Source organism: Passer domesticus, chromosome 20 (assembly GCF_036417665.1).
Source record: "Passer domesticus isolate bPasDom1 chromosome 20, bPasDom1.hap1, whole genome shotgun sequence".
NCBI lineage: Eukaryota > Metazoa > Chordata > Aves > Passeriformes > Passeridae > Passer > Passer domesticus.
This window is the reverse complement of record NC_087493.1, coordinates 3495804-3617699: the sequence shown is the minus strand read 5'-3', so window position 1 is coordinate 3617699 and position 121896 is coordinate 3495804. Positions and strand designations below refer to the sequence as shown.

The 121896-nt window shown below is 45.6% G+C and overlaps 3 protein-coding genes and 1 long non-coding RNA gene across 8 annotated transcripts; 1 reads left to right on the top strand and 3 right to left on the bottom strand.

Moving 5' to 3' along the window:
• Window positions 1-2397: 2397 nt before the first annotated feature.
• On the bottom strand, window positions 2398-30194 carry LOC135284167 (ATP-binding cassette sub-family A member 10-like). Its single transcript, XM_064395538.1, has 39 exons — window positions 29562-30194; window positions 27411-27520; window positions 26787-27003; window positions 26206-26364; window positions 25881-25981; window positions 25434-25660; window positions 24842-24980; window positions 24285-24470; window positions 23032-23179; window positions 22395-22566; window positions 21734-21792; window positions 21228-21338; window positions 20228-20403; window positions 19821-19940; window positions 19047-19185; window positions 18847-18937; window positions 18412-18551; window positions 17728-17847; window positions 16969-17164; window positions 15337-15503; window positions 14501-14628; window positions 14008-14145; window positions 13397-13510; window positions 12885-13055; window positions 12427-12537; window positions 11671-11805; window positions 10464-10532; window positions 9993-10084; window positions 9435-9555; window positions 9009-9126; window positions 8434-8525; window positions 7291-7454; window positions 6692-6767; window positions 6356-6450; window positions 4893-5012; window positions 4600-4740; window positions 4284-4363; window positions 4149-4204; window positions 2398-3609 (listed from the first exon to the last, which is right to left on the bottom strand). The coding sequence occupies exons 2-39, from the start codon at window positions 27510-27512 to the stop codon at window positions 3511-3513; spliced, it is 4890 nt and encodes a 1629-aa protein (XP_064251608.1). The 5' UTR covers window positions 27513-27520; window positions 29562-30194; the 3' UTR covers window positions 2398-3510.
• Window positions 13327-19143, top strand: LOC135284168 (uncharacterized). Its single transcript, XR_010349635.1, has 3 exons — window positions 13327-13468; window positions 14010-14167; window positions 18882-19143. It is a non-coding gene; the product is annotated as an uncharacterized LOC135284168 (long non-coding RNA).
• Window positions 30195-31618: 1424 nt separating the features above from the next.
• On the bottom strand, window positions 31619-63501 carry LOC135284245 (ATP-binding cassette sub-family A member 9-like). The gene is made up of 39 exons (XM_064395636.1): window positions 62956-63501; window positions 59946-60058; window positions 57490-57700; window positions 57114-57272; window positions 56485-56585; window positions 55682-55905; window positions 54720-54858; window positions 54097-54282; window positions 53445-53577; window positions 52870-53035; window positions 52147-52205; window positions 51080-51190; window positions 50499-50674; window positions 50066-50185; window positions 48879-49017; window positions 48233-48323; window positions 47532-47671; window positions 46963-47082; window positions 45967-46126; window positions 45564-45730; window positions 44869-44996; window positions 44127-44264; window positions 43178-43291; window positions 42495-42665; window positions 42240-42353; window positions 41938-42045; window positions 41322-41390; window positions 40683-40774; window positions 38879-38999; window positions 38442-38556; window positions 38092-38183; window positions 37182-37339; window positions 36049-36124; window positions 35461-35555; window positions 33305-33424; window positions 32408-32548; window positions 32174-32253; window positions 32026-32081; window positions 31619-31901 (listed from the first exon to the last, which is right to left on the bottom strand). The coding sequence occupies exons 1-39, from the start codon at window positions 62972-62974 to the stop codon at window positions 31812-31814; spliced, it is 4812 nt and encodes a 1603-aa protein (XP_064251706.1). The 5' UTR covers window positions 62975-63501; the 3' UTR covers window positions 31619-31811.
• Window positions 63502-65188: 1687 nt separating this feature from the next.
• On the bottom strand, window positions 65189-110028 carry ABCA5 (ATP binding cassette subfamily A member 5). Of its 5 annotated transcripts, none has more exons than XM_064395167.1 (40): window positions 109917-110028; window positions 106535-106677; window positions 104931-105046; window positions 100406-100610; window positions 96946-97104; window positions 95717-95814; window positions 93860-94089; window positions 92596-92737; window positions 91580-91768; window positions 91187-91334; window positions 89628-89796; window positions 88560-88618; window positions 88003-88113; window positions 86726-86901; window positions 86242-86361; window positions 85345-85483; window positions 85137-85227; window positions 84355-84494; window positions 82790-82909; window positions 80564-80765; window positions 80156-80325; window positions 78996-79129; window positions 77966-78103; window positions 77243-77356; window positions 76840-77010; window positions 75279-75392; window positions 74886-75023; window positions 74113-74187; window positions 73519-73610; window positions 72999-73125; window positions 72807-72924; window positions 72617-72708; window positions 72250-72425; window positions 71581-71656; window positions 71408-71502; window positions 70522-70641; window positions 70188-70337; window positions 69221-69300; window positions 68967-69022; window positions 65189-68109 (listed from the first exon to the last, which is right to left on the bottom strand). In XM_064395167.1, exons 3-40 carry the CDS (start codon window positions 105033-105035, stop codon window positions 68002-68004), a joined length of 4947 nt encoding a protein of 1648 aa, XP_064251237.1. In that variant the 5' UTR covers window positions 105036-105046; window positions 106535-106677; window positions 109917-110028; the 3' UTR covers window positions 65189-68001. The 5 variants fall into 5 exon arrangements, with proteins under 5 accessions (XP_064251237.1, XP_064251236.1, XP_064251238.1 ...); XM_064395166.1 differs by having other exon boundaries at window positions 104931-105043; XM_064395168.1 differs by lacking the exons at window positions 100406-100610; window positions 104931-105046; window positions 106535-106677; window positions 109917-110028 and adding an exon at window positions 99915-99963.
• Window positions 110029-121896: the final 11868 nt, after the last annotated feature.

Below are 121896 nucleotides of genomic sequence, written 5' to 3'. Positions count from 1 at the left end.
GCTTCCCAAACCTCCCCCTCCTCCCATGCCTCAGGATTCAGCCTCAGCTTCTTTGGAGCTTGCATCACTGCTGTTTGGGAAGCTCCTTGGACTTCTCAGAAATACTTTTTGTTGAGTTTGCTTCCTTGCGCTTCAGGGGTGTTGCTTAATTAGCATTTAATGCTGATTTCCTTCACAGCTTTGAGGAGACCTGGAAAACCCCAATATTCCTGTCCAGACATAAACCACCCCTTTGCACCCCAAATTCCACAGGGTCAAACACTGTTCCCAAGCTCCCAAACCTTGAGCACAGACATGCCTGTCTCTCTTGGTCCTCAACGCTCAAAAATAAACACCACCAAGGTGAGTTTTTCTCACCTGGCCTGGAAGGCTTGGGCTGCTCCTTGCTGTCACTCCAGGGGGACAATTTGGGACACGATGCCTGGGGATCAGGGCTGGAGGCAGCTGCTGAATGGCCCTTTGTGTGCTTTGTCCTTTTGCTGGATAAAGAGGGCATTATTGAATGAGAAATGAGAATTTCCCTGTTGGTCAGGCCAAGTTCTTGCTGGGTTCCTGAAGGGAGCAGAGGGAGCTGTGCTGGGAGGATGGATCCAGCCCAAAGATGGATTCACCCCAGGCTGGGAGGATGGATTCATATCTCCTAGAAAATCCCTTCACCCAGGATTTTCTCCTGGGAAGCTGAGAAGCCTCAGAGAAAAAGGAAAACAATTCTTCTCTCATTTGCTTCTCCTGTGTTTTGCTCCTTTGGAATGTGGTTGGAGATCGTTCACCCACAGGTGATTGTTCCATTGGGTTCTGCTGTGAGTTGTTTTCACTCTTTGGCCAGTCAGGGCCAAGCTGTGTCAGACTCTGGAGAGAGTCACCAGTTTTCATTATTATCTTTTAGCTTTCTGTAAGTATCCTTGCTGTATTCTTTAGTATAGTTTAGCATTCTTTAATATATTATAGTATGATAAAATAATCAATCAGTCTTCTGAGAACATGGAGTCAGATTCATCATTCCTCCCTGCCATGAGGATCCCTGCAAATACAATAGGGAGGATGGATCCAGCCCAGGCTGGGAGATGGATTCACCCCCAGGCACAGCCAGCAGGCTCTGCTCCAGCTTTAGCAGCAGAGGAGCCTCGTGCTGGGCTGGGAAATAGGGAGAATAATCAGAGTTATGGCAGAGTTATGGTTTTGGGCTGGAGCAGGGAACACCCCAGTGGGATCTGCCAGCCCCTCCTCTCACAGATAGAGCTCCTGGGGCCTCTCCTCTCTCAGCCCTTCAGCTCAGGGGAGAGGCAAACTCCAAAGGGAATGTTCAAGGAGTCAGCTCAGTTCCAGGAAACCCTGCTCTTGTTCTTTCATCTTCTTTTTTTTTTCTTTCCAATGGAAAAGTTAAGTCCTCATGAAATTTTGAGAACTGTTCTTTGTTCCCTCTTGCCAGCTAAGCTCTGCTTTGTGCTGGTGACAGAACCCCTTTCTCCCAGTGCTGGCCATGGGCCAGGACCTGGAGCTGTCCCCTGTGTGCTGGCACTGCCACCAGCCCTGTCCCCCTTCCCTCTGGGCTGAGGCAAAGCCCCAGCTCCAACAGCTGCTCTCTCGGGCTCTCTGGGGTTTTTCCCTTCCCCTCCTTGTGTAGGAGGTGATGGAGTGAGCTCTGCCTCTTCACCTTTCCCTGCAATGGAAAATGTCAAATGTCAGAGGGAATAATCAGTCGGAGCTGTGGGAGGGAAGGGTGGTGGCTCCTTGGAGGAAGCAGCAGCACAAGCAGTGTCAGGAGGAATTCCTCCTTCCCTCTCCAGCTCCAGAGATGCTCTCTCTGGGACAGGACTTGTTTGCTGGGGCTTTTGGTGCTGTTGGAGTCTTTACATCATGGAAAAGCCTGCAAAGGGAGCAGGTCCATCATGCTGGGTGGTCAAGGGAAGGCTTCCCAGATTTCTGTGTCACAGCAGGACACAGAGGCAGAGCAGAGTGGATTTCACAAACCCGCTCAAAGCAGCAGCTGCAGAGGCACAAACCACAAAATGCTGAGGAAAATAAAAAAAATCCAACAGCAACAGATCATACAAATGGTATTTATCTCTGGAGGCTCGTGGCTTGAGTTCTCCACTGCTATTGATACCCCCAGAGCAGCAAATAAAACTCTTCCCTTTCAGAGAATCCCCATTTCCTGGGGCTGAGTGTGTGAACAGGTGACACAAATGTTTGGTTACTTCATTTACCATTTCTCAGCGGTGCAGAGTAGGAAGGGAGCTGTTGTGCAAGCAAGATCTTTCAAAAAGTAATAAACAAATATATTATAAAAATCTATAAAACACAAAGTAGTTAATAAACAACACAATTACAAAAAAATATCTTTAATTATACAAAAGAAAAAAAAAGAGGAAACAACCAGGGTGTCTCTGAAGATGTTCCTCCAACTGCCAAGATGTGTTTTGGAGCTGAGTGTGGGATGTGCACAAGCAGTGATTGCAACACAGCCACCACTGGGACTGCCTGGAGAGACCTGTGTGTTTTCTGGGAGAGTTTTAACCTTTGCAAATGAGCTGGGCACAAGGATAAAAGGGGGGAAGTCATTGAATAATTTGGGTTGGGAGGGACCATTAAAGGTCACCCAATCCAACCCCTCTGCAGTGAGCAGGGTCACTTTTAACCAGACCAGGTTATTCCAAACCAAATCCAACCTGGCTTTGAATGTTTCCAGGGATGGGGCAGCCACAGCTCCTCTGGGCACCCTGTGCCAGGGTCTCACCTCCCTCTCAGGGAAGATTTTTTCCCAATAGTCAATCTAAACTTGCTCTCTGTCTGCTTGAAACCATCCCCCCATGTCCCATCATTCCATGCCCCTGTAAAAACTCCCTCTCCAGCTCTCTTTAGCTACTGGAAGGAATCCCTGGAGCCTTCTCTGCTCCACCTGGGTGGTTTCCAGGGGAAGGACTGACAACCACTCACCCCAGAGTGGAGGGAGGGCAGGGCTGAGCATTTGCTGAGGCAGATAAACATCTCCCTGCCCTCTGCAGCATCCCCATCCCCAGGGAGGCATCTGGAGCTGTTCCTCAGGGTCCCCAGCAATGATGACAGATGAGGATGGAACTGCAGATTGTTCTACAGAGACATTTATTGGAAGGGCATGAAAATGGAGTGCAAATTCCAGTAAGAACACGTTGTAGGCAGAGTCCCAGGCATGGGTGGGAGAGGAACCCAGGAGAGCAGAGCGTGTCCAGACTCCCTGATGCACCCAGATCCAGAGGGATTTCACCCCCAGCGTTGGATTAGGACCCTTCTTTCTGCAAAGCTTTCAGTCCTCCTGCTTCACCCTGCTTGGCTTGCCAGGAGCTCTCACCAGGGCAGGCACTATTGGATCAGCTTTGGAAGTGCAGCTTGGAGCAGGGCTGAGAGCCCTGCAGAGTGCAGGTAAAACACCTTCTGTGTCACAGAGGAGCCTGTTTTCCTCTCTGTGGTACACTGAGAGTGGCAGTAAATATGTGCAGTTTGGTTAATACTGAGCAATGCATAAATGAGCATTTAACAGTCCTCCTGCTGCAGCTGTTTCCAGTCAAAAGTCCCATCCAAAGTCAGATCAAAATTATCCTTTTCCTGCTCTCGGGAGAGCTCCAGAAACACCTGAAATGACCAAGGTAATGCTTGGGTTATTTCTCTGTGATGCTCCTTTGCAGGAGGCACAGCACTACAGCTCTGGGAGAGGCGTGGAGAGGATTTTTGGGAGCAGCAGCTGAGCCTCCTGTGCTCTCTGGAGCAACCAGACAGGCATCCCCTGCTGCCGGTATTTCCATACAGGTTTTCCCCACCAATGGATTGTCTTAAACATTCCTCATCTTTGCCCCCAGCCTTGTACAATAAATAATCTGCTGTTTCCAGAGCACCCAGAGGGGCTGGGCATGGGCAGCTCCCTCCTTGGGTGTGCTGTGTGCCTTCCTCAACCCAGTGGGGTCTGAGACTTCAGCCAGATTTGTTCCCACCATGAAAAACCCCAGCAGTAAAAAACCAAACCATTTTCCACCATTTTGCCAGTAGAGAACCCCTCACCCACCAGCCTCAGGCAGTTTTTTGGTGGAGCTGCCTTTTGCCACTGCACCAGCCTGGGTTTGGCTGCAGCTTTTGTCCCTGCTCCTGCCTTTACAGCACAAATAAAATTCACCTGCCTGAGACAGAGTATTCAAGGAGAAGCTGTACTCCTCGAGGCTGCAGCTTCGTTTGGCTGTGGAGAAATGGGAAGAGGGTTGAAAAGGAGCAGTTGCTGTTCTGCTTTTTGAAAAAGTCCCCTGGTTTTCTCTTACCTTCCTCCAGCTTGGAGAAGGACTGGGACAGGGGCAGGGCATCTCTCATTGGGACCTTGTAGACAAGCAAAGAGGGGAACCTCGAGGAAACAGAAGAAAAGGTGATTCTTGCTCTGTGTGGAGCTTCTGGGGTCAAACCTTTATGGGTGTCCTGCTGCTGGGATCACAGGAGGACTGGCTGTGGTGACATTATAAATCAGATCCCCCTACAGGGAGCTGTTCATCCCTCTCCAGCTGTGTCTGGCCAGCCCACCAGGGATGTTTTCAGGGATGAGGCAGTGTTGAAACCACTCCTCATCCCACATTTTGCAGTTACCTCTCCTGGCGGGCTGCACCCGGGAAAATCTTCAGAACCTCAGCGTGCAGAGCATCAGAGCTCTCTGCATCCTTGACCTTGATTTCCAGGAGATATCCTTTGCCAAACTTGTTCTTCAGGTACTGGATGGAGCCAATGCACCTGCAGGGCAGGGAGGCACGGAGGTGACAGTGAAATCATTGTCACCTCAGCCCCTGCTCCTTCCTGAGAAGGAAACCACGGCACATTCCATGGCAGGAGAGGCTGGAGGAGCAGCCTGGGTGGCTCCAGCTCTGCCACACGCTGTCACCCACCGGAGCTGGCCGGACACCAGGATGGCCACACGGTCACACACGGCCTCTGCCTCCTCCATGTAGTGCGTGCTCAGGAGGGCTCCTGACTCCTTGCTTCGCACGGCATCCCGGATTGCTCTCCTGAGGACCAGAGGGAAAAGAAAATTGTCCTGGGTTGACTCTATGATGTTTTTATCTCCAATCATCTTGTTCTGTTTATGCTGAATAATAAGTTTTGCACCTTTAACACTTGTTCCAGAGAGTGATAGGGGGGAGGAAGAAGCTGCAGTTTGTTTTCAGACCCTGCACTCACTCCTCCCCATTCCTGCTCCTGGACTCTGCTGTCTGTGGATGGACAGACAGCGGGACAGAGCTCTCCTTTGCTGTAGTTAGTTTCAGCTAGCTGAGGCAAAGAAGTTCCATGGACTGTGGTATTTTTTATTTTTCTTGGACCTATTTAAACCTGCTCTGACCTGAACAGCAGCTCCACCTGTGGCCCCCTGGCCGGGCTGGGCTGTGGCATTTCCAGGGACTGATCAGAGCCTGAGTGAGCCGAGCTGCAGCCCACAGAGGGGACTCTTCTGAGTTTGTCATCTCTTTTGGAGCAGCAGGAGGTTTTATTGTTTAATATTGTTTGGGTTCTATTGTTTAATAAACAGGTTTTTTCGCACTTTTCTCCAAGGAGGTATTTTCTCCTGAACCAGTTGTGGGAAGGGGCCAATTGAATCTGCTTTTCTAGAGGAGCCCCTCTGGGGGTTATCTCCCAAATTTGCCCTGAACCAGGACAAAAATATAAAATAACACTCCCTAGAAATATCATTGTTCTCTGTCCATCCAAATGCCTTTCCCTTAAGATGAGAATAAAATTTTCACGTGGAACAACTTTGGATTAATGAGCACATGGTAATGCTTTGAAATAATGACAAAAAATACTTTTGACTTGAATCTCTGTGAATTCTCCCAAATCCCATTTAGGAGTGTCCTAAATCTTGCAAAAAGGATGAAGGTAAAATAGTTTTTCTCTCTCCTTGCTCATCCCTGAGTTAGAGAGAGACAAGAAATGTATTTTCCAACAGAACCACTGCAATGTGAGGGACAACACCATTTGCGTATGGGGTAAAACCCTTTCCATTTTAAATTAAACGTAATTTTAAATATCTCCTTTTGGCTTCCCATTCTTTTCCCATGGTGGAGGCCCTGTGCCCACGGTGGGAACACCATTTTAGTGTAGTGGTTTTGGTTTGCTAATTTGAGATTTCTCCAATTTTGAGATTTTCTGGCTAACGTACTAATGAGTGTGGTGGGTTCAGTGCTGGCTAATTACTGATGCACTCACTTCCTGCTGCGAGGTGGGATTAGGAGAAAGGCAACACAGCCTCAAAACTTTAAAAGGATACAAAGAAAAATGCATTAACAGTAACTAAAAGAAAGAGTAAAATAATCAAACTTTCAGAACACTTCTCTCTATAATTTTTCCTGCTCACCAGACACAGCGCTGCCCGTTGGGATCCATGCCAGTGGAGGGCTCGTCCAGGAGCAGCACGGAGGGGTTGCCCAGCAAGGACAGTGCCACACAGAGCTGCGACACAGAGAAGGGACTCAGCCAAACCCCCTGGCACTGTGCCCACACGCAGCTGTGGACAGCACCTCCTCATTTGTGGGAATTCTGATTTATGAAATGCGGGTTTGGCAAAGGCTCATTTCCATCACCCCACCCAGCACGAGGCTCTCCCGGGTAGCTCAGGGCACAGCTTGGTCCCTCCACTCAGAAAGGGGAGTTTTAATTAGTGTTTGAGCATTGCAGGTGACCCAAAACACACCTTTCTGGTTATCCCAGGAGGTAATTTTCTGACTTTTTTGTTTAAGTAGTCTTGAAGCTGCAGAGCGTTCACAATTCTGCAGGGAAAATGCAAAAAGAACATTTTTATTGCTCCAAATCAATACTCTCATCAAGTGTTCCCAAAATGGCAAGAAAAAAGAACTTTTCTCCCTTTGCTCTTGACTCCTGCTTGTTTTCATTAAACATTTATTGTGTTACTAAAATGCAGCGACTATTTGAAGCAGAGTGCACTGAATAAGCCACAAGCTCTTTTCTAAACCCATCACCAGTGTCAACAGCATTACAAATCCATTCCCCCTGCCAGTGTCAGCTCAGCACCCTTTCTTGTGATGCCAAACTCCAACCTCAGAGATTTCAGAAAAGCTGCCTAAAGATAACATTCTTAAAAGGCCATTAGTGGTAAATTCATCCCCACCAAACACACTCAGGAAAATCGGAGGTTTTCTTTTCACTAAATCACAGCACAACAGCACTTCTGCAACTGAGTCCCCCGCGTTTATTTCTGTGAATTTCGCCTCTCAGGTCCCCTCCCCGTGGCTGAGGGGTGGAACTCGGAGCATCCCCAGCCTCCCTGTGTACCTGTGCACAGCAGCAGCCGTGTCCTCCTGGCGCAGCCCCTTCACGGCCGCGTAGACGCTCAGGTGCTGCTGCGGGGTGAGCTCCAGCCACAGGGGGTTCTCCTGGGGGCAGTAGCCCAGGAATGCAGGAGCCTCCTCCAGGGCATCTCCCCTCTTCATCAGCACCTGCAGGACCAGGCTGGGCGTTGTCCTCTCACACAGCCTTGCCCAGCACAAGGCGGTGCTGGGGTTTTTCAGGAGCAGGATGGGGATACTGGGATGTGCTCCTTGAGCTTTTATGGCAGCAGCATCAGCCTCAGCACACGGTTGAGGCAGTTGGAAGATGGCAATAGCTCATGTACAGCCAGCAGCAGCCAAAGATTTCTTTGTTACAGAGCATATTAAAAACTTTCTAGCCAACAGCATATTGCTAAAGCTCACAGACCATTGTTCTAGGGAATCACTAAAAGCACACGTACACCTGCTTCACACAATGCTGGCTTGTCTGCTCTCTGTTAACAATGCACAATACTCCAGTATGAAGCTTAAAACCTTCTGCTATAAACCTTAAAACCTTCTACCTTTATACTCTAAAAACCCCAATTCATATGCTAGGCATATTTTTCTGCAGTCTTAAGGTCCATCTTGGCCAACCCTAAAACTCAAGCTATTGTTTCATGTTCTTGGTTGCTGTACTGTTGTAACTTTTCTGCTTTCAGACTCTGCAGCTGCAGCAGAGTCTGAGTTCTCTACTCTTTCTGTTTCTGAGGTCTGCTGTCACAGCTTTCTGAAAGTCTTCTTACTTTTACTATTTTTCCCACCCAAGGGGTGGTTCAGGGGAGATTATGGGGTTTAGGTGAGGAAAACATGGCAATCAGGGCAGATGCAGCAGCTTATCAAAATTAGAAGTAGCTCACCCTCACCTTATTAATACATTATTTAATTTAATAGCATGATGAACTCAATGCAGCAGCTTATCAAAATTGGAAGTAGCTCAACATAACCTTATTAATACATTAATACATTATTTAATTTAATGGATGAACCCTGATCACTAATAATGCTCTGACAAAAACTGCAGCCTTGATAAAAACAACAGCTTAGCCTAGGTGCAAGGTTTGGGTTTTTGTCACGGACCCATCCCTTGTCCCCAGGTGTCTCCTACCTGCCCAGCAGTCAGGGTTGTCTCTCCAGTGATCATTTTCATAGTTGTGCTTTTCCCAGCTCCGTTGGGCCCCAGAAGTCCTAACACTTCTCCTGCAATCAATACATAGAATTTCTTAGGACTATTCCCCATTCAAGAAATATATCATAAATATACAAGAATAATCATAAATATATCATAACTATACAAGAAATATATCTATATATACAGTCCCATAAAAGAAAAAATAGAAAAGACAGCATACTAATATCAAAGATCATATAAAATAAATTGTTTTATTGTATAAAATACACACTCCAAGAGCCCATAAAATTTCAACTAAAAACTGATGCTGTGAATTGCTCCCAGGAGCCACTGCTAAAGTGGTCCCCTCTCCCCAGGATCTTTATTTTATCTTTATTTTCGATAATGGACAGTCACAGGCCATTAATAGGATGCACCATTAACACATCAAGCCCAGACTGAAGGTGTTTTCACAACAGAACAAATAGATTTGACCTCTCTGTCCTTGCTCAGCTAACTGAGAATTAACTCCAGGTCCAACACAGGTCTGGCAGGACAGTCCCAGTTCTCACCTTTTTTAACACAGAAGGAAACGTTTTTGGTGGCTGTTTTCTTCTTCTTCTTAAAAAGTGAGCCAGCTTGCTTTATTTTATATTCCTTGCACAGATTGCTGACTATAATGACTGATTTCTGAAAGTGAGGAGGAAAGAGCAAGATTAATTTATTATCTTGGCTAGCACAATCCTTCAGCAATTTTTTTCCATTAAAAAAAGGCAGAAAACCTGAAGATCTTTGTTTTATAGTTTACCACAAATATGAGGTGCAACAGGACACTATTGTGCAGGTTCCTTCAAGGAGCTTTCTTCTCCTGAGGGATCCCACGCTTTTGGAATTTTGATTTTCCCAGTGAGAACACAGCCAGAGCCCTGAGCTGCACTGGTTTGTGTTTTACCAGGTAGGAAAGCAAACAAAGCAAGAAGGACAACACTCAGGGGTACCTCCTCCTGACTGGGAGCCACCACAGCATTTCTCACTGCTTCCCTTTCAGCTCTGACATCTTCATCTTCCTCCTCGAGCTCCTTGGGGTGCTGGTGGCTGCTTTCTTTCCTTGGGGAAATCCTGAAAACCCACCAGGTTTACCTTAGGAGTTTGTTCTTTACCTCTGTTCTCTACCAGTGCATTTTGGATAAACCAAGAGGGAATTTCCCTGGGATTGGATTTATACAATATTGTAATGATTACTATTAAAATCATCATCGTTATGGTTATTGTTGGGGATGATGATGATAATGATGATATTTATTTTGGTTTTTACCAAAAAAAAAGAAGATGGAACATCCCACAGCACAGGCAAGATCTTGTGGAGGCACTACATAACTTAAAAGCTGTTTTATATATCACACCACTGCAGTATATTAAGGGGCTTTTTATATTGATCTATCAAAGATCACCAGTATAAAAAAAATATTTAAAAATAGGGACACAAATGCAATGTTTTCAAGAAGAAGCAGTGGGGTAGGAGTTTAGATTTCATATGTGCATGTGTTTATACAAACCTAAATATGGGGTCCCGTCTCAGCACTGCTTTTCCATATTTTAACTCCAAAAAGCGAAGAAGAAGAATGAACACCACAGAATGGATGTAAGGCTGAAAACCAGAGGTTGCCACATTAACAGCCTTGCCTTGCCTCCCACCACAGCTGGCACTGAGGTGGTGGCAGTGCTGTTAAATATGTGGGGGAAACAGAATATGTGAAAATGGCCCAACACTGAAACTCAGGGTAATCAACATTGCAGAAAACCCTAAGGGCAGAAAAACCCCAATTCATAAAATAACAGGGCAGCATGAGGTGATCTGGGCTTATTTCATTTTGCTTTCCCCATTTCAAAGGTGTGAAATTATTCTAGCACAGAGGGTAAAATGTCATCCAGACCCACCCAGATCCTCCTCCTACATCCTCACACCTGAGGAGGGGCTTTAGGAGACCCACATTCCTAAATAAAAGCAATGTTAAATGTTTTCTTACTGCAAAGACAGCAATCAGTGCATGACTGCCTGGAGCCGAACTAAATGGATCAGTGTCCCTCACGAAAATCTGTAAGAATAAAAAAAAATACTCAGTGAAGAAGTGTAATTCTTTAGTATCATTCTGGTTAATGCAGTAACATTCAGAAACGCTTTGAAAATCTGCAAAACTTCTGATTTTTCCCCAGATGAACAGATGAGCAGATACAGATGTTTGGCTTTGGGAACCCTGGTCCTACAGCAGAACAGTACACAGACCAGACTCTCCTTCCAGATGTCCTGTCCCAGGAAAACATCTCTGCTTTGGGTCCCAGTGGAGAAGAGGTGAGTGGGGCAGGACAGAGGAGACTTCACCCCTCAGTAATTTATCATTTATCAAGAGTGTTGCACATAGCTGGGGTGTTTTGTTGAATTCTCAGCTGACTTTCCACAACCCCTGTCAGCTGACATGGAGTACAGCCCCTTGTGAGCATTCTAAATTTTAACCCAGGTTTTTTTCCAAGACAGATCCATGGCTTTAGATTTTCTCTTAGGACTGGTCAAGACAAGTTGATTGACTCTGTGGTTGCTCCATCCTTGGCATTGTCCAAGTCCAGCTTGGATGTGGCTTGGAGCAACGTGGTCTAGTGGGGGGTGTCCCCTGACATGGCAGGGGGTGGAACGAGATGAGCTTTAAGGTCCCTTCCAACCCCAACCATTCCATGATTCCATTCTATGACTCTGCATGGAAAGAATTAAGAGTTTTTTACCTAATCTGCAGTCACAGCTGCACAAAAAGTCACCCCCAGCCCTAAGGAGCAGCTGGGAAATGAGATCTGAGCTGAAAGAGTCGTTTAACGACACGCTCTGGAAAATCCCACCCAGGATCAGCCTTCCCAGACTGCAGCGTGCAGTTACTACCAGACTTTGGGGCAGTTACCCCCAGATTTTGGTGCAGTTACCCCCAGATTTTAGTGCAGTTACCCCCCGACTTTGGGGGCAGTTATTGCCAGACTTTGGGGCAGTTACCCCTAGATTTGTGTGCAGTTACCACCAGATTTGTGCGCAGTTACCCCCAGATTTTGCTGCAGTTACCATCAGATTTTGGTGCAGTTGCTGCCAGACTGTGGGGTAGTTGCCCCAGATTTTGGTGCAGTTACCCCCAGACTTTGGTCACGAGGACCCAGGGTTGTGTTTCAGGCCCCTCCTTGCCCAGAAGCAGCACTCACGTGGGAGTCAATCCCAAAATCGATCGCCAGCCCCATCAGGGGGTACACAGGGACCAGGAGGGACAGGACGTAGAGGGAGACGGGGTGGATCAGGTGGTCGATGATTCTGCCGATGAAAACAGAAATAGAGCACACCTGAAAATAAAACAAGAGGGTGACTCAGCTGATGGGAAGGGTTACTCACTACTCCCTAAAACTGTGTGGGTCTAGGTCTGCAATTCCCTGTTGGATTTATAAAAATTGACAAAATATTGAGGAAGATGAGAGACAGAGAGGGCTCAGGAGATGCTCAGCTGTCTCTGTCTGAGAGTTGGCTGCTGCTTTGGGCCAGCTGGGGAGACTTCCTCTCAGGGACAGGGCTGCTTGAGCCAGAAAAGTCAAACACGGGATCCCATCCTGTTCATTCCCATCCCAATCCATGGCAATAATCCACCTCCTTCCAGGTCAGGCTTGATCAATGTCTAGCCTGATGGGTCCTGTCCCAACACTTTATATCTCTTGGATGTGGAGTGTCAAGCAGAATGATAAATTCATTTTTTGTCTCCATTTCTGCACCAGTGCAGGTTGGATCCAGGTATTCCCCTGTGTCACAGCAGGATTGTGGCAACAGAACACTGTGACACAAATTTAATACAGAATTGGCTGCTATGAATCACACCCAGATTTATGCTCCACATCTCCGCTGACATCTAGCTCATCCTCAAGATCTCAGAATGTCTGCAACCCCTGCAGTGCATTATCCAGCCACGTGCTCACCACTATCAGGATGAAAGACCAAAGGCCACAGCTCCATCCTTTGCGAGAGTTGAAGGAGATCAGGTAGATTAAGAGAACGATGGAAATTCCATAACCAAACATCCCTGTGACCTGCAGGGAAAAAAGGCTTTTGTTGGAGAAAATGGAGTGAAGTAAACCACCAGAAACCCATCTATAGCAAAGGGCAGCAGTGGAAATGATCACACACTAAGATCAGGGCATTTAGAAATTACCACAATTTTACTCTGAGGTGTAAAGGAATACATAAAGGCAAGATTTATTGCCTTTTACTTCCAGCAGGAGAAACCCAAGGGATAGGAGGTGAAACAAGAAAGTCACTAAGAGGACCAAGAGTGTTCCAGCACCATCTGCACCCACAGTGTCTCAGCTGCCCACACACAAAATATTCTCCCTCAATCCCTTCCAAGCAAACCAGCAAGGACCAGAATGGGATGTACCAGCAAGAAGGTGATGCTGGCGCTGCCAGAAATCTTGTTGCTCAGGGCAAACTGGAGCCCAAACATGGAGAAGAGCAGGATCCAGCAGAGTGGGATGTCCACCAGTGCCTGGCCACACCAGTAGGCTGAGGGAAAGAGCCCCGAGATCCTCAGCTGGGCACGAGCTCCTGCCTGGGAAAGCACAATTTTAAAGGGTAGTTTATTGCCCATGCCTGGTTGGCCAACTGCCCCCATGGGAATGGCCCCAGGAAATGAAAAGAGAATCAAAACTGTCACCGTTGTGATTCTGGGGTAAAACTCAACCTTCTTTTGTCTTTCAATATTTTGTGCTGGCTGCAAAAACTTGTCATGGATCAAAACACCCCAAGCTGCCAATCAGGGCTGGGCTCAGTTACCTCAGAGGTGTTTTCCAGCCTAAATGATTCCATGGTTCTGTACCCAAACATCCTCCTGGCAGTGCAGTTGTGATCCCTTCTGCCCACCCCAAAGCTGCTCCATGCCAAGGAATTTACCTTGCAATCCTGTGTGTAGCCCATGGCAAAGTGAGGAGGAAAACCAGGGAATAACAGCAGCGTGTAAATGAGGTACATGGTCATAATATAATCCCAGTAATCTGGATTGACCAGCTGAAAACAGAAGAACAAAGCAATTGTGGAAAATGCCTACAGTTCATTTCACCATTCATCTTACTGCATTCCTCACGGATTACAGGGCAGTATGACAAAAAGAGGGATTTGAAACCAAGTTTGGGAAGGTTTTCCCAAAGCAGAGCCATGCAAAGTGCTTGCTGGTGAGGAGAGATGGGTGGTGCAAGTCCCACTCCTCCATCCCAGATTTGTGGGGAGCTCTCCCTGTCATCAGCTGACGGGCCAAAGCTTGAATAACGAGCTGGAAAGAATAAGGAACCTCCTGGAGAAACCCTCCCAGCCACCCTCTCCACCCAGCAGCCCTTCAGACCCACAAGGAAAAATCTGGTTTTCATGAAGTCAAATGTGGTGGTTCCAGAGGCACCATGGAGAAAGATGGATTTACATGTTCAGACAGCCCTACAAGGCTTCCCATTAAAATCTGATGAATTCGTGAGACCTTAAATGGTTTTCTGACAGCTTCTGGCTTCACTTACAGAGAAGAAGGGGTGGCTCCAGACCCGGATGTGCCTGGTGGAGTTGAGGGATCTCAGCAGGGCGTTGCTGATGACATTCACCAGCACTGGGAAGCAGTTGACAGCCTCCAAGTGGCACAGCACAGTGAACCTGTAGCTCTTCAAAGAGCAGGGAAACAAGGTGAGAACTCCTAGCTTTTCTCATCTGCAGGGAAGCAGCAGAAAAGAAGCACACCAGGAAAATCCAGCCCTGAAATAGCTTTGCTTATGCATTGTTTGCTAAAAAAAACAAATTATGAGGTATTGGAAGTGTGCTAAAAATGTACATTTTGAGGTGGAAGGTCAGGGAGATAAGGTCTCCTCTAGCATGGACTTTACTGCTCAAAACACTTCCTAATTTTCATACCTCACAAAAAGTCAACAGGGCCATCCCACAGGGAGAGCTCATGGAGGTACCTTGCTTAATTATTCAATTGTTGTGAGGAGACTGGGGGGAGAGGAGAAGGATCCTCACCTGACCTTCCCGAAACACTCGTAGAGCACCATTGTGTTCTAGCTCCTCTGTGATATTGTCCTCCTTTGCTATTTCCACTGTAATATCCTGGCTCTGGAGCAGATGGATTAAGTCGTCAATGTCTGTGCCTGGTGTGAGGACCAAAAACAGAGGAATTATAACTGGAAAACAAAAGAGTCTTTGACAATTTTATTTTTATTTTTAAATCCATTACCACCAAACAAAACCAGAAGAAATCTAATAACTGTGGGGATCAGCCAGCACATGTGTGCTGGATCATTGCACATTAGTCTTTGGGAAGTTAATGGATTTCAGATTGAATTTTTGCATTGTCCTTTCTTTCCCCTGGCCTCTCCTGAAGAGCTACAAAATGAATTTTCCTTTGGGTGCATCTGATGAAGATACCAGTGTCATTCTCTAGCTGAATAACATGAAATATCATCCACTCATGGGAATGTTGTAGGTGAAACTCTGGAAGCAGCCCATTAATTTGACTCAGCATGAGTGAGCCTGGAGCATGCTGCCTGCTTTGAAAACCCCACACTCTGAAATTGCTTGGACAGAGACCTGGATTTGTGGCAGGGACAGAACCCTGTCCCCACCTTATCTCACCTGCTCTGATACCCTTTTGCACATCTCACCAGGGTCTCACCAGCTGCTGAAGCCACAGCAGGTTTCCCCCACAGCCCTCTAAAGACAATCCCTCCTCCCTGGTCAAAGCCTTCATCCCCCCTGGGATCCTCCACATCTTCACCCATCCGCTCTGTCCTGTGCTTCCCTTTGGAGCAGCAAGAGCCCAGAACTGGGAGGGATGAGGAGCAGCTTCTTCCCCTCACCTGTGTGGTTGTAGACCAGGAGGGTGGTGGTCTCCAGGTAGGATTTCCTCCCCAGGGGCAGGAAGTAGCGTGCAGGAGAGAGCTGCCAGGCACTCACACTCTGCCAGCCAGCCACCACGCACAGTTGCAACACCAGAGGAAGCAGAAAAACCACATAGAGCAGCAAACTGCATTAAGAAAGAGATGAATAAACACTCTGAAAAGAGATGTTCAGCAGAAGTGCCTGCAGAATGCATTTGTGTGCTGGAAATGGTGGGTGATATTCAGATTACCCAATGCTCTGAGAAAAACTTTTGGCAATTTTCATAGAATCGCAGAATATCCTGACTTGGAGGGGACCCACAGTGATCCAGCTTATGGCCCTGAATCCCAGCAATCCCACCCTGGGCATCCCTGGGAGTGGTGTCCAAACTCTCCTGGAGTTCTGGCAGCCTTGGGGCTGTGCCTATTCCCTGGGGAGCCTGGGCAGTGCCTGAAGAACCTTTCCCAAAATCCAGCCAAAACCTCCCCGTCACAGCTCCAGCCATTCCCTCAGGCCTTGTCACCAATGACCACAGAGAATTTTATTTCCAGAATTCTCAAACTTTGATCATTCACCAAATGATTCAAAATGTAGCAGGGAGAGAACCTCAGATCCAGACTGCTCAACTTTTTAGGGCCATGAAATGCCTTTCAGACTTCCATTAGGTACAAGGTTTTCATAATTCAGCACCTTGTAAGCATTTTAGGGCCATGAAATGCCTTTCAGACTTCCTTTAGATATAAGTTTCTCATAAATCAGCATCTCTCTTTGTGCCCTCCCAGGAACTCCAGTTTGAACAGCAGCGGGGCCAAATGAGTTCAAACACTGGCAACATGAGAGAATTAAAAAAAAAAAAAAAAAAAGCAGCAGAGGAACCCTGAAAGCACTCTCTGTACACACTGACTAATTTTAAAACTTCCTCCATTTGACATAAAAGTATTTCTAAATGATTCTTTTCTTTGGAAAGAAAATGGGTTTCTCTTGCATAAATTATTCATCATAGAAATGAAAATGCACAAAGGGAGATTTTGTGTTACTGGCACTGGAAAGCAAAAAATTTTCCCCTCCTCTGAGTGCAGATGACCGAGATCATTCCTAGCCAAGACCTCAGATCAATTAATCCAAACTCATGGAAACAGGGGTGTGGAAGTTGTCCCTCCTGGTGTGACCGTGTCCACTTCCAGACCTCCAGGAGATAACCCTGTAGAGATGGATTTGAGCAGCTTGGGCTGTGGTGTGCTCCAGCCAAACCACTTTTGGTTGCTCTTGTCAGAGCCCTCTGGAATTCATCAAGGTTACTGGGACATAAATCGTGCTAAGTTAAGAAAGAAAAGGCAGAGAAAAAAAATGCCAAGACCACAAGAACTAGATAAAGGCCGTGAAAAAAGTGAAAGTCCATGAAGCACTGGACTGTATCCAACCACATATCCTGAAAAGTGCAGAGTGCGTGGACAAGGTACAGGCACCAATCAAGAAATGTGTGATTAGTGTGCAGTAGGGTTAGAATGTATAAACAGAGCACAAAGTAAACAATAAAGTGGCTTCTGGTTAATCACACTGGTTAGCTGTCCAGGAGTCCTGCTCTCCTGCAGAACCCCCGTGGGACTTACATGGACCGCAGGTTCTTCACCGAGCTCTTGAGTTTCAAGAAGTGCACCCGTGCCATGGCAGAGACCTGCTGCCTCCAGAGGGCCAGGCCCTGCACTGATGCCATCCCAGTGTCCGAGAGCAGCAGGGAGCCTGACCTGGCCTCCTCAGGGCATCCTGGTCCTGCTTCTGCCCACTCCTCCCCAGGGACGTGCTCGTCTGCAGAGAGTTTCCACGTGCACATTTATGTCTAAGAATATAGGATGCAGGGCACCCCTGACATAGGGAGTGATTGGCACCTGACTCCATTGATCCAGAATGCTGAACAATTGCTTTATTAAACTACACTATCTCACTTTAATACTATACTGTATTAAAGAGATACTACACTACAAAGAATACTAAAGAATACTAAAGAAAAACCCATTACTGCCTGAGACAACCAGGACACAGCTTTGAGTGATTGGCCAAGGAAACAAAACAATCCTCAGCAAAATCCAATTGACAAGTCCCTTCAGGTAAACAATCTTCCTAGCACATTCCACCTGTGCAAAAACAACAGGAACAGAGAACAGAGATAATAATTGTTTTCTCATTCTCTGAGGTTCCTCACTGCAATTCCCAGGAATATCCTTGGGAAGTTGTGCCTGCCTGCTCTCTATGAAGAGAGCTGTGGCTACATAAGACCAGCTTCTAGGCTGGGATTCATGAAAGTTTAAGAGGCACCTTTGGAAGTTACTGCAGAGGAGCTGATCTCTTTGGCTGTGGGTTGTAAATTGTACCTTTTTGATTGTCTGTGACTTCTCCCTCCAGCCTCAGGAACACGTCCTCCAGGGTTGTCATGCTGACTCCATAGTTGATAATTCCCTGCTCAGAGCAGCTGTCGAGGCCACTGAACAGATCTGGAGGACAGAGATAAAACAAAGGCACAAGCACAGATATCCAGACCACTCTGGCTCAGCTGAGCCAGCCTGACTGGAGCATCTCCAGTGACAGAGAACTGCCAGGTCACAAAGGTGTGGAGAAAAACAAAACTGCCAGAGCCATCCCTCATGGAAGGTGTTCTTCTGCTTAGCACCAACATTTCAGACTGTTTTCACCCTCTGTGGGATGGTCAGGCTGAAGTGATGGGCATGGTGGGTGAGAAATGGGCACGGAGCAGTGCAGGTTGTGTGGGGTTTTCTCTGATCTCTGTCTTTTCATTTAGCAGAAAGAGAACTGAACTCTCAGTAACACACATGGCCAAGTTTAGTCTGCAGGGTTTGTCACTGCAAACAGTAGAAAAGCATTTGTTGCACAATTTGATCTTAAATGTATGATAAAATTGTGGGGAAAACCCAAACTGCGATGGTTCTGAATTCCTGATGTGACTCCCGTTAAATATTTCCCTTTGCATTTCTCCTTCCACACATTTGTCTTTTTTTTTTTCTCTATGAATAATCCTCAATTATTTTCATATACGTTACCTGGGAATTTATTAACGTTTTCTAAAGGCAGTTTGTATCTCAGTTCATACTGGGTGTGTCCTGAGAACGTGGCATTGGGGATGTACCGTTTCACCAGGGATGTCACATTCTCCAGGTCACAAGACTCACTGACATGGATCCTGTTTGTGGAAAAAAACACAGATGCTTAGGTTTGGAATAAAAAACCCAAACCCACCCAGACAAATATTATCCACCATTTAATGGATGCATAAAAAGAAAACTCCAATATTCTTCATTCATTCCGTGCTCTGGATTAACTAACCCCAACCCTAAATCTTACTGCTGTTTCAGTTAAAGGAGCTGGATTTTAATGCAGGAAATTTGTTTTGATGACATCTGCTCTAGGGTTTCATGAATTCTGGTGTCCCCTTGTACTTGCATGTTGCCAGGTATTGCTGGGGCTTAAGGAGATACCTTAAATGATAGCAAATCCCCCATTTTTTCTTCAGGAACAGAGAAGAGCCAACACACTTCAGCCTCCCGTGCGAGATAAAAGCCTTGCGGTCTGGAGAAAGGAAAAGCCAAAGGAATTTCTAGTGCAGAGGAGTCACTGCCATCTTTTGGGGCTTTGTGCTGTGGGGTTATCCCACAGGGATGCCCCAGGCAGAGCTCACCTGCCAGGATGTCAGCCTCGTCCATGAACTGGGTGCTGAACAGGATCACCCGCCCCGCCTGCTGCTCCCGCAGGAGACTCCACACCCGGTGCCTGGAGAGAGGATCCAGCCCCGCCGTGGGCTCGTCCAGGAACAGAACCTGCAGAGAGCAGGGAATCAGACATTCCCCATGGTCACTCTTGAGCCAAGAATGACATAGGGACAGTGAGAGGCAGTACTGTAAAAAAAGCAAAGAAGGCTTTATTCAAGCGACCCGCGCGGTTTAAATAGAGTGATACGATGGATTCTGTTTGATTGGCTAACTAACAAAAACACCTTCCTCACTCACCGTCCTCGAGAAGAACAGAAAGATGAAGAAGAAAAACACCACCTGCAGATTGTTTATACTTAACAAGTTATCACATCCTTACAACTCCCTGAGAGTTGTCACAAGCTGCTGTGAGAAGCGCTTGCCATTTCTCTCTCTGTCCCAGTGCCAGAGCGGTGGCACGGCTTTGGGGTTTGGGGTTATGAAGGCAAGAGACCCTGGGCATCTTTCAGACAAGGGCAGCTGTGCTGGAGGCTCTGAGAGCTCAGGGAACTCTGTCTGCTTCAAAACTCAGCTGGCAAGGTGAGTTATGAATTTAAAAAACAAAAGAAATTAAGAAATTTACTCATTCTAATTATAAGCACTTTAAAGAAGTCTGATATCCTGGAGCCAAAAACAGACCCAAGGTTTTAATTACGCTGGACTTGAGTATTTCCTACATCACAGAGCCATGCTTGCTGCTTTACCTGGGGGTTTCCAAGCATGGCTATTCCAATGGATAACTTCCTTTTCTGGCCACCACTCAGTTTTTCAGCTTGAGTGTCTTGAATGTTGCTGATATCCAGCAGTTCCAGAATCTTTTGCACCTAGAACAGCACAAGGATGTCCATTCTCAGCAGCTATTGTCCTTCCATCCTTTATTAGGGTAGATTTAGATTTAAATTAGCCATCAGAAGGAAATCATTCCTTTTGAGGGTGGGCAGGCCCTGGCACAGGCTGCCAGAGAAGTTGTGGCTGCCCCTGGATCCCTGGAAGTGTCCAAGGCCAGGTTGGGTGGGGCTTGGAGCTTCAATTTTCAGAAGATCCAGGTGGATTCTTTGAGCTTCCCAGTGCAAAAGGAGCCTCTGTGGAATGGTGGGGAACAGACTCTCACCTCTTGCTCCACCTCTTTGGACTTGATGCCCTTGAGTTCTGCAAAGGTTTTCAGGTTTTCTTTCACCGTCAGGACCTCAAACTGCGTGTTGAACTGCGGGCAAATCCCGATCATCCCCCCGATCTCCTCCCTGTCTCCCATTTCAGACAGTTTGTAGTTGTATATGGTGGCAGAGCCTGTTCATGGGGATAAATGGGTGTCTTAGGTTGGGAATGCAAGAGGTGGCTGGGGGTATGTATTCTATTTGCCATCTGTCAGAGGTGGGACAGTTTTCTTTATCTCTTCCACAAACCAATCCTCCCTCCAGCAGATCTCTGCTGTTCGTTATTAATTATCTGCTGTTCATGGCCAGGGAGTGTCCCTGCCTGGCTGATCAAATTCCATCATCCCATGGGGAGATGTTCTGCCCAGGGCAGGAGCCAAGCATTCCTACCTGGACACAATCTGAGCCTGGAACAGCACAGCAGCCTCTGCCCCCTGCATTCCCAGAGGAGCAGCTTTCTCCTGCCCTGCATTCCCACAGGAGCAGCTTTCTGCTGCCCTGCATGCCCAGAGGAGCACCAGGCCCATCTCCAGCAGCCCTGGAGCTCCAGAGGAAAACTCCCCCCTTGTGCAGGATCCCTGCTCCAGCAGAAGCACAGCTGGCACTGCAGGAGGGCTGAGCCACCATGGGATGGGGCTGTGCCACCACCCTGACCCACAGGGGCCAGCTCTTGCTCTCAGTCTGGCAGGGTTGTTTTGTATTACTGCATTTTTTTTTTAATTTATTTTTTCCTAGTAAAGGACTGTTATTCATGCTCCCATATCTTTGCCTGAGAGCCCCTTAATTTCAAAATTACAGTCATTCAGAGGGAGGGGGTTTGCATTTTCCATTTCAAGGGAAGCTCCTGCCTTCCTTAGCAGACACCTGGCCTTTCAAACCAAGACAATGGGATGAGGGGGGATGAATTGATCTTTAGAGCTTCTGGGTCAAGGCCACCCCACCCCAGCCTGCTCCTACCTTCCGAAGGGAAGCTGAGCCCACTGAGCACGTTCAGCAGCGTTGTCTTTCCAGCCCCACAGTGGCCCAGCAAGGCAGTGATCTGACCCTCATAAATGTTTAAAGACAGACCTAGAACAAAAATAACTATCAAGTCTGGGGAGAAACGAGGTTTGAATTGCCCTCCCTCACTGTCAAAGGCAGGAGAAGTCAAAAAGTATAAGAATTAAGTGATAATAATCAGCCAAAAGAGCACTGAGTGGGGAAAAACTCTGCAAACATTTAAAGGCATAAGGACTTGGTCTGTATTTAGCAGAAAAGACAGAAATAAAACAATTTAAAAAAAAAATAAAACCTTTATTCTCTTTAGTCTTATTAAAATTGGCAAATCAGTAAAAACTGAACAAAATAGTGATCAGTCACATCAATTAATTTTTGACATAAATTTTCAAGCAATGCAAGTGGTTTTTTCACTGACTGACTCTTTGCATTGTCTTTAGCAGGAACCAATCTCACAGCTTTCATACCTCTTAAAGCTTCTGTCTTCTTGTCCTTCTTCTTATAGGCTTTTTTAATATTGTGGAGCCTAAAAGGAAGGTAAGGAGGTTGTTATTTGGGGATTTCCATAAATGCTTTTCCCTGCTGCCCTTTTACATTTTTATGGACCTTAAGTTACAATGACAGAAATGGCATGAAGAAAATAAAAGGTGCTGGGAAATAAAGCTGAGATTCACAGGTTTGACAGGCTCTGTGCCCAGGTGTGAACATCCCAACCTGGCACCAAAAATGGGGCACCAAGAGTGCCAAAGACAAGGCCAAGCCCATTGCAAGACTTTTACAATGGGTTACCCTCTTCATTCTCCCTTTTGTCCCTAAAGGACATTGAAAGTCCACAAAAACAACAACAACAAAAAAAAACCAACAAAAACCCAAAACAAAACAAAAAACAAACAAACAAACAGAAACCAACCCAAAAAAACCCTCCAGTTATTTTAAAATCTAAATTTACCTAAATTTCACCTTTAATGACCAGTCTGAATTATCTTTTTATCTCTAATTTTTCTTTGTGAAACAAAATGTTTTGCAAGAGCCTCACGAACACTAAAACAGCCTAGAAAAGTCCAACCCAAGCTGATGGAAGGAGTGGGGAGCCCTAAACCAGACACAAGCAATCCCTTCTCTGTGAACCTGATGGCCTCCTTCCCCAGGAATTCGGGGGGCACAGGCTCCACATGATCCCCAAGGAGCTCCTCAGGGTTTGCTGTGGCTCTGGGCACGGCCCTGGTGGAGCCTCTCCTGCTCCTCATCCAGTACGAGGCCTTCAGGAAGAACAAAGGAGGGGCTGGGATCCCATATTTGCCTGCCAGGAAAGCAAAAAGATGGCCTGACATCAACCAAAGGCACAGCCAAGACACCATCCTAGACTAAACTTTTAGGAGGTTCAAATAAGTACAAAATTGGTGTTTTTTTTCCAGTCAACCTCCCTGCCAGGTTTGGAGCAGAGGTAGAGGATACAAGTGTGGCTCCAGGGAATTATGTCATGAATTCAGTGCTTTTTGTAATGAATTAACATGTATTGTCCTACATGTTATTACACTATAAGCTCATGTTTAGAAAGAAAAAAATATTAAATAAAAAAGTTAAATACTCTGTTGTCATTGACACTCTGAATCTGATGGGTGCTAGAAATAGAAAAGTCACTCCATGATATCATAAATTTCTTTTAGTCCAAACCTTATTTTGTTTGAGTCCAAGAAAGGAGCAGCCCATCATTTCCTTGATGTAACCCATGCAATCCATGTAAATAAAAATAAACCATTCCTACCTGGAATAATTTTGTCGAAATACAGAGCCAGCAGCATGTACAAGACTGAGTCAAACACCAGCAGTATGTAGGTTGAAAATAAAAAGTATGCTTCCTCCATAAGGTTGGAAAAGGAGAAACCTATTCCATATTTCTCTAAATCAAAAATCTGAAATAAAAGAAAAAGAAGAACAAATTTCAGGCTGGAAAAATATGCAGATGGCACCATGGATGCAATTCTATTTCTTAGCCTGGAAATCATCTGCAGTACTGACCAACTGTTCTTATTTTCTTTCTAAAGAGGGAAGGGAATGAATTTACACCAGGCAGAGATCTTCATGCTTTAATCCAGAATTTTCCAGAACAATCCAGAACAGAAGGAAAGATCAGAGTTTTAGAGGAGATCAGCTAGAAAAAACCCTGATATGGACACTCTTGATGTGACAGTCACGACAAAAATGTTATAATTTACATAATGATTGATTTAACCATATGGCGAATTAACAAAGTCAGTCCCTTTTGCTGCTGCCGCAGAAATCTCTCCCAGACAGATTTTTAAAAAAATATATATCAAGAAATATTAGATTACCAGAGCTAGCAAGAGCTGTGCAGATATGACTGATGGAAAACTGGGCAGTGGCACAGATTTCTGCAGGGTGGGGATGGAGGAAGGGCAGGGATGGAGGAAGGGCAGGGATGGAGGAAGGGCAGGGATGGAGGAAGGATGGGGATGGAGGAAGGATGGGGATGGAGGAAGGATGGGGATGGAGGAAGGATGGGGATGGAGGAAGGATGGGGATGGAGGAAGGGCAGGGATGGAGGAAGGATTGGGAAGGAGGAATGGCAGCAGCAGCAGGAATCCAGAGCTGCATTTGCACAGTCCCTGCTGCCAGGAGCAGGGGAGTGGCTGGGCAGCCAAGGATGCTGTCCCTGATGTCCCCAAGGACAATGGGGCTGTTGTGAGCAGGATGGGGCCATGTGGAAGCTGCACACGTGCACAGCAGCAGCAGATTTTTTGTGGCAAGGGCCCTGCTTGTGTCTGCATTGAGCTGCTTTTGAAACAGGGGAATGGGAGGGGGGTGCTGGAGCCCCTCTGTGCTGCCCAGCACAGCTCAGCTCACCTGGGGGTTTCAAACAGGCTGTGCAGAGGAAGGGAAAATGCCTGGGTGGTTTCCAGCTGGGTTTTTGAGCTAAGGGCAGGAATTCCTCCACCAGCAGGGGAAGGAAGGCTCCCATTTCAGACACTTTCAGCTGCAGGGGTGGTGCCCCCGTACCTTGGCAATGCCAGTGTTGAAGGCAAAAGGACACATGAGACCAAGGAACCACTTCAGTGGCGTGGGGACTTCTTCTATCAGCACTGCCAGGCTCAGGAACCCGAAGATAAAGATGATGAGGAAGCCTACGGAGCTGACAAGCTTGGAGGTCCTTAAGAGGGAGCAGAGCATGAAAACCAGGTGGATCTGTAAGGACAGAACTTTTCTTCAACCACTGAAAGAAATAACTATTCTTAACAGCAGCACTTCCATCTGCCAGGAACCAGATTTCAGCTCAGATTTCTGCTGAGCTGATTCTGGATAATAAAATCTACTAAAGCCCTTCTTAGTGGGTTGACCCGAGTTTCAAACTGGGCCTTTTGTAGCCAAACAAGAGCCTGTCAGCCCTTCAGGCTGCAAATCAAATCTCTGCTGCTGACCTAGAAAAGCCACTCAGATGTTTCAGCCAGCGTGGCCCACAAAGCTCCTGAGCACAAAGGCTGTGGAGCAATGCTTAGGTTCATCAACAGGGTAATAAACCATGTGGGGAGGAAATCTGGCTTTAAAGCCTGACTTACACAGGCCAGGCCATAGAGGAAGAAGAGGAGTGAGACTGCAGGGAAGCTGCTGGTGTAGAAGCGCTCGTGCAGCACGAGGGCCGTCAGCAGGCAGGAGAAGATCAGCACGTAGAGGGAGTACAGCAAACTCCAGGACAGCCTGGGGAGGGAAAGTGCCTTCAGCCCTGTGGGTAATGACCAGCTCTGCTTACAGCTTCATCTGCACGTCAGAAGTGTTTAAATGGAAATATTAATTATTTTCCGTGGCAATCACTTCTCTTTCACATCCTCAGAACAGAGAGGTGATCCAGCTTAGGAGGAAATGCCCCAGGGAGCAGAGGACACCACTGCCATGCTCAACCCTCTGGATAAGAAACTGAACAAAAGCAGTGACCAATTAATACTTGACATGAATTTTCAAGCAATGCAAGTATGCTTTTTCATTGACTGACTGAAATATTTGCACAACGGTGTTTCCTTGTCTCTACCAGGAATCAATCCCACAGAGTGCTGGAGAAAAGTTATAAACCCCTTTAACTCATTAATTGGCTTCTCAACTGCCCAGGACTAGACTGATCTTTGGCAAACCTATTCCAGTTAAAGAAGAGCTCACCAAAATGCAATGTCCTGCAGGCCCATGGTCTTCATCAGTTCTTTGAGCTGCTTTTTTTCTCGTGTGACATTCCTTGATAAGAAATACATGAAGGGGAAAAAGCACATCACAGTGACAACCATGAAGTAGCTGTACTCCAGGCTGATGGAGAAGAAGATGCTCTGGGACTTCATTCTGGCACCAGCAATGGTTTCCATTTCTTCCCAAACAGAATGATTTGTCACCATCTAAAGGAACGTAAGGTCAACAGATCAGTGTTTTGCTTATTTTCTGCAGTGAGATGCATTTATACAAGGAATATTCTGCTTCATTCTCCATGGGTTAAGTTTTAAAAGCAGCTTTATTTTCTGACAAAGCCATCCCTTGCTATTCCCACAGCAGAGTTTGCCTTTCCTATATTTTATTTAAAATAAAAGGATGTCTCCATCAGTTCCTAATTGGATTTACCTCTATAATGGCAGCATCAATGCTGGACTGCAGGGACAGGAAGCCTTTGTACCAGTACCTTGGGCTCTCACAGCTCTTCCAGGAGAAGTCATAGCAGCTGTCTGCAAGACAAAGGGCATCACACTAATGAAAAGGAATTAATTTTCATTATTAAATGTAATGACAAGAACACACTGGCACTGTGGGAAACTCTTCAAATGGACAATGACAAGAAAAAAACCCCAAACCACCCACACCCACAATTCATTCCAGCACTTAACAAATGTGGATTATTCCCACCCTGTCCACACCAGGCAACCACCCTGAAATTCTCATTCTGTATTACCTACGTATCCAATGACTTCATTGGGAATAATCACATGTGTGGTAGGAAACCTGAGGTGGTAGGAGAAGTTGTCCTTAAATACAACTCCTATACTTTCCCTGTTTGAAATCCAGGCTTTCTCCATGGCTCCCTCATCATCCACTTCCTTTAGTTTTATACCTGTGGAGTGCCAGAAAAATATTGCCATGAGATTTTGTGAGTCTGGAAATGTATCCAGAGGCATCAAGGGAATGTTCTGCTATCTCAGCACTGCAACTCCTCCTTTTCTCTCTGGCCAGGGAGGCAGCTCTAAGTACTTCAGACTTTACCAGCTGAGAAGAAATGCACCTCGAAAGAATGGTTTTTAATGTGTTCTAAAAGTGTTAGGGAATATTAGGTAAGGCAGAGCTTTCCAGTTCAGAAGGGCACACTGGCCTCACACGTAGTTTAAATCCTAGAGAAGAAATACTTGTGAAAATGGAGGGTTCAGGATGAATTTTAAACCCTCTCCTGATCAAAGATGTTGGAGCACTGTTACAACACAGCGCACGCACAGCAGGTTCAATAATGGCAAAATCCAGTATTTAAAAAGCAAAACCCACCCGACATGACAGAGCTGGAGGCCACTTTGTTCATGATGTGCCTCGTGGTGGCAGTGGCGGGGGTGAAAGTGACGGTGGCCCCGGTGGCATTGAAGGCAGGGTCGTCCAGGTAGCCCAGGTGCTCAGCAGGCACCTCGGGGTACTGGATTTTCATCATGAACGTGGACGAGGACACGATGAACACCAGGGGCAGGAAGAGCAGGGACAGAATCCACTCCTGCACCAGGGAGAGCACGGAGGAGAATTTCATGGCAGGATAAAAGCAGGTTTGTTGTGGGATTAAAATGTGAACAAGAGGAATTCAGTCTTTGTGGGATTAAAATTTAAATAAGAGGGACTCGCTCACGCCCATTTCTTAGGTGAGGATGAAGAGATTTTCTGCATTGTGCCCATCACCTGCTCCAAGAACCCATCTGTGCCCTCATTTGTCACGAACCAAACATAAATATCACCATTAAAAAAAAAAAGAAAAATCAAGTCTCTAAGTGTTCATTGCCAGTCAGGCTTCTCAAAAGTATTTTAAGTTCTAATTTTACCCAAGTAAGTTGGTGTCTAGGGGCATGCAGGGATTGGCCATTCTCAGTAGTTAGCTACCGTTTTATTTTATTTTTAATTTTTTCTTACCTGAAAGCTCTGCGTCTTCATCCTCCACTTGATCAGGACATTTTTCCACAAGAGAATTTTAATTTGCTGGAATACACTTATATTCCTCTGGACTGTCTTCATCTTTGAACCTAGAGACAATTTTCTTTTTGAAAATTGCTTTCAAATACAACAAAAGCCAAACCAGCAGCAACTGGTTTTATTTGCACAGTCCTTGCAGATGTGCAGTGAAACTTTTTCTCCCTTTTTACAGCAAGAATGAGCTGAAGAAACTCAGATGTTTTGTGCTGAGCACAACCACCCCCGCAGCACAGGGTCCAAGAGACCTCATCACCTTCAACACACACCAACCCTCACAGCTCAGCAGCAAATGCTGATAAAAATCAGAATTTCAGGCTTCTATGCTTCAGCATGGGGAATCTGGGAGGAGTTCATCATTTATTGATGGAATAAAAAAGGGACTATCACATTACGTGACCTAATTGGCTTGGGTGGGCTCCATATCCAAGAAACAACAACAATATGGTCAATTAAAATCCCTAAAACCCTTTTGCTTGCAATTTTAATGTGTTATAGGCTCAACACCAAGAAGTGTTGAGCAACTGCTGGCTGTGGTGTGAGCTGAGCTCTTGTGGAAAACAGCATCTGCTGAAGGGAACTCGGAGCCATGAGAGAGCAAATTCTTGGAAGTGCGTGGGAGAGATGTCACTGGCAGGTTATTAATGAAAAATGAGATAAAACCGAGTGGCCACGAGCATGCACTGATGTGTTACTCCAACAGACAGGGCAGAACCCTCAAAATGACATGGTCCAAGCAAAACAAGGATTATTTTGCCTGGTTAATGCTGGTGGTGGGAACTGAAAGAAGAAAAGCATAAAGCTGCCTGTCAGATTTTTGCAGATGAGAGGTGTGCTTTTAACCAGTCATAAAATATCCATGAGGACCTTTAATGAGCAAAAGGATTCAGTAGCTCCATGTAAAAGAACTCTGCTCACATGGCCAAACTGCTCTGCTGTCACATCTGGAGCTAAAATCTGCTTTTCAACAAAATCCTGATCTTCTCTAAGTGATTCTCAGGTAGAAAAATCGGAGCTGTTACAGACCTAATCCCTTCAAGCCTTCCTGTCATAGGGATGGAAGATTTATGTTGTCCTGTTCCCCTGGGGGACAATGCCTCCTGGTGCTGACAGCAAGACAGAGTTTATCTTCCTCCAGATATTTCTATTCAGCCCTCAGGGGCTGAATCTCTGGGTGTGATGAGACAGCAGGCACTGGAATGCTGCAAAAGCAGCTGCCATAAATGGGCTGCAAACACTTGCACTGGCTTTTGCCATCATCTCTAAACAGTTTTTCCTCACTGATGGTCTCCCTAAACCCACGTGTATAAAAATGTCAATTTAGCCTGTGTAATAACCTCTAGACTTCCTTGGATAAACTGTGGCTTTAAACTCGCTATTATTTGGTTGCTTTTTCACCCCACAGAAGTGAGGATTAGGACGTTGTGTGTCACCTGTGCACCTTTGCCAGGGGGTTTGTGTAACAGCTAAAGCCCCTTGCCAGGGGGTTCTAAGAGTCCCATGGAATAACCTCAGCAGGCTGACACCCCCAGGAGATCCTGGGGTGGAGAGTGGCACACCAGGAGCTCACCCTGGACATGCCACGTGTCCCTCGTGTGGGCATCCCTCAGTGCCCCCTGCCTGTGCTGCTGCAGGGTTTGGGCAGCTGGGGGAAATGTGATTTCTGATTTCTTTGCTCCTGTGCTATTTTAGGAGGAATTTTTTAGAGCATAAATGGACAGAACTTTTAAATTCAAACTTTAGCTTATACTGAAGGTAAGGAAAGAAATCTGCTCCTCATATGTCCTGGATCATTTAAAATACTGAACTGAAGCTGCTGCTTCCTTGTGGTGCTGAAAAACACTAGACATAAACCTCTGCCATAAGCTGAGCTCCATTTGTGTGTTATTTCATCTCAGAGTAAGGTTTGAAAGACTCTGTTGCCTTTAAACACCCCTAAGCTTGACTCAACCTATTAGAAAGATGCCCCATGCCCCACCCAGTGCTGTACCTGCCCTCACCCAGTGTTATTAGCAGCATTATCATTTACTGGGGGTTTCATACCTTCAAAATAACAGTTGTTATTTAGGCTTAGGAAGAATGCTTCAGCCTTACCTCAGCAGGAAGGTTTGAGAGGAATCCAGAGCCTGTCCTGGAGGAGCAGAGGTGCTGATCCTCCCTGGGCTGGACTGGCCGACTGTCCCGGAGACTCCCAGCTCTCCTTTGTCGTTTTTTCCCCCTCAGGCACTTCTGCAAAAGACGTTCCTCACACCATGGCTTCTTTTTCACCCTGGCTTCCTTCTCCTTCCTCCTGGCAGAGCTCCAGCTTTATCAGTGTCAGAAGAAGCACACAGAGCTCATCGCTGTTGAGGCGCTGGAGCGCCTTGTCCGAAAAATTAACTCAGGACATTCTTGAGTGGTGGCCAAGAGAAGAAAAACAAGCCCCACAACAAACCACACAAAAATCCTTTCTCTGGCAAACTCTGCTGTGTCTCTCAGTGTAGTAAGAGGGGCTGAAGTCACAGTACAGGCAGGGGAGGACAAAAGATGGCAAACTCTTCCCATGGCATCAGCCACAGAGCAGGAGCAGCAGAGAAGTGCTGCCTCCTGGATAGCAACAGCTCTTCCAGCTAAAAAACATCTTGGAAAGGTTGAAATAAACGTCTCCTGACTAAGCCTGCACTTCTAAAGGGGATGGGTTTGGTTTCAGCCCAGGCTCTGGAGCGTGGCTGCCCAAAGCAACATCCCCAGGCTCATCAGGGCTGAGGGACCTGGGATGGGAGGGAGCCTGAGCAGCTGGGACAGAGGTTGGGCTTGGAAAAGTGGAGCAGCTGGATCTGCTTCCTTCTGCTCTGCCTAGCAGGAATAAACCACCCCTAAGATTTAAATCCTATTCAGATGTGTCAGAGCAAGACAGACAGCAGAGGTGCAGTAAGTCAGGGCACAGGATGGGGTTAAACCTGTCCCCAGAACATCTCCTGGGTGTCCAAACCTTCTCCTCCCCTCCGTGCAAAAGGAAAAACAACAACCCCAACGTGAAGAGGGGGAGATGCCAGGTCCCAGGCAGTGAATCTCAGTCTCCTCCCTGCCCACCTCCTTGGCAGAGCCCTGATGTTGGGAGATCCCTGTGGAAAGCAGAACTCCGGGGTGTGGGAGGCTGCTCTGGGACTTCTCCTGGCAAGGAGCAGCCCATCCGTGAGCCACGGCAGCCACCTGCTGGTACCTGCTTGCCCACATCCCTGCCTGCAGTGCCCAGACACGCATCCCTGCCTGCCCAAAGCACCTGCAGAATTCTCCCTGCTGTGCCCCTGCCTGCGCCCCCAGCATCACCCACACCAACCAGAGCAGCTCAGGGCATGGTGAGGGTCGTGCTGCTGTGTCCATCCCATGGCATGGCACTGCCCCTGGCCTCCAGTGGGTCCCCAGTCTTTACCAGAGGGTGCTGGGGCACAAGGGGAAACACCTGAATGCGGGGAGCTTTTATTTAGTTCATTTTTTAAAAATTTACTTTTTAATTCTAGCTCTGGCAGGCAGATAATCCAAGAAGAGATGCTGATTTTCTCAGAGAGGGTCAGGGTGATGGAGCTTGCCCCCAGCTCCCCATCAGTTGCCCCATCCCTCCCAGGCACCCACAGAGGGGTGGGTGCTGGTGAGGAGCCCCCCTCTCTCCCCAATCACCAAAGCAAGGCTCAGCCTGCTGTCCTTTTTCAGCTCTATTTTGGGTCGAAGCACACCTTATTTTCACTCTAATTAATAACTGTGTTTTATAGATGATAAGAGCTGCCAGTTTTCACTACATTCATCCAGCCACTGCTGAGTCCTTTCCTCTGTCCCTGGCCCCAGTGGTGGGGATGAGATGGGCCAAGTTGGCTTGAGCTGGAACTCACAGCAAGAGCAACTTTTTGGGTAAAATCCAGCCCTGTGCCCTCTCTCCCAGGAATCAGCAGCTCTGCTGGCCACATCCCACCAGCCAGAGGGTGATTCTCAGGGCTGACAAGGCAGAGACCTGGCGTCCTCCTGCCATGGATGAGCCAGGTGTCAGAGCCTCCCTGGGGTTTGCTCCTGGCTCTCCCCAGGGACTCAGCTCCTTTCCCAGCCCAGTGTCCCTCACAGCCTCAGGAATTCAATCTCCACCCTGAGCAGGGGCACAGATGAGAGTCAGGCATCAATGGGTCAAAGGATAAAGGCTTTATTTATTAAAATAATAACTCTTTTTTTTCTCTGTGAGGCAGAACAACTGCAGGGCTGTGTGTGCTGTGACGTGGGTCACCGAGTGCTGGGGCTGATCCCAGCTACCAGCGACACTGATGAAATTCAGTAACACTGATGAAATACATGGAATATTTCCCACTGAGGCTCCAGCAATCAGGGGTAAAGGGGTCTCTGCTCCACAGCCCCGTTGGATGCCACCTCCAGGTCCTGCTCCTCTGCATCCCTGGTGAGGTCCACAAACACCTGCAACGGGACACAGTGGAAGCACCCCATCACTGCCAGGGACTGCCTGTATCTGTGCTGGTCACAGGTTATTTCTTCCTTTCCCACAGGCAGTTCCCAGCCTGGAGCTCCTGCATCAGCCTACCTGGTGCAAAGTGTTCAGTGACAAGCTGTACTCCTCAAGCTTGAAATTCCGTTTAGCTGCGGGGGGATGGAGAAAGCATCCTTAAAAACCAAACCCACAGAAACCATTTGGAAGTGATTTCCTTATTTAACTGATTATTTCCTTTTACCTGCTTCTAGCTGGGAGAAAGACCTGGACAGAGGTAGTGCATCTGCCACTGGAATCTTGTAGGTGAGCATGGAAGAAGTCCTGAAAGAGTAATAAAAAAATGAATTCTTCATCTTGTGACTCAGTAGTGCAGTTTTGGGGGGTTTGTAGGATAAATGTGCTCCAGGTAAAGGTCAGTAGGAAGAAGAGAGCATCCCAACCCAAACCAGGCTGTGGGCAGCCCATGGGCACTGACCTTTCCTGCCGAGCTGCACGGGGGAAGAGGTTCAGGATTTCGGTGTGCAGAGCATCGCTGTGCCCCGCGTCTGTCATTTTCAGTTCTAGGTGGTAACTTGTGCCAAACTTCCTTTTGAGATCCTCAAGGGAACCGACATACCTGCAGAGGGGGGAAAACATTGCTCAAACCACCAAAACCAGCAAATAAATCCATGGCTTGAGGGAGCCGAGGAGTGACTGTACATCCTCTTATTCATCAGCTCTTCAAACCGTGCTACTTCAAAAAACTGATTGTTACACACATGGGAGCATCCAAACCTGTATTTTCCATTAGATTAGGAATTTAAAAAACCAAACTAACCCCAAATAACCCCAAAATAACTTCAACTAGCCCCAATCCCCAAACTAACCCCAAATAACCCCAAACAACCTCAAAATAACTGCAAACTAACCCCAAGATAGCCCCAAACCAACTCCAAACCAACCCCAAACTAACCCCAAAATAATCCCAACCCCCAAATTAATGCCAAACTAATCTCAAACTAACCCCAAACTAACCCAAACTAACCCCAAACGAACCCCAACTAACCCCAAACTAACTCCAAAATAACCCCAAACTAACCCCAAATTAATCCCAGCCCCCAAATTAATGCCAAATTTACCTCAAACTAACCCCAAACTAACCCAAAATAACTCCAAACGAACCCCAACTAACCCCAAACTAACCCCAAACTAACCCAGACTAACCCAGACTAACCCCAAACTAACCCCAGTCTCCAATTCTCCCCAGAATAACCCCAAATCAACCCCAAACTACCCCCAAACTAACCCTAACCCCAAACGACCCCCAAACGAACCCAGACTAAGCCCAGACTAGCCCCAAGGCCCAGCCCAAGCCCCCCGCTGCCGTGCCCACCGGAGCTGGCCGGACACCAGGACGGCCACGCGGTCACACATCGCCGCCGCCTCCCGCAGGGACTGCGTGCAGAGGATGGCTGCCCTCTCCCTGCTCCTCACGGAGGCCTCCATCATCCTCCTGGGAACACAGGGATCACAGTCACCTCCTGGAACAGCCGCAGAAAATCTCCTGGCTTCCTTTTCTACCTCTGCCAGGTGGGGGCTGAAGCGCTAGAGCTGGTATTTCCTGTTCAGGCTTTATTATTTCTTATCTCTATTAGAAGCCATGAGCTCTACAGCATTCTACTAACAAGCTACGCAATGGCTAACGAGCTTTCTATACAAGGTCTTTTAAGGTCAAACTATCCAATTAAGGAATCACACCTAAATTATTTTCATTTTTGACCCAATAACTGATCTCTCAAAGTCTGCAATGAGGACTTTTCTGTCCAATTACACAAAACCACCCAAACCCATGGAGAGGAAGGTGCAGAAGAAGCACCAGCCTCCACCCTAAAACCTCCATCTTGCCCCACATCTATTACGATATTCTAAATCTCAAACTCTAAATTTTCCACCCTATGATATCACACACTTCTATTCAAACTCCACACCCACAATCCCAGTGCTATCAACCAATTTTGGAAGCCTTCTCCATGGCCCCAGGTCAAATATAGTATTTTCTTATGGCTCTGTGACCTTCAGCACTGAAAGCTTAAAATTCTCAGCATCCAGGACTCCAACAGTGGTCTATGTCTCCCTCCCTAGAAATAACTTTTTAAGTTATTTAAAAGCAGAGAACTATTTAAAAGACTTCAGATTTCTCGTTTAAAGATGACCTGGATGCCACTGCTGTGTTGTAATTTGTCATGTCAGCATCCCTCCAAATTTTGCACTGATGGTGGAAACTGATGATGAAAAGCTAAAGCAAACACCAGCCCTGAATGACTCAAGGGAGAACTTCCTACAATTTCTTCTCTTGCTCTGAAGAAAACAGAAATTTCTGTCTTTTGTACCAAATGCACGGGTTCAGCTGCTGCCTACTGAGATTTTTTTGGAGTGTATTAATGACCATTATGGGGTAATTTTTGGGGTGTATTAATGACCATTAGGGGTAATTTTTTGGGGTGTATTGATGACCATTATGAGGTCATTTTTTTGGGTGTACTGATGATCATTAAGGGGTCATTTTTGGGGTGTATTGATGACCATTATGAGGTCATTTTTTTGGGTGTACTGATGATCATTAAGGGGTCATTTTTTGGGGTGTATTGATGACCATTATGAGGTCATTTTTTTGGGTGTACTGATGATCATTAAGGGGTCATTTTTGGGGTGTATTGATGACCATTACAGGGTAATTTTTGGGGTGTATTGATGACCATTACAGGGTCATTTTTGGGGTGTATTGATGACCATTACAGGGTCATTTTTTGTGGTGTACTGATGATCATTATGGGGTCATTTTTTGGGGCGTATTGATGACCATTATGGGGTCATTTTTGGGGTGTACTGATGATCATTAAGGGGTCATTTTTGGGGTGTATTGATGACCATTACAGGGTCATTTTTTGGGGTGTATTGATGACCATTATGGGGTAATTTTTGGGGTGTATTAATGACCATTAGGGGTAATTTTTTGGGGTGTACTGATGATCATTAAGGGGTCATTTTTGGGGTGTATTGATGACCATTACAGGGTCATTTTTTGGGGTGTATTGATGACCATTATGGGGTCATTTTTTGGGGTGTATTGATGACCATTATGGGGTCATTTTTTGGGTGTATTGATGATCATTATGGGATCATTTTTTGCAGTGTATTGATGATCATTATGGGGTCATTTTTGGGGTGTATTGATGACCATTATGGGATCATGTTTGGGGTGTATTAATGACCATTATGGGATCAAAAATGATCCCATAATGACCATTATTGATGACCATTATGGGATCATTTTTTGGGGTGTATTGATGACCATTATGGGACAGGGCTTGCTGCCAGCTGGGTGAGGAGCTCAGCAAGCTCTCCCCATCCCCTGGGCACTGGGAAAAAGGGAAAAGACAGCTCTACACTGTCACCTCTGCCTGCCCAAGAGCTCCTGCCATGGGGAGGGTGAGCCCATCCTGCTGAACTGTCCCAGATTCCCGTTTCTGCCAGGCCAGGGCTGCTCACCACATGCAGCGCTGCCCTTTGGGGTCCATGCTCACGGAGGGCTCGTCCCAAAGCATCACTGCTGGGCCTCCCAGGATGCTCAGGGCAAAGGACAGCTGGAATGGGAACAACATCAAGTCAGGGCTCCTTTATTCACCTGCAAAACTGGTGCACCTTAATCCCCGTGAATTTTTCAAAGCTGAAGCTCTTGATTCCAAAGTACAAAAGGAACAGGGATTTTAAAAAATCCCACTTCAGGTGTTCTCAGTTAATGTTTTAATCTCTCAAAATCAGATTTCCCCAGAACTCCTGAGCCTGCCAAAGATGTGAAAGTGGTTTTCCATCCCATTTACTGGAAGATGTAGGTGGTGGGGCATGAAGAGGTGATTGTAAATCCAATTTGTGGTTGGCACTTATTAAGCACACGGTGCAGAAGAATAGGAAAAGGGGGTGAGAAGGAGGAAGGGAATCCTGCCAGGATGGATTCAAAAGGCATTGATCTAAATGAATGATGCCAGGAACCCACTCAACTGAAGGTTTCCTCTGCACCACGTCCAAGAGAGAGCGAGCAGGTTTTGGGGAAGAAGCAAAGACAAATCCAACACGTACCTTTCTGGCTTCTCCAGCAGATAAACTCCTTGCTGGGGTCTTGAAATGCTTCAGGAGATCCAAGGCCCTTCCTATGCTGTGGGGAATGGAAAGGGAAAAGCCCCAAATGACCATCTTGGTGTGCAGCCTCTGTGGCCAGGGGTGCTGAGGAACACTGACATGTTTTGGTTGATATCCATCACCTTGGCTTACTTGGGGATTCTGCTCCTAACTTGGATGTCAAATTGAGGAATTATTGCAGAAATTCAAGGCAGGAAGTGCAGCTAATGAGAGAAGTGAGTTATTCATGCAACTAGCCATGAACTGATACAAGTTTGATTTTTTTTTTTTTTCTGAATTTTCCCAGGTAAACTTGGGCTACAATATTCATAGGCAAGAGACTGGAAACAGTATAAAATAGCAAACCTCATCAGGAGAATCCACCTCTCTAAGGTGAGAGGCACTGAAGATGTTGGCTCTTAACCACATGAGCCAGTTTTGTTAACAGAGAAACCCTTCCCCACCCTATAAAATCACAGAGTGATTGGGCTGGGGTGGGAATCAGAAAAACAGAAACTTCCACAGACACTGAAGGATTTAATCTACAGCCTTGGAAAAAGCTTACATTGATGCAAAAATACACAGATATGAAGCAGAAAAATAATAAACCTGTATTTCTGTAGTTGTAGGTGAGAGTATGCCTTAAGTAAGTGAGAAACTATAGATAAGATGGTGAAGGGTTTATAGTGTAAGGGTGGGATTGTATGGAATAATCTGAGTTTAGAAGTTATAACAGAAGTGTTTGTGTGCAAGTGAGACAGAAGCCATAAGACAAAAGTATTTGCAGTGCAGCAGAAGTAGGTAAAGGTGATAAGTTAGAAAAGCAAAATAAACCCTGTGCCAACTGTCCATTGGTTTAGAAAGTTCTATATTGCCTTGTAATAAAGAAACTTGTGACTACCCTTGAGCTATGGCCAAATGCTTGCTCCTCTAAAACCTCATGGCATCTGAGATTGATGTTTATCTGAGCAATAAATTGTTCTTAGCTTGAAAACAGTCCCATCCCTTCACTTCTAGCAGCGACAGACAGGCTGGAAGGCTCCCTGCCTCAGGAGGGAGGGAGAACCAACAGATGAGATCATTTGGCTTCCTACCAGCTGATGGCGAGAGCAGCATCTTCCTCCCTCATTCCCCTGATGGCAGTGAAGGCCTCCAGGTGCTGCAGCACTGTCAGGTGTGGCCAGAGTGGGTCCTGCTGTGGGCACCAGCCCAGGGCCCCTCGGGGGGCTCCATCCTGGCCCCCAAGCAGCACCTGCACAGACACACAGCTCTAGTTGTGGGGTCGCACAGTCACAGGGTGCTTTGGCTTGGAGCTCATCCCACCCCACCCCTACAATGGGCAGGGACATCTTCCACCAGCACAGGTTGCCCCAAGCCCCATCCAACTGGCCAAGGCAAGCAGTTGTGTGATCAGCAGCCACTTGGGAGTGGGGCTCCATGAGCAGGGTGATCCTGCTCCATCTGCTTTTTCACTTTGGGTAACATTACCAACACCAGCCTGTCTTTTCCTAGTCACACTTTTCTGTTTCCAACCTTCAGACCCAAATCTGTAAGAGCAATGGCATTTCCCCTCCCCCAGCACATGCCATTAATCATTCTGCATGTAATTAATGATGGATTGTTACTGGCCCAACGCTGCTCACATTCGTTTTCAATTTCCTGGTTTTGCAAGGCTGTTTATGGAGAGTGTTATTTTTGGGTTTTTTTAGATGTCAACAATTCTTACAGGGCTCGAGACATTTCACAATGGGTTTCCAACGCCAGCTGAAGATTTCCTGTTGCTCAAACTCTTAAATCTGTAACACTGACTTTGATGAACACTGGAATTTATGCTTGGCATAAATCAACACTTTTTCTCAGCTCTGTAAATATCCAGGAATATAGATTGTACATAAAAATCCATACATCCCCTCATTGTAGGAAGATTTTGCTGGCTTGCCTTATCACATCCTTAATTTTTAGGTATCAAGGTCATCTCTGCAGCTGCTCCAAGGAACCACCTACCTCCCCAGCAGTCACTGCTACACCTCCAGAAATCATGTTCAGAGTTGTGCTTTTCCCAGCTCCGTTGGGTCCTAACAGACCTAAGACTTCTCCTGGAAAAAATATGCAACAACTGTTAATAATATTTCTTGGTAATACGACTTCTCCCCTGTATTTTATGTAGTATTCAAAAGTACAGTAGGAGAAAGGGTTGTTTTATCCCCATAAATGAAAACTTTGAATGCAGGAGCCCAGAGTGTCAGATCTCAATGCCCACAAGAAAATTCTAACAAAAATATTGCCTCCAAATGAGGCCTTCCCTTTAGATTTTAGTCAGTTATATTACAGGCAGTGCAGAAAATTACTTGAACCTTTTTTAACACCAAAAGAGAGGTTTTTGACAGCAAGTTTCTTCTTTTTCTTGCAGATGGAAGTGGCTGTCCTGACTTCGTATTCCTTGCGCAAACTGTTGACAACAACCAAGTCCTATGAAGAGACAGAGAGGGAAATAAAAATTCTCCTCCCACACCGTGAGACAGCTGATCTGTTCTGACCATTAAGCAGGACTTTGAAAAAGAGAAAATGTATAAATTAAAAAGCCATGAAAGAGGTGGGGGGGACAAAACCCAAACAGGAAAATATTCAGGAAGGGAATAAAAATAATGGGGCGAGCTAAAGTCCTTGTGGTGCCAAGGTGACCGTGAGATCACATCAGAAATCCGAGCGCATGAGCTGAGAAAGCAGAGGCAGATGAGAGAATGGCAGTGATGGAGAATGGAAAGCAGAGCAGTGCAGGGTGTGGAGTCACCTGCTCGTGCTGCAGCGCGGCCAGCGCGCCCCGCACCCTGTCGCGCTCCGCCTGCACCTCGGGGGGCTCCTCTGCAGCCTGCTCCTGGTTCTGCTGGGGCACCTCTCTTCTCTGCTGGATCCTACAGGTGCAGGGATGGCAGATTTAGCCCTTTTCTGAGCCAGAGGTGGGGTAACTGAGAGGTGTTTTAAAAATTTTTATTCCATTTTCAGTCTCACGAGAAGGGTGAGACAATACTCACACCATCACAATCAGAAGCCAATTATCCCCTAATTACAATACACTACAAGCATTTCTTAACCTATCAACTTTGACCACACTGTATTATAAATGTCTTAACATCATGTCTAATCATCTAAATGTCTAATAATCTACAATTACCCCTCGTGAATCCTACTACAATGAATCTTTCATAATTCTGTTTCTCTAAAGTATCTAATCCTATTTGCAAAACCATATTTTAAAACTTATTTCTAGTTCAATTTCTCTCTCAACAATGTCTATTCTATTACATTTCTAAGTCAATATTTCTTATCTCAAAGTTTACACACAGATACACATTATGTGAGCCTTCTGTCAAATTTTAAAAATTTTCTACAAATCCTTTCCCCACAGAGGAGGAGAGATACTTTCACTGGGAATCACTTCCAAAAAGGTTTATGTTTATAAGCTTTTTCCCAGTATAATTAGAGATGACACAAATGCATACTTACATCTAGAAATAAGCATAATAATTTATCTCCAGTGCACAGACTGGGGCCTGAACTACCCACCACAGTTGCAGGAAATAAAAAAATAAAATTACCTCAAAGCATCAAATTCCCTATTTTGTTTTTAAATTTAATACTTTTTTGCCTGCTGAGGTTGAAGCTGGTGACACAAACATTAGAAAGGAGCCTGTGAAATGGCCCCTTCCAGGCCCAAATTTTTCCAGATAAGTGTTTTTGGTAAGCCCCAAACCTCTGGGACAGTGAAATGTGCTTACTGAGGATCCCACTTTTAGTGCTGCCACATTTTAAATTTATTGCAGGGCTCACACTTAAAGTGTGGTCCCTTAAATTTATTTTGTTGGCAGCACCAACGCAACCCAAAATTTATTTGCCCTCAGAGGCTCAGAGTTGGAAGGGACACACAAGGATCACTGAGCTGTTCCCCAGATGGTGTTTGCTCAAGTATTTATTCCTCAGCAGGAAAAGCTAAACTTCACTGGCATGGCTGAGAAAATAAAGGCCAGCTTTAGCTTTTCTTCATCTTTAATTATTGATTGGTTCCCTGCTCCAGACATGCCAATCATCTGGTCAAGGAGAATTAAAATACACGTGGCAGGTTTGCAAACCAATATGGGCATTTAACTCCCATAGTTGGTAGTGTTTGGTAATTAAATACATTTTATAAATCTTCTCCCTCAGGTGGTTGATCACTTGTTGTTGGTGACAGTTAAGCACAGAGCACTTGGACAACTTTGACCTGATGAAGATTTAGGGAAATTCTCCATCGTATTTGGAGCAATACTGACACCCTTGAATAGGAGTTAAAATCCTTCTGTTTCAATTTGGAACTATAATTTACCCCCTGTAGGGAAATGTCCTGAAATGTCAGCTACAAACCTTTAAAAAAAAGCTGAAATCACAATTTTTATCCTCTCAAGGACATAGAAAAAATTAAAAATACTAACTTTATTCACACGCTGACAAACATTTTTCAGATAACACGTTTTCCCTCCTGCTGTCAGGAGGCTGTGCAGCTCCAAGCCCACCCTGCAGGCTGGGACAGCTGTGGCTCACAAGGAATCCCTGGGACCCACCTGAAGATGGGATCAAATTCTGGGACTGCTTCTCCATATCTCATCTCCAAACAGCGCAGGAGGAAAGCAAAAATCACAGAGTGGATGTACGGCTGAAAACAGACACTCATCAGGTTTGTGTGGAGACAAGGTCACAACACACCCTGTTAATTTTAATTATAAAGGGATGCAGTGACACATCTCATTAATTTCAGCTGTTGAAAAGGCCTACAGGGGCAAGGAGCTAAACTGATGTTTTGCAGAGATTCCTCTCTGATACACAGATTATTTGCAAAAGCCTTGAATTCTTACAGCAGCTCTAGCCCAGATAATCCACCTGCACCCCAACAGACATCCCATGGGACGGGAGATCCTCTCATCCTTTTGTAGAAGCAGCATTGGCACGATCAGTTTATTAACAATATCTCTGCCTTCTACATGAGCTCCACGTGAGCCCCTGCCCCATTTTTGCAGCATCCAGGGGCCACATCAGGCACAAGCCCAGGATTTCTTGGAATTTGCCTTCCCAACACTTAATGGGAAATTTTGACTACAAAACCCATCCTTTTTTTATGGGGAGAGTTTACAAGCCCATTGCAAGCCCACCACATCAGTGACAGCCATCCCTGCCCAAGCAACCCTCTCCAAGTCCCTCCTTACTGCAAAGACAGGCATGTAGATGTAATTCCACGTCTCAAAAATGCTGTAATCGTTGTACATGAGGAAATTCTGGAAGAAAAGGAGATCAGTCAATTAGAAAACTCCTCAGCACAGTGTGTCTCAGGGCAGGGTCAGAGCAAGTGTGGCAGGGAGGGATGTTTAGCTTTTCTTCAGGATGGGAGAAAGGAGCTTTGATCTGCATTTTTTTCCTCTGGTTCTCACTGCCTCAATGGGCTGTGGCTTCCTTGGCTACAGAAATTCAGAGGCCTCAAATCAGTCAGGTTAAGTTGACCTTTTCTATCACTGCTTCTCTCTTCCCAGGTCTTTGGCTTTCTCCCAGCTCACTTCCTCCTTCCTGGTTTTCCCATCCCACCCTTGCTGCCAAAATACAGCCACTGTAACAGCTCTTAGTGACTAAACAAAGCAAAAATATCCCAATAAAACTAAGGATTAACAGGTCAAATCTTGGACTCCTCTCACTCAGCATCCTGGAACTTCTCCTGTTCCCTTTTCCCTCTTTCTTTCTTTTCGACTGGGAACTTGGGAAGTGCCTCTTGCTTTGCCAGTTTGCACCATTAGGATGATTATTGAATTTAGTAGGATGTGTTTTGCTTACTAGTCCAGAGAACATGATCCAGCCCACAGGGGGAAACATAGGAATCAGCATACAGGTGTAGTAAAGCACTTCATGATGGTCACTGTGCATAAAAGCAACATAATTCACCTGGAATAAAGCAGGAAAACTACTTCCAATATTGATGCATTGTTGCTAAAAAAACCAAGTTATTTGTCAGTGATTCAGGTTATTCTGCTGAATATTGATATAAACTGAAATTTATTGATGTAAATTTGAAATAAAGCCCCAAGTGGCAAGGTGTGTAAATCAAACATTTCAGAGTGAAGGTGCTCCTCACTTACCAGGATGAAGGTTAAAGACCAAATGTAACGATTGCTTCGCCCCATGTGAAATTTGAAGGCCATTAAATAAACGAAGAGGACAAGAGATATTCCATAACCAAAGATGCAAATGAGCTGGAGAGAGAGAGACATCAGTGACCAGGAGGTGCCTGTGGGTATATGACAACCTGCCCAAATAAACTCTCTAAAGCCAAACCCTGCTGTGACATGAGGGAAGGGAGCTGCTCCCATTCACCCATTTTCCCCAGAGCTCACCAGGGTCAGCACAGCACGGGTCTCCAAGGGGCAGATGCGGGTGAAGAGCAGCAGGAGCCCAAACATGAGGCACATCAGGCTCCAGAAGAAGGGGATGTCCACCAGAGCCTGCCCACACCAGTAGGCTGAGGGGAAGAGCCCCGCCAGCCGCAGCTGGGAGCGAGCCTGGAGCTGCAAAAGCAACAAAAATGAGAAAAGGGAGAGTCTAAAACATCATCCCTGCTCCTTCTCTATTCCCTTGCTCCTCCCTCCCTCTCCTTTCTGAGCACTTCCAATTCTTAGTTCAACCATTGTGTAAAACCACATCGTTCCTAAAACGGAAAAAAAAAAAATCATTCAGATCTCAAAAGCTTTGTTAACATCCACATTATTGTGAGCCCAGCTGGCTCCCTGGGATGCAGAGGAGTGCACTTTGGTACTAATCTGACTGATTTTCTTCTATCATCCTACCTAGAAACCACAGAATCATGGAATGGTTTGAGTTGGAAGGGATCTTAAAGATCATCCCTGCCACAGCAGGGACATCTTCCACTGTCCCAGGCTGCTCCAAGCCCTCTCCAGCCTTGCCTTGGACATTCCAGGGATCCAGGTGCAGCCACAGCTGCTCTGGGCACCTGTGCCAGGGCCTCACCACTGGTGCTCTCCACACCTTTTGCATTGCATTCACTCCTTCTGCTCTTTACCTTGTAATCCTCCACGCTGCTCATCGCAAAGAGAGGAGGCAAACCAGCAGCCAAAACCAGCAGGTAGGTGAATAAGCCAAAAAAAATGTAGTTCTTCAGCTCTGGGTTTTCTCCCTGTGGGGAGAAATTCAGTCATCCATGATTGATGTTGCCCAGGGAAAATCTGGCTGGCTCAATGCTCATGGGATGGTTGAACAAGAGCAATAATGGTAAGTCAGTGGTGTTTAAGAACAGACAACAAGGTAAAAAGAACAAAATAATGGCATTTAGCATCCTAGAATTTGCAGAAAGAATTTGGGTTACTGAAAATTGTTGAGGATGGAGACCAACTTTTTGTTGCTGAGGAAAGGTGGAGTTTGCAAAGATCACTGTTGTATCCCCACCACGCTCATCAGCATGGCCTGGTTGGAAAGGACTTTAAAGATCATCTCATCCCACCCCTGCTGTGGGCAGGGACACCTTCCACTATTCCAGGTGGCTCCAAGCCCCATCCAGCCTGGCCTTGGGCACTGCCAGGGATCCAGGGGCAGCCACAGCTGCTCTGGACACCTGTGCCAGGGCCTGCCCACCCTCCCAGGGAACAATTTCCTCCTAATATCCAATCTGAACCAATCTGGCTCAGTGGGAAGCCATTCATTCCCCTTTGGCCTTTCACTCCAGGCCCTCATACCTCTCTCCATCTTTCCATCAGGGACTGGAAGGCCACAACTAGATCACCCTGAAACTTCTCCAAGAACAATCCCAAATCCTCTCCAAACAGCACAAATTCCTTACAGTACCGAAACCCCGCAGAACCCTTGGAAAAATCACCATTAAATACCCCCAGGAACCACCAGCAGTGGGACCACTGCCCTGAGCCCTTAGAAGGTGCCCCCCCAGCCCCAGGCTGTGCAGTCCCCATCCCTGCAGCTGCCCCAGCTGAGGGTGCCCAGCAGGGCAGGACCCTCACCGTGTAGAAGAGCTGGCTCCAGACGCGGAGGCGCGCGGTGGAGTTGAAGAGCCGCAGGAAGGTGTTGCTGAGGATGTTCACCAGCACAGGGAAGCAGTTGATGGGCTCTGGGCTGCACATGACCGTGAACTGGTGGCTCTGGAGATGTCAAAATAAAAAAAGGCCTTCATGTCCCTGAGAGGTGTGAGCAGCACTATTGAAACTCCTTTTATACCAAAAAAATATTCTCCCTTTTCTGGCGCATCTTGTATTTGTGGGGTTCCCAGAGGAAGGGAGGAATGATGAATCTGACTCCATGGTCTCAGAAGGCTAATTTATTATTATATTATATTATATTATATTATATTATATTATATTATATTATACTATACTATACTATACTATACTAAAGAATACAGAAAGGATACTTACAGAATGCTAAAAAGATAATAATGAAAACTCGTGACTCTCTCCAGCCAAAGAGTGAAAACAACTCACAGCAGAACCCAATGGAACAATCACCTGTGGGTGAACAATCTCCAACCACATTCCAAAGGAGCAAAACACAGGAGAAGCAAATGAGAGAAGAATTGTTTTCCTTTTTCTCTGAGGCTTCTCAGCTTCCCAGGAGAAGAATCCTGGGCGAAGGGATTTTTCCAGAAAATATGATGGCCACAGGTGTGTTTATTACTCTCATTTAAACACTTCTCAGGAAATGCTGTTGATGTACAGGATGAAAGAAGGGAAAAAAAATATCCCTCACCTTGCCTTCCAGGGATATTTTTATAGCTCCATTATAATCTGGAAGCCTTGTGATGTTTTTCTCCGGAGTTACTTCTGGGGTTATGTTTTGAATCTTCAAAGCAGCAATGAAATCCTCAATTTCTGATCCTGAAATCAAGTCAAGGACAGAAATTGAGAGTCATTAGAGGGACTTTTTTCTTTAAATAGAAACAGTTTAATATAAATAAGTTCTTACTTGCAAAGCAGAATTATGTTAAAAACCCCAAATACTGAGATTCTAAGCAAACACGTATTTCCTATATATTTAGGACACATATATAAGAATATGTGTCCTAAACACATATTCCTATATATATGGGATATATTCCCATATATCCTATATATATATACCTATATATGTTTCTATATATTTCCACATATTCTTATATATATATACCTATGTATTTCCATATTTATATTTATTTAAACTGGATAAACAAAATATATGTTTCAAACTTAGTTTATTTATTGCTTTTTTTTTCAAGATTTCCTGGTTCATTACTCTTACATATCACCTATATAATCACTAGAGCTCTATTTGCTTTTGCTCAAAAGAAAACACCTCTCAATGCACAGTCCTTTATATATTTATGGCATTTGCAAGGTTGCTCTGTCAATTATAATAAAATTCACATTGATGCAGAAAGTGAGTCAGCCTCACATGTTGTTCCTCACCTGTGTCATTGAAGATGAGGAGGTTTGTAGATCTATTTTGAATTTTCTCTTTTGTGGGAAGAAAATACGGGCTAGATGTGATTTCCCAGCTGCTGGAGTTTTGCCACAGATGAAACAGCATTAAAACCATCAGCGGTGGAAGGATAAATATTCCAAATAACAGCAATCTAGATGGAAATACAGACCATAAGTGAGGCCAGGGGAAATCCACCAATAAGTAATTGTGTGATTTATGGGGAAATTCAAAACTTAAGCAAGCCAGAGTTCTCCTGCTAAGTCCATACTGTCCCTATTTTTGCAGCTTTAAAACATTTCCCACCCAATTCTCTGCTTCCAAACATCTCCAGCAGTATTTAAACCCCTCCTGAGCTGCTCCAGGGCAGGTGGGAGCTTCTGTACTTACATGCCCCTGAGGAATTTTCCTTCGTGCTTCAGTCTGAGCAGGTGAATTCTCAGCACAGCACACACCTGCTGCCTCCAGAGCATCATCCCACTCATGGCCAGGATCCCCTGCTTGGAGAGCCACGGGAGGTTCTGGTCCCTCTCCTCGAGGTCTCCCTCTCCTGTGTGTTCACCATGAAATGCCATTACCCACAAAGAGCTTTCAAAGGACACCTTCTAATCCCAAACAATCATCAGGGATCTTCTGCTCTGAACTGAGGGATGCTTTGATTGGTTTTTTTCTTTTTAAAATATTTTTTAGAGAGAGAGGAGTTAGAAGTGCAGAGGAAAGGGGCCATAATTCATCCAGAACAGAATTTATATTGGTGAATTTAGACTGGCTGGTGTGGCAACACATCCAAGATCTTCACTGGCCTTGGGAAGTGCCTTCTCCAAACTTTATCCCTTCCCACCTCCTGGTCTGGGCTGTACAACCCTTCAAAGGTAAATAAATGCCCTTCCAACATGAGCCTTAATCCTCATCCTTGAAACCCTTTGGGAAGCCAAGACAGAATAATTTGGGCTTCCCCAAGATGATGTTCCTCACTGAAGGCAAGAGGGACACAACTAAGCCACTCTAGTTGAGCCACTCTAGGCCTCTCAATATTGACATTTAGCAGAAATTGATTAGATATTCAATTAAAACACACATTTAGATGGAACTTTAGGGATGTCATGCTAGCTTAATGTATTTTTGCTAAAAAACCAGGATATTTGTCAGTGATTCAGGTTATTCTGCTGAATATTGATATAAACTGAAATTTATTAATGTAAATTTGAAATAATGCCCCAAGTGGAAAGGTGTGTAAATCAAATATTTCAGAGTGAAGGTGCTCCTCACTTACCAAAATGAAAGTTAAAGACCAAATGCAATGATTGCTTTGCCCCATGTGAAATTTGAAGGCCATTAAATAAACTAAGAGGACAAGAGATATTCCATAGGGGGTCAACGCTTTACCTTCGGGATCGACGGCTTCCTCACCCTGCAGCTTCAGGAAAACATCTTCCAGGGTGGTCCTGGTCACCTCGTAACTAACCACTCCCTGCAAGAAGCTGCTCTCCAGGTGGCTGAACAGATCTGCACGGGAGGAACAGCCAGGCTCAGCCCAGGCTGAGTGCTGAGCACAGACTCAGCCAGTGTTAATTAACAATCTCAGCCAATTAACAATGGATGTTCCAGCATTCATATCATTAATCCCCACGACCCACAAGTCATCACTAATTTATTGTGTGCCTCAGAGGTAAAAGTGGAAAATTCTGTGGTTTTGGTTCACACAGGCCATCCCAAAAACAGAAGAGGGTCACTGGATTTTAGTTTGTAGGTCAGCTGGTGGATTTTCTGTTTTTCATTTTCATTATTAATATTAGCACGTGCACTGAAGGCTTTTTGTAAAACTGATATTTATGCAGCTTCCTAATACCACACATTATGGACTAAGAAATATAATTATTCCCTTCACTTCGATTTCTGTTGTTCCCACCAGTGGGTTTTCTTTTAAAATCCTGGCACAGGGGCAGGTTTCTCACCTGGGAAGCTGTCAGTGTTTTCCAGAGGCAGCCTAAAACACAGCTCATCCTTCTTCTGCCCCTTAAGCACAGCATCAGGGATGTACTGTCTGACCACGGATGACACAAGCTCTAGGTCACACAGGTCATTTATGTGCATCCTGTTAAAAAAGTCCCATTGTTATAATGTTAAATAAGAAATAAAAAAATGTGTGCATCACCTGATTGGAGTACAGAGCCAGTGGTGATTCTTCCATAGGGAAACCTCCAAAACTGGGCAGAACTTCAGGAGGAATTTTTACAGCCATCTGCAGTGCCCCTGTTTTTGCCATGCATGCACACAAAATGGTTAAGGGTAAGAATTATGATCCAGGACAATGCTGATAAACCAAGAACTAGGAATCAAACTCCTAAGAAAAAACAACTTTGCATCAAAGCCATTGAACATCACTCTGGCATCATGGATCACCTCACTCTGGTCCCCTTTCAGCTGCAAAGTCATTTTAGCTGTGTGCTCAGAGCTTTCAGGGTTGGGTTCCAAAGAAAGGCAGCTTGTTGTCCAAAGCAAGGAAATTTTGGCAGCCTTTAAGCTCTTCTAAAATGAATTGTCACAATTTCTGTTACTGTCCAGATAAACTCTACAAAAACACAGATTCTACAACAAAATATGAGAATGAGAAGCTTTTCACAAGAAGAGTGATGACCAAAACAAAAGGGTTTACCTTAAGTGATAGCCAATTCCCCACTTTCTCTTCAAGTAGAGAGATGAGCCAACACTCTGTAATCTCCCACAGGAGAGGAAAGCTTTCCGATCTAAGGAGGAGGGAATGCAAAGGATTTAGGGGGATTTACAAGAGTGCAGCAGACTGACCTCACTCGGCTCCTTCTGAACTCAGCAGACATTTTAATAATAAATTGAGAGGAGTAAATCCAGGCCAGCCCTGAAGGTCTTTTTTAAAAAAATATTTTTAAACCAATGCCTTTCTTCTCAACATCATGGTTAATTCTTTTAGTTCTGCATTCTTATGGGGTTTTGGAGAATTTCCCACGCAGCACAGGAATAATACGGAAATGGGAATAGCGGCAAATAAAATAAAAATAAAGGAAAATAAACTGAATTTTACTGACATAGAGACAATTCCAGAGAAAGTGGAAGTGCTTTATCCTGAAGAAGACTGCTTTATCCTGGAGAGGAGCATGAGCAAAGCCTTGCAGGGACACATCAGCCCAGTTTTAACCTTTGCCCAGCCCGGCTTGGGTGGTCACTGTCAGACAAAACACGTCCAGCCGTGCCACAGTGGGACCCATGCATGAGCTGTGCCCCTGGAAACCCCTGGTGTGCACCCCAGGGTGCCAGTCTGGGCTCACCAGCCTGAGTGTCTGCCTCCTCCATGGACTGGGTGGCAACGAGCGTGACGCGCCCGGCGCGGCGCTCCCGCAGCAGGCTCCAGACGTGGTGCCTGGAGCAGGGATCCAGCCCCGCCGTGGGCTCGTCCAGGAGCAGCACCTGCAAAGGACAACGAGCTCAGAGCTCCCTACGCCCCGCCTGTGGGAGAGGTTTTATGTGGCAGCAGCTCTCTGGGCACAGAGAGAAACACAATTTTCCCAGGCATTGTCCTGGGGAAGGCTGTGAGGAGATCAGAGAAAAGAATGATGAACAATTCTTATCTTCACTGCAGCTGCAGCTGTTGTTGTGAACACGTGGAATGTGTTATGGAGATTTGTTCACCAAAGGGTGATTTCTTAATTGGCCAATGGTGATGGTGTTCTCAGTAAAGAACCAATTAGATCAACATGTATCGTAACTGTCTATAAAAGCAATGGGTTTCTTAATGAGAAGAGTAGAGTAGTATAGTAAAGTGATTGATCAGCCTTCTGAGAACCATGGAGTCAATGCTAATTATTACCCGTTTGGGGATGCCATGCTATGATAGTTTTACAGTGATTTCTGTGAGCCAGAAAGGAGTTTGATAAGACGATCCATGTTTACCCCTGGAAGAATTTCCTACCAAGGTCACTGACACAGAAACCAAGAAAGAAAGAAGGAGAAATAAGAGAAACCTGCAACTCCCTGTTCCAATGAGCACTTTGTCTTTCCTGACCAATGAGCAAAGTGTAAACTTATGAGTTTTGTGAGAATGGATAAAAAGCATGCATGCTAGAATAAAAACATGTTTGAAGCCTTCTGAAAATGGAGTGTGTTGCTTTGTGTTGGGACCATCTCAACTACAACACCAGCTGTGTTCACGGGGCTCAGTTCCACACTTGCATCACCTGGTTTCATTATGTGGATGGTCTTGCTCAGAGAAGAGAATGCACCCTCAAGTATGGCTCATTTTTATATTTTTATTGCTGCTTCTCCTGTTGCAATATTACCACCCTTCTAATTCAAAGTATGGCTCTGATTGAACCAGATTCCCCAATCCTTCCAGTAAGTGAATTAGTAGGCTGGAGTGGCAGGGGGAAAACACAACAGCCTCTGTGACAACTCAAAATGCAAAGCTAGGTCCCAAAACAACATATGTTGTGTGTGCATAAAAACAAACAGTTCCTACCTGGGGATTCCCTAAAATTGCAATTCCAAGGGACAATTTTCGTTTCTGTCCCCCACTCAGGGCTTCAGCACAAACGTCCTGAACATCAGTGAGGTCCATCATGACGAGAACTTTCTGCACCTTGGGAACACACAAAGACAAGAGTCACATTTCCAAAGCACTGGTTTGGATTCCTAAATGGCTACAAACATTACAACTTCAAGATTTCAAACTTGCCTACCCATAATGGCTTTGCTTGGAGATAATTAAGACAAATCTGAGTTTTATCTCATGACATGAGGATAAGAGGGTACTGGAAAACCATTTTGCCACTAAATCAAGTTTGTTCTCATTTCCACAGAACAAGATGCAGGTGATCATTTTTTATCAATAAAGCACAAAGTGCCCAAGATGCCATAAAAGAGAAGTCAGTGGCTGAGAAGCACATACCAACCTCTTCATCTACTTCCTTCCACTGAATCCCCTTGATGTGAGCAAAAATTCTCAGGTTTTCCTTCACTGTTAAGGCTTCAAAATGCAAATCAATCTGGGGGCAAATCCCAACCCTTTCCTGCATTCCTTCCATATTCCACATTTCAGAAGCATTGTAGTTGTAGATCATTGCAGAACCTGCACACAGGGGGGTGAATGAAATATTTGACATTCATTTGAGCACCACGGATGTTGCCCAAGTGTTAAATTAAAAATTAAAAAAACAAAAAAGCAAAATAACCAGAGAGCCAAAAGATGTACTACCTTTCAAAAATATTTCAGAGCACCAAAACCCTCCCTTACAAATAAAAACATATTTCCTATAGATGTGCAGCTCATGGAAAGCACCAGGTCATCCAGATGGAGAAATGACCATGGTGCACACATGAGGGGTCCATTATCCCTGGAGCTCGTGCTGAAGGAGAAATCTGCACTGACAACAACCCAGCACGAATGACTGAGGGAAAAATTGGAGGTTTTTTGTTTATTTTCCCCTTACACTTGAAAAAACCAACAGCTCAGCATCCAGGCCCATCATCTCACCTGCTGAAGGCTTGGAAAATCCACTGAGCACATTTAACAGAGCAGTTTTCCCAGATCCACTGTGACCCAGCAGGGCAGTGATCTGCCCTTCATATATATTTAAGGACAAACCTGGAATAAAAACAGGACAACAGTAGGATGGAAGTGTGTGAGAAGTGGACTTGGACCTGTAGCTGTTGCCACAGGTGACAGAAGTGACATTTCTTCAGAAACTGAGAGGCAAAACCAGATCCAAAAGCACAGTTGCTTCTTCAGGAGTTAGACCTAAGCTTAGTAAGGAATTATGTCTTGACTGAATTGAGGGAATAAATTAATTATCTTCATTATTTAAAGAATTTTGACTTCAGTTTTCTACAAAATTCATAACATTTTATTTTAGAGTGGCTCAAAGAGTCCTCAGGAAGAAGAGAACCCAGAGCTTTTCCAAGATGTGAGATTTCAAGACATATTTCAAAGCAGCCAGACTTTGTCCCCTCATTTTCTTTTTGAAAAAAACCCAACTTTGTCTTTCTGTGGGTTGTTCAGGTTGTGTTTGTGTGGTTTTTTTCCACTTAACATAGACCTTTGAGGCCATATTGACATTTTTAATATTTTTGTATTTTTTATTTCTTATATTTTCACTTGGAGTTCTTGTTAAATAAAGGCATTCAACAAATACCCCATGACTTTACTATGGCTGTGTCAAATATTTGCATTGGCAAGTGCTTGGAGAACACAGCTCAGGCAGGGACAGCAGATCTGGCCATAAAATCCCAAGTTTGCCCAAAATAGTTTACATTTTGAAAGGGAGGTTTGAGAGGGGATTTCTAGAGCGGTTCATCACTGCAAAAACACAGCTTTTAAGGAGATTTCTGCTGTTGCAAAAAATAACAAACAGTGATTTTCCTGAAAGGAACAGGGAGATAACGACCTGGTAGAAATTTGCCAGTAATTTACCCCAGCAGAAATAACCATTGCACAACATAATTGAACAGGCCCAGAGGCAGAATTCAGTACAGCCAGTACATTTGCAAACACTTTGGGTTCTTATCTAGTGAAAAACGAATAAAAGAATTACAAAGCCTTACCCTTTAAAGCTTCGGTGCTCTTGTTGTTCTTCTTGTATATTTTTTTAATATTGTTTAGTCTAAAGAGAAAGAAGCATGCCATTACTTATTGAATCACAATTTGGGGGCTGTTTCCTGTGCCCCAAATTAAACTTTGAAAACTTTTGCGGGAACATTTCCCAACTGCAGAAGGAATCTCTTGACACAATTCATTTCTGGTACCTTTAAAGCAGGATTAGGCCCTGTGCTTTTCTAAAAGCTGTTTAAAAGGTTTCAAAGCCAAACTCGGGGAACATTTAGTGAGTGAAGGAGGAGGATTTAAATGTGGATATTTAATTAGGAGTGATGACCTAGCTGTTATTATGGCAGATTTCTGATTGCTTTGGGGTGACAACCAGAAGGCAGCACCAGCCATGAGCCCACCCAGCCCCGCAAGGATGGACAGGGCAGCATTTTCTGCAGCACACTCCGTGCTTGAAGATGCTGGGGAAGGGGAACAGACTCGTTGCTGAGCGGGAAGTGCAGGGCAGGGAGTTGGAGGATGCCCCACATCCAATAAATGTTCAAATCCAGCTCCGGAGTGGGACAAAACACCGAACAACCGCTACCCTTCACACATTTCCATTAACCTCATCCACAATGCCAGCTGCTAGCCTCACAGTCACCAGTGCAGCGTGGCTGTGTTCTCTAGAGCCAAACAATCCATGCAGAGCTGTATTTTTGTTGCCAGAAGGAGCTCCTTACCTGATGGCTTCCTTGCCATCGAAGCCCGGCGGCATCGGCTCGGTGTCGCCGCCCAGAACGGGGTCGTGGCTGCTGCCAGCTCTCACCCCCACGTACCCACTGCTGCCCCCGAGCCAGTAGGAGGGTCTCAGGAAGAAGGCAGGAGGATGTGGGACCCCGTACTTGCCTGAATCAGAGGCAGAGAAGGTGAAATATCAACCCCAAAACCTCCATCTGTCAACTCCGGTAAATGCCCAGCCCTGCCACCGCTCCCCGGGTAGCGCAGAACGTGAACTTCCAGCAGAGTGAAAGAATTTATAAACTCTGCAATTTAAACTGTCCATATCTGTAAATGCAGGAGGGGAATAATCACAGCCACAACCCCATTTACAACCCCTTTGGTTCAAAAAAATCAGAACAAGTCCTACCACACCCTTCCAACCCCAGTGGTCAGGGCTGTAGGAGCAGGATCTCACTGCAGGGCTGCAGTATTCTCACCTCCCACCACCCCTTTGGTAACTTTCTCTCTACAAAGCAAGGAATTATGGAAGAAAAAGCAATGAAGTTTGCATTTTCCCCCTCACATTTTCACTCACCAGGCAAAACCTTATCGAAGTAGATGGCCAGCAGGAAATACAAGACACTGTCAAGGCTCAGGATGAGGTACAGGTTATAAAAAGGGTACAGCTCTGGGGTAAATGCTGGTCCATATTTTTCTAGCTTTACCATCTAGGCGAGGAAAAAAAGCAAAAATAGCAAAATTCAGATGCAACATTTCCTTCAGACAGAAATACTTTTTGTGAGCTACTGCTGTGTCATCACAGCCATTTTCACTCAAAACCAATTCACTCGTAACCACAACGCTGTTTCTACGGAGGCAGAGGGTTTATTCTGACCACAAGCACCAGAAATGCCTCAGTAAGCTGAATTTCAAACCATGCAGAAGTTACAAAGTGCTGTTTGCAAAGGCAGCACTTCCAGCCTTCAGTTCCTGCAGCCCTTGGTACCCACCAGCCACATCCCACTGCTCATTTTATAGATTTAAATCTATTGCAATAAAATTCATGATGCTGTTGAGTGCCCAACCATCTCTGCCACAATTTAGCACAGATTTTTAGATTTTTCAGAGCCAAGTTTTCTTTTTAAAAGCAGAGGGGGTTGACTGGGTTGTTCTGGTGATGCAAATTGTGGATTTTACTACTCTGGTAGAATTTTGGGGGCTGAGCTCTTGTTTTAGTATGGACATACCGTTGCAAGGCCAGCTGTGAAGGCAAAAGGACTGAAGAGGTTTAAAATCCATTCCAAAGCTCGTGGCAGTTTTTCAAACAACGTCACAAAGCCCAGTGCCCCAAAGAGGATGTGAATGAGAAATCCCACAAAACTGGAAATGTTTGGCTGCTTTAGCAACGAGCTGAGCAGGAAAGTGAAGTGAATCTGCAGCAGAGAAAACCACTAGTTAGCAGGATGCATTTCTGCTGCAATTAAAAATAAAACAACATCAAAACAGGAGCAAAATTAGAGATCCAGCTGGACTTCAGTTGTTCCCTCCAGATGCACAAGGCTTTGTCTAGCACACAGCTCTGAGATTTAGGGCAGGTTTATAGGGACAGACAAATCACTCCCAGCCTCATTTTAGCACCTCTCTTTACTCTGTTTTTGAGTCAGAATCTCCCAAAATATAATGGGAGTGGTATAAAAAAATATACAAAAAACCCCCTAAAACCTAGCATATAAAAATAACAATAAATCACAGCAGAGTATTTTTGTTACTTTCTCATATAATACCAGCCCTAAAGTCTCTGCAGTCTTTCAGATAGTTTAATTAGGAAAAAACCCCTGTGTGTTATATAAGAGTACAAATGTAAACTTACAGATGCCATGCCATAAAAGAAATAAAAAAAATACACTTCTAAGAAGCTGTTGTGATTAAAAACTTCACTCAGGGTGATCCAGGTCAGCAGGCTGGCTGTGATGAGGACGTACACAGTGTACAGCAAACTCCAGGATAACCTACAAAGGAAGACACAGTTATTTCTGCCCCTGAGCATGACAACACCTGCCATGGCATAGCCAAAGTGGTATGAATTAAAATGTTTTGTATTTTCAACCATTTCCAGTTTCCAGAGTGGGCAGGTGCAAATACCAGAGAGGCACAGGAAGGGTCAGGGTGGAAGGGACACTGAGGGTCAATGTCTCTGCTCAAAAAGGAACATCCCAGAGCACAAGGCACAGAAATGTGTCCAGGTGGGGCTGGAGTATCTCCAGTGAAGGAGCAGCCTGTTCAGTGCTCAGGAAAAAAGTTCTTCCACAAATTCAGGCCTGGCACGTGCCCAGATCTCTGCAGACAGTGATGGCAGCAGGGGGACACAGAATCTGCAGCCAGGACCTTTCACCCACGTGCTTTTCCAATGATGTGAAATATCCATGCCCAGGTGGGTTAGATAGAGCAGTTTGGACAGACCCAGTGTCCCTCCTCTGCTTCAGCATTCAGGGGTTCTCCAGAATTTGTTGTTTCTTTGCTTTTTCTGCCTGTTCCACCCAAACAACCCCTCCCCATCCAGAACCTGCTGCACACACCCCTGCTCCACCAGGAGGGCTCCTCCTCTTTTCAGGGAGAAGAAAAGCAAGAAAACAACTACAAAAACCTGCCTCAGAGCAGCAGGCTTGGAAACAGAAGTTCCTCAGCAAAGAGAACCCCAGAATGGTTTAACACCTCAAAAAAATCCCCTAATTCCACCCCTGCCATGGGCAGGGCCACCTCCCACCAGACCAGGCTGCTCCATACACTTGATGAAATAATTCCTGTAATTACACATTGATTTCTGAGATTTACCAGAAGGAAATGTCCTGCAGACCCATTGCTCTCATCAATATCTTCAGCTTCTTCTTCTCCTTGAGAACTTTCACTGATAAAAAGTGCATGTATGGGCAGTAGCTCAGTATGGCACAGATAATGAACCAAATGTAATCCAGTTTAAACAGAGGTTTCATCACAGTTTGCAGGTGAACTCCAGTAATTGACTTCATTTCTTTCCATACAGAGTGGCTGGTTTTCATCTAAAGGAAATCAGAAATTAAATTGATATAACTTTTGCAATGAAATAGCCAGCATGAGAACAAACAGGAGGTTACGAGCATTAAAATTATTTGTTTGTCAGTAATAGGGTTATGCTTATAAGCAAATAACCAATAATTAGTATCTTCTTGTGCTGACTTGCAAAAAACACTGTTAAATCCTTGTTCCGTTTCCTGCCTTGAGCCATGAGAATGATCTGTCATTCTTTTAAATTTTGAATATCACTAATTATTTAAGAAGTTGATAACTTCTTAATTAAAAAAAAATAAAAAATCAGAGTATCACAGAATCCCAGAATGGTTTGGGTTGGAAGGGGCCCCAAAGATCCCCTTGTTCCACCCCCTGCCATGGGCAGGGACCCCTCCCACTATCCCAGGGTGCTCCAAGCCCTGTTCATCTTGGCCTTGGACACTTCTAGGGCTGGAAAAATGAACTGGCTTGGTGGTTTTCTTGGTGTTTAGGGGTTTTTTCCCCCCTCTGTTTTTGGTTTAATCAGTTTGGGTTTTAAGTTTACAAAGAACTGTGGGAAAACCAGTAAATTCCACCATGAGCACACTTACTTCTATGACTGCTGCATCAATGCTGGACTGCACTGAGAGGAAGCCCCCATACCAGTACAGAGGAACTTTGCAGTGCTTTGCTGAAAAATCCCAGCAGGTTTCTGTTGGGGAAACAAATTTTTAAAAAAGAATTAATCAATATTAATCAATACATTTCCATATACATACTTGTGCATGACATGTGGGGTTGAAAATGAGTTTTACATAACGGTGAGGAAATCAAGATTGGGGTTTACTCAATCAAGCCTTTTATCTTTCAATGTGTTAAATCTCTGGCCAGGGATGTTAATGCACACACAGTTCTCATTTTCCAGGCATGATCTGATGTGTTAAGTTACAAAAGGAAGAGGGGCAAGAAGGCACTGGATAATCTCCAAGCTCCCTTCCACCCCAGACCATTCTGGGATTCTCTGATTCTCTGACTGTGGCTGACTTTTATGTTCTTACAGCTTTTTTCTCTGATATTTTTTTCCTTTTACAGGCACAAACCCTGAAATTTTAACTCATGTCTTTCTTGAGCCATTTGGCACACGCAGCCTCCATCCCTTTGGGGTGGCACAGCAGCACAGAATCCAGCTGAACAGTTTTTAATGCAAAACCAAAGCCTGGGGTTTCATTTATTTTGTTACCTATGTGCTCAAAGCCTTCATTTGGAAACACTGCTCTGCCCACTTGAAATCTGAGCGTGTAGGAGAAGTCGTCCTTAAAAACAACACCAATAGTTTCCTCCTCTGAAAGTCCTTTTTCTTCCATTTTTGCCTCGTTTTCCACCTCTTCTATTATTATACCTGCAATTAGAATAAATAATTAATATTGAAAAAAGAAAAAAATAAAGATACAACCAGCACAGCTGTTGTCTGATTATTCCGACAACGAAAACGGGCATCACCACAATTTTTTCCCCTTCAAAAATCAAATGGCACAAATGCTTTTGTCCCTCCCTGCCAAGAGGGTGGGTCAGGTCCACTCCAGACACTGCAGGAACATGGATTTAAGAGCTTTTACCCCTCAGTGATGGGCTGGAAGCCACTTTTGCCATGATCCTCCGGGTGCTGTTGGTGGCGGGGGTGAACATGAGCGTCACGCCCGAGGCGTTGAAGGCGGGGTCGTCCAGGCGCCCCAGGGCCTTGAAGGGGAACTCCTGGGTGGGGTAGTACATGATCAACCCCGCCGAGTCCCGCAGGATGTACAGGAACACCAGGGAGGTCACCCATTCCTGCGGGGAAACGCAGAGGTGAGGGGCAGTACATGAAAGGAAAAGGAAGAAAGGAAAGGAAGAGAGGGAAGGAAGGAAGGAAGGAAGGAAGGAAGGAAGGAAGGAAGGAAGGAAGGAAGGAAGGAAGGAAGGAAGGAAGGAAGGAAGGAAGGAAGGAAGGAAGGAAGGAAGGAAGGAAGGAAGGAAGGAAGGAAGGAAGGAAGGAAGGAAGGAAGGAAGGAAGGAAGGAAGGAAGGAAGGAAGGAAGGAAGGAAGGAAGGAAGGAAGGAAGGAAGGAAGGAAGGAAGGAAGGAAGGAAGGAAGGAAGGAAGGAAGGAAGGAAGGAAGGAAGGAAGGAAGGAAGGAAGGAAGGAAGGAAGGAAGGAAGGAAGGAAGGAAGGAAGGAAGGAAGGAAGGAAGGAAGGAAGGAAGGAAGGAAGGAAGGAAGGAAGGAAGGAAGGAAGGAAGGAAGGAAGGAAGGAAGGAAGGAAGGAAGGAAGGAAGGAAGGAAGGAAGGAAGGAAGGAAGGAAGGAAGGAAGGAAGGAAGGAAGGAAGGAAGGAAGGAAGGAAGGAAGGAAGGAAGGAAGGAAGGAAGGAAGGAAGGAAGGAAGGAAGGAAGGAAGGAAGGAAGGAAGGAGAAGGGCAGTACATGATCAGCCCTGCGGAATCATGCAGGATGTACAGGAAAACCAGCGAGGTTGCTGTGAAAAATGCCAATTGATTGTTTTTAAGATTTTAAAAGTTTAATAGTAATGAAATGGTTATAAAACTAGTAATATAATTAAAGTAATAAAAATTTGGACGATTACAATTTAGGACAATATGAGTCAATAAGAAACAAAGAGTTACGGATGGTCCAGGTACCTCTTTCTGGGCAAAATAAGCCCGAAAAAGGACCCCTGTTAACAGAGGATTAACCCTTAAAAGCAACAGCCTGTTGCATACTCATACATCTCATACATGATATTCATGGAATTTATGCATTTCATGCATAAATTCCAATCAATCAAAGGATTCTGTCTGGTCAGTGTCAACTTCTTTCTCTTAATCCTAATGGTGTCTTCAGGGCTGAGCGAGGTGGGAAGAAGATAATTTCTTTTGATAAAAGAGCAATAAATTATTTTTTCTGAAAGATTTAGGTGTCCTGTGGCTGCTGTCTGGTGCAAGTACCTCATTCCTTTCCTTAAAAAAATATCCCACATAGGTAGTTCCTATTATAACTTTATGTTATATCCTAAAACTGTATTTAACATGCTACTTGAGAAAATCAATACAACATAACTTTCTGACATAACACATATAATAATCTTAATATTTGCGAAAAGCCAATCATAAAATACGCATTTTTCACAGTCACCCATTCCTGGAGGGAAGGAAGGAGGGAAGGGGGGAAATGCAGAGGTGAGGGGCAGCCCAGGGAAGTGCTGGTGCCTCAGGATTTAGCTTTTCTACCTTTCAGATATACTGCTTTAGGGTGTAACTCTAAAACTCCACAGCTGCTGTTCTCCTGTTTTATTCAGATAAAAAATTCCTCTCCAGGCCTGGGAATCAAAGACACCTCACTGCCTCAGGCCCCCAGAGATGGAAACAACAGTGAATTGGGGGAAAAAACTTGGAGTAAATGACTTCGTTACCTGTAATTGGAGGATTAAGCCCTGATATATAAATGGACCAGATTTATAATTGCCTGAAAAACTCGTGGCATTGTCCATCATGGGTGTACCCCTCAGAGGCTTCTGACTGCCCAAGGTCAGTCAGAATTTACTGCAGGCCTGCAATAAATACCCACTTTTACCCTCTTAATCTTGCCTCTCTCTTAGACAGCCACTCCAAGGCATGGGGGAGGCTCCTCCAGGACCCTTCTAACCCAGCCCTGACCCCACTGCCCAGTCCAGCTCCTGCAGCCTTGCCCCTGTGGACAGGGGAGAGCTGTTCCACAGGTGTGATGCTTTTCAAATCCCAGCAAGGCTTCAGATGGAAAACATGTTTGCTTAGTCCCAGAGCCAGCGAGGTCTGTGGAGAATTTGACACTGGAACCATGAATTGGACATTGTGTTCCTCTGCACAGGGCAGGATCAACAAGCAAAAGCCAGCAGCCAGCTTTGTCACGAGGCAGATCTGTAGTGTCACAGGAAGAAGGAACTGCTGACATTTCCCAGGGAACCACAGCTGAGCCTTCTCACATCCCCTCACACAAAAACAATGCAACGTGAAAACTCTTTGTAGTAGAAATCCTGATTTCCCTTTGGAAGAACTGACACTTGCCTGGAAACTTTTTGACTTCATCCTCCACACCAGAAGAATATTTTTCCACAGGAGAGCACAGGTTTGCTGAAATATTTGTGAGGCTTTCTTGGATGCCCCCTGCATTTTTCCAGCTAAGACGGGAAAGAAAATGATATAATTTAGAATAAAACAGGTCACTGGATGTTAAATAGCACTTCAGAGGAAGCCAATAACATGCCAAAGGGGGAGAACTTGTCTCCTTAACTTTGGACAACTAAAATTGAAAGGAAATAGGCCAAGATCATGCAAGGGAACAGAGAGCTGGGCTGGACTCTGCGCTGCCTCTTCCACGTGCACAGGTTCATCCTTCCTCACTCAAATTCATCCTTCCTCACTCAAATTCATCCTTCCTCATCCCAAATTCATCCTTCCTCACCCAAATTCATCCTTCCTCATCCCAAATTCATCCTTCCTCATCCCAAATTCATCCTTCCTCCCCTAGATTCATCCTTCCTCCCCTAGTTCATCCTTCCTCATCCCAAATTCATCCTTCCTCACCCAAGTTCATCCTTCCTCACCCAAGTTCATCCTTCCTCTCCCAGACCCATCCTTCCTCATCCTTCCCCATCCCAGAGAGGCTTGGAACAGACAACTGCTCACTTTCCACGTTTCACTGCAGGAAATGAATTTGTGTCTGGCCTCAGACACGTGGTTTGTTGGCAAAGCGCTGCTCACGTGCTCTGGGTTCTGAACCACGTTACAAACACTGGGCAGATGCTGAAAATAACCTAAAATAGAGGCTGCCACTGCCTGCCTCCACCAGGCTGGTAAGGGACCAGTTTGTTCTGTTTTCACCCAAATATTAAGGAACTTTAATGCAGTTAGAGCAGGGCAGGATTAGAACACCCATGTGCTCCTTAACATCCTCCTAAATGCTGAGCAGGGAGTATTTCTTTGGGATATTTCTTTCAGCACCAGATTTAATCCTGTGGCCAAGCAGCAAGAACAGCAGCACCTTCAGATTGATGGGTTTCACCCCCTTCCCAGGGGAGCAGGGAACCTCCCAACAGGTTTTTGTGGTTTAATCCTTTCAAAAGGCTGAAACCCAAAATCATAAAAACCCCAAATCAAAGCAGCCTCAAAGGCAGAGTGCTCCATTCCCCTTGGACAGCCTTCCTGATTTCATGGATTGGGCAGCTGGAGTTAGTAAAGGGTTCCACTGCTCCCTTCCCTTCACTGCTTGTTTTTTGGAATAATTAAATATTTGTGTACTGCAGGGGCAAGGGATCCAGGGTGCCAGTTTACCTCCTGTGTTATCACAGGGCTTACCTTACCTTATTTTATCTCTCTTTCCCTGCCACGCTTCCTCCCACACTTCCTCCCTGCTGCCTGCACTGAAGATTAAAGGTAAATAGAAAGAGATTTCTAGGAAGTGTCAATTTTTAACTTATTTTTTTTCCTCAGGTCTGGATTTCAGTCATGAACTGCAAGCAGCAGCTCAGCCCAGGATGTCTGGGTAGTAAACAAAGTGTGGTGGTGTTTGGATAACAAGGAAAACATGATGGTCTCTCTAAAAGATGCATGGAATCTCTACAGTCACAACAAACAATTTTAAAATGATGGAGCAAATCTCAAACTTTTTAGAAAATTTTAACCGAGTTTCTACCAGTTTGAATTTACTTTTTGCCTGTGGAGCAAGGAGCAAATACCACTGGGAGCCAAATATGAAGCCAGGAATTCAAACAAGTGATGCTGCCTATGAAGGCTGTGGAATTTAACTTCCAGATACCCCATAAATATTAGCTATTATTAACTTTGAATTAGATATCTAATTAATCTATTAGATAATTATAGCAAAAAGGTAAAAAATACAGCCAAGGGAGAATCCTCTGTGTGGCCTGAGGCTCAAAACTTCAGATGCAGAAGGCAAAATAAACACATCAGAACTGGAGGCAGTGATGTTTGGGAAACTTTAATCCAGTTAAGAGCATCACTTGTAAAGCTGGATGTCTCCAGGGGCTCATTAAGTGCATCCAAACTTCCTGCTCTCCAGGAACTCCCTGCCAAGGTGTTGCAATAACTTCTCCTGGATCCTGTGAGCAGCTCTGCTCTACCAGAAGCTGGCCCAGGAAGGCACATCCCATATAATCCCTTTATTTACTATCTCAGGGAATTCCTCTTTGGCACCTCTTCACACAGTTTTCCTCTGTAAATTTAACTTTTTGAGGGCTGTTTGAAGATGTCCTGCTCCTTGTAGGGGGGTTGGACTGGGAGACTTTTAGAGGTCACTTCCAACCTGAAGCGTTCCTGGAGTTTACGATTTTAGTTCCTAAAATCAAGCTGCTTTTCAGGAGCTCTGGCAGGAGCCTCTCAATTTTGAGTTCAAAGGGAGAAATCCATGGTGCATCTCACACTTCCCAGAGGAAATTTCCTTTCCCAGAGCCAAGGATGGATCCCTGCACGTGGAGAGTGCAAAGCTTCTCTTTCTATCCCCTCCTCTTTGCCAGTTCTTGCAGTTTTTTGTGTTTGCATCTGATAAATCCGACACAGATTTGCACGGACTCCACTCCAACTCAGACTGGAACAGGTTGTTTTTTCCTACTCTCAACTTGAAAATAACAACTCTAAGCCTGTCCTTAATGAAAGCCCAACACTTCAGCTCATACAGAGAAGTGAAATTTGGGGGTTTTGTATTTTTAAATGCCTTTATTGGCAGCAGGGCAGGAGGAGGAGAGCAAAGGGAGGGATCATCACCCAGTGCTCAACCTGCAGCTCTTCACCTGCAGCCATGGGGAAACCAAAACACACACACCCAGAAAAGCCGAATATTTTTCTCCTTTTCCTGTAAAATATTTTGTTGTGAACTTACAGTCCACCAGAAAACAGAGCTGGAAGGTGCAACTTTGATGCATTCAGCATCATAAAGCACTAACTAGGAAAAAACTCATCATCCCCTCATGAAAACTCAAACCCTGCATGGAGAATCCATCCATCCCTACTTCCAAATTAATTTTCCCCTTGATAAAAGGAGAGCTCTGTGACTCCTTACCTGCTGGAGTGTTTTCCATGGGGCCCAGGTCTCCTGCAGCTCTGAGGTGTCCGGGCTGCTGGTCCCTTTTCAGCCCCAGGGAGGCTGAGCTCGGTGGCCCAGCCCGGTGGCCATGCCCCTCTCGGGGCTGACGTCAGCCGGGCAAACCCTCCCAAAACTTCTGGAGCGATGACCCAACCTTGGAACAGCACCTACAACCAGCTGGCCCCGAGCCTGGGGGTGTTTACAGCACGCTTTGCAGGGCTGCACTCACTCTTGCAGATGTTGCCAGCAGGCAGCAGAGTTGGCTGGGGTGAACCTTCACTCCTGAGAGGTGGCAGAGCCACTTTGTCCCTGGCCCAGCTTCTCCAGAGGGACAACTCTGCTGCCTTGTCCCCATGGTGCCCAGAGCCTGACTCAGCAAATGCTCCTTCCTCTGCTCAGACAAATCCTGCAGCCCAGCACCAAGGGGGTTTTAGTTCTTCTTTCTCCTTTCCCCGTTGTTTTGAGAGGTTTTTTTTCCCAATTTCCACTCCTTTTAATTGCTTTTCCAGCAGCTGCTGCACAGCTGGAAGCAGGATGGAGCGTGTTGGGCGTTTAAAAACAAAACATCTTTCCAGTGGATCTGCCTTCAGAACAGGGGGGTGAGGAAATCAGAGAAGCCAGGGAATGCAAAGGAGCTGGGAGGGTGCATGGCCACGGGATAATTCAATGAGTTAAATGAATTTGACTGTCCCGGAACTTCCACAGCTCGAGGATTGTGCATCTGATTTGCAGAGCTGCCTCAAACCACAGGGTTGTTGCTTAACAAAAGGCTGGGGCTCTGCTGCAGCTGCTGATTTTCTCATTTTCAAGGCATGAGCTCATTTAGGAGAGGAGCAGAAGTGTTTTCCGGCATCCCTTCGTGTTGGGCAACAGGGGAGCAACGGGCAAGGCTCCTCGTGACTGCACAAAGCCCATCTGAGTGCACTTCACCAAAAACCAGCACTTTTCTGACCCAAACCTGTGCCTCAGCGTGGGACCCAGCCCTGCCTGACTGCACATCAGCTGCAGAAAAGGCTTTTTCACAGAAAAATGACACCTGCTCCAAGCACCCCTTGGGGTTCCCCATCCTGCTCCTGAAGTGGGATCTCAACCCCTCAGGGCTTCACTGAGCAGCAGCAGATATTAAAATATCTGCTGATATTAATGTTATTATATCTGCTGATATTAATATTACTATATCTGCTGATATAACATTATTGTATCTGCTGATATTTTAATATCTGCTGATATTTTTTCTCATTAATTAAATCCTCCAAGCAGATGCTCCAGAGGATTTCTGAGAAGGGGACTCAGGACCAGCCCTTGTATCTGCCAGGAGGAAGAGAGAGGCTGGGAAGGGAGCCAGACCCTTCCAGGGGCACATGGCAAGCAAAGGAAAAAGGAACAGCAAGAGCTCCAGGAAGCCCTTATCAAAGGGAAATTCAGCATGTTAAATCAGGGACTTTCTGGACATCTCTTAAAAGCAGCATTATAAGGGAGCAAATTAATTTTACAGCTTAAAAAAAAATGCATGGCACACTACCCTTCCACACCATCAGAAACAAAGGAGTGTGAGCTGCTGGGAACTGTCCCCAAGCTCAGACTAAACTTCTTTGGAGTCATTTCCTCTCCACGGAGGAGCTCAGGGAGCACAAACCCCTTTTATTTTGCTGCACCTTTCACTGACCCATGAGGCTGGAGGTGATCACCTCCTCCTCTTCCTCAGCAGGGTGTGGCAGTCCCAGAGCAGGGCCAGGAGCAGACAGTGCCCTCCATCCCTGCAGAGCTCTTTTCATGCCCCACCTTCAGCCAAACCTCCCCATTCCACTGCCCCTCACCCCAGAGCCAGCACCCACCCAGAGAATTCACCTTGGGCACAGCTCCAAGCACAAAAATGAATTGTTTTTTTAAAGCAGGGGTAATTTCCCAGTGGCTGGAGGTAATTCACCCCTGCAGATGGACAGTGTGCCATGCCAGGAGCACACAGCTGCCTGGGGTCACTGCTAGCCCAAAGCAGGGCGGTCGGATCCCAGTGTTGCAACACTGCAAAATTCCCCCAAATTCAGTTTAAAATCTGTAAATACTGCAGCCCAGGAGCCCTGGCCATGCCCACAGCCAGAGCCCCCAACACTCTGCCTGAGCCCAACCACCTGAAACTCTGCTGCCCCCCAAAAATCAGCCCAGGCTTTGAGAACCATCCCCATTTCCAAAGCAACCAGAAAGCCAAGAGTTTAACAACCCAATCCATCTTTATTTTGGAAGTACTTCCAGCTGGGAAAGGAAAACTCTCACCTTTACAAGAAGAAAGGCAAGTGTGTAAAAGGAGCTGCACGTGGCCCAGCAGCAGGAGGAGTGTCCCAAGTGTGTCACCTTCAGGCTGACACCCTCTGCTTCTGCTGCCAGAGCTCTGCGAGTTGGCTGTGCAATAAATCTCACTTGCTGAACAGAGATACTCTTAAATAAGGACATTTCTTGGGAACCTAAACAGAACCAGACACGTGAAACTCTCCATAGAAAAATACAACCTTGTCACAAGAGCACGAAGTGAAGGTGAAATCCAAGCTTTGGATACATCACAGGAACCCTGCAAGGCAGCTCCAACCAGCTCACCTGGGAATGGTGACCCAAACTGGCTGGATTTACCCCAAATCCCCCCAAATCCAGTTTATCTCTGGGAGCACAGGCTGGGTGTGTGTTGGGTGGATGGGATTTGGAATGGCACTGATAACAGCTGAACAAAGAGCTTCAAATGCCAGGAATAAATCTGATGTTTCCAGGGCATTCCCTGGTTTAATTCTGCCTGGTTTTTTTCCCTATTCTGGCAATTACAGACAATTTAGGACACTTTGAAACACTTCTGACATGAGGACAGTGATGTTTTGGGGTGGAATTTTGCCCCACTTTAACCCATGATGTCACCAGGTCAAACAGATCCCACCCAAACAGGGAATTAATTTAAAGAGCCAAATTCTCTGTCCTTTCTGTAGCTGCACAAAAACCAGCGCCACCATCCACTGGGCTCCTCCAAGATAAACAACAGCACCAAACTGAGCTCATCTGGCTTCTAATCCGAAGTTTTCCCATCTGAAATGTGAGGAAATATGGAAACATCTGAAACAGACAGCACAGAACTATTTTACAGACAATCAACTCCAAGTGAAAGAATAAATTCAAGGCAGACACCAAGGCTGCTCACAGGCCACACTAATTCCCTAAATCCAGGTGACAAGAATGTGCTGGATTGATGGGCAGGTGACACTTGGCTGAAACACCACTGTCCAAAAGACACCAGAGAAATGTGGGATTTGGGAAAAATGCACTCAACTTGTACACACCTGCATGGGGAAGTGCCAAGAGAATTCTGAGTCCCAAATTGCTCCAAATAAAGGCAAAAGCTCAGAGCTCCCAGCCAGCAGCAGGGCTGGGGTTAAATAAATACAACACCTGAATTTGGGGTTTTTGTTTCTTTTCTGACAAGTTTCACCCCTGTCAGGCAGTGCTGGAGCAGCAGTTTGCTTTAATCCTGTCCTTTTAATCCCTCACCTCCAGGGCTGTGCTTCCCTGGGATGTTCAGGGCTTTCTGCAGGGCTTGGGCTCAAATTTTAACTACAAACCCAAAGCTGTGCATTTCTATGCAACCTATGGGTACAAAAGAGGAAGTCAAATTCTGCATAAGGAGTTCACATTTCCCTATATAAGAAACTGATGGAAACAGATTGTGGCTGAAGACACTGATAAACCATTATCAAACATATCACACACATTATTGCCTGGGAATTACAAACAGCTGGGACACACAACTCCAACTTTACCCATTTTTTTGAGTTTTCTCAAGAAAAAAACAAATTTTTCTAACTTTAAAGTGAAGATACATAAATGATATGACTTATGAAGCCAATGTCTCAATAGAAACACATCTCTGTGTCTGTTCATTGCAGAGCAAAATGAACTGGGAGCAATCTTTAATTTCCCCTTATAAAACTAAAAAAAATGTGATGATAGCTTTGTGTAGAAAAAAACAACAAAAAAAATATTTTCAACATACATCTGTCATATCTCAGGACCACATATTCTACTCTTCTTAGTGCTTCTATGCAAACCAAAGGCACCTTTCTTATGGGTGAGGCTGTGAATTGGGACCCTTTCATTTGGGGTTTTACAAAGGGGGTGACAAAATGGGCCCTGTGTTACTGACTGCAACCACAACAACGAGGGACTGGGAAACACTGGAGCTCATGAATGCACTGGCAAGGAAAATGCAACCATGTCCAAAGCACTGTGTGTGAGAGCAGCTGGCAGGACACACCTTGTCACAGCCAGGGCAACAATCACACAGCTCTGAATGGAGACAGGGCAGAGCCACCTCCACTCTGTCCACCCCCAGCATGCAGGACAAGCCCCACCTGGCAGCACACAGCTGCCAGCCTGCAGGGGAGGGGACTGGCAGTGCCAGCAGGTGCCAGCTTTGCTCTGCAGATGAACATTTTGGGCTGGTGGGACGCCAAGCCGAGCTGGCCGTGCAGTTCAGGACCCTCCTTGCAGAGGGCCAGGGACTCTGCAGGGCTTCTTCCCCTCTCTTCTAAGCAGGTGCATCTTCAAAGCAGCAGCAGGGGTGGCTGGGCTGGTGGAGGAGCAGGGATGGGTGTGCAGGATGGGCAGAGTGCCCAGCCAGACCCTGCAAAGCCTTGGGGCAGGATGCTCCTGCAGAGACTGGCTCTGCTCAGACAGGCTTTTCCTGAAGCACAGCCCAGCCTCCTGCCCAGCAGAGGCAGGGCAAGGCAGGTGGGAGCTCCTGCACCAGCCACCAGCTCCAGGAGATGCTGTGGCAGTGCCTCCTGCCCAGCACAGCCCGGCAGCAGCGAGGGGAGGAGGATCTGGGGTCAGCCAGAGGAGCAGTGGGATGCTCACGGCTCCTGTGGCAATTATTCCCAAGGCCAGGATGGTGGGACAGGCTCAGGGCTCCCAAACCCAGCTGTCCTTGCCCAGCCCAGCTCCAGGAGCAGAGGGAGGATTGGTGCTGGCACCAACAGGAGCACGAGGAGCTCAGAAAATGACTCTGTCCTCCTGCGTCCTCTCCCACCACAGGCTGCTGTTCAGGGTGCCAAAGCTGCTGTCCTCCTCCTCCTGCTCTTTAGCCAGCTCCACAAACACCTGGAAAACAGGGAGAACACCCCATGCTCCTTGTAGGAACCTCCCTGGGCACAAATACAACTCATGCTAAAATCCTCATGAGTATTCAATGTATTGCTTCATCTCTGAGTAAGACATTTCTAGTATTTTTAGTATTTTGAGGTTTTTCTCCTTACTCCTACCCTCCCACCTCTTTTCTTCAAGAGCACAATGAAAGGGAAGTTGAACACTGAAGGACATTAATTGTCAGCAATAATTAATCCACAATAAGCAATTAAAAGTCTCAGCTTCACCCTCCTTCCAGCTACGAACAGCAAATGTCTGTTCTTGGAATAAATCAGAGCAGCTTTTCCACTAATACCACACATTTGCCTTCTTCCAGTCACTGCAGTTGGCATCTTATTTTTAGAGGGAAAAACAGGAATAAAGAGGAGCTGGAGAGCTGGCAGATGTGATTCACTTTGCAAAAAGGGAATTCAGTTTCCCAAAAATGCCCCAACAGGCATCAGCAAAGCAGCCCCAGTGGCTGAGAGCAGAGGTTGGAGGATGAGCTGCCTGCACAGGGTCCATCATTATGGGATCATGGAATGCTCTGGGTTGGAAGGACCTTAAAGCTCATCCCATCCCACCCCTGCCATGGCAGGGACACTTCCACTGTCCCAGGCTGCTCCCAGCCCTGTCCAGCCTGGCCTTGGGCACTGCCAGGGATCCAGGGGCAGCCACAGCTGCTCTGGGAATTCTATCCCAGCCCCTCCCCACCCTCAAGGGGAGAAATTCCTTCCAAATATCCCATCCACTCCTGCCCTCTGACACCTTCACCTGGCAGGGTCTACACTCAAAAAACAGGGTTTAAACTCACAAACCAGAATTTCACACACCTGTTCCAGTGTTGCTTGAGAAAAGCTGTAGTCCTCGATGTTGAAGGTGTGTTTTACTGGTGAAAGAATCAATAAGAGCAGATTTAAGGACACTTCACTTACTCTTGAGTTCCCAAGGGGACAAATATCAATAAAAGAAAATTAAGTTAAATAAATCTGGAACAGAAATGGAGGAGTGACATCACGTGGCAGAAGTGTCAGTTATGGGAGACAGAAGGATTTGTGTGTGTGATGTATGGCAAGTGCTTCATTACCTTCCTCCAGCTTGGAAAAAGAATGTGAAAGTGACTGTACATCTTCTTTAGGAATTTTATACGCCAAGATGGAAGCAAAACTGGAACAAAGAAGCAAAACAAATTTAGCTTCAAGCAAAATCACTCCAAGTACAAATATTAATACCCCATGGAATGGGTTTGAACTCCTTTCCTGAAGGTTTCTGCAGCATTCTGAGTGTCACAGTCACACAGGAAGGGCAGTGATGCAGCTCCAGGTGCAGCAGCTGAGACCACCCGGGACTGTTCTAAGTTCTTTTCTATTCTGCTGACTCATGGCAGGTTTGCTTCCTGGAGCTCCCAGAGTCCTGAGGGTTTGGATTTCAGCCGAGCAGGGAGGTTCCAGCACGTCCTGGAAGTCTGCATCTCACAGCCTTCCTGCAACCCCCACTGCAGCCCAGGGAGCTGCTCTGCCCTGCACAGGGAGCTCTCCCCTCCCTCCCTCCCGTCTCCCATGTTTGAGGAAGGATCTCAATCACAGTCCCTCAAGGATCACACTGCTCTGGATGCCTGCAGTGCCCTTTGTGGAGTCTCCAGTCACCGAGCCAAACCCTCCGGCACAGACTCAGAGCTGCTGCTGGAACAGCAGCCAGCCCACCCTGCAGCTGAGACCCCCAGAGACCTCAGGCATTTCCAGGTAAGGGCAGAGAGTCAGAAACTCGGGTTTCAGCCCTTTCCCGGGGGCCCTGACCCAGGAGGAAGCTGTCAGGCAACAGCTATGCAGAAATCCAGTTTTGCTTCCTCCGTGCCAAACATCTGCGTGAGCTCCCGGCCCCGCCCTGCCAGCCCCGGCTCTGCTGCCTTCCAGATCCCTTCCTATTTTTATTCCTCTTTTTTTTTTTTAAGCTGTGTGTAAATGTTTACATTCCTTCCCCGGTGCCAAGGAGCTGCTGTGAAATCAGAGGGTTTGATTAACATCAATATTTTCTGGGTATCTGCCAAACCTCACCTTTCCTGGCGGTTGGCGTTGGGGAAGATGTGCAAAATCTGGCTCTGCAGATATTCCACCTGCTGCACATCTGCTGTTTCCCTTAGTTTCATTTCCAAGAAGTATCCTCTGCCAAATTTGCTCTTCAGGTGTTGGACAGTACCTATACACCTATAAATTACAGACAGAAAACACAAGTTGTACCCAAGAACAGCCTAACCTCAAACAGATCCTTTTTGCTGGGAAGGATTCATTTAAAGTACCAAATTTAAGGTACCAAATGTATCTTTATTTTCAGAGGAGTGTATCAGCACAGCTGCCTGTGCCCCCTGCCCCAGGGGGGATCTGGGGGTACCTGAGCTGCCCTGACACCAGGATGGCCACACGGTCACAGACAGCATCTGCCTCCTCCATGTAGTGCGTGGTCAGGATTGCTGCTCTCTCCTTGTTCTTAAAGGCTGCTCGGATTGCCCGCCTGCAAAACACAACCCAAACCAGCCCTGGACAAAACCATCTGGCAGGGAACAGCAAATCCTGCCTCAGTAGGAAAGGGGGGCTGGGATGGACCCTCTATTTATGGATAAATGCCCCTCCCACAGCAACAATTAACAGCTGAGCTTCCTAAACACAGCTCGAATCTGCATTCTGTATTATTTTAAGGATTTCTTTCGACCTTCAAGCCTGTGATCCCCAAGTTTCTCTGGGAGAGGACACAGCTGTGCTGCACCTGGCACACAGGTTGGGCTGATGCTCCCCTTCTTGTGAGACCCCACCTGCAGTCCTGTGTCCAGCCCTGGGGCTCCCAGCACAGGAGGAGCTGCTGGAGCGAGTCCAGAGGAGAGCACGGAGATGCTCCAAGAGCTGGAGCACTTCTGCTATGGACACAGGCTGAGTGTTGGGGGTGTTCATCCAAACAGAAGCTCTGGGGAAACCTCAGAGCCTCTTCCAGGGCCTAAAGGGGCTCCAGGAGAGCTGGAGAGGGACTGGGGATGGAGGGACAGGACACAGGGAATGGCTTCCCACTGATGGAGGGCAGGGTTAGATGGGATATTAAGCAGAAATTATTCTGCTTTAGTGGAAGACATCCCCGCCCACGGCAGTGGGGTGGAACTGCATCATCTTCATGGTCCCTCCAACCCAGCCCCCTGAGTTACTCCCTGTCTGTGGCTCACAGAGGGACAGCTGAGCAGGGGTAGCTGCCCCCAGAGCAGCTGGGCCCTGCAGCCACGGGCAGCACTCACCACATGTGCTGCTTGGCTTTGGGGTCCATCCCGGTGGAGGGCTCGTCCAGCAGCGTGACCCGCGGGTTGCCCAGCATGCTGAGGGCAAAGCAGAGCTGGGGGAAGGCAGAGGGGCAGGGTGAGGACAGGGAGGGTGCTGGGGACCCCCAGGGTGAACCCAGAGCCCCCCTTACCTTGCGTTTCAGCCCCATGCCCAACTTCTTTGTCGTCTTCTGCAGGTGGTCCTTTAAATCCAGGACGCTGGCGATGCTGGGGAGGGAAGGAGCAGGTGGGAAGGGTTGGGAGGGGGATGGTTTGGCTTCCCCCTCACCAGAGAATGCAAACCAGCTCCTTTTGAAGAGCTCAGTTACAAATATTTGTGTATCAAGTTTAAAAAAAAGCAGAGCAAAAAGCAGAATTGGAGCTTCCATACAAAGCCACCTGTCCTGGAGGAGCCTTGGTGACAACAGAAACAGCTCCAAGCTCAGGACTCCCCATCCTTGCAGCCTCTACAAAGGTCACTGTCAGTACTTTATAACCTTAGAAAAATAACTTTAAAAAAACACAAATGAAAATTCAAAATCCCAACTGAATTTTGTGTGGATGAACCTTCATTTCCTCATCTACGAATTCACAGTTGCAGAATTTCAACCAAGCTTAAAACCAAACTGAAATGGAAACAAAACCTGCAGTAGGAAAGGTGAGAAGGGGAAAAAAAACATCAAAAAAGCCAAAATCTTTCAACCAAGCAATAAGGCTGAAAATAAAAACAGCCAAAATCCTTCCAAGCAATAAGGCTGAAGATAAAAAAAGCTAAAGCAACTTCAGTACAAGCACAAAGATTTCTGCAATGAACCACTCACCGCTTGATGACCTCTTTAACATCAGACTGGCTCATGCCTTTGATAGCACCATAAATCTCAAAGTGTTCCTGCAATGTGATATCTGGCCACAGAGGATTTGTTTGGGGACAGTAGCCCACAAATTTCACAGAGTCATCCTCACTGCTCAGCCCCAAGGAATCATCTCCCATCAGAACCTGTGAGGAAAATGCCCAGACTTTAATTCAGAATATTACAAATTTCCAAACTCTTTTTGCATGGTTTTAGCAGGAAACATTTGCATGGTTTTTGCATGGTTTTAGCAAAATGCCCTCAGGAGTGCCTGCAATAATAACAATAAAATTGAAATGTGGGTTGATTTTCTGTGTAACTGTGGCATGGAACATACCTGCCCACTGGTTGGTTCAATCTCTCCAACAAGCATATTAATCAATGTGCTTTTCCCAGCTCCATTGGGTCCCAGCAAACCCAGGATTTCTCCTGAAAAGGGACAACACAAACATTGCCCACGAGATCACATAAAAGGTTCCAAGAGTTGTTTTTATAAATGAAACAACAGCAAGCAACTGAACTCCAACCTTTCTTCACACAGAGGGAAACATGTTTGGTTGCCACTTTCTTTATTTTTCTCCCCAGAAGAAATTCCTTCCTTTCATCAAACTCTTTGTGCAGGCTGCTGACCAGGATTGCTGGCATCTGGCAGAGAGGAGGGAGGTGGCTGCAGATCCCAGCAGCTCTGGGGAGCCCCAGATGGGGGGTTTGGGTTTTACCTCCTCGCTCCTGGGGCTGCTCAGGATCTCTTTGACTCTCAGCCTCTCTGCCTTCACATCCTCGTCCTCGTTCTCCTCGTGAGGCACATCTGGGAACTTCCAGGGCTTGGCTTTGGTAAAACATTTCCTAAAAGGGAGGAAAGCAGCAGCAGGCCCCTGCTCAGCTCTCAGCTGAGGCTGCCTCAAAGGCATTTTCCAGAGCAGGAGCAGCTCAGGGACTGCCACTGTGTCACCTCCCTGCTGAGCCCTCTGTGGGGGTACAGCCTCCCTGGCTGTGCAATGGGAATGGCAATTCCCTTGTTTTTACAAAGGGAATCCTTACAAAATTCCTGATTTTGCAGTGATGTAACTCGAGAGGAAATAAACCCCCCATTTCTGCATTTCAGTGATAATTTCTGATGGGATATAGTGAAAGAGATTTTATTTCTCCCACTGCACACCCCAGTTTAACCAGCACCAGCACCTTCAAAACCAGTTTCTTTGGACAATGTCTTGGATGAAAACCATCCAGCAGACTGACCTGAAGAAGGGATCTTCTCTCACGGTCCTGCCCCCGTTCTTCAGCTCGAAGCAGCGCAGCAGGAACAGCCACACCACACACTGCAGGTAGGGCTGAGGCAGACAGAACCACCCTGGTCACCAGCCAGGCTGGGCACCCTGGGGTGACCCCACCAGAGCAATGAGGGACAAGAAGCTCCAGCCCTGCACCACCACACACGTGTTGGTGTTGCCAGGAATATTAAATATATCATTACATGCTGCTCAGCGGGTCTGAGGAGGCACAACCAAAGGGTTTAGATTTAAAAGCAATTATTTGGGGTTTTTGTGCAGAGAAGGGGCTGTCCTTGCTCTGGAGCTCTTGCTCCATCAGCAGGGATTCCCATAATAATCAGAATTAACACTGGCAGTGTTAATCAGGCTATGGGGATGGCAGATGTTGAGCTGGTGGGCACAGCAGCTTTCCTGGCTCTGCCTGTGCTGCAGGCTCAGCATCAGAGCAAATCTTTACTGATAAAGATGATGGACAGAAGGGGATCCCAGCAGGAAGCACAATTCCCTGCAGCAGATTGGGAATTTTCCCTCTGTAAAATAGAGAAAGCAAAGCCATGCTCACAGCCAGAACTGCCACCAGCAGCCGGTCCCAGGGGTCGTGGAATCCCCCACTGTCACTCTGGCCTTTCCATGAGACCTGGAATTCAGGGAAAAGCATGGTCAGGTAAAGAACCATCTACAGAGTCTCCATTTCCTGCACTCCTTTCATCTCATCCAGGCTCTGGTGCTCAAGCACTTCCTGAGCTCTGCAGAGACTCTCCAAAAAAATAAAAATCCAACAGCTCCATCCAAAGCCTGGGGCTGCTCCTGCTTTCAAGCACCCACTCCCAAATAACCCTCATCCCATCCTTGGCTTCGCTCACCTGGTTTTCCTTGGAATATCACAGAATCATGGAATGGTTTGGGACCTCAAATCCCCTCTCATTCCATCCCCTGCTGCTCCCAGCCCGTCCAGCCTGGCCTTGGGCACTGCCAGGGATCCAGGGGCAGCCACAGCTGCTCTGGGCACCCTCCCAGGGAGGAATTTCTTCCCAAAATCCCATCTAACCCTGCTCTCTGTCAGCTTGGAGCCATTCCCCCTTGTCCTGTCACTCCACCCCTTGTTTAAAGTCTCTCTCCATCTTTCTTGTAGGCTCCCTCCACTCAGAGAAAGGAAATTTCATGGAAAACTTGCTGCTTTCCCCATTTTAAAACCAAACCACTTCACTTAATAGGAAAAAGGTGATTTTTCACCATTTATCATGTGTTAAGTGGCTACAGAGGACACCCCAAAGACACCAACCCAACCCCAGCCACCTCCAAGGGCTCTGGAAAGGAGCCCTGCAGTCCCCTTACCTTTATAAAACAGATCAGGCAGCCAATAAGGGGATAAATAGGAATGAAGATGGAGAAGACATAATGCAGGATGGTGGTTACCAGGTAATGGTCCAGGAAAAAGGACACCTCAGTGACAACTGTGCAGAGCAGGGCTGTCTGTACCAAAGAAAAGGGGGAAAATGTCCATTTTCATCCACTTCAGACTCTCTCAGCATAAGTTAATTAATTTAAGGTATTTTTTCTTAAAGTTTTTATCACTCAGCCTATGGCAGTGAGTGAGACATTGGTAAAAAAATCCCATTTTCTGTGCAATAGGGACACACAGCTCCACAAAATAACTGGGATTTTTTGCTGTGGCTTTGGAAATCACCAATGTTCCCACTTATCCCAGCTCCAGGCCAAGTCACTCACCACTGAAAATATAAATGACCAAAATTCCTTCGTGTTCTGGACTTTTCTGAAGGTGAAGGAGACCACGTAGGTGAAGAGCACAACTGAGGGGACGTAACCAATCAGGCAAAAAATCTGCAGAGACAGGAAAGGCTCCTCAGGAAATGTGCAGCAGGAATTTTTATGCACAAGGATCAACAGGAATTACCTCAGTGTGACACAGAACAGTGGATTTATCGTTGTCACTTTATTTGATGTATTTTGCTGCCTTGGTGCACAGAGAATGTATTATTAAAGACACAAATTAAAGAATGTGTGGAGAGGCAAAAACTCCCCCCCACTTCAGCTTCCTTTAAAATCTTTCCCATTTTTATTGGGTTTTTTTTTGTAACACAGGCTCCCATAAATGCTGACCTCAAGATTCTGGCAAATAGTAAGAATTCCACCATGGCATTTTTGTAGAAATTCAAACAAGGGTAGAAAAGCAGCCCTGCAGCCACATCCCAAACCTGATTAACTCTGGAAAAGCATCTGGGAAAAGCTGATTCCTCTCAATTCCAGCCAGGATCACAGGGAAGCCTGCTCTGAATATCAAAGACATGAAGCCTGGTGGTGTCCTGCACTTAATCCCATCTGCAGCTCTCTGCAGAGATGGGCTCTGCCCAAAGTCACTGTGCCCTTCTCATCAGCAGCAGTCACCAGCCACAGCACAGAGCACAAACAGCCTGAGGCAGCAGGAAGAAAGGAGCGTTTCCTGGGAAATCCTGCAGGTTTAAGGATCAACAAGGCTGGAAAAGAGCTTTGAGATGTGAGTCCAGCCTGTGACCAGGGACAGAGACTCCAGCACCTCCCTGGGCAGCTGTTACTGCTGGGTCAGAGATGACACAGAGGTGGATCAGAAGTGGTAAAAATTCTATTTATTTCATCCTCTCTTCTTTTACAGATTAGTCAGGTGGACTTGACTGGTTATTTAATTAATACATTTCACTTGATAGCTTAATTAACAAGGCACCCATTTGTAAACAATCTTAGGAGAAAAACAGATTATTACAAAAACACTACTTGTAGGCTTTTTTTAATATTTGGTTATAATTGTTTATTTTTAGCTCTTTAAAGCTTCTCAGGTCCATTCTGGGAAAACTCATTTAGTTTTCTTTCTCTCTGACCAGGCTGTCACATCCACAGGCAGCCCAATCCCAATCCCATCCCCATCCCTCAGTTTAACCCCAAATTCAGTGACCCCGATCCAGCCCAACCACACCCATGGCACATATTTAAAGCAGAAATAAAGGAGCATTTCCTTGGAAAACCCTGGTGGTTTAAATCCCCTTCCAGTCCCAACCACCCTTTCTGTGAAGAAATTCTTCCTGTGTCCAACCCAAACCTCCCCTGGCACTGCTTGATTTTATTTCATTTTATTTATGAATGAAACTCCCAACCTGGAGCCATTTTCATAATGAAAAACTTTCTGTCTTTGCTCCAGCAGCATTTCCCTGTGTATCCATAGTGGAAATTCAGGTCAGGGAAATGAAAGACTTGCAGAAAAGAAGGCAGCCCTGCTGTCAGCCCAGCCCAGACTCACCACAGCCAGGAACTTGCCCACGTAGAAATAAACGCCGTAGTGGAAGGCAAAGAGGCTGCCAATCATCAGGATGAGGATGAAGAAGAACAGAGGCAGGTCCACCACAGCCTGGCCAGTCCAGTAAGCTGAGGGATAGAGCCCTGCAATCTTCAGCTGGGTGTAAGCCTTGATCTGCAGCAGGGGAAGAGAACACAGAGTTAATCAGGTGTTAATTACAATTAATGTTTTGTGAAACCCCTCCCGTGTTCCGCAGTTATTGCCAAGCTTGGCTTGGCACAGAAAGGCTTCTCCCAGATCTGCTCCAGCCTTGGCATTGTTTTAAACCCTTCTTTGGATCTTTCCAAAGAGGAAATCCCAGGATTTTTAAGTCCTGTGCCTCTCTGCCTGGACACCTGGGTGTTACCTTGTGGTTTTCGGCGTTGTCCATGGCAAAGTAGGGTGGCATCCCAGTGATGATGATCCCCAGCAACACGGCTTCAAAATAGATCTCCAGCCTGAAAATTGTGTCTGGAAGATCCTGGGGTAGAGATCAGATTTATTCAATGCCAGAATGTGACCAAAAAATGCTACATTAGGAGTTGGAACACGGCTGTGAACACTAAAATGAAAAGTCTGTGGATGTAAAGATCACCTGAGCTGCAGCAGGAGGAAAAACACCTGTGGAAGTTTTGGGAGTATTTAGATGAGGAATAAATAATAACTAAAGAACTTTTCAGAGCATTTATCTCCTGCAGCAGCTCCTCTCCTCTCCCAAAGGCCCCTCCAGCTCTGCACAGACCAAGAACTGCAGGCAACCTCCAACAAACCCATAATGAATTAATTCACAGCACCATGGAATGGTTTGGGTTGGAAAGAACCTCAGGGATCATCCCATCCCAAACCCCAACTCCTCCCACCAGACTGGGTTGCTCCAAGCCCCACTGAACCTTTAATTCCTGACACATCATCCTCTTCCCAAGCCCCTGCAGAGAAAAGTGCCAGCACCCTCCACATCCTCCTAAACCCTGCAGACAGCCCCAGCCAGCTTTTTCCTTGGTTTGTGGGGTGCTCCTGCTCTCCCCCTCCCCCTCAGGGATGCTTTGCCCTCTCCCCAGGGCTCCAGGGTGATTTTTTGGGAGCTGCTCACCTGAATCAAGGGGTTGCTCCAGATCTGGATGCTCTCAGTCACGTTCAGACTGCGCAGGAGGAGGTTGCTGACAATGTTCATCAGAACTGGCAGGGAATGCACCATGGTGCTGTTGAATATGATGTTGAAAACATAATTCTAGGCAGAAAAATACGTGCTGCATTAATCCCTCTGCTCTGAGAGGGCTCTCCTTAATTAAACCTGAGCATTGGGATAAATCTTTGCATAATCAAGTGCTTTGCAGGAAGCTCTGGGCTGCTCAGGGTGCTTCTCACACACTGCCTCATTCAGGAAATCAGTCCTGCCTCAGAGAAGGAGCTCCTGGGAATAAATTCCCAGCATGTTTCACGGAGCAGTGACAAATGGCACTCCAGACAATTACAGTCTGGGGAACAAAACACACGAGGAGCTGCTCTGGGATGATCCTGCTCATGGCTTTAAAACCAGACAGGCAAAGATGTGCAGGAGCTGCACTGTCACTCTGCTGGCAGCAGTGTCAGGGAGTAAAAACGGGGACAAGAGCCAGAGCTGGCACACTGTGAAGCAGTTCCCTTACTGGGGATTAAATATGATCCCAAAGTTCAGATATTCCTGTAACTGTGAGCATGTACAGCCCAAGAAACTGATTTTTCTTTACACACAAGAGCACCATGGAATTTTGTTTCTGTCAAGCTGTAATTCAGTCAGTACAAATTAAAAAAAAATAATAAAACATTCCTCTGCCAGGTGTCTTGTGAAGTAGAATATTTCTCCTGACTTTCTGTGTCCTTGTGGGGAAGAAAAGGGGATCAAAGTTTGATTGGCTTATTGTAATGATATAATTACATAATTATAATGGTTTAATTATAATTATGGAATAACATGTATTTTGCTAATATTCCCACTCTCTCCTCTTTGCAGCCTCTTGTATAAGCAATATTATATGCTATTATTTGATTCCATGACTCCAGAGCTGCTTTTCAGGTGAGAAACTCCCAAAGCAGCCCCAGCAGCTGCTCTCTGGGCACAGCCCAGCCAGCGTGTGCCTTACCTGCCTGGACTGGAGGGCAAACACGTTCAGAGCTGCACTGTGAGGTGCCACAGAGACATAATCACTGTCATTGTACATCTCCCAGAGGATGTTCATGCTCCCCAGGGAGTGCACAATGTCACTGATATCCGACTCTGGGGACAGAAAACAACATGGAATTACTTAAACTGGAAGAGACTTTCAGGATCATCAAATCACTTTTCCCCCTGTGCTCAGCACTGGTGAGGGCACACCTCGAGTTTAGGAGGGACATGGAGGGGCTGGAGCATGTCCAGAGGGAGCAGTGAGGCTGGAGAGGGGCTGGGAACACAAACCCTGTGAGGAACCACTGAGGGAGCTGGGGGTGCTCAGCCTGGAGAAAAGGAGACTCAGGGCTGCCCTCCTCACCCTGCACAGCTCCTGAAAGGTGCCTGTGCTCAGCTGGGCTGGGCTCTGTCTGCAGCAGCACTGACACAGCCAGAGCACACAGCCTGCAGCTGCACCAAGGGAAATACAGGTTGGAAATCAGGAAAAAGTGTTTTACAGCAAGGGGGATAAAGTTCTGGAATGGCTGCCCGGGGAGGTGGTGCAGTCCCCATCCCTGGGTGTGTTTAACAAAGCCTGGATGTGGCACTGGGGGCCAGGGTTTGGCTGAGGGGTTGGGGCTGGGTTGGACTCTATGATCTTGAAGGTCTCTTCCAACCTGGTCATTCTGTGAATTCTGAAATCCAGTCACTCCCCACCCCTAAGCCATGTCCCTGAGTGCCACATCTCCCCGTCTTTTAAATCCCTCCTCTTCAGGAACCTGGAGTATTTTACACAGAATTATCAATGCACAGCTCAAGCAGGTGCTGGTTTCTACTGCCTGGGGTCCTGCTGGGCACTTTTAAAACATCCTCAGTTGAAACAAAAAGGGATTTTCCCAGATGTTTTCCAGCAGGATTTCCATGTTGATTTATCTCAATGTTTCTGGCCACTTCTTTCACCTGAATCATCTTCTGACACAGCAAGGTCATAGAGCTGGGAGGAGGATCTCCAAACCAAACCCCACAGCACAAACTGAAGTTTACCACCCCTGGGCACTTGCAAACTCTTCATCTGGTTTAATACCAAGAAAAAAGTTCCTTCTCAACCCCAAAATCTGGGAGAAGGAGAGGTGGAGACAGGATCTGCTGCCCTACCTGTGGAGTTCTGCAGCAGGAGCCGACTCCTGTACTTGTGATAGTTCTCTCCAGGCTTCAGCAAGTACAAATCTGGGGAGAGTTTGATAGCAGCTACAGCATTTTTGATGATGTGGTGTATGAAAAACAACAAAATCTGAACTACAAGGAAAATGAGGAAAAGCAACAACCTGAAAGAAATAAAAGTTTGGGGTTTGTTACAATTCAGTGAAAGCCAACCCAGTTTTATGTGCATGCTATTAAAAAAAAAATCTCCCTCACCCCCCAAAAAAACATTTATTGACAGAAATTACAGCTCCACACTTGCTATTTTTTAAATGGGGAAAAATGAAGGGCAGGATGTGCTTTCCCTGGTGCCATTCAGCCAGGTTTTGGGACTGCCACACAAAGGAGGAGCCCCATACTCACATAACTCTGACACACTTGTTCTCCCGTTTCAGGCTGAGGAAGTGCACTTTGGCTATGGTGGAAACCTGCTTCTTCCACAGGGCTGAGTTGCTCATGGCTGGTGCCTTGGCCTCGGAGAGCATCAGCAGGCTCTGCTCCATGTCATCCAGGGACTTGGTGTCCATCTCCTCCTGTGCTTGCTGCGAGTGGAACACGCTGTAATCTGAAACGGGGCAGGGAAAACCCAGGGAGGTGATGGCCTGACTGAGGGGGTGGAAATGGGACAGGAGGGGGAGCCGGGGGCCAGACTCTCTGCTCTTCCTGTTGTAGAAGTCACCTCACCCATCCCCATCCCTATCCCCATCCCAATCCTATCCCCATCCCATCCCATCCTACCCCATCCCAATCCCAATCCTATCCCATTCCATCCCAATCCCCACTCCAATCCTATCCCATCCCAATCCTATCCCTATCTCAATACCATCCCATCCCAATCCCATTCCATCCCAATCCTATCCCATCCCACTCCCATCCCATTCCAGCCATCCCAATCCCAATCCTATCCCATCCCACTCCATCCTAATCCCATCCCATTCCAGCCATCTCAATCCCATCCCCATCTCAATCCCATCCCATCCCAATCCCATTCCATCCAAATCCTCCATTCCAGCCATCCCAATCCCATCCCCATCCCACTCCACCCCAATCCCATGCCCATTCCAGCCATCCCAACCCAATCCCATCCCCATCCCTGAATTTAACCCCAAGGCCAGTGACCCTGCTCCAGCCCAACCACACCCATGGCAGACACTTCAAGCTGACACAGCAGAAATAAAGGAGCATTTCCTTGGAAAACCCTGGTGGTTTAAACCCCAGAACCAACAAGGCTGGGAAAGACCTCTGAGATGCTTGGGTCCAGCCTGTGACCAAGCAGACCCCGGCACCAGGGGCCACTTCCACCCCATCAACACCTCCAGGGACAGAGACTGCAGAGACTCCAGCACCTCCCTGGGCAGCCCCATCCAGTCCCAGTCACCCCTGGCATGTGATGATTCAAAATTCTGCCACCAAAAGGTGCAGATTTGCCCCAGTTTCATTCCCTTGGCCTGTGTGTGCACCTGCAGATCCAGCTGTTAAATCCTCTTAAACCCACACAGAAACTCTGTGCAGTCAGTCTAATTAGGGAGTAATTTCCATTTCATTACAGAGTACATATATTTACTCATACTAATAATTCTGGATCACACAGAAAGCTCCAGAACAATTAAAACAGCTCAAACCATTCAAAACTGACATTAAAAAAACAACTGACTCATTCTGGAGTAATATTAAGCAGTCCCAACTTTTCATTTGGACTGATAGTTAATTTAAAGTGAGACAAGCTGAGTGCAGCTACTGTTCACACAAAAGGTTGAAAATTAATTCTACCCTGCACATTTATAATTTCTTGAAAGCAAACTCTATTAGGAAAATAAATGGCATTTTAAAAGGCAAGTAAACTGTAAAGACAAGCAGTCAGATGTGAGCTGGCTGGATGAATAATTAATCAGTAACAAGCTTTCCCCTGGATGCTCCCAGAATCACTCCCCAGCCAATTCTCTGCCTTTTCCTCTGTTAGAACCCTGGTTATTGAGAATTTTAAACTTTCTGTGCTGACAGACTCTGACCCCCAGGAGAACACTGCATTTGACCTGAGGCCGTGGAGAAGGCTTCTCAAATTAATTAATAGGACTGAGATTATGAGTGTGTAGTTTAATTAGAAGTGTGTGATACCACAGAGTAAAAAACTTAAGAGTTTGGGGTTTTAAAATACAGTAATATAAATATCATATATATACAGTAATATATATATATATAAATATATATAGAGTAATATATATAGTATACATATATAATATGTATACAGTAATATATATTAAAATATATTAATATATATATATAAAACAAAATAAAAGTTTTAAAGCAGAAGTTATCTGCTTCTTTACCTTCTCCTTTATGAGTTTAAGTAGTGTTTTGTAATTGATTATGGAATATACAATACTGAATATTGAGTATACAATACTGAATATTGAATATTGAATATTATATTTGAAAGTTTCAACAGCCTGGAACACTGTGAGAACCAAAGGATGCCCAGATGCTGGGGGAGCACCCTGTGAGGGATGTTTTCTCTTGTTCCCTCCTGCTGGCAGTGACAATCCCCCAGGAACTGAGGGGAGCCAAGGGGACAGCCCTGCTCCTTCCCACCTGCTTGATCAATCTCGGCCTCGACCTCCAGCTTCAGGTAAACGTCCTCCAGCGTGGTCATGGACACGCCATAGGTGATGACCCCCAGGTGGGAATGGGTGTCCAGGTCAGAGAACAAACCTAGGGGCAGAGGCAGCTCTCAAACTCTGCTCCAGCACCTGCCAAGAGCACTTCAGGCACATCACACACACCCCTACACCTCCTGCTTGGTGGGAAAGTCAGGAATGTGGGAATGGCAAATAAACCACAAGGTCGTGGTTGAGAACCAAGGTGGGACAGGCTCCTTGTAGCAGGAAATTTCAGCCTCTGTGGTCAGGAAATGTGGTTTTGCTGAAGTTGTGCTGCTTCTAAAATCTGTCTCAGCATCCTGAAGCTGCTGGGCTCAAAGGTTCCTCAGGGCAGGTTCAAGGTGAGCTCTCCTGGAAAAATCATACCCAGGACAGCTCATCCTACCCAAATCCCTGCCCAGGCACAAAGGATCTTACAAATGAAACCCCTGAGTTGTTTTGTATCTTTAAAAATAAGTTAACAGTCATTTCATATCAATAAATATATAAAAATGTGTGTTTATATACATGTATATATATCTATAAAATAATTCCCAGGTGTTTGAGGCCAGGTTAACCAGGCAGGAGATGCTGGACAGGGCACAGAGCTTGAAGACCAATGTGAGGCTCAGAGTGGGAGAACTTCACAGCACCCTGGGGTGAAAAATGTGTCTGGGTTTTTGTCAATCCTATGGAATCAGGACTTTAAAAAAGGAGCTTCAGAGCCAAGGTGAGGCTGGAGGGAAATTTCAATGTATGAAATGGGAGGAGCACTTGGATATTTGACAATACTCCTCACCCCTCCACAGATTTCCTGCCCCAGCTGATAAGGTGTGTTCCCAGCCTCAGCTTCTCCCTAAAATAGTTTGGAGGAATTGATTCAATCTCAGCCTTTTTGCAAAGCTCATAAATCACTAACCCCAATGCAACAGGGAAAAAAAACCTTTATGGAATATCAGCTGCATGTTCCCATCAATACTGATGCTCCCTTGGCTTCCCACACAGGATTTATTCCATTTATTTCTGGGAGGAGAGCAAGGAGTCCTGCCCAGGACTGCTCAGATAATTGCTGCCATCTAGTGAATCCTCCCCTCTGCTCCCTGCTCCCTCTCTCCATGGAATTTCAAGGCAGTCACACGATGCTCTTTGCAGTTCACAAGAGTTTTTAGGGTTTTTGTAGGGTTTTTGAAGTATTTGGGGATTTCCTGCATCCTGCTACAGGTCAGCCCTGCTCTTCAGAACCCTCTGCCAGGGGATGCTCAGGTGGAAGGGACTCCTCACCACTCCTCTCCCCAGCCCTTGCTGTTGGGCACCCATAACCCTCACACCTCACTGGAAGAGGTGACAAAACCCTCACTCACCTGAGAAAACCCTCCCTGACTCCCCACCAAATAATAATAAATATAAAAACATCAAGGCACAACTGACACTTTATCAAGAACACCAGCCTAAAGCCATGCTTAATAAACACCCCCTGCTGCAATCACTGATCCCTTCAACACAGAACCCCACAAATACCTGCAAACTTGTCCATGTCCTTGAGAGGGAGGGTGTACACGAGCTGCTCGTGGTTCTGCTGGATCAGGCTGGCTGCAGGGATGTGCTGCCTGATCAGAGACGTGGTGGCCTCTGTGTTGCAATAGGCATCGATGTGCATGCTGGAAAAACAGCAGGAACTGGGGTTTAGAGCTTGGCCTGCTCCTGACACTGCACCAAACGTTCAGTTGTACCATTCTGATTCAGCTTTTCTATGTTTCAGATTCTGTGCTGCCTTAGTGTGTAGTTCTGAGATTCATATTATGGGATGGTGAGCTCTGTGCACAGCAGGGAGACAAAACAATTCCTGCTCCAGCTGGGCACCAAGGACAAATGATCCAAATCTCAGCCCAGGAGCACAAACCCCGTGGGCTGCAGAGAGAAAAACAAGCAGGATGGGACTGGATGGGCTGCAGCTGGAACTGGACACTGAACTGCAATGTGCACATGGAGCAGAGCTGATCCCAGGGAGAGACCCCGGCAGCGCTCGTGCATTTTGGGACCATTTGGGTTCATCTTGGGTGCAGCCCTGGCTGGGCTCTGGTGCTGCCCCAGGTGGATCCATGGAGGAGATCCTTTGAATCAATCCCTGCTTTATTCTGTAACTCTGTCCAGCCTCTGTTCCAGCTCAGCCTTCCCAAGGCATCAATTCAAGGATAAAAGGATCTTTCTGAGGAGTGCTTTCTCAGAGATTCCAACAGAAAACAGTAAAAAAAGAGATGCACGATGGCATCTAAGAGGCACAAAACTGGGCACAGAATTACCTGAGGCGGTAGCCAATGCCCCACTTGCTCTTGAGGAAGAGAGAAGAGCCGAGGCATTTCAGCATCCCTTGGGAAATCACAGCTTTACGATCTGGAACGGAAAGTCAGGAAGCACAACATGGACAATTTCCCCCCAAACCCCGCTCTGGGTTGCACACCAATGGTAGCCCAGGGCTGGGGGCTGAAGCTGGGCTGGGGCAGGGCTCACCAGCCAGGATGTCAGCCTCGTCCATGAAGTGGGTGCTGAACACAGTCACACGGTTGGCTTTCCTGCTCCTCAGCAGGTTCCAGACGATGTGGCGGGAGCAGGGATCCATCCCTGCCGTGGGCTCGTCCAGCAGCAAAACCTGGGGGCAAAACCACCAGGGCTGCTCAAAGCCACGGCCCCCGAGCTCAGTAATCCCTCCCCAGCACACCCAGAGGGGTTTGTTTGAAACCAGCCAGTTAATTCCTGCAAAATAGGAAACAGCCCAGACTAACAAGGCAGCTTTTGTCATTGTGCTTTGAATACATTCATCTCCCTCATGACAAATGGAAAAATCCTGTGATAAATTAATGCCACAGCCTGCTGTATTCTGCTTCCAGTAGAATTATGTAGTACAATCACAACTTAGCCATGGATTCACTCTTTCTACTGAGGGGTGGTTAAATGCACACACCTGCTTTGAAACCCCCAGGAAGTGTCACACACACCATTTTTAACCACAGATCTCAAAGCAGTCCCCATCCCCACAGGCCAGAAATTACAGAGCTGCAACACAAAAGATCTCTCTGGTTCTGCTCCTGCTTCCAGCTTCCTGGATTTGGAAGGAAAGCATCCAACAATTTCACTGCTGGGGGATAAATGCTACCTGCCAGAAATTAAACACAAAAATTGCCACACTATGTATTTTCCAAAGAGATCAAACCCAAGGCTGATGCCATTACCTGAGCCTCAAGCACAAAGGCTGAGAGATTGAAATGATTGTAATTAAACCATAAATGAAGAAAAAAAAGTGCTCAAAGGAAAAATTTCTGCATTTTGCACATTAGTTGCTTTTGACAAGAGAGACCAAGCCTTCAGGGATCAGCAACACTGAGCTGAGAATAATTCCATCCCTCTCACCTTGGGGTTCCCAAGAACAGCAACTCCCACTGACAGCCTCCTCTTCTGCCCCCCACTTAATTTTTTGGCTTGATTGTCCCTGATGGGCTGCATCTCCAAATCCAGCAACACCTTCTGCACCTTGAAAACACAAGAAATACATTTTTGTTTGAAAAAAACCACCTATAATTTTTTTAAACCAGACTGTTAACAATTTACATTCAAATTAACTGCTGCTGGTTCCCAGTGTGTTCTGTATCTGACTTGCACACAAAGTTTAATGGTGTCTATAACTGGACCTAAATGCCAGATTTAAAACATTTCATTGGCATTTTAATCTTAGGAAAAATTGAAGGTTTATCCTTGTCTAAATATCTGCCTGTACCTCTTTGTCCACTGAACCACACAGGAATATTTCCCTCCAAAAGGAAAACCCTGCAAGGATATTTTAATCTACAGGTTAAAAGCATAGATGTAAGACAACACCTGTGGCCAGGTGAGTTACCTCTTGTATCAAATCGTTCTGAGGGATGCCCTTGATGGCAGCGAAGATGGAGAGGTTCTCCTCCACAGTTAAGATGTCGAAGTGGATGTCGGCCTGGGGGCACACGCCCGCGATCTGCCGCACCTCCAGCATCTCGTCGATCTCAGACACCCTGTGCCCATAGACTGACACAAACCCTAGAGGAAATGAACACAAAATCATGCAAGGGCTTGGGCTGGAGTGGGCCTTAAAGCTCAGCTCACTCCAACCCCCTGCCATGGGCTGGTGTCTCGGGTTGAGAGGTGTGGCTGGGGTATGTGTTCTATTTGCCATCTGTCAGAGCTGGGGCAGTTCTCTGCTCTTCATGGGGCAGGTTCCTTTATCTCTTCACAGCCAGTCCTCCCTCCAGCAGATCTCTGCTGTTCATGGGCATTAATTATTAATTATCTGCTGTTCGTGGCCAGTGAGTGTCCCTGCCTGGCTGATCAAATTCCATCATCCCATGGGGAGATGCTCCACCCAGGGCAGGAGCCAAGCATTCCTACCTGGATACAATCTGAGCCTGGAACAGCACAGCAGCCTTTGCCCCCCTGCATTCCCAGAGGAGCAGCTTTCTCCTGCCCTGCATTCCCAGAGGAGCAGCTTTCCCCTGCCCTGCATTCCCAGAGGAGCAGCTTTCCCCTGCCCTGCATTCCCAGAGGAGCAGCTTTCCCCTGCCCTGCATTCCCAGAGGAGCAGCTTTCTCCTGCCCTGCATTCCCAGAGGAAGAGCAGGCCCATCTCCAGCAGCCCTGGAGCTGCAGAGGAAAACTCCCCCCTTGTGCAGGATCCCTGCTCCAGCAGAAGCACAGCTGGCACTGCAGGAGGGCTGAGCCCCCATGGGATGGGACTGTGCCACCACCCTGACACACAGGAGTCAGCTCCTCTTCTGATCTGTCAGTGGTTTGTTTTCTTTTTTTTTTGTACTACTGCATTTGTATTTTTAATTTTCCTAATAAAGAACTGTTATTCCTACTCCCATATCTTTGCCTGAGAGTCCCTTAATTTCAGAATTATAATTTGGAGGGGGGGGGTTTGCATTTTCTGTTTCAAGGAAGGCTCTCGCCCTCCTTAGCAGACACCTGGACAGCTGGAAACTCTGCACTGGAAGCAGCAATCAGCAGAGGGGGTTTTACAGCCCTGCCTGGACAGGAATTGCTCTTTCAGACTTTACCCAAAGAAATTCTGGTGCATAACCAGAACCACCCCCGTGTTGTGAGGCCTGGCTGTGCAGCAGGGCAGCCCCAGGGCTGCACTCACCGTCCGTGGGAGGGCACAGCCCGCAGAGGATGTTCATCAGCGTCGTCTTCCCCGTGCCGCTGTGGCCCAGCAGCGCTGTGATCTGCCCCTCGTAGATGTCAAAGGACAAATCTGCTCCAGGGCACAGCGACAGGAGGGCTCAGGGTGGGTCCTGGCCCCTGAGCCAGCTCCTGGCCCAGGCTCAATCCCAATGCTCACATTCACGCTCTGTCTGGGGACAGGACATGGTGCCACAGCCACTGTGGGGTGGCCACGTCTCAAAGCCACCCAGGGAAGGGAGGTGACAGCATCAGGGAGGGGAGATGACATCACTACATGGGCAGTGGGAATTGGGGTGATGCCAGCAGGCTTTCCTTAGGGATGAAGGGCTCATTTTTGGTTTAGACACCACTGTGTGACCGAGGACACAAACAAGCACGTCTGGCATTGGTGCTCCAGGGCCCCACCCCTCCAAAAGAAACCAAAACCAGCCTGAACTGAAACCCAAAAATCACTCAGCAACTCAGCCACTGCCCCTGTGCATCCCACCAGCAGCTAAAAAGCTGAAATGTTCTTACTTCTGAGAGCCTCCACGGTTTCCCCCTTTTTCATGAATGTTTTCTGAACACAGCTGATTCTGAAAGAAGACACATGAACTATTTCAGCACCTTTACATGGCACTTTCAGTCATCAACACTCAACAACAATTACAACAAGCCAACCAGACCAAAGTGGCACCAGATGTGTTAAAAACTCATTGAGGCAAGTCAAGAGACAGGACAGGCTCTCCCAAAACTTTGCCCATCTCCACCCTAGCATCATAAAGCTTCTCCTGGTCACCTCCTAAGGTATTTTCTGTGATGATAAATTGAATTATTTCAAATCTGAGTCTATTTCACATGGTGGAGCAATGCTCTAGAGGCTTCCCAAGCTAGGAAAGGGAACAGCTACTCCCCAGCAGTGGCACAAAGCAACAGGAGACTCCACAAACACAGCATGGAAAAGAGGAGACAGCAGAACGGACTCCAAAGATGTGATTCCTGACAGCTCTTGGTCAAAATCAGGTAAAAGAAAACAGATATTTCTCTTTTCAAGAGAGGTAAAATCCTTCCTTCCAGCCCAGCTGTTTTTCCAAATGAAAAGAACAGCCAGTTTATCCGGAGGTATCAAATCCAGGACGGATTTTGGAGGCCTCATCACCCTGAAAATGAGGATGGTGAGTGGATTATGGAGGGTGAGTAATGGGGAAGGGAATGAGAATGAAAGCAAATAAACATGGAAAGATGGCAAGACAGTGAAAATGCTGGTGGAGGGATGATGTGGGAAGAGTCCTGGGTGGGTGAATAATGCAACAACAGCCACCATGTTCTCAGGGGAACATCAGCATTAAAACTGGACTCCTGACTCCTGACTCCTGATAATAAAAATACCTTTCACTACTTAACAAATCAGCGTGTATCTCATCCATGTCTAAGATTACAACAACAAAGCCCTCTCCTTAGGTGATTTATCCTTGGCTCCAGAGCCCTGAGCATGGGGGCTGCTGTGAGCAGGGCTCTGCAGTCCATGGGCAGTGTGAGCCCCAGCCGCGCAGAGCCAGGAGGGGCTGTGCAGCACTGGAACCCCCCGGCAGGCAGGGGCTCTACCTGATGGCTTCCTTGCCCTGGAATTCTGAAGGCACAGGCTCCACAATCTCGCTGAAGCTCAAGCTGCCGTTGATGCTGCTCTCGTAGAGCTCCTTGTAGTTCTTCCTGTGCTTTGACCAAAAGGAGGGTTTCATGAAGAAAAAGGGCGTGCGGCGCAGGCCAAACTCCCCTGGGGACAGGACAGAAGGCAACTCCTGAGCAGCAGCCACAAATATATATATATATAATATAGTATAATGTAATATAATATAATACAATATAATATATCACGTAATATTACATATCATATAGTATTGTATTATTATATTACGTAATTATATATTACAAATACAAATATATACATTATAAATATATTATATAATATTTATATATTTTACTTATGTATTTATTATTTCTATCTATATTAAATATATTTATGTATATTATAAACATAGTATATCATATCATATCATATTATGCATCATATCATATCACATAATATAATATATTATATAGTATTGTATTATTATATTATGTAATATATATTTTAAAATTAATATATATAATATATACATTTAAACTATAATTAAATTATATATTTAAATATAAATGTATTCTATTTATAATAAATCTTTTATATATCATTACATATTATATTATATTACATTATATTATATTATATTAATCATATCACATTATATCATATCACATTATATCATATCACATTATATTATATCATATTGTATCACATTATATCTTATCATATATGAAATATCACATAATATAAAATATATAGTATTATATTGTATTATTATATAGTTATTAGATTATATTAATTTTATTCCTCAGCTTTGGGCATCCAGCAGCAACCACAAATATTGTATATTATATTATAATATGATATAAACCTCAGCTCTGGGCTTTGAGCTCCTGCCATAGCCAACCCACACCTGCTCCTGAGGAATTCCATCAGCCGAATTTCCCTTTAAGCCACGATTCCCCATCCCCACTGCTGGCAGGCTCCACTTTTGCTGAGTATTTAGATAAATGTGCAAACCTCCTTCTATCCCAGAGAAATCCCCAGGGCTGAATGAGCAGTGACTTAAAAGTGGCAGGGAGAAAAGAGAGGGGCTGGAAGTGAACAGAGCTGAGGAGCTTAACCAGCTCTTAATCCCAAGATTAACAACTTTATTCTGTGTTTTAGGCTCAACTTCTTCAGGGAGAGATCTGGAAGAGGCAGAGCAGTCTTTGATTTCCAGCCCTCCAAGAGGAAATTGGAAAGGCTGAGGTTGTAGTTAACTCAGGGAGGAAGTTTTTCTTCTAGAAAGAGGGGAAAATTAAGCTTTATAAGACCAGGCCAAAACCCCTCCTCACACCTCACAGCTTTAACAAAATATAAATTATTTCAGCCAGAAGTGCAAAATTCAATGTGGAAAGAGCATCACCTCCTTTCTCCAGAGAATTTAGGGTTAAGGTTAGGGTTAGGGTCAAGGTTAGGGTTAGGAGGAGATGGCACCAGCCTGGGGGGCTCAGGATTTCAGGATGATCCTCCCAGTGCCCAGCATCTGTCAGGAACCTACCTGGGATCACCTGGTCAAGGTAGACAGCTACAAGCAGGTAAAAGATGCTGTCCAGCACCAGGAGAATCAGAGAGATACAGAGAGGGTAAGGACCAGCATTGATGTTTGCAAACGTTGCCCCATCCTCATAATCCTCCAGGTGCATGACCTGCAGGGAGAGATGTCACACACCAAAAAGGCAAAACAGTGCAAAAAAAACCCCAAAACATGGCAAAAAACTTGGCAAAAACCCCCAAAAATAATGAGAAAGTGACTGAGATCACAATGGACACAAAGAATAACAGCTCCTTTACGGTGCTGGATATTAAACTGCTATGAAAATAAAAGCATATTTTTAAAATTAAAAATAAAATATCTATTTTAAACCCCTATCAAGGGCAGGTGGGGATTTACCTGTGCAACACCAATCAAGAAGCTGCACTGACACAAAGGGCTGAGGATCCACACGAAGGATTTGGGGAAATCCTCCAGCAGGACGATGTTGAGGCCCACAAAGCCAAAAACCAGAGTTGCCAGGAACTCCACTATCCCCACGTGCTTGGACTTCTTGAACAGAGGGGTCAGCATCAGGGCAAAGAAAACCTGAGGGCAGAGGGAAAAACAGAGAGGAAAGCACTGTAGTAAAAATAATAGTAGTAATAATAATAATATAATATAATAATAGTGATAATAGTGATAATACAGAAATTGTGGGGGAAAACTAAGGGAAAATACCATAGTAGTAGTAATAATAGTAACAGTAATAGTAGTAATAATAATAGTAATATAGAAATTGTGTGAAAAAACTAAGGGAAAATACCATAGTAATAATAATAATAATGTAGAAATTGTGTAGAAAAACTAAGGGAAAATACCATGGCTGCCTCTGACAATCATATAATTTATAATAGAATTTTCCTGGTATAGTCACTACAGCACAGATTCATGGAATAATTTTCAGCTGGAGAAGTTTTTCAAGATCGACTCCAACTGTTCCTCTTATCAACTCAGGCAAGTAACTGGATACATAAATATATTTATCATGTATTTTTTATCATTCACTGTTTAATAAGTTCTTAGCATTAAACTGTAGTAACAGGAAATGTTTTGAGGAGGATCTGGACTAAATAATCATTCTGTGGAGGGTTTAAAACTCAAAACCTGATGATTATAAACTCAGATATTTCAGGAGGGAAAAGCATTTTTCATGGTGATGGGTGACACCTGTACAACATCCTAAAACCAGGAGAAAATTCTGAAAACAGGAGAAAACCCCAGGAAGGGCTGGGACAGCTCAGATTCCCAGCACTGCTCAACCCTACAGAAACAACAAATATTTTGGCAGAGGGAAAAATCAGGTGGGAAGGGAATAAAAGAATCCAAGCGCCAGGGATGGGGTGGCTGGGTTGCTCAGGACCAGGAATACTCACAGAGGAGACTCCATAGAGGAAGAAAAGGAGGAATATGACAAAGGCACTGCTCTGGGGGAACAGGGACGAGGCCGTGGCAATCACAGCCATCAGGATGGACATGACAAAAATCAGGCTCACGTAGAGCAGCACCCAGGACAGCCTAGGGAGAAAAAACCAGAAAAATTAATGAATCCCCAGCCACACAAACAGCAAAACCCAGCACTCTTTAATATTCCACACAGACTTCTACCTCAAGTTAATTTCTAACTCTATGTCTCACTGCGCTGAAGGGAAGTGTGCAATAAAACCTGAATAAAAGAGCTGTTTGTACACAGAACCTGAATAAAAGAGCTGATGTGAAAATCCTGGGGCTGTTCTCAGCACACAGTGAGACCCAGGGCAGCTAAAGATGCACAGTCAGGTGATTCACCTTTATTTTTTGCATCATTAATTTCCTGGTATAGGCAAAAGAGGGTAACAGAGTCGTAGGTTTCAATAATTCAAGGAATTCTGTTTAAAATTTAATACAGGCTGCTGGGCAGGGTAATAAAATCCTGCTCTGTTGAAAAACAGAGCTGTGAGTCTGGGAGCAACTCTGACCTCAGCAAACAGGGGTGGATTGTGTCCAGGTAGCAAAAAATGACACATTTCCTCTGAAACAACTACAAAAAAACCATTCCAACCACCCCAGGTGGCTGTTTCAGTGCAGGTGTGAAAACCCTGCCAGAAAGAGCAAAGCAAAACCAGTTTTTAACCCCTCAGCTACCAATGACTTCAAATTAACACATCATTTGAGAGAAAAATGAAATATTCTATTGCCCAGGCCAATTTTCATCAGGGTGAGGAAACAACTGGAAACCTGTTGCTGAGACTGCTCTGGCACGTTCAAATTACAGAGTTGGATTAATTTAATTATGTGCCAGGCTGCAGGTTACCTGTTGAGCTTCTAGGAAAGGAGGTAGTGAGCCAAAAATGCTTAAAAACCTCCATAAAACCTCACACTTAATGAGGTTTAATCCCTCTAATCTGGTGTAGCTTTACATGAATAAATGCAGCAGGATTACTTATTAAAATATTCATATTTTCATGGTACTGTGTCTCTATTTGATTGTAGAGAATATTTTAATTTTTGATTGCTTTCACTTAAAGACTAAAAAATTTAAGAACTGGAGGGTGGGATGGAAGAGGTTAAGTAGAAATATATTTTAAAATATTTATTTACATATATTTTCTTTTTTTTTATTATTTTATAAGGAGCAGGTTATACCAAACACTCACATACCAGAAGGCAGTGTCATGGAGTCCCAAAATTTTCAAGAACTCCTTCAGCTTCCTCTCCTTTTCTGCCACGATGTGAATTGCCAAATAATACCCAAAGGGGGAGAATGCAATCACCAGGTAAATTAAAATGATTGCACGAGGGAAATTATCAATTTCCACCACTGCAGCCTCTCCCATAACCATGGCTCTGGTCAGATCCAGCTGTTCCCAAACAGAATGATTTGTCTTCAGCTGGAAGGAAGAGGAGGAAAAGTTATTTTGATATTTTTCCTGATTTTTCAACCACTCCACTCTTGTTGGCAGGGGGAGATCTGGAGAGGCCAAAACCTTCCTGACCCAAATTCCAGGCCAAAAGCAAGACTGGAAAACACCTGAATGCCTGGGAATAAAATGAGGAAATGTGGAATTTCTGACATGTAAGAAGATGGAATTTGCTGCCACCATGAGCAGGGTGAGGGGAGGGAAATTGGGAAAAATTGCTGAGCAATAGTGGCAGCAAAATAAGGTAAATTCTACAGCCCCTGCTTGGAATGGCATTTTGGAGTGAGAATTTGTGTTCTGAGGAGGGATGTGCTGGATATTCAGCACCTCTGGGATGCAAATGGAGACAAAAATCCTCATAATCCAACACAACAGCATTGGGGAAATCCTGGACAAAACAGTCCTGGACAAAACATTGCCAAACCCACCCCAAAACTTCTGCCTTCTCATCAGATCCCAGCAGAGATTTGAGACACAGCATCTCCAGGCAGATTAAGAAGCCTGGGCAGCACCTGGATCTGTCCTTTCTTGGGATGAGGGTGGGATTTAATGGGATTTTGTGGGATTTTCCCAGTGGTACCTGGACAAAACATGGCCAAATCCACTGGGAAACTTCCACCTTCTCATCAGATGCCAGCTGAGATTTGAGACACATCATCTCCCAGGATTAACAGATTGATTAAGGATTAGCAGGCAGCCCCTGGATATGCCCTTTCTTGGGGTAAGGATGGAATTTTGTGGGATTTGATGGGATTTTCCCAGTGGTACCTGGACAAAATAGTCCTGGACAAACTACAGCTAAACCCACCCCAAAACTTCTGAATTCTCATCAGATCCCAGCTGAGATTTGAGACACATCATCTCCCAGGACTGACAGGCAGATTAAGAAGCTCAGGCAGCCCCTGGATGTGCCCTTTTCTGGGGTGAGGATGGGATTTTATGGGATTTCCCCAGTGGTACCTGGACAAAACAGTCTGGACAAAGTATGGCCAAACGCACCCCAAAACTTCTGCCTTCTCATCAGATCCCAGCTGGGATCTGACACATCATCTCCCAGGGTTGACAGGCAGATTAAGCAGCCCCTGGATCTGCCCTTCCTTGGGGTGAGGATGGGATTGAATGGGATTTTGTGGGATTTTCACAGAATTCCCAGAATGACCAGGCTGGAAGAGACCTTCAAGATCATTGAGTCCAACCCAGCCCCAACCCCTCAGCCAAACCCTGGCCCCCAGTGCCACATCCAGGCTTTGTTAAACACACCCAGGGATGGGGACTGCACCACCTCCCCAGGCAGCCATTCCAGAACTTTATCCCCCTTTCTGTAAAACACTTTTTCCTGCTATCCAGCCTGTATTTCCCTTGGTGCAGCTGCAGGCTGTGTGCTCTGGTTGTGTCAGTGCTGCTGCAGACAGAGCCCAGCCCCAGCTGAGCACAGGCACCTTTCAGGAGCTGGGCAGGGTGAGGAGGGCAGCCCTGAGTCTCCTTTTCTCCAGGTGAGCACCCCCAGCTCCCTCAGTGGCTCCTCTCAGGGTTGCTGTTCCCAGCCCTGTTTGATGGGATTTGATGGGATTTGGTGGGATTTTGGGGGGTTTCTCACCTGGATGATGGCAGCATCAATGCAGGCCTGCAGGGCCGTGAAGCCCGAGCTCCAGTAGGTCACTGACTCGCAGCTCTCCCGCAGGCTGGAGCACGTGGCTGCAGGGAAAACAGGGAGAAATCATCTTCAGGAGCCCTTCCACGCCACAATTCCACGTTGAAATCCCAAAAAAATTCAGTTACAGCTGCCCCACTCCCTGGTAATAGCACCAACAACCCCCACAAAACAATATATAAAACACCAAGACAAAAAAGCCTAAAAAATGAAAATGTGGGATGATTTTGCAGCTTATTCCCCTGCAGGTTTCTCTCTGGATTCCTACTGCTATCTTGATTTGCTATTAAATAGGGAATCAGCATCTTCAGGAGCCCTTCCAAGCCAGGCCACACCATGTTAAAACCCAAAAAATTGAGTTACAGCTGCTCCACTCCCTGATAACAGCACCAACAACCCTCACAAACACAACATCAGGCCAGAAAAAACCCAAAAAATGAAAACATGGGATGATTTTCCAGCTTATTCCTTTGCAGATTTACCTCCAGGTAGTAATTAATATTACTATGTGGATTTACTATTAAACAGAGAATAATTATCTTCAGGAGCCCTTCCATGCCACAATTCCATGTTAAAATCCAAAAAAATTGAGTTACAGCTGCTCCACTCCCTGATAACAGCACCAACAACCCCCACAAAACAATATATAAAACACCAAGCCGAAAAAGCCCAAAAAATGAAAATGTGGGATGATTTTGCAGTTTATTCCCCTGCAGGTTTATCTCTGGATTCCTATTGCTATCTTGATTTGCTATTAAATAGAGAATAATCATCTTCAGGAGCCCTTCCAAGCCAGGCCACACCATGTTAAAACCCCAAAAAATTGAGTTACAGCTGCTCCACTCCCTGATAACAGCACCAACAACCCCCACAAACGCTACACCAAGCCAGAAAAACCCCAAAAATGAAAATATGGGATGATTTTGCAGCTTATTCCATTGCAGATTTACCTCTAGATAGTAATTACTATTTGGATTTACTATTAAATAGGGAATAATCATCCTCAGAAGCCCTTCCATGCCACAATTCCATGTTAAAACCCCAAAAAACTGAGTTACAGCTGCCCCACTCCCTGACAACAGCACCAACAACCCCCACAGCCGCTACACCAAGGCAGGAAAACCCCAAAAATGCAAACGTGGGAGGGTTTTGAGCTGACTGCCCTGCAGCTCTACCTCGGGACTCCGTGTAGACGGAGGACATGGCGATGGAGTCGCGGAAGCGCAGCTGGTAGGACATGGAGTCCTTGAACACCACCCCCACAAAGTTGGAGGGCTTGAAGAAACTCGCCTCTTCCAGCTCCTCCTCACTCAGGTACTCCTCCGTGATGAGGCCTGGCAGGATTAAAATGTAAATACAAAAAAACCCAAATAAACAAACAAAAACCAAAACCATTTCTAATATAAAATATAAAATATAAACATAGAAATACACTATAAATATAAATACAAATTTAAAATGATAATAAATACATTAAATATTAAATACATAATAGAGTATAACAGACTAGAGTACAATAGAATAGAACAGAATATATAAAATTATAATACAAATATAATATAGTAAAAATATAAACACACTATAAATATAAATAAAAATATAAATACAAATATAAAATTTTAGTAAATATATTAAATATTAAAGGTATAATACAGTATAATCGAATATAATATAATATAATATAATATAATATAATATAATATAATATAATATAAGAAATTATAATATAAATATAAAATACAACTATATAGTAAAAATCTAAATACACTATAAATATAATACAAATATAAAATTATAGTAAATATGTTGAATATTAAATATATAATAATATTAAATATTAAATATCTAATACAGTATAATAGAATAGAGTATAATAGAAAAAAAATATAATATCATTATATAATATAGTATAATATATAAAAGTATAATATAAATATAAAATATAAAAATATAATATAGTTAAAATATAAATATACTATAAATTGAAATATAAATGCAAATATAAAGTTATAGTGAATATATTAAATATTAAAAATATAATATAATATAATATAATATAATATAATATAATATAATATAATATAATATAATATAATATAATATAATATAATATAATATAATATAATATAATATAATATAATATAATATAATAATTTTTTATTTATTCCCTGCCACAGCCTGGAATAAAAACATGCAGCACTTTAAAGAAGTGAAAAAATACACATAAAAATCATTAATGACTTATTGGGGTTTGGAGCCCCTTCCCACCCAAACCATTCCATGATTCTTTGATATAAATATTTATTTTTGCCACAGGGAGGGAATATTCCCCTGAACAGACACTGCAGGAGCTCAGCTCAGCACCGCAGGGGGAATACTCCAAATTTATCCTGGAATTTCTCCCTTTTTGCCCCATGTTTTGCTGCTCCCAGAGTTTCTGTGCCTCAATCCTTTGCTGGCTGCCCCAGTTTATCCCCAGAATTTCCCACGAAAGGCAGATGGGTGGGGAAGATGGAGAAATCCATCAAAATGTGGGGGTTTTGTCACTGGTTTCAGCAGGGGATGGGAAAAGAGGAGCTGAGGAAGATGCAGATGTGGGGCTGTAATTTTGAAGGATAAAAAACTTAAAGAAATAAATCAAAAATCCCAAATGAAAAAAAAGAAACAGAGCAGGTTTGGAGAAGTAAGTTTTTGTTGTGGGTGAGGTCTGCAGGAAAGTGTTGGGGGAAAAAAAACTAAAAAAAAAAAGAGAAAAACCAGGAAAACCCACACAAATGGGAAAAAAATACAAACATAAGGGGGAAACCCCAAACAAATGACAAGAAAAACATACAAGTGGAAAAAAGTTCAAATAAATGAGAAAAACCCAAACAAATGAGAAAGAAACGGAAACAAATGGGGAAAAAACGACAAACAAAGAAAAAAAATAAATAGAAACAGGAAAAACAAACAAGGATAAAACCCAAACAAATGGGAAAAAATCCCCAGTAAGTGGGAAAAACCAAACAAATATGCAGAAAACAAAATAAGAAAAAAATCCAGGAAAAACCAAAGAGGGGAGGAAAACCCAAACAGGGAAAAAAACCCAAAACCAAAATAAAAAATGAAAACAGGAAAAGAAGAAAATTAATATTGCTTTTGAAAGAAAAAGTTTTGTTTTAATTTTTCAAAAGAAAAAGTGTTAAGGAGAATCAGGAATTGAAATAAATTTAAAAAATTGTTTTGATAGTGACACCAGAATGGAAAATAACCAAAATTTCCCTGAGGTTACCCCAGGATGTCACAGGGGAGGCACCAATCAGCCCCAGAGCTGATTTTTTTTTTGTGGCTGCCTCAGGAATGGGAATCACTTTGAAATGGCAGTGCCAGAATATTTAATGCCAGGAAAAAAAAACGAAAACCAGAAAAAAATCCCCAAACCCAACAAAATAACCTCCAAAACCAACACAAAACCTCACAAAACCAACAAAAGAAGCAAAAAACCAGCCCAAAAAAACCCAAACCAGCTAAAATCCCCGGAAAACTAATAAAAAACCTCTAAAACCAAGAAAAAATCCCCCAAACTAACAAAAAACCCATAAACCCAACATTAAAACCCCAAAACCAACAAAAAACTCCAACACCTTCACATTCCCTCCTGTGAAAAATTCAGATTTTTCCTATAACAGCACCACCGACCTCCCCCTTCAAAAACAAATTCCAGCATGAGATAGGGAGGGAAAAAAAAAAGATTTCAGGTGTGAATACCATCCTCAAAGTTGTCAAAAACCACTTCATGAATTCCTGAGCCTGGGCTGTGGAGGGCCCAGAACGAGCAAAAAGAACCCTAAAACCAGCAAACAAATCTTAAAACCAACAAAAAAAACCAACCCAAAATCAGCAAAAAGCCACCAAACCAGCAAAAAAACCCTATTACCAAGAAAAAAACCCTAAACCCATCCAAAAATCCACATAAACCCAGAAAAATAAACCAAAACTAACAACAAAAACCCTTAAAAATCAACAACAAACCACAACACCTTCACATTCCCTGCTGTGAAATATAAAGAATTTTTCCTATAACAGCACCACTGACCTCCCCCTTCAAACACAAGTCACAGCATGAGATAGGAGGGGAAAAAAATAAGATTTCAGGTGTGAGTACCATCCTCAAAGTTGTCAAAAGGCACTTTCTTCATGATTTCCCGAGCCAGGGCTCTGGGGGGCCCAAAATGAGCAAAAAACCCTCTAAAACCAGCAAAAAAAAATCTTCAACAAAAAAACCCCACCAAAATCAGCAAAAAGCCACCAAACCAGTAAAAAAAACCCATAAAACAACCAAAAAACCCCCCTTAAAACAAACAAACAAAAAAATAAACAAAAAAACTAACACAAAAACCAGCAAAACCCAACCAAAAAACCCTATTACCAAGGAAAAAACCCTAAACCCATCCAAAAACCCGCATAAACCCAGAAAAATAAACCAAAACTAATAATAAAAACCCTTAAAAATCAACAAAAAACCACAACACCTCCACATGCCCTCCTCTGAGAAATTCAGATTTTTTGTTCTCCTATTAACAGCACCTCCCCCTTCAAACACAAGTCACGGCATGAGATAGGAAGGGAAAAAAATAAGATTTCAGGCGTGAGTACCATCCTCAAAGTTGTCAAAAGCCACTTTCTTCATGATTTCCCGGGCCAGGGCCGTGGGGGGGGTGTAGCCGATGACAAAATTCAGCAGCACCGAGGGGTCCAGGGGGCCCAGGTCCGTGTTGGGCACCTCGTCGTATTTCCTGTGAGGGTGCATCATGCTCATCAGGATCAGCCAGAAGAGGAAAAACAGGGGGAAAAGCACCTCCTGGGCAAAAAAAAAATGGAATATTTTATAATTCAGTATCTCAAATGTTGAAAAAATATCAGTGTGTATTCATCTGAGCCAGCCAGAACAAGTGAAACCACAGGGAAAGCATCTCCTGGATGGAAAAAAATTAAATATTTCAAAATTCAGTATTTCAAAGGGTCAAAAAAATTCATTATATGCTCATTAGGATCAACAAGAAATAGAAAAACAGAAGGAAAAGCACCTCCTGCACCAAAATAATTGAATATTTAATAATGCAGTATTTCAAAGGGTCAAAAAAATTAATTATATACTCATTAGGATAAGCCAGAATGGGAGTAACACTGAGAAAAGCAGCCTCTGCACCATAAAAAAGGAATATTTCAAATATGAACTATTTCAGAATTCAGTGTTTCAAAGGTTCAAAAAACTCATTATGGACTCATCAGGATCAGCCAAAACAGGAAAAATGGGAGAAAAACACTTCCTGCACCAAAAAAAAAACGAATATTTTAAAAAACCTCATATTTCCTGTGAGGGTGCATCATGCTCATCAGGATCAGCCAGAAGAGGAAAAACAGGGGGAAAAGCACCTCCTGGGCAAAAAAAAAAATGGAATATTTTATAATTCAGTATCTCAAATGTTGAAAAAATATCAGTGTGTATTCATCTGGGTCAGCCAGAACAAGAGAAACCACAGGGAAAGCATCTCCTGGATGGAAAAAAAGATAAATATTTCAAAATTCAGTATTTCAAAGGGTAAAAAAAATTCATTGTATGCTCATTGGGGTCAACAAGAAATAGAAAAACAGAGGGGAAAGCACCTCCTGCACCAAAATAATTGAATATTTAATAATGCAGTATTTCAAAGGGTCAAAAAAATTAATTATATTAATGTAGATATATAAATTATATATTAATTATATATACTCCTTAGGATAAGCCAGAACGGGAAAACCACTGAGTAAAGCACCTTCTGCACAAAACAAAACAAAAAAAACCAAAAACAACAACAAAAAAAAACCAAACAAACAAAAAAAAGAGGAATATTTCAAATATGAACTATTTCAAAATTCAGTGTTTCAAAGGTTCAAAAAACTCCTTATGCACTCATCAGGATCAGCCAAAACAGGAAAAATAGGAGAAAAACACTTCCTGCACCAAAAAAAAGAGAATATTTTAAAAAACCTCATATTTCCTGTGAGGGTGCATCATGCTCATCAGGATCAGCCAGAAGAGGAAAAACAGGGGGAAAAGCACTTCCTGGGCAAAAAAAATTGGAATATTTTAAAATTTGGTATTTCAAATACTGAAAAAAGGTCATTATGTACTCATCAGGACCAGCCAGAAAAGGAAAAACAGAGGGAAAAGCAGCTCCTGCATCAAAAAAAAGGAATATTTCATAATTTCTGTATCTCAAATGGTCAAAAAAATTCATTATAGGCTCATTATGATCAGCCAGAATGGGAAAAACAGTGGGAAAAGCACCTTGTGCATCAAAAAAAAAAAAAAAAGTATTTCAAATACGGAATATTTCAAAATTCAGTGTTTCAAAGGTTCCAAAATATTCATTATATACTCCTCAGGACCTGCCAGAATGGAAAAACAGAGGGAAAAGCACTTCCTGCACCAAAAATTGGAATATTTCAAAAAAATTCATCCTATTTCCTGTGAGGGTGCATCATGCTCATCAGGATCAGCCAGAACAGGAGAAACCACAAGCTCTTGGACAAAAAAAATGGAACTATTTCAAAATTAAATATCTGAAAGGGTCAAAAAAGCTCTTTATGTACCCATGAGGATCAGCCAGAATGGAAAAACAGAGGGAAAAGCACCAAAAAATATGGCATATTAAAAAACTTCATCATATTTCCTGTGAGGGTGCATCGTGCTCATCAGGATCAGCCAGAAGAGGAAAAACAGGGGGAAAAGCACCTCCTGGGCAAAAAAAATTGGAATATTTTATAATTCCATATCTCAAAAGGTCAAAAAAATTCATTATAAACTCGTCAGGATCAGCCAGAACAAGAGAAACCACAGGGAAAGCATGTCCTGGATGGAAAAAATGAAATATTTTAAAATTCAGTATCTGAAAGGGTCAAAAAATTCATTATATACTCATCAGGATCAGCCAGAACAGGAAAAATAGTGGGAAAAGCAACTTCTGCCCCAAAAAAATTGAATATTTTAAAATTAAGTATCTCTAGGGTCAAAAAGAAATCATTATATACTCATCAGGATGAGCCAGAACAGGAGAAACTTTGGGAAAACACCTTCTGCATTAAAGAAATATGGAATATATTAAAATTCAGTGCTTCAAAAGTTCAAAAAACTCATTAAGTACTCATCAGGATCAGCAAAACAGGAAAAATAGTGGGAAAAGCAGCTCCTGTACCAACAAATATGGAATATTTCAAAATTCAGTATTTCAAAGAGTGAAAAATTTCATTGTGTACTCATCAGGATCAGCCAGAACAGGAAAAACAGAGGGAAAAGCACCTTGTCCACCAAAAAAATGGAATATTTCAAAATCCAATGTTTGAAAGGGCCAAAAAAAATCATTATATATTCATCAGGATCAGCAGAACAGGAAAAATAGTGAGAAAAGCACCGTGTGCACCAAAAAAATGGAATATTTCAAAAAACCTCATACTATTTCCTGCTCAAAACAAAAGCTGGGAGCCACCGAAGGAGCCCAGCCAAGCTCTGCAAGGTCTCCTCTTCCTCAAAATTCATCTGAAACCATCCAAGCCTCCACACCCAGAGAAAAGAGAAAGAAATCTTTCAAAAAAGAGACATAAATATTTTTTTATAAATAGAAATAAATCTTTTGGGGAGGCCTGAGCTCACTTCTCGGCGTGGTCACAGCTGTGGAAGCTCTGAAAGGGCACTGAGCTGGAAATATTCAAGGATATTTAAATATATATATTTAAATATATATATTTTATATATATATATATAAAAATATATATATTACATACATATTTATATACTATATATTTCATATATTACAATATATTATAGAATATATATTTAAATATCTACATTTGATATGATTAATATGTATAATAAGTACTAAAGCATATATATAATACTAAAGACTATACTAATATAATTTACTAATGCATTAATTGATATAGTATTTAAACATAATTAGAATATTTATGACTTGCTAATACATAGTATATACTAGTTAATATAATTAACTAAAATATTAATTAATATACTATTTAAAATATATATATTTATAAATATATAATAAATATAATATTTCTATATAATAAATGTAATACAAATATCATACAATAATACAATATTATTACATAATATATATTGTATAAGTATATATTTATAAATATATAGAATTATAGTATTATATTTATAACATAATTGCATATTTATTAAAAAAAATTGTATCTGTTAAATATTAAATTATTTATTTAATTGTATATTTAATTGTAATGTAATTGTATATTTATTAAATAGATAATTGTATTTATTATATACAATATATTACCTATTAATAATATAATTATGTAATATATATTAATATAATATATGATTGTAATATGCTATTATATACAATTACTATGCCATACAATATGCATAATTATAAATATATATATATTTACAAATTTATATATTTATATATATATATTAAATTTAATATTCAAGGGTTTTATCTAGATAAAGCCTTACCCATTAGAATATTTTTTAACAAAGGCTGACAAAACTCCTTCTAAAAAAGCCTATTTCACCCCAAAATACAGAGCAGACCATGAAGTCTCATGGAGTTTAAAATAAAACTTTTCTGCTATGATTTGGGAGTTATTTAAGTTCCATGTGGTGAATATATAATATATATATATATATATATATCAATAAATAGATAATATTTAATATTCAGAGTTTTTATCTAAAGGCTTACACTTAACAATATTTTTTAAACAAGGATTCACAAAACTTCTTCTAAAAAAGCCTATTTCACCCCAAAATTCAGATCAGGCTACAAAGCCTCATGGGCTTAATTTCTTTATTTATTTTTATTTTAAATAAAACATTTTTGCTGTGGTTTGGGAGTTCTTTAAACCCCAAGTGATGAATATATAGTATATATATATATAAATAAATAGATATAATTTAATATTCAGTTTTTATGTGAAGCCTTACATATTAGAATATTTTTTAAACAAAGGATGACAAAACTCCTTCTAAAAAGGAATATTTCACCCCAAAATTGAGAGCAGACCATAAAGCCTCATGGGCTTTATTTCTTTCTTTATTTTTATTTTAAAAATTAAATTGTTTTGCTGTGGTTTGGGATTGTTTAGCCCTCACCTGGACGCTGCTCTTCTTGGTCCTGCACTTGATCAGACAGTTCTTGAAGAGCAGAGCTCGGGTTTGCCTCCACACCCCTGCTTCTCTCGGGGCACCCGGGGCCATTTTCAGGGCTGCTTGAAGGAGAAAAAAAATACAGATTTTTTATTAAATGACAAAATAATTTCCCAAGCTGAGGCCGGGCAGTTGCAGCGTTCAGCGCGTTTTGTTTTGGGATTGTCACAGAGAGGTTTCACTTTCAGTTCTTCATGTTTGAGTGTTTTCTGGTCCATGTCACAGAGAAACTGGGAATGGGAGAGACTGGGAATTGGGAATGGGAGAAACTGGGAATGGGAGAGACTGGGAATTGGGAATGGGAGAAACTGGGAATGGGAGAAACTGGGAAGGGGAGAGACTGGGAAGGGGAGAGACTGGGAATTGGGAATGGGAGAAACTGGGAATTGGGTATGGGAGAAACTGGGAATGGGGAGAGACTGGGAGAAATTGGGAATGGGAGAAACTGGGAATGAGAGAAACTGGGAACGGGAGAGACTGGGAATTAGGAATGGGAGAAACTGGGAATGGGAGAAACTGGGAATTAGGAATGGGAGAAATTGGGAATGAGAGAAACTGGGAACTGGGAATGGGAGAGATTGGGAAAGAGAGAAACTGGAAATGAGAGAAACTAGGAATGAGAGGAATCGGGAATGGGAGAAACTGGGAGTTGGGAATGGGAGAGATGAGGGATGAGAGAGATTGACAACTGGGAATGAGAGAAACTGGGAAAGAGAGAATTTGGGAATAGGAAAAATTGGGAATGGGAAAAACTGGGAATGAGAGAAACTGTGAATTGGGAATGAGAGACACTGGCAACTGGGAATAAGATAAATGGGAATGAGAGAAACTGGGAACGGGAGAGACTGGGAATGGGGGAGACTGGGAATGGGAGAGACTGGGAATGGGAGAGACTGGGAACTGGGAATGAGAGACACTGGCAACTGGGAATAAGAGAAATGGGAATGAGAGAAACTGGGAATGAGAGAAACTGGTAATGGGAGAGACTGGGAATTGGGAATGGGAGAAACTGGGAATTGGGAATGGGAGAAACTGGGAATGAGAGAAACTGGGAATGAGAGAAACTGGGAATTGGGAATGGGAGAAACTGGGAATGAGAGAAACTGGGAATGACAGCAATTAGGGATCCATCCATGAATTTGGGCTGAAGCTGCCCCAGGATGCCTTGGAGCCACCCTCCCCCCAGGGCAGGACCAGCTCTAGCCCAGCTCACTAGCCCTGACTTCAGCCAGGCTTTTTTCCATCTTTCCCCCCGTGGATCCCAATCCCAACCACTTTAGTGGAGCACAACTCCGGGCTGCTGGCAGGAGCAGAGGCAGGCAGAGCAGGGACAGCAGCCAGCTGCCCCGGGGCGAGCTGTGCAATTGGGTGTGAGTAACCCCCTTCCCTGCTGGAGCACAGCCAGCACCACTCACTCCTCCTTCAGCCTCTTTAACCTCTTCACCACCCCAGCCAGCAGTGCTGCACGTGGCCTTGGGACAGGAAAAAGAAATGAAATTAATAAATGGAATGAAACGGGAAATGTTCTTCCAGGCAATGCCTGCACGTACCTGGGGAGGGATGGAGGGTTGGGGGGCTGCAAGGGTTCCTCTCTCCTGGGTTTTGCCACCCTTTTTGCTGCCTGGGGTTGGCAGTCAGGGCTCAATCTCCATCTCCCTCTGCCTCCTCAGCTGGGAACGTTGGGACATTTCACCTGGGAGGGTGAACAAGAACAGGAGCTGCTCAGAGGGGACAGGTGCCACACACCTCACCTCCAGCAATAGCAGTGAAAAACTGCTGGGTTTTTCTCTTCTGCCTCTGGCAAGGTCAGGATTGAGGCTCTCGAATGGTATTTTGTGTTCAGACTCAGATGTTTATTATTTCTCATCTATCTTACAGTCTCGCAAGGGGTGAGTTCTGCAGTATTTCACTAACAAGACACAAAATGGCTATAACTATCTATCTCTACAAGGCCTTTTAAAGATAAACTGTCCAATTAAGAAATTGCACCTAAATTATTTTCACTTTTAACCCAACAACCAAACACTCAGGCCCTGCAATGTGGTTTTTTATCCAATTACACAAAACCACCCAAACCCATAGAGAAGAAGGTAAAGAAGAAGGAGCAGCCTCTGCCCTAAAACCTCCATCTTGCTTTATATCTATTACTGTATTCTAAACCCTTAAACTCTGAGTTTTCCACCCTGTGATATTACACACTTTAATCCAAACTCCACACCCACAATCCCAGTTCCATCATTCCATTTTGGAAGCTTCTCCAGGGCCTCAGGTCAGTGCAGTGTTCTCCTGGGGGTCAGTGCCTGGCAGCACAGAGAGTCTCCAGTTCTCAGCAGCCAGGACTCCAAAAAGAAACTGAGTAATCAGTTCAATCCTTCAGCCAAAACAGAGTGGAGAATGTGGAATTTATCCATATTCCAGCTTTCCAGCTCCCAGCACTCCTTCCAGAAGCAGGCTGATGTTGGTGGTGCCTGTGCAGAGCCCGGGGTTCTGAGTTATCTGTCAGACACCACATGGCTCAAACTTCCTCCCCTGGCTGGATTTTAACGGGGAAATCTTTTTTTGGAGCACAGACAGCACCTCAGGAACGGGACACAGGAAGTTCTTCAGATGTCAACACCACTATAAATACACAAATATTTTATACACAGAGCCTGCCTGAGCATGGGAGGGGTGAGAAGAGGGAAAACGGGGTTAAAAGGAACCAAATTCCCACTCCCAGGCTGGCTCTGGGGTCCTCCATGGAGCAGTGACCCCACAAGGGATGTAGGATACAATCACTACAAGAGAATTTCTGGGAAGGAATCCCACCTCCAGCCTGGAGTGCTGCCCTCACACTGAGACTACTTCAAAAATTAAAAATGTAAAAATACTTTGCTTAAAAAAAAAAAAATCCAACTACAAAATGCTTCAACACCGAGCTAGGATAGTAACCAAGCCCTGCAGGAAAAATGAGCACAACTCCTCTGGATATTTTCAGGCAAAAAACCTTTCCTAGTGACAGCAGAGTGTTTGAAAAATAATCAAAAGCAGCAGTTCTTGCTTACAGGTCATGAAAATCATTGTGCTTCTCCCTGGGCTCACAGCATGCCCTGCAAGTGCCACTGTTTGCACATTCCAAGAGCACTCCCAGGAATAAAACTCCATCAAGGTCTCTCCTCAACAAAGGGGTCTAACCCAGCAACCCCTTCCCTCAGCCACAATATTTTAATTAAATTATAATTATTTTATTAATTATAATATTATTATTAATGAATAATGTTTTAATCAAACCCCCAAAGTGGCAAAGATTATTTAACAAGATTCAGTCATCAGTGCCAGATACTGTTTTTCTCTAATTATTTTCTATCCACTTCTAAAACCCAAAATACTCCCACATCTCCACTGGAACTCTGCCATGCTTTCATTTACGTCAGCCAGGTTGGAGGAAGGGTCATTTGAAGAATGTTAATTAATTTTTCATATTACACCTGCCACCTCCACGTAGGCTACAGAACGATGAAGGACACTGAAGAAACATCACTTGAAGGGTGAAAAATTATATTTGGGGGAGAAAAAAAAACCAACCAAAACCCTCTTTGAAACTCCAGATGAAAGAAAGGAAGACAGAGGAAGAGCAGAAAAAGCTGCCAAGGCATTTTAATTGATTAATAGCAGACAAAATGAAGATAATGTCAGCCTGTGAGATCCTGCTCAGTTCAGGCACTGCCCTGTGATTTGTGCTGCTGTGGGAAGCGGGTGACACAGGAACGCTTGTGGGCATCTCAATCAAAGCCATCTCAAGGGACTGGCTGGGTTTGGGCTTTAATTCCCCATCAGAGATGCCAGTGCTTCTTCAATAATGCTCAGCTGATCCTCGGGAAGCCTCCCCTCCCTTCCCCAGGCACCAACCTGACAGCAGGCTTTAAAGGTCACATGGTGACTTAGCGCTGCACAGCACGCTTGCCTTGTCTCTCAAGCAAAAAAAAACCCCAAACCCAAAAAAAAAACAAACAAGAGGGGTGTCAGCCACAGCTAAATGAGCTGTGGCTTGAGGCAAAACCAACTCATCAGTGAACAACCCCATGGAAAGGCAAGAAAATGGGATTATTGATCTTGCTGCTACAAGCCGGCAGCCGAGGTGGTCCCCAAGCAAAACTCTGCTGTGCTCTTTACATTACTGAACTTGTGACTGTAACAACATGGAATAACACAAATGCGTTATGTGGCAAATAAAAAAATGGGGTGAATTTTCTCCCTTACCAGCCCCTAAGGGGAACCCCTGCCCTGCTCAGGGCTGCAAATCCCTTCCTTCCAGACTCATCCCTGTTTCCTTGCGGGGACAAGGAATGACACGGAGCACAGCCGGGTCGGGCTGTCCCCGCACGGCTCCCGCAACATCCTCCTGCATCCCTGAGCATCCTCTGAGCGTCCCCAGCAACCCTGAGCATCCTCTGCATCCCTGAGCATCCTCTGAGCGTTCCCCTGCATCCCTGAGCATCACCGAGAGTCCCGCAGCATCCCTGAGCATCCCCAGCATTCCTGAGCATCCCCGAGCATCCTCCTGCATCCCTGAGTATCTCCAGCATCCCTTAACATCCCTGAGCATCCTCTGATCATCCCCTGCATCCCTGAGCATCCCCCAGCATCCCTGAGCATCCTCTGAGCATCTCCAGCACCCCGCGCATCCTCCCGCATCCCTGAGCATCTCCAGCACCCCGCGCATCCTCCCGCATCCCTGAGCATCCTCCCGCATCCCTGAGCATTCCTGAGCATCTCCAGCACCCCTGAGCATCCCCCTGCATCCCTGAGCATCTCCTGAGCATCCCCAGCATCCTCCCGCATCCCCACCGCGCCCCAGCCGCGGGTACCCCGCGTGTCTCACAGGGAGGACACTCGTGCTTTCCACATCTCCCTTTCCCCCGCTCTAGAGCCCTGGAAATGCGGTTTTCTCACCGTTCTGCGCGCAGCCCCGCCGGCTCGGCTGCCCCAACCATCGGCACCCGCGAGTAATGACGCGCACCAGGTGCAGCCCAACTCCTCCTCTTCCTCCCCGCTCCTTCCCCTTCCCGTCCCACCCGAGCCGGAGGGGCCGGGCCCGGCTGCTGCCACCGCCCCCCGGCCCGGGACCGCCCCTCGGCAGCGGGGCTGGAGAGCCTCGAACCCCCCGAACCCCGCCAGTACCCCCCGGTACCTCCCGGTACCCCTTGAACTCCGCCAGTACCCCCCGGTACCCCCCGGTACCCCTTGAACTCCGCCAGTACCCCCCGGTACCTCCCGGTACCCCCCGAACCCCGCCAGTACCCCCCGGTACCTCCCGGTACCCCTTGAACTCCGCCAGTACCCCCCGGTACCCCCCGGTACCCCTTGAACTCCGCCAGTACCCCCCGGTACCTCCCGGTACCCCCCCGAACCCCGCCAGTACCCCCCGGTACCTCCCGGTACCCCTTGAACTCCGCCAGTACCCCCGGTACCCGCCGAACCCTGCCGGTACCCCCCCGGTACCCTACGGTATTCCCCAGTATCTCCAGTACCCCACTGTACCTCCCGGTACCCGCCGATCCCCCTCGGTACACCCGGTATCCCGTGGTATCTCCTGGTACCCCTCGCTCCAGCCGGTACCCCCGGTACCCCCACCCGCCCACCCCGGTCCGCCCCGGTCCGCCCCGGTCCGCAGTGCCTGCCCCTCCCTGCTGCTGACCTTCCTCCCCTCCCGGGGCACCCCCGATCCAGGGATCCCCTTTCCTTCCCTCCCGAGGGCTCGGGACCCCTTCCCTCGCAGGGACACTCCTCCCTCAGGGCCCCATCCTGCAGGTTACCCCTCCTCCAAGGGATCTCCTGTTCCAAGGATTCTCTTCTCCTCATGGGGACCCCATTTTCTGTGTGACCACCTTTCCCGAGGACCCCCCTTTCCTGGGGATTCCATTCTCTGAGAGATCCCCCTCCCAGGGACCCCCATCCTGCAGGTAACTCCTCTTCCAAGGGATCCCCTCTTCCAAGGATTCTCTCCTCATGGGGACCCCATTCTCCAGGTGATTGCCTCTCCTGAGGACCCCTACCCTGGGCACCCCATCCCTTGGGTGACCCCTTCCAAGGATTCTCTCCTCCTGAGGACCACACCTTCTGGAAGAACCCCCCTTCCAGGGACACCCCCTCCTTTCTGCAGCCCCCAGGGACACCCCCCTTCCCCCTCCCAGCACAACCTTGGTGGGGAGCAGAGGAAAGGGGCTGGAAATACGTGCTGGGAGGTTTCAGGTTGGGCAGGAGCTGCCTCGCTCCATCCTCTGCTCCCAGCTCCTGCCTGCATCCACAAGGTCAGCAGGATTTTATTCCATTCCCCAGAATGTAATTAAAGCATTGAAAATGCTGCTCTGAATACCAACACTGAATTCCTGCCATCTACAGAGGGGTGCTGGTTCCTGTGATGCTTCCCATGGCGTTTTCCCCCTCTGGAATCCCTGTCACCCTCTGGATGGGTCTGAGTCCCTTTTGCTGCCTTTGGGATGTGATCATCCCCACGGAGCTGTTTGCTCATCACCCTGTTCCCATCGCTGGGAGCACAGTCTGAGCACAACCCCAGGTGCTCTGATGTTCTGAGTGCCTCCTGTGAGCTGCTGGGAGAGGCTGAGCTGAGCAGGAATCCTGAATCCTGCTCAGCCATGCTCAGGAAAACACCCAGCAGCTCCTGCTCCAGCACAGATTCACTGCTCAGATCCCTGCAGGGCTTGGGAATTCCTTCTTGGGGTTGGTTTGTGCACGAGGATCAGCACAGCAGTGACCAAGCTCTGTAAGCACAGCATGCACTCCACATTTTTATCTTGGAAAATGGAGATCAGGACACTGTGTCCTCATCTGGAAAGAAGAAAAGGATCTCACGGCACAGGATTAAGTGAAAAGCGCTGTTTGCACGAGGAGGTCTCAGCCATGCAGAAACATTTGCATCCCCTCCTTCACCCACAGCAATGGTTGGGAATACCCAGGATTGAAGCCCCAGCCTGGTCCCAGGGCCCTCGTTAGGCCCAAGCCCCACAGTGATGCCTCAGGTTCAGCTTTTCTGTTTTTCAGATTCTGTGCTGCTTTAGTGTGTAACTCTGAGCTTCATATTAAATGTTAGCAAGTTCTCTTCACAGAGCAGGGACACAAAACAATTCCTGCTCCAGCTGGGCACCAAGGACAAATGATCCAAATCTCAGCCCAAGAGCACAAACCCCGTGGGCTGCAGAGAGAAAAACAAGCAGGATGGGACTGGATGGGCTGCAGCTGGAACTGGACACTGAACTGCAATGTGCACATGGAGCAGAGCTGAGCCCAGGGAGAGACCCCGGCAGCGCTCGTGCATTTTGGGACCATTTGGGTTCATCTTGGGTGCAGCCCTGGCTGGGCTCTTGTGCTGCCCAAGGTGGATCCATGGAGGAGATCCTTTGAATCAATCCCTGCTTTATTCTGTAGCTCTGTCCAGCCTCTGTTTTAGGTCAGCCTTCCCAAGGTACAAATCTCATAGAAATTTTTTTTCCCTTAGTTTCCACCTTAACCAAGTGTATTAGCTCAAAGGACTCTAATTAAATAATTGCCAACAGAATACTGAGTAAATACAATGACATAACTACAATAAACCACCCCTACCCCCCCAAAACTTTTTATCTTCATCCCCCAAGCATTAAACACAATAAAAGCCTGTCTGGGGCTGAATTCTTCTGGTCAATTTGTTGTGGTCTCTGTTTATACTTCAAAAGTTTAACTGCTCATATTCATTTCTACTTCTTGTGGAAGTTGGAACGAGAGGGTCTCTAGGGATCCCTCCTAATGCTGGTTTGGCTTTTGCCTTTTTTTTTTCTATATTCTCTGTATTTTTCACACATATATTTGTAGCTCTGTAGCCTATTGTATTAGTGGCTTGTTTTCAGTACTTTTCCATGGCCTTTCCTGAGGCAGAAAGAGAAAATAAATTCCAGAGCCCCAAGCTCCAGGGGACACAAGGCCCCAGTGTTGTCTTGGTTCTTGGGAACCAAGGCTGAGAACAACTCTTGGAGATCCAGCAGATCTGGGGGGGCTCCAGAGAAGGGGCCTGACCTGGGGGGAATTACATCACCACTTGTCCTTCTCATTGGTGCTTTTTAACCATCATGCTAATTTCCTAAAACCTAGAAATGTGTACTCATCCCTGCAGGGGTGGGCTTTGTAGACAGCTTTCCATGATTGCTCCTGAAGGCTGTCATTAAAGTTCTGCTCTTTTGTTACCTCCTTACTATAATTATTAATCAAGTTTCATTTCCAGGTTGGAGAAAGGCAACATCAAAACCACTCTATGAACCTGTGATTTGATGCTCTGCTTGTAAAGTTTGTAACTCCTGGGAGTGCAGGGTGTTTTAGCCCAACAGCTCCTCCTGAAGAGGTTCACAGCTACAACCCCCCAGGACAATTCATAGCAACAAAATGTGAGGGGTCTGCACAAAACACAGGAGGTGGGTGCTCCAAAACACGTGGCTGTGTCATTTGGGAGGAAAACATCCCCTAAAATGTTCCTGGCAGGTGTTTGAGACCCCCCTGGCACTGGGTGCTAGTGCAGCCAGGGAAACACCAAACAGAACCAGCAGCTGAGAGTCCAGCCCAGCCTGCAGCACAGGGAGAGAACCTCCAGAGAGCCATTAAACCTCAAGCACTGTGCTGCTTTTCATCTTCAAAGCACCTTCAAACCAGCACCTAATTAATTTTTACAGCAGCCCTGTGTGCTCAGGTGCCTCAAACATCGTCTCTGTTTGTGGATACAAAGAGCCAAAGGTGGTGGAATTTGTTCCAGACCAAAGGGACTCTGTGCTGAGGTACGGGTGGGTGTTGTATTTGCACCACAAACCTGTCCAGGTTACTCTTTCAAGCAAAAGGATTTAAAGACAAAGAGGAGAAATTAATCTCTTTAAGTGGAACAGGGATCTAAACAACTCCACAAGGCAGTGGCACCAAATGATGGCAACATCCAGTGGCTGCAGGTGCAAGAAGGCTGAGGGAGATGGGGTTGGTCACGCTGGAGCAGAGGGAAATGTTTCCAGTTCTCATCACTCTGGGCTGATGGACTCTGTGCATCACACCAGGAGTTCCAGGGTCACAGCAGCACAGGTAGAACTGGGCTTCCCCTCTCTCTTTAAAGGATCTCCTTTCGGGGGTATTTCATTGAAATTGAAAGTTGTGCCCAGGTGCTCACCTCAGGAGCTCAGCAAACAGGATATCAGGGAAGCACAGTTCAGTGCACTGCAGAGGGAATGCATTAATTCATCCAGAAAGGAAACATGACTGGCTGAATTTCCTTTCTTTCCTTTCCTTCCTTCCTTTCTTTCCTTCCTTTCCTTCCTTTCCTTTCTTTCCTTCCTTTCCTTTCTTTCTGTGACTCAGCCTTTTGAAAGTACAGAGGAAAAAGAAAAAAACTAAAGGCATTAAAATCACAAAGGACCATTCCCAAAATCCTTGGAGCACCCCTGCTCATGCTGTGGAAAACCTGCTGTGCTGGATGTGGAGCAGAGCAGGAGGGAGGTGCCTCCAGAAGGGCAGGCTCTGCTTCTTGAAGGTAAATCTGGGAGGTTTTGTGCTGTGCAAGAGGGCGGAACAAGTTCAGTATGGAGGCAACAAATAAATGGCCAGAAATGGAACATTACCCTGGGATTTCAGGCTGCTGGATGTGGCCCTTCCATCCCCTCTGTCTGAGAAGAGCACGCCTGCTCCAACTGCCCTTCCCAGCCCTTTCAGAAGCCCAGGAATGCTGGAATGGTTTTGTGCAGTGGTGCAGAAGCTGCAGGTAAACTGCAGCTGCTCTTTCACAGCTTCTTTTTTTATCAAAGCTTTTGCAGAGCCCTTTGGGAGCCAGAGGCCCATCACAGAAATTGCTCGGATTCAAATGCAGAGAAACCCAAATTTTCCTTTAGACTTATGAACAAACTCAAGCCCTCTTCTTGCCTGTATCTTGTGACTGTTCAGTTCTCTTTTTCTTGTGCACACAGCTGGCTCAGGCACTCGCTGAGGAGATCTTCTCCACATTTACTGCAAGTGATGTGTTTGCATCAATAAACCCGTGGGTAAGCACAAGGACGATGCATTTGCATCCTCTACAGCCCAGATTCCCTGCCAGGGAACCCCTTCAGCAGCAATTCAGAGCACCTCATTTAGAAGCCTCCCTCTTTCTGGGAGCTGGAAAGAGGCTGAAATAAACTGTGCAAAACCCAAATTCCTCCAGTGTTTGCTTCTCCAAGGCTGCAGCTGCACCAAACTGCAAAGAGTCCTTGGCCACTGTCAAAGCCACCAGCTCCTGGACACCAAAAACATCCTGATATTCGGACTCAGAGCATGATTAACAAGTACAATTTATCCCTGGATTTAAAGGAAAGGGCTTAAAACCCAGCTGAGAATTGCAGCATTTTGCATCCCTATAAGTGATTATGCAAAATTCAGTTCTTTAGGAGTCAGGTTTGCTCACACCATGCAGGACATGGGTTTTACTCCACGCCCTCACCCCCCTTCTGGAACAACATCCAGGCTGGCTCAGAATAAAATTTCATAAAAGAAATTTCAGTCTTGGCCTAAGACTTGGCACAAGGAGTCCCAGCCCAGAATAGATTTTTACGGGAAGTTAAAAACCTCTGGGAAAAGAAAAAAAAAAAAAAAACAACCAACAAAACAAGCTTTAAAGTGAAGCATCAAGAGTCTCAACAAGAGCCGTGGCAGCAGTTCAGTGCACAATATATACATTGTGTGCAATGCATATAGAATGCCATAATTACACCCAGATGGGTACAAACATAGATTCACTCTGGCCATGAGTAATACCTCATGATTGCAGAAAAAAGAAGCCAAATGCCTATTTTAAATCAGCAGAGTTTGAGGGGGGAAAATGCGACCTCTCCCTGATGGGGATGTGACAGAAAATGACTATTTTTTGTCAGCACTGCTGTTGTGTGTGGCACCATCCTCTGGTCCTGTAGCCACTTGTCCACCTCCAGCTGTGTTCCCTTCCCAGTGGTTTTCCTGGTTGGATTATTAAATATGATTTCCTGCTTTAAAAAAGCACTGCATCAGACTCCAGATATCCACGTCAGTTAAAGAAAAAGAGGTTTCCTGCTGCCATCCCAATAAAAAGATCCCTTCAGACAGAGGTGCCACCTGTCCTTGTTCAGCACTGGAGCTGCTCAGCCTCATTCCACCATGTTTTAGAACATTTTTGCAGTGAGGGAAATGATGCCTTCAGTTTTAGCTTTCGTATTTTTCAGATTCTGTGCTGCTTTAATGTGTGACTCTGAGCTTTATATTAAGTGTTAGCAAGTTCTCCTCACAGGTAGGCAGACAAAACAATCCTTTTCCAGCTAGACCAAGGCCAACTGGTACAAACTCCAGGCCCAAGAGCATAAAGAATGTGAATTGAAGAGAGAAAAACAAGCAGGATGGGACTGGATGGGCTGCAGCTGGAACTGGACAATGAACTGCAATGTGCACATGGAGCAGAGCTGAGCCCAGGGAGAGACCCCGGCAGCGCTCGTGCATTTTGGGGCCATTTGGGTTCATCTTGGGTGCAGCCCTGGCTGGGCTCTTGTGCTGCCCCAGGTGGATCCATGGAGGAGATCCTTTGAATCAATCCCTGCTTTATTCTGGAACTCTGTACAGCCTCTGTTCCAGCTCAGCCTTCCCAAGGCATCAGTTCCTCCTCTCCTTTCCTCTCCCTGGCTGCTGCTGAGGCCTCTCCTTCTGTCCCTCAATATCCAGGCTTCTCCTTGCCTTGCACACTCCACACTGGGAATTTGGAGGCTGGCTGGGACCCCAGCATTGCATCCACACTCAGAAATCATTCTGCATCCCTGGGGATCCAGACCAAAGAACAGTTTATGACTGAACCCTTGACTGAGTTGTTGAATGAATTTGAAGCTCATTTTGCTGAAAAAGAAGGGTGGCATGAAGGAGTTGGGGGCAAACAGTGAGAAACTGAGTCCAAAGGGCAGAGCAGGGCCTTGAGGTGACACCTTCCCCCCAAATCCCAAATCTCAAAACCCAAATGCTGACATCTTCTAGGAGTGAGGATTGCAGAGGACTCGGGAGAGGGCTGAGGCCACATCTCCTCACAGCCACCACCCACACAGTGTCACCCAGCAGTGCCACCCACCAGTGACCCACACAGTGCCACCCAGCAGGGACACCCAGCAGTGTCACCCAGCAGTGCCACAGCTCCAGCTCCCTGGGCTCCTGCCTCACCTCTCCTGCCTGGGAGGGAGGGAAATCCCTCCCCAAATGGGGCGGGATGGCTGGTGTTCCTGAGTGGGATTTAAAGATGTCCTGACTCCAGGGGGCCTTGATGGGGTCGTTTAAACCCCCCTGGAGCTGCACTCGGCCTGGTGCCAGGGCTGGGCTGTGGGTGACCGGGCAGAGTTTGGATTTCCTTTATTGCTCCTGGCTTTGGGATGGAGTCGCTGGGCATTCAAACAATGCCTGGTGAGTGACCTGCAAGTGTTAAAGCCACGGGGGCTGATGGATGTGACCCCAAAAGGTGGAGCACCCAGCTGTCCCTGCAGGGCTGAGCAGGCTCAGGGCAGTGCACAGAGAGCCTGGAGCTCGGGATGTGACCCTGGGAATGCACAGACACAAAAGGGCTGGGGCTGAGGGCTGCTCTAAGTGCTCCCAGCTGCCCCAAGGATGCATTTGGGTCCATTACTGCAGCAAAGTAACCCAGAATGTGTTACACACAGAGAGGACACAAAGGAGCAAATGCAGACACTAAAAATCCCAGCAGTATTTGCAGCATTAAAAGCCACGGCAGCAGCCAAGGGAAAAGCACCACACTCAGCTCTGTCCCTCGGTGACAACCCCAAAGTGAGACAGAGGGACAGGACCTCTGACTTTCTGCAGCAACACAGAAAAAGGTGACCACAAAAAGAGATGTGACTGGTAACATTTCAGGCTTTTTCTAAGAAACAAAACCATCCTCAAGCACAGGAGTGCAAGGCTCAGAGGGAAGGACAAGCAGTTTAAGACGGGCCATGTGAAAACAGCTTTTCACCCAGCCCCAGATCAATGATTTGAAGTGTGAGGCTGCCTTAGTTCACCTGTGCATTCATTGCATATTCTTGTAAAAATTTAAAATTTCTACCTGGTTTTCCAGCTTTGTCCCTCCTCTTTAGGTTAACACACACAAATATCACCCTCACCCCTCCTGGAAGAGCATGCTTGACTCATCATAATTGTCCAGCCAGATTTATGGCTCTAAAACCTTCTTATTACTAAGCTGAAAGTCATTTTTATTTACTGGCCTCTGCCTCTTTTATGAGCTGCTTGTACTTCTTGGATCATTTCATCCTCTCAATTCCCATCTCTTCAGCTAAGGAGAGATTTTACCAACATCCCACCCTGTGTGTGCTGGGGCAGCACAGTTTGTTTAACTTCTGAGAATTCCAAGTTCTCCTGGGTTTTCATCCATCAGCTCAGGAAAAACCGGGAGTTAAGGGCTGCAAGAGGAGGAGGAGGAGACCGAGGAAATTCAGACAAAAGGTAAGATGGGGCTGAACTGCAGGGGCTGTGTTTGGCTTTAAATTCCTGCAGGCTGCAGCTCCCGGGGAACAAAGGAATGCAGGATATCAGCGGCAGCACAGACCCTGAGGAGCAGATGGTGCTGCTGCCATCAGGACAGCTCATTGTTTCTCACCTCCTCTCTCCCCCAGCCACATTCTCCTCCCCAGCATCTGCACCCTCTGTTTGCTTTGGTTTTGCTTCCAGCTCCTTCCCCAGACATCCCTTGGGAGGGTCCCTTTTCCCAGCTGGGAGAACTTCCTGCAGTTTATTCCTGCTCTGCAGCAGAGAGCCTGCCTTGTCTGCTCCCCCGTGGTAGCCAGGGCCTTTAGTGGCATTATTCCAATTATTTTGAATTCCCAGCTTGTTCCTGTACCTTAGGAACATTAGGGAATGGTTGCATTCCCTTGTCCAGCTGTTCTGTGGGGACTGACCCCTACCTGAGCTCAAAAATAATGAGAAATTTCATGAGATTCTGTCCAGAGGATGGGATCACACTTGAAAATGTCATTGTCTCATTGCCTCTCACAGGACAGAGCAAGCCCAACCTCTCTACACTTGTTCCAAATCATCCTCCCTTCCCCACAGCTCCCGTTCCCATGAAGGAGGGGATGGCTGGGAGCAGAATAATCTAATAAAAACATAAACCAGAAGCAAAGAAACTGAAATAGCCACTGGATCCTTCAGCACAGGAACTGCTGGAGCCTGTCCCTCCTCTTGCTCCATAAAGTTGGATCACCAAACTGCTCTGCTTGATTTCTTAATTTACAAAGTCCATTGTTTTGGGAAAAAAAAAATGGGTCTTCTGTCTGTCCCTGCACAGGGCTGTCATCCAGAATACACAACAGCTTCAAACAAAACCTATGGCCCCTTCCCACCTCATGACATGCTGGGAAAATCCTGATTTAAGCCCCAAAACCTGGTCTGGTGTTCAAGGATGCACCAGGAGGCACCACAGGTGTTCTGGACACAGTTCTGCTCCTGTTTCCCACCACCTGTAACAGCTGAAAATCCCCTGTGAACAGCATCTGAATTTTCCAAATAATTCCTTGTGAAAGGAGATGGAGCAGGGGAAAGCACCCCTCTCCCCAGAGAGATGGGACAGGGGAACAACCTCTGGCAAAGCTCCTGCAAGAGGGAAGCAGGAGAATGTGGGGATGCTGGAGCTCAGTGCTGCTTGTGGCCAGAGCTCTGGGTTAATTTCTGGCCCAGGAGTGAGTGTTCACACAAACACTGACACTGAAGCCTCCAATTGTGTTTCCCTGGACAAACCCAGCACATGACTCTGCTTGCCTCCCGAGCTCCCTGATCAAACCAAGGCTGGGAACAACCTCGTGTCCAAAACAAATAACATTGCAGGGCAAACCTTCTGTTTGCAGACACAGAGAGGAGATTTTTCAGCAGAGAAACAACAGAAATTGTTTGTCCAATTTCTCAGCAGCAAATGTGTTCCTTAGCAATGAAAGAGTGAGTTGGGAGGGGGAATAAATAAATCAGAACTCGTAGAAAATCCAAACTACAGTAGGCAGGGAGTCCTAAGGAAGAAAGTTACAGCCAGACCTTTTCCTTTTCCTTTTCCTTTTCCTTTTCCTTTTCCTTTTCCTTTTCCTTTTCCTTTTCCTTTTCCTTTTCCTTTTCCTTTTCCTTTTCCTTTTCCTTTTCCTTTTCCTTTTCCTTTTCCTTTTCCTTTTCCTTTTCCCTCCTTTTCCTTTCCTTCCGTGGCAGAGATGGGGACCTGAGCCCAGGTAAATCCCACCTGGACAAGGTAGATCTGGTCACACTGTGTGCAGAATTTAGATTTTAATAAGAAAGGCTCTGTAAAGAAGAAGCTGGAAGGTGAAAGGCTGGGCCCCATGCTGGAGCAAACAGGAACAAAAAAGGGAATGAAGTGGTTTGGTACCACCTGATTTGGATCTAAGGAAGAATTGTTTTTACAGTGAGGATGGACAGCCAGAGCAGCTGTGGCTGCCCCATCCCTGGAAGTGTCCAAGGCCAGGCTGGACGGGGCTTGCAGCAGCCTGGTGTGATGGATGAGTAATGCCATGGCTGACTCTCACAATTAAGAGGCAAATATCAAGTATAGATGTTAAATTTTCTAGAGTTATAGTTATGTTTTAACCCCCTTCTGTTGGTATTAGGGGATGGCCTGGGTTTGGGACATTTGGGAGGGTTGGCTCGTTACTATGGCAACACCTGGCCTCCAATCAGGATTTAAGGAGGTGATCTCCACCCCTGGACAGTGAAGGAGGGGCTGATGGACAGAACTTTGGGAGGGGCTAAAGGGTTAAAAGGTGAAACCTCCATTGTGTGGGTGAGCACATGGTGGGGAAAATCCTCTATCCCTGTCATATTTTCTCTATTCAGTCTGCTGTTGTGTTTTTTTATAAGGTTTTAATAAACCTTTTACATTTTTTGGAAGTGAGTAGCATTTCTCACAGAATCGTGGAGTAGCCTGAGGTGGAAGAGACTCACCAGGGTCATGGAATCCATCTCCTGGCACTGCACAGGACACCCCAAAAATGCCAGTGCATCCCTGGGAGTATCCAAATACTTCCTGAGCTCTGGGAGGTTTGGGGCTGTGACCATTTCTCACACTGGGATAGTGGAAGGTGGAATGTGGCAGGAGTGGGACAAGGTGATCTTTGAAGCTCCCCCCCAGCCCAAACCACTCTGTTCACAGCTCTGGGCCCAGTCCTGCTCCCATCGTGTCACCTCTGATGTCCCCTCTCGGCTCCAGGGCAGGGCAGGGCAGGGCAGGGCACTCAGAGGGCTGGGCAAGCTGCACATGGGGACAATCCCCAGTTTGGGGTGACCCTGCTGTGCCTCCCCCTGCCCTGTCTGCTCCTGCTGCAGCCTGCCAGCACCGGCCCAGCCTCCCACACCCTCCAGCCCTGCACACACCAACCACTCACGGCATGGACAAGCCTCTGCACGTCCCAGCTCAGCCTAAACCCTGAAAATCGGGAGGAAATTCCCCAGAGTGCTGTGCAAGGGTGCCCCAATCCTGGGGAACAGTGGGAGCTCAGATCCTGCACACCTTCGGGGAGGGGAGCAGGGAAAGCATCAGAAAGGCAGTAAAAAGTGACAGTGGAGTGACACAGGGTGTGCTGTGTGACAGGGACATCCCTCGGCACATGGTGGCACCTGGCAGCCAGCAAGGGACAGGCCCAGCACTCCAGGAAATGATGGGGAAGAGGGATTCCATCCTCTAGAGAAAATAATGCCGTGAAACTGTGAGGGTGTGGGAGTGGATTTGTAGAGAATTCCCAAAACTAACGGAAGACTCACACAGGGTGCATCGCTATGCAAACCTTGAAATAAGAAATGGTGACTGAAAAATGCCATGGAACAGGACAGACATTGCTGAGAGAGAAATGGAGCTAGAAACAAGTTTCAAAGGATGGTC

What these genes read in the sequence shown, in the direction of transcription:
- LOC135284167 (XM_064395538.1), bottom strand. Translation starts at nt 27,512, where the DNA reads ATGAAGACAGTCCAGAGGAATATAAGTGTATTCCAGCAAATTAAAATT. An exon ending in TTTCGACAAAATTATTCCAG is followed by an intron (nt 22,567 to 23,031) that starts GTAGGAATGGTT and finishes CTTTCCTGGCAG; the next exon opens with GCAAATATGGGATCCCAGCC. An exon ending in AACGGGCAGCGCTGTGTCTG is followed by an intron (nt 5,013 to 6,355) that starts GTGAGCAGGAAA and finishes TCTGGTCCTCAG; the next exon opens with GAGAGCAATCCGGGATGCCG.
- LOC135284245 (XM_064395636.1), bottom strand. An exon ending in ATTTTCCAAGCCTTCAGCAG is followed by an intron (nt 50,675 to 51,079) that starts GTGAGATGATGG and finishes CCCTGTGTGCAG; the next exon opens with GTTCTGCAATGATCTACAAC. An exon ending in GGAAAATTCCTCAGGGGCAT is followed by an intron (nt 45,731 to 45,966) that starts GTAAGTACAGAA and finishes ATTTCCATCTAG; the next exon opens with ATTGCTGTTATTTGGAATAT.
- ABCA5 (XM_064395167.1), bottom strand. Translation starts at nt 105,035, where the DNA reads ATGGCCCCGGGTGCCCCGAGAGAAGCAGGGGTGTGGAGGCAAACCCGA. An exon ending in GTTAAAGAGGTCATCAAGCG is followed by an intron (nt 71,657 to 72,249) that starts GTGAGTGGTTCA and finishes TTCCCTCCCCAG; the next exon opens with CATCGCCAGCGTCCTGGATT. An exon ending in GCATGGGGCTGAAACGCAAG is followed by an intron (nt 71,503 to 71,580) that starts GTAAGGGGGGCT and finishes GCCTTCCCCCAG; the next exon opens with CTCTGCTTTGCCCTCAGCAT.